Genomic DNA, 144,179 nt, shown 5'->3' with positions numbered 1-144,179 from the left:
GAAGGGAGGGAGGGAGGAAGAGAGAGTAAAGAAGGAAGAAAAGAAGGGAGGAAGGAAGGAGGGAAGGAAGGGAGGAAGGGAGGGAGAGAGGAAAGAAGGAAGGAAGGAAGGAAATAAGGAGGGAGGAAGGAAAGAAGAAAGAAAAAGAAAAAAAAGAAAAAAGAATTTCTATACCTTCCTATAGCTATACTTAGTTTGTCCAAATTTAACACTCTTGAAATAGACTAGAATTTGAGGCCAATGTGCCTCAGGTCTCTCCCTGTATCAGTCCTTCTTTGACTCAGCTGCCAGTGTTCCTCCTAAAGTACAGATCTGATCATATCAACCCCTACTCAATAAAATCCAATGGCTCCCTATTAACTCCCAAATCAATTTCAGAATCCCTTGCTTGGCTTTTAAAGCCCTTCACAATCTGGTCTCATCTTTATCTCTCCAGGCTTCTTTCACTTTATTCTTTTCCATGTATTTTAACATCTAGTGATTCTGGCCTCCTGCTGTTACCCACACATGACTCTCCATCTCTGATGTCTATACTTTTTCCCTGGCAGTCCTCCTCTCTTCGTAATTATACCTCCTGGCTGCCCTGCTTTCCTTCAATCCAACTTAAATCCCACCTTAAGCAACAGGTCTTTCCCGGTATCCCCATCACATCCCACCCCCAATCCTAGTACCTTCCTTCTAAAAAAAATTAGGGAAAGGAAAACAAGGCAATTGAGGTTAAATAACTAGCCCAAGGTCACATAGCTAATAAGTGTTAAGTGTCAGATTTTAATTTAGATCCCCCTGACTCCAGGAGCAGTGCTCCATCCCACTATGCCATCTAGCATCCCCCTTCTTTCTAAAATTATCTGCAATTTGGATATTTCTTGTACATATTCAATTATTTGCATATTGTCTCCCCAGTTAGAATGTGGACCCCTCAAAAGCAGAGACCATGTTTGTTTGTTGATGTTATTATTGTTTTCCTTTCTATGTGTCCCCAGCTCTTAACATAATGACTGGAATTTAATAAATGCTTAACAAATGCTTGTTGACTGATTGAGCCCCATAAAAGAGGCAGTAGAATCAGTGAAGTAACTATGTCCACTAACCCATGGAATAGACACTATCCATGCAGGATAGGTATATTTCATTCTGGAAGGGCTATAGCTTCAGGTCTCAAAGAATTCCTTATCTGATCCTCTGTACACACAGGACAAGAACTGTTCCCCAAAACTGAGAAATATTTGAAGGATGAGCTTATTAGGGACAAGAACACCAAACTGATACATTGCTCTATTTGGGAATATCTCACTGCTATTATAGATGACTGTTTAGAATAGGAATGGTCAGAACTGCAGAGATCTAAGCAGAGGGCTAGGTAAGAGTGAGCCGGTAAGCAAAAAAAAAAAAAAAAAAAAAAAGATTCAGGGTTCCTCACCAGTGGGCACAAGGTGAGTATACATGAAAGGATGGCACAGGTGGGAAGCAAAATGAGCTGACATGGATTATAGGCAAATCAGAAGTGGAGAAGCCAAAAGGACAGTAAAAGGCAAAGATCAGGTCAAGACTGAGAGCAACACCTGTGACTTCTCCCAGGAGGTCAGCTTATGCCAAGGTAGACCATGTGGGAAGGATAGCCTTTTAACAGGTGCTTCCAGGTAAATTCAGCCCGGGAGGAGACAATCTGTTGCCACATAGATGGAACTGCTCAGCTACCAGAAGTAATTTCAATCTAAAAATGTAGGCAGTACTAGATCTTTAAGGACTTGAATGTATCTGACCTCCCCTAAACCTTCAGGACACGATTTTCTTTTTTTTTTTTTTTGAAGATTTTTATTTTCAAAACATATGCAAGGGTAATTTTTTCAACATTGATCCTTGAAAAACCTTGTATTCCAATTTCCCCCCTTCCCCTAGATAGCAGATAATCCAATATATATTAAACATGGTAAAAATATGTGTTGAATCCAATATAGACATAAATATTTATACAATTATCTTGCTGCACAAAAAAAAATCAGATCAAAAAGTTAAAAAAAAATTTTAAATGAGAAATAAAATTCAAGCAAACCACAACAAAAAGAGTGAAAATGCTAAAATGTTGTAATCCACCCTCAATTCCCACAAATCTCTCTCTGGGTGTAGATGGCTCTCATCATCACAAGATCAGGACACTATTTTCTAATACCATGAGAGAATAGCTGTAAGGCTATTCTCAGTGACAGGGTACTGGATTTGACCCTGATAGCAGTGTTTAGCACAAGGCTAGCCCTATAGAGAGCACTCAATAATTAATTGACTGAATATTTGGAATTTTCATCACCTAAAACTAAGTTTTAATATGGATGAGCACTGTGATATTGCAGCATTCAGATTGAGCACTGTCTCTAATTTCAAAGAGGTTAAATTTTTAAAAGTCTATTCATACTAATGTCAAGTTTTCTCACCCCTTCCCCCACCAATTCATTATTAGTAAGATACAACCTTGAACTTCTTTCACCTATGCTAGGAAATACTTAATTAATGTACTACTTAGATTTTTCTTACATGTAGCTACATAGAAATAGTTTAACCAGTCCAGCTGCCCAGTGACAACAGAAAATCCCATTCTTTCTTCTCTTAACAGTTGTCATGGCTTGGAATTCCTTCCCCCTCATCACACTGAAGGTGCACAAAGAATGCCTTAATTTGATGAACACTGATATTTAATATGTTTAAGGCACCATTCTAGGCATTGGGAAACAAATACACAAGGTAAGAGTCCCTTCCCTAAGGAGCTTTCATTCTACTAAAGAATTATGATGCAAAGTAGGGAGTGAAGAAGGATCAGATTAGGAAGACAAATAAAAGACAAAGTCCTTTAGTAATGTTTGAAAAGGATGAGCCCTGATAGCTTAAGAGATTGGGAGAGTGGATCAAGAAAGATTTCTCAAAGAAGGTAACAATTGAAGTAAGTGTTGATTCCATACATCAGGTATAGCTTACACAGAAATTGGTATAATTGGTTGGAAGTGGGATGTCGCAAGTTCAGTTTGGAGAAGAGTTTATGATCCGTTTTTTCCCTGCAGTGGATGTGCCAAAGCATTGTCCTGTACCCTGTGTTTTGTCCCACCAGTGAATAATTTGTCTTGATATAATTGACCTAACTTAGGTCAAAAGGTGTAAGTTCCTTTTCAAAGGCTTACCTCCTTCTAAGATACCTTGCCTTCTCCTTGATTGTCCAGTTAATACCACATTGAAGATGATTTATTGATTCATAGTCAATTCATATACCTGAGTAACACCCTTGGACTTGGCATTTTAAAATGAAGAAAGTGGACATGAGAATAAGAGCTGGAATCAGAGAGAAATAGTTGGACACATATACTTAGTTCCCCAGAAGAAAGCCAGCATAGTCCCATTGATGTGTTTCCAGTGGACAAAGAGAAAAGTCAATATGGAGTTTCTGAGATAATCTAAAAGCTACAGAAATTAAAGTTAACAGCAATTAGCAAAAGAGGGAAAAAGAGAAATTTCTGGGCCAAGAACTCTAGAACTATGCTAAAATTTTGGAGCAAATAGAAGACAAAGCTATGGAGAATTCCAGGATCATTAGGTTTATCTGACTGTTCAATAAAGCTAAGTGGAAACCTTTGGAGAAGGGGTGAGGGGTAGGCGGAAGTGTGTTGATCCAGGGCACTATAAGTCTCAAATTTCTAAAACTCACCAACTAGAAGAAAATTATATAGGGGATGAAAAAGATGGTAACCTTGTAGGGAAGTAATAACTTCATCTTTGAATTTATCACAAAAGAAAAAAGAGATAGCTATAGATTGATATGAACACTATAATTTGAGAAAAAAAAAGATTTGAAATAGTTCAGAGAAAGAAAAAGTAAGATCCCATGGATCAAAATTCTATAGAGAGAATGGATAAGTCCCAAGAATGAAATTCATAAAATACAGAGAGCAATTGTTTCAATACAATAGAAAAGTAAAAGTCCAATTTAATTCAACAAATATTTATTGTCTCCTATTTTCCAGTCACTGTGCTGATGCCTAAACAGTCTAGGTACTGAGTGGCTAGAACAGGCAGAGCAGAGATCCAGGTAAAAGAGCACATAGATGCTAAGTGGACTTCCAGGAGATCTGAGAGCAGCACAATCTCTAACATATGATTGAGGTTTGTCAAGGCTACAGCAAGGGACAGAGTAACCTCTAAGCTGGAGCTGTGAAAGGAAAAGGAGACAGAAAGGTTAAGGCCTGCCCCTATATTAGATTACCAGAAGATAGGAGAGAATTATAGCAGAAGGCAGGGCCTAATCCCAGCTACATGTGTGTATTGTGTGGACAGGAGCACGCACTCTCCCCTTATTATCCAAGAGAAGATCCAGTGGAATACCAGAGAATGAAATCTGACTCTGGCACAGTCTCAGTCCAGGAACTGATTATGAGATTTGATAGCAAAAGAAGAAAAGATGAAAAAAAGGAAGTGGAATTTAAATGGGAAATTGAGGGAAATAATCAAAATAAACTTCAATTTCAGAGAGTGAATTATAAAGGATAAAAAGTAGAGAAAAATTACAAGAAACAAAGGCAAGGTTTTAAATTAGTATTGATTGTATTCTCTTTATCCCCTCCAATTTCTTCTGTTTTGTCAACAAAGCATTAGAGAAAAAATAAAGCCAAAAAAATAATAATAATACAAGAGAATCTGGGGGGTGGAGGGGATTAATAATCATAATGGTGAATGGAAAAGAAATGAACATGCTACACCTGGCAGGTCAGGTTCTACACCTGAGAGCAGCTGGGTCTTACCTTCCCACAGTCCTTAGTGCACATCTGGACATGAACCAGCCGTATTCCCCAAGGAGAGTCATAAGCCAAAAGAGATGAAATCAAGGTGCTCTTTATTGTGGTGCATTTGGTCACAGCTACATCCCTACCTCTCTCCCCTCTTCTCCAGCCCCTCTTTTATCCCCAGCCTCCCACACCAAACATGAGGAAGGATCTTATGCTGAGTCAGGAAAGCCACAGAGCTCACTTTCTGATAACAGAGCCAATTCTCGGACCATGCATATTTTGGGTCACTGTGACCTTCTTGGATCAGCAACCTCAGCATGCTCTGGGTCTCATGTTTATCAGGGGAACTGCAAGGAATACTTTCCTGTTCTTTAATTCAGCACAGACCTCTGACCTCTGGATCCCAGATCTCTGGACCCCAACATCTCCCCTTTCTTGTTTAGCATGCAACACTTACAGGTTTAGGGGAATAGGTGATGGGGAGTAAGGTATAAATCGCATGAAGCTCACTTTTGAGCAGGTATATGAAAGCTTTTGTCAGGGTGGGTGCTAAGTTAGCACCAAAAGCAGTAAGGCATACAATTATATATATATAAGCATATGTTGCACCTGATGATGAAGGAGATTGTCATGCAAATATTCAGAAATGTTCTGGACTGTCTTATTATTGCTCCTGAAATGTGTCCTATTGTCCTGGTGACAATGTTCCATAGGTAGGACAGGTCCCCATAGTAGGTGCGGCATGGGTCACTGAGATTCCTCAGCAAAGTGGATCGGCAGGTGTTCTGGGCATGGCACAGTATTTGGGCTTAATAACTGAACAACTTCCTCAACAGAGGAACATCCCAACTTAAACCAATGTCTGAGGGTGCTCCTAACCAAAGGCACACAGTACCCCAAACCAGGTGATGCTTTAGTAACACAAAAAGGAATCCCAGCAGACAGTCCAGAAAAATGAAAATTCTGTACTGATGCTCTTCCAGTTCGCCCAGGGGGTGTCATAATCAGGCCATTTTTTTAGCCATGCAGAACACATTGCCCTGTGTATATAGGGATGGGAGGGCTTCACCCCAGTCAACAAGCTCGGGCCAGGGAGGGTTATGGGTAATGCCCAGTGCTGGTCACTCCCTGTGGCGGGGAGTAGGGTTAGGCTCATCAGCCGTCTCAGGAGCATTGTCAGGCTTGCTTTCATCTTGGGATTGCCTCCTCCTGCTGATGGCAGCATCGTCTCCTTTTTCCTATCGTTAGCCACTTTCTGGGTGCATTTGGTCAGCACCGACCAGTCTCTGGTTTCTGTAGAGATACAAAGAGAACCTGGACCCCACATTAGTATTCTGTATGGACCTGACCAAACCCCTTCAGGATTCTTTTATACGATCCAGAGTGGTCTTTTAGGGTCACCTATGTTCATGCCTGGTGGCATGCGTAGGGTATATTTAACTGAGACAAAGTGTCTCATGGCAGGGGACGAGTCATCGACAGGTGAGAGCTGAAGAAAATAGCATGTGTACAGGGCTCTGTCCAGGCACCCTTGAGTTAATCTCCCCCTTCCCCGTTTTTGTTTTGCAAGGATCACCTTCAAGGCACGGTTACCCAGTGCCCAGTGGGATTACAGGGATACCAGTAATGTGCACAATCCCAATCTCTTCCCTCAATCCTGTAAAGTATCAGCCGGACCATTATCAGTCTTACTTTCTAAGGGGTCCCAGCTATGGAGAAACAATGATATAAATGATATTTGACATGGCGCACTCGTTCACCTCCTTGTACACTGGCCATTAAGAACTTTGAGTAAGTGGCAATGCATACAGAACACAGCTGCCATTAAGGTGCATAACATCCATTTGCCACATTTCCTTGGTTGAGGATCCTCGGGGATTCACTCCAGAACTGGGGGGAGGTGTAAAAGAAACACAACGCAAGCACTCTTTGACTATTTGTCTAGCTTGTTCATCCGTGATGCCATACAGGAGTGAGCTGACAGATGTAAGAAGGAGTGAGCTGCCTTCGCCTGTTCTTCAGGAGAAGGAAGGGAGCAGGGAGGGCATTAGAAGGGGAGTCAGCAGCATCAGTTAACCTGTTACCATCAGATAGAAAGCCAAGTCCATCTGTGTTGGCATCTTTACAAACTGTTAAGTCATTAGAGTTGATAGAGACAATAATTATCTAATTTAGCATCATTCAGTATCATTGATCTGATCTTACAAGGAGATGTTTTGGGCCAGAACCTGAAACAAGATACTAAGTAGAACTAATTGATACAATGCTTGTGTTCCCACCTTTAGAGAGCTCATATAAGCAAGAAGTATTTAAGTGCTCATTGGAGTTCACAAGTATGGGAGATTCACAAAGTAAACTGTGTAACTTTGTAAATTCACACCTCCCTTGAAGCTCTTAGGGCCAGAGAGCACTCTGGGAGAAAACCCATAATCCCATTCTCTCAGAAGAGTCATATAGAAGCCCAGTTGAGAGAGTTCAGCTGAATTAGATTGAGAGGGGAGTGTCAAGTGAGTTCAGCCAGAAGCCCTCTCTTGGAAGAGAGTTACTTCCCAACATTGACTGGGGTTGGAGAGGAGCACTCTGGGAGGAAGCCCACAAGCCCTCTCTCAGAGGCAAGACAGATTCACCTTTGTGCTGGCTGGAGGCTGAAGGACAAACCTTCGGATTTGGAGACATTCGGAGGGAGCTCTTGGAACCAAGCAGAGAGATAGGCCTCTAAGCTAACCGGGCTATATTGGAGGCAATAAAAGATCTGAAGTTGTATCACCCGGTTGCATTTGGGGTAATTATTGATCTGAACTGATACTAAGAATGCCTCCAGAAAACCTCCCCAAGAAACTTGCTCTCTCCCAGAGAGAACAATTATTATTTTAAAGAAGAAAAACACCACACATCTGTATGAGAGGGGACGTGCAAAAAATAAACTTGGTACTGTGCACGCAGAGAGGGTCTGCTGATCACGCAAGAGTAAGGCGCCTGTAGTGGCTTCTGATCTAGAATGACAGCATTCTCCACTTTGTGCATAGCTTGGATAGCTTGGACACTATCAGAGATAACATTAATAGCCTGGGGATACAATAAGAGAGCATGAACTATAGCACAGAGCTCCTTTTTTTGCATACTGTTCTAGGGGGTGTCTAGGATGGTGACTAAGATGGTGACTTCTTTAGACTCACCGAGGACCACAGCTGCTTTGTATTTCTTAGTTGCATCCATAAATATGTTAGGCCCTCGGATCAGTTGCTGTAATACTATCTTTTGGGGAGTTGCAACCCAATTTTCCCACACAATTTTAGTTAATAACAGGGAGGCATCTTGGGCCACCTGTACTGCCTCAAGGAGTATTCTGCCTGCTTTCTGCAAATTCGGGACAATAATTTGCGATGTTCTGGTCCCATGTACCCATTCAAAGACTCTTAAGTCCTTGATGTATGGCAACAGTGTTTCATTTTTTATCAAGTAAGGACTATGGGAGCATTCTGATCTACCCAGAGTGGGGAATGGCTGATACATAAGGACAATATATCTTGGAACTCCTTTCTAGCCTCAGGTGTCTATATTCAAGGGGAGGTCAGCCCCCTTCAGTAATTCATAGAGAGGTTTCATTAAAGTAGCAGGAAGAAGGGTGTGGGCTCTGATCCATTGGATGGAACCTATTAATTTCTGAAAATCATTTAAGGTGGCTATGTTATCCCATTGAATTGCCAACAGTTGTTGGGTTACTTTTATATCAGTCAGCATAAACCCTAGGTATGACAGAGGAGGATGTGTTTGAACCTTATCAGGTGCAATATGCAAGTTGCTGTTATTCAGTTATAACAACTTTGCTTATTTTTCTCAAAGTGACTTGAGAAGGATGAGCTACTAAGATGTCATCCGTATGATGGCAGATGTAGGCTTCTGGCCAATTACTTCATGGGCCTTGTAATGCCAGTGAGACACACCCTTGACATAATGTGGGACTGTTAGCCATGCCTTGTGGGAGGACTCTCCACTGATAGCTTAACATGGCTGCTTTATTATTGACCTAGGGCACTGAAAAAGCAAATTTCTCCCTACCTTGTTCAAGCAGGGGAATACTAAAGAAACAATTTTGGATATCTACTATCCATATTGCAGATCCTTGAAGAATAGCATTAGGTGATGGGAGGCCAGGTTGTAAGGCGCCCATAGGCTCAAGGACAGCATTTACCCCTCTCAGGTCAGTTAACATCCTCCATTTTCCTGATTTCTTTTTAATAACAAGCACAGGAGAGTTCCACAGGAAAAAGGCTGGTTTAATGTGACCACAGGCTAACTGCTCACAGACTAGATCCTGTAAAGCGAGGAGCTTCTCAGGGGTCAGGGGCCACTGTTCCCTCCAGATAGATGTAGTGGTTTTCCAGGTCAGAGGAGGGTATGTGCTCCCCAACTTTTCATTGACCCCCATTAAAAACACTCATTTGTAAGCTTCAAACTTAAATGTTTCATTCTATCTCTGTCCATAAGTTTACTGTAAGGCCAGGTATCACCAGAGGTTTCAATCAGCCAATTCTATCATCCAACTTCCATTCTACCAGTTTTATTGATTGCGTGACACTTTGTGCGCCTCCTATGCCATATATATGGGTTGAAGCTGGCTCTAGGGGCCAATCAGAGGGCCAATACACAGAGGCAGTGATCACTGTTCGATCAGCCCCAGAGTCTTAAGCTTCAGAAAGGCCGCCCATTCAGTAAGACTGTGGCAAAGGGCTTCCCCAGTTCAATTACTTGACTCAGTGCCACAAGAGGTGGTTCTGGGACCAAGGATAAAAGGACAGCTACCGCAGCAGAGTAGTTATCTATATAAGCAGGCTCATCATGGCGTGGGTCAATATGATGGAGGACAACCCTGTGGGGAGAATGCAAGGGTGGACTATGGCAGGAACAGAATCAGTTTGACACAGAATAAGACAGAGGAAGGAAGAGAGTTAATGGGGACTTCTACTGCAGCATGAGGAGGCACTCAATATTTGCCTGGGCTGGATAGGGATTCTGTGGGGTTTTTTGATCCGTAATTGCTTGTGTTCTCCTTCCAAGGTCTGGGCGGGATAAGCCTAAGGCTTTTGTTCTGTTTTGTGTAGATATGAGCCCACGAGGGACGCCTCACTCCGTTTCCCTGTTTCCTATTGGTTCTGCACTGTTTGGCATAATGTCCATTCTTGCCACATTTGGAACAAATGACCACAGGTTGTGTTTGCTTACAATCCCTTTTATATGCCCTGGCTGGCCACACTCATAGCATCTCTCATCCTCATGTTTATTAACAGGAATTGCTCCGCAAGCAGCCCAGCTTGATAACTATCAGATCCTACCTTTCACATCTGTTTAGCATATCCTCTAGCTCCACCTCTGAAGGAAGGCCAATCATAGCCTTCTTACAGCCATAATTGGCATGTTCCTTCCCCATCATCTTGAGTACTCTTTCTGCGCTTTCTACTGGTCCCACACATTGGGCCACAGCTTCCTGCATGCTGACAACAAAACCTGGGAAAAGCTCTTTTGGATTTTGCTTTACCTGTGCCATGCTTTTCCTATCACCCTGTTCTCCTATTAATTCAGTCCATGCCCTTCTAGCATAACCGGTTACCAGAACATATAACATTAGCAGATTCCACTTTTGCTGGTATGTATGGAGTGCAGAGTGGGCTAGTTCAGACTTTTCTTTCTTTTTTCACATTTGGTAGGGAACTTAGTCCTTCCTCAGGTAAAGAAGCTTCTAATTCTCTCAAGTCTGGGCATAATTGTTTATAAGAGGGTGCCCTGAGCAGCGGTGGGGGAGGGAGGCCAGAGTTCCTCTTTTTCTTCTGAGGCTATTTCAGGCAAGCTCATTTTACTTTCAGTTTGGCTTTCCATGATAAAGCTGCACTGTTGGGTAGCTCACCCCTTCAAATGCAGCTCTTACAAGACTGAATATTATAAAGTTCTTATCCTCCAACAATCCAGGGGTGTCTTTCTCATAACTAGTCATTTGTTCCCCTACAATTTTCCATTTTGCCTTATCCATCCCTGTGTCAGTGAGCCACAGGGAAACAGTCAGAATTTTTAGAATGAAAGCCCATAGATCCCCCAATGGCAATGAACTCCCTGTTTTTTTAATAACCTTATATAATTGCCTAGCTCACATCTCATTTTCCTCTGGCTTGATCACAATATTGAATTTCCCATCTTCACACCTGACAATGTCAGGAAGGAATTCTCCTTGTTTTCCTGCATTCCTTGCAGGTTCCCGGTCCCTTCCTGCACAATACACCTTCAAGCCCCTGTTTGGGCGCCACTTACCAGATGCTACACCTGGCAGCTCAGGTTCTATACCTGAGGGCAGCCAGGTCTTACCTTCCCACAGTCCTTAGTGCACATCTGGATGAATCAGCCATATTCCCCAAGGAGAGTCACAAGCCAAAAGAGATGAAACCAAGGTGCTCTTTATTGTGGTGCATTTGGTCACAGCTACATCCCTACCTCTCTCCCCTCTTCTCCAGCCCCTCTTTTATCCCCAGCCTCCCATGCCAAACATGAGGAAGTATCTTATGCTGACAGGAGTGAGTCAGGAAAGCCACGGAGTTTACTTCCTGATAACAGAGCCAATTTTCGGACCATGCATATTTTGGGTCACTGTGATTTTCTTGACCAAAGCCCAAATCAGCAACCTCAGCATGCTCTGGGTCTCCTGTTTATCAGGGGAACTGCAAGGAATACTTTCCTGTTCTTAATTCAGCACAGACCTCTGACCTCTGGGTCCCAAACCTCTGGGTCCCCAGCACATGCCCATAAAACTAAGGAAGGTAGCAAAATGGATTGGAAAGCAAAATTCAACAATATGTTGTTTACAAGAAATGTATTTAAAACATCAAGATTCACAAAGAGATAAAAGGAAGTATCAATGGAATGTTTGTTATGACTCACATAAATTTTAAAATAAGGGCTGATAATCTCAGACGAGAGAACAATAAAAATAGACACAGCCAAAAGAGATAAACACAGGAAACTACATTATGCTTAAAACTCCATGAAATAATAAGATTTCCTTCTCCTTTCACAACAAATCCTGTCTTCTTATTATGTGGCCGAAGTATTTAAGCTTTAGCTTCAGTATTTGTCCTCTCCATCAATAATCTAAATTGATTTTTTTCTTTGTACTTTTTTATTCTGGCAACAGCCAAAAAATGTCAACTGGAAGAAAAGTCAAATATTATATTAACAAAGAGCATAACCACTAAAAAATGTATTTTCTCAAATTGAATTCTGTCATTATAATAATCAAACACGGCTCCAAAAAGTTGAGAAAATACAGCCACCTACAGAATTGCAAATTGAGTGGATGCCCATCAATTAGGGAATGGCTGAATAAGTTATGGCATATAAATGTAATAGAATTATTGTTCTATAAGAAATTATGAGCAGACTGATTTCAGAAAAGCCTGGAAATATTTACATGAACTGATGCTAAGCAAAATTGAAATGAGCGGAAACAGAAGATCATTATACATAGCAACAGCAAGATTATGGGATGATTAGCTATGACACATTTAGCTCTTCTCAACAATGTAGTGATTCAAAACAATTCCAATAGACAGGGGATAGAAAATATCACCTGTATCCAAAGAGAGAACAACAGGTACTAAATGTGAATCAAAGCTTACTATTTTTTCCCTTTTTGTTTGCTTTTTTTCTTGCAATTTTTCTTCTTTTGTTCTGATTTTTCTTTTCCAGTATGTCAAATATGGAAATATGTTTAAAAGGATTGTACATGTATTACCTATAAGATTACTTGCTGTCTTGGGGACAGAAAGGGAGGGTAGGAGAAAAAATATTGTAAATCGAGACGTACAAAAAATGAATGTTGCAAACTATCTTATAAATGGAAAAATAAAATGCTATAGAAATTGGAAAAAAGAAAAAAGATAATGCAGCCATCTTTTGATGTGATCAAGGAACTGTGATATTTAATAAGTTCTACAGACATAATTTCTGAGTAATTTAATCATTTTGTCTATAATGTCAGTATTTTGATAAAAGGAGTTCTGTGGAATTCTCAAATGCCAAAGACAATCATGGTGGCAGGCTTATGATTTATATGCCCTTGAAAGAGGAGTGTTCCTGAGAGTGTCAATCAACTCTGATTGGTTAACAATTAAAGGAAGAATGCATATTACAATAAGTATATAAGAGTAACATCTATTCCTTTACTCAGATCACCCTAACTTTAGGCAATCTATTCAAATAATCCATATTCCCAAACCAAAGATGAGCAGAAGTGAACTTCACCTTAGATTAGAAGTCTAATACAGTTGGGTGGAGTAGCAATATCCAGAATGAAGAGAATGTTAATCCTATCTTCCATTAGCCCTATTCTTGAGAAATTAGACAAAGAAAGAGGAATATGGATCTCCCCAATTTTAATAATGGGTTATTAATGTGAAAGAGAAATAATCATTTCTCCCAGGATTCCCAAAAGTAGTTTCCAGGACCACAATTTGAATGTGTCAATTTTGTGAGTGTTCAGTATTCCTAACAATCCATCTCTCATAGCAATGCGTTAGATTTTTGTTCATTAGATGATGTCTGGTTTTTTATTATGCTGTCCATATGTACCATACCTTTCCTTTCAAGAATAAAAAATTTTTTTAATTTCATAGCTGCAGTCACAGTCTGCAGTAGTCTTTGAGCCCAAGAATATAAAATATAACTCTGCTTCCATTTCTTCTCCTTCTATTTACTAGGAAGTGATAGAATTTGTTTTCATAATCTTAGCTTTTTAAATGTTAGGCTTCAAGCCATCTTTTACACTCTCCTCTTTCACCTTCATCAAGCAGCTTTTTAATTCTTCTTCACTTTCTGCTATCAAAGTGCCATCATCTGCATATATAAGATGTCACATAATGGATTTTACATTTAAATTAAATAAATAAAGTGAGAATATACAGCCTTGTTTTACTTCTTTCTCAGTCTTAAACCAGTTGTCCCATGTTTGGTTCTAACTGTTGCTGCATTCAAGTTCCTCATAAGACAAATAAGATGAACTGGTATTCCATCTCTTTGAGGACTTGCCACATTTTGCTGTGATCCATGCAGTCAAAGGCTTTAGTCTATGATTGTAGGTGTTTTTCCAGAACTCTCTTGCTTTCTTTATAATTCAATGAATGTTAGCAATTTAATTTCTAATTTCCCTGCTTTAAAAAAAAAAAAAAACACCCTTCTTTTCTGTAATTCTCAGTTCACATATTGCTGAAGCCTAGCTTGTAAAATCTTAAGTGTAACTTTGCTGGCTTTTGACATGAGCACAGTTGCTTGGCAATTTCAACATTCTTTGTCATTGTCGTTCTTTAGAATTGGGACATAAACTGATGTTTTCCAATCCAGTAGCTATTGGTGAGTTTTCCAAATTTCCTGGCATATTGAACACTTTCACAGCATCATCTTTTAGGGTTTTAAATCAACTGAAATTCTGTCACTTCTACTAGCATTATTGTTAGCAATGCTTTCTAAGACCTATTTGACTCCATTGTAAAGGATGTCTGACTTGAGATCAGTAACCACACCATTGTGGTTATCAATGTTATAATCTTTCTTGTATAGTTCTGTGTATTCTTGCCACCATTCTTAATCTCTTCTATTTTTTTAAGGTCCCTATGGTAATCATTTTTGCATGATATATTCCCTTGATATCTCTAATTTTCTTAAAGCAATCTCATCTTTCCCATTCTATCATTCTCTTCTATTTCTTTGCATTGCTCATTTAAGAAAATTTTCCTATTTCTTCTTGATATTTTCTTGAAGTCTACAACCAGTTGGTTATATTTTTCCCTTATTTTCTTTCACTTTTATTTTCTTGTTTCCTCAGCTATTTATAAAAGCTCATCAAAGAACCATTTTGTTTTCTTGCTCTTCTTTTTCTTTGGAATGGTCTTTGCTGCTGCCTCTTGTACGATATTGCAAACCACTGTTCATAATTCTTCAGGCACTCTATCTACCAGATCTAATTCTTTTAATTTATTCATCACTTCCACTTCATATTCATAAGGAGTGTTATTTAGGTCTTACATATATGGTCTGGTGGTTTTTCATGCTTTCTTCACTTTCTAAATTCTGCAATAGGAAACTTATGATCAGAGCCACAGTATGTTCCACATCTTGTTTCAATTCAGTCTATAGAGTGTCTCTAGCTTTGGCTACAAAGTATATACTCAATCTGATTTTGATAGTAACTATATAGTGATTAAGTGTAAGGTTGTCTTTTGGGCTGTTAAAAATAGTACTGCTATGACCAGTGAGTTATCTCAACAAAAATTTATTATTCAACCTACTTTCTTTTGTATTCCAAGACTAAACTTGCTTATTATCTCAATTATCTTTTGACTTTCTACTTTATCATTCTAATTCTCTATGATGAATGTGTCTTTTTTTTGGGGTGGGGAGGAAGGGGAACAATTATTTCTAGAGAATATTGCAGATTTTTATAAAACTGATCAACTTTGGCCACATTAGCATCGTGGTTGGAGCACAGATTTATATTATGTGATGGTGAATGGTTTGCCTTGGATTTCAATGGATATCATACCCCAGGATTATACCTCAGTACTGCTCTTCTCACCCTTTTATTGACTATGAAGGCTATTCCATTTCTTCTCAAGGATTCTTGCCTACTGTAGTATATGTAATAATCACCTGAATTAAATCCAGCCACTTCCATTCATTTAAATTCACTGACATCCAAAATAGCAATGTTTAATCTTTTCATCTCCTATTTGATTGTATCCAGCTTACCTTGGTTCATATTCCTATTCCAGGTTCCAGGTTCCTATTGATCTTTTAGTTGAGCTTCCTTTGAGTTTTGACCTAGTCACTTTATTCTTTCTGAAACTACTTGTAGTTACTCTGCTTTTCTCCAGTAGCACGTTGGATACCTTCTGACCTGAGATATCAGTCTTCCAGTATCTTAGCTTTTATCATTTTAATACTGTCCATGGAGTTTTCTTGGCAAAAACACTGGAGTGGTTTGCATTTCTTTCTCCTGATAGAACTCTCCACTATGACCTGTCCTATATAAGCCCCTCTACCACACCAGTGATGAGCAGTGATCTAGGGAAGAATAAATTGATTAGAATACACTTTTTATTTAATAACATGGCAACAAAACTGATAAACTAAAAGACTTATGTGATTATTTTTTTAAATGTTCAGATTAACAAAAACAGAGTTAATATAACTATAGTCACAATAACAATATTGAACAAACAACAGATAAACTCCTTAAGAGGTAGAGAAAAGCAAACAACCAAGTCCAGATGGATTAATAAATAAATTCTATCAACTATTCCAAAAAACAATTATGTAACATCAGATAAATTATTTGCAAAAATAGAATGCAGGGTGTGGGTTTTCCCCAAGGTTATAAGAAAAAGAAGACATCTTACTGACTAAATTCCTTCCATGAGACAAATATGTTCCTGAACCAAAGAAATACAAAAAAGAGAAACTATGTGTGTTCCAGTATGTGTGTATAATACACACATCTCAACAAAAATTTATTATTCAACCTACTTTCTTTTGTATGTGTATGTACACATACATACATGTAGCTATACATGTATATGTGAATCTCCCAAGAAGATTCTCCCATTGGAGTTAGGAGTTAGGGGAGTTGGAATGATTGTAGGAAGTGGGAAAAGTGTTATGGGAGCAACTGCTGGGGACCTAATTCTGACTAGCAGAATAGATCTCTTCATGTGAGAGGATAATAACGATACGAGGAGACTGAGAGGCAGTTGCATTCTCTGACCTCTCTCCTTTTTCCCTCTTGCATCCAATTTATTCCATTCTCAATTCACAAGCAACATCTGCATCAGTAAAGACAGATTTGCAATTCCTTCAAGTGTGCTAGATTCACAGCTGTAAGGGCTTTCCTAAGAATCTACCTGCCCTTTCACACTTAGGTGTGGTCCTTAAGAGAAAAGGAAAAATGTTATAGACATTTCAAATTGGAATTATGAATTAATTTTTCCATCCATAGAAATATTTCTAATAACAATGAGGTTCTTCAGAATAGTATAGTATAGGATACTTATATATAGTATAAGTATCCGTATAGCATAGTATAAGAATTCATCCTGGACTTGCAATTTCGTTGGTATTCACCAGTTCAATACCTGGTATTGAGATTCACCATTGGCATTCACTGAGGAACTCCCAGGTGAAGGAAGGAGCTCTAAGAAAATTGCTTAAAAGAGCCAATGGTATCAAATTCAAATAAAAACAGATATCTGGTTGGCATTTTCAACTTAGAAAACTACAAATTAACATTATTTCTGTTGTATTGTATTTTTACTCATTTTTTAAAGCTTTTAACCAATTGCATTTTAATCTAGTTTGACACGAGCCTAAGGTATTGAGAGATTAAGAGTTTTATAGAGTCATACAACTTGTATGTGTCTAAGGCAGATCTTGAAACCAGGTTGTCATGGCTTTGAGGCTACCTCTCTATTCGCTACACCTCAGTGTCTCTTCCCTACTTAGGCATGTTATGAGTTAAACAGATTCTTATGGTTTGACCAGAGAGTTATATATAACATTGTTTCTTTAGAAAATAATCATATAAATAAATGAACAAATAAAAAAATATATCCCAAGCTTGCAACACCCAAGCAGCAAAGAAACATTTAGCACATAAAACTCTTGGTAAATTGAAGATGGTTTATGGGACTAGATAAGTGGTTACCAACTGCAGGGCCTTGAAGTTGTTACAAGAAATCAGCAGATTCTTAGGCATGCCAAGCATCATTATTTTTATATATATTTTTAGCTTCAAAGTATGAACAGTATGAATAACCTTTTGTAGACTGATAAGTCTTATATTTAGGGCAAATCACTTTATCTCTGTGAAATGAAGACTAGATAACCTCTAATGACCCTTGTAGTCAAAAAATCTATGCTACTATAATCCACTGTTTCAAACATATGCAGCCACTGCTTTTGTTATTAAAATATAAATTGATTTAAAAGTCTCACTAAATTCATAGTCATTTTTTGACATCCTGTATTTTCTCAGTACATGTGATCTACAGACCTCCATTAAGTCCTACCTTCTTAAACTGTTGGTCACAACCATATGTGGGTTCTCATAACTGAATGTAGGGATTGTGAAATTATGATTTATTGTCAGTAAATGTTTGATTTATATACCTATTTTATATATCTACATATCCAGGGTCACACAAAAAATGTCTAGGAATAGGAATAGCAAATAGAAAAAGTTTAGACATGCTACTGTGCAGGTGCTACAGGGCAGTAGGTGTCCTACTCCATTAAAAACAGATCCAAATGGGCAGCCTATTAAATTAGAAAAGCACAAATAAGCATTATCTATATTGCAATGCATTATTATTTATTTTGTCCAACATTTTTCAGTTACATTTTGATCTGCTTCTGGATATAGTTTTGTCAATTATATGTGACAATTTTGTCATATAGTCAGAGGGTCATGAGTTTTGACACCTGCTCCATGGGACACAGAGGTAAATATAACATGACCCCTGCCTTCAAGGACCTTACAAATGACTACAACATAGATTATAATGTGCTAATTAATTAAAAGAGACTCAGATAAGATACTATGAAGTTTCAGAAGAGGGAGAGATCACTCCCTGCTGGAGACAACAGTGAAAGTTTCATTGAAGACATAATTTTTAAAATGAGGCTTAAAAGAGGGATAAATTTTCCCTCTTTAAAAGAGAGATTAAGGAATTTTATGAAGTTGGGAAGGGCATTTCAAATATAGGGAATGGCAAGAGCAAAAATGGGAATACATCCTATATTATCAAAGAGAAATAATTATTATATTCTAGTTTGAGAGAATAATATGTGAAGAGAAATAACATTAGATAAGATTGGAAAAAATGAGCCATAATCAGTTTGTGGAGGGCCTTTTGGGGGGTGAGTGCAAGACCCCCTTTCCCAAATTAACTAATCAGAGACATCTTCAGGTACAAAGAAAAAACATCATTTAGTCCCTGCAGGGAGAGGTCCAGACAAACACCTGGGAGCCATCCCAGCTCCCACCCTGTGCTTATGGAAACCTGACCAGTTTCCAGCTTGTGAGGATTTAAAAAGCAAGAGACCCAAGCCTTTTCATTGGATAGACTAAAAGGATGTAACCATCCTTGACTAATGGTCACCAATGTTGTCTGTTTCCCATAAGTCATGTCACTTCCTGTCACCTCCTGTAATTTAAGGGCAGATCTTTTAGAGATCATGTGACTTCTCAGAGTCCTACTTGATCTCCTGATTCTGGGAATAGGGATCATGTAACTTAAGCCTAGTCTCATAAACTGAGAAAATTTCATCTAAACAGTCCCATTCAGCCTCAAATGCCATGCTAAATACCTCAGAATTTATTTGGTGGACAAAAGGGAGTCTTTGAAGATTTTTTAGCAAGGCAACATCCAGAAGAGGAAACAGATTAGAGGAAACAGCCCTGGGGCTCTCTCAGATCCCTTCCAGTTTTGTCTGTTCTCTAACCTAGTGGCCTAATCCAACAGTGGCAAATATTACTTTTCCTACTGCTGATACAACTTAACTGACCCCTAGTTCCACTTTTCTTTCTTCCAGTTCCTTTTTCAGCCAGGTACAAGGGATTACAAATACCTCATAGACCCAAGGACAGGAAAGAACTCACTTTGGTCAGATGTTCTTTGTTTATGACTTTCACAAGCATCCGGTGAAGTCCCCAACATCCTACACATAAAGGCTCCAAATTCAAATTAACGTTAGAATCTATTTTCTCTGTCATTTCAAGATTCAGAGACTTCTCTAATAGCTACTCAAAATCCACATTCTGGGGATTGCTATCATACACACCCTTTTCATCAAAGGTAAACAGAATAAGAAAAACAGCTTTCAAAGAGAAAGGACACAGATGGAGAATACTCTTTCTGAATGCCAAGACTTTAATCTCTTGGAGTCAGTAACAACAAAACATCTTTAATCTCCTTTAAAGTCCTCCACTGTATGTCCTTTGATCCAATCCCAGCCTTAGGGCATAATAGGGGACTGTTTATGTCACATGGTTTATGTAGGTTGGTTTTCCATTTTAACATATTTAGAAAGGCCTACTGTGTGCTGTACATAGAGAAAAAATTAAAAGTCTGACCTCAGGATATAGAGCAAGTTAATTAACCTTAAGTTAATTAACCTAAGTTAAATATATATATTTAAATTTAGTCCTCAAAGAATAATAAATACTAACACATATTTGCTGAATTAAAAGGAAAATAATATGGCTCTAGAGCTAAATTTTAGAATCATCTAGTCCCAGTGCCTGTTCTTTTACAGATGAAGAAAATAAGGGCAAGAGAGGTTTAGTTACTTGCCTAAAAATGCCACAGATAGTAAATAACAAAGCTGGCATTCAACCTCAACTCTCTAAGGGTTAAATTCAAAGCTTTTTCAACTATTCCCAGTCCCCTAGGAAAGATGAAAGATAAGGGATTCTTATCCCCAAGTTAGGAAGACCTTATGATGTATCAAACATTGTGCGAAGAACCTGGGGATACAAAACAAGGCAAAAATTTAGACTCTACCCTCAAAAAGCTCATTTTTCTAAAGTGAGAGACAACATGGGGGGCAAATGAGTGTGTGTGTATGTGTGTGTGTGTCCTATGTAGAGGAAGATGAGAAAAATTAGAAGGATCAGATAATGAAGAAGTCAAATAGGATTTTGTAGTCAAATCCTGCCAGACTTAGTGTAGTAAACCTCTCTCTAGCTGCTGATAATTTTATGATCTTTTCGCTATATCCCATTTCTCAAAATTCCATTTTCAAATCCTTCCCTAGACACCCACCTGCCACAGATGTCTGAAATTCCTTTTGCTATCATGGAACACTTCCAGGGGTTCACTCTGCAGGACTATTTTAGAGGGGATTTCTATTCTGAGACTCAATGAGTTATTTCAGAGTAACTAATCTATTATGACCCACTAACAGAAGGCAGAGACCCAGAACCTGAGATGCTAATGTGAGGATCTTAAGGAGAGAGGAATCTTGGAGAAGATGCAGGCTGGAGATACTAGGCAGGCAAAAGGCCACCAGAGGGACCCAGAAAGGAAAGAAGCTCAAAGCCAAAGTTGAGCTACTTCTCAATTTTCTGAGAGCCCGTCCTACCCATAGAAAAAAGAACAAATGTAAAGAAAAAAAAAAAAAAAACCAAACCAGAAATATCTGTGCTAAATAAATGGGGCCCCCGGAAGAAGGCTGAGGGAACTGTTGCCAACATAGGGCGGGGAGACTGGGCAGTGTAACTGTCAGAGGTATCACAGCTCAACTGGGGCCGGTCCAGGAATCAGACCTTGACTTAGGGGCTCTGCTGGGGCTGAGGAGTAGCAGGTGTGGGAAGTTAGCAGATGCAGAGGCACAGCAGGGGGCACCTCCCAGAGGGAGAAGGTGGTTGCAAAAGGCCGGCTGTGTTGGTATCTGCTGAAAGGATGTACTTTGCACTAGGGAGCAGAAGCCCCTGGTGCTGGATTTGCAAGGAGCCCTAACAGAATTGACGGCTAGCTCAACAATGAGGTAAGGGAGACCCTGAGCCAGGAAACAAGGCTGGAAGGGCCTTATAGGAACTATGGAACATCTCTAGGTTTGGAGTAAGGAGCTTCCTTCTTAGGAAACAGGCCTTTGGGCTAGGCTGTTGCCTCTGAAAAATGTGATCTTTTCTTCGGGTTCAATGGCTGGGAGTGTCCTCCCTCTTTCCCAGCCCCCATAAAGAATACATTTTTTTTTTTTGCTAAATTACATGCCAACAAAATTGAGAAACTAAAAGATTTATTTGATTGTTTTTAAAATGTTCAGATTAACAAAAATAAAATCTGCTCTGAGTCCCAGGAAGGCATGGAGAATTATGAGCTCTTGCCCTTTCAGTAATGGAGATAGTAACCATGAATTTGGAAGGGAAACAGTAGGGAATTGGTAAAGTGAAAAGAGAACTTTCAGAAATGAGGCAGGTGGTAAAGATAGCTAAAATTTCAGGAGCGGGAAGTTGTGGAAGAAAAAAAATTTTATTTTAGCAATGCAGGAAAGAAAAAAGAATGAAATATAAGCATGATGGAAGTTATTGTCAGATTGTTTGAGGACAGAGTCAGAACCCTTTCTTCTAGCTCTACAACAGCTCCAGTTAGATCAGAAGAAGCTGGGATATAGCTAAAAGATCATAAAATTATCAGCAGCTAGAGAGAAGTTTACTAACACTAAGTCTGGCAGGATTTGACTACAAAATCCTATTTGACTTCTTCATTATCTGATCCTTCTAATTTTTCTCATCTTCCTCTACATAGGACACACACACACACATACACACACACACTCATTTGCCCCCATGTTGTCTCTCACTTTAGAAAAATGAGCTTTTTGAGGTAGAGTCTAAATTTTTGCCTTGTTTTGTATCCCCAGGTTCTTCGCACAATGTTTGATACATCATAAGGTCTTCCTAACTTGGGGATAAGAATCCCTTATCTTTCATCTTTCCTAGGGGACTGGGAATAGTTGAAAAAGCTTTGAATTTAACCCTTAGAGAGTTGAGGTTGAATGCAAGCTTTGTTATTTACTATCTGTGGCATTTTTAGGCAAGTAACTAAGCCTCTCTTGCCCTTATTTTCTTCATCTGTAAAAGAACAGGCACTGGGACTAGATGATTCTAAAATTTAGCTCTAGAGCCATATTATTTTCCTTTTAATTCAGCAAATATGTGTTAGCATTTATTATTCTTTGAGGACTAAATTTAAATATATATATTTAACTTGGGTTAATTAACTTAAGGTTAATTAATTTGCTCTATATCTACATGTATGCAAAATGCATGTTCTGTATATGTGTGTGTGGCTGAGTGTACACACACACACATATATTAAACAACATGGTATAACAGAGAAGCCCTACAACTCCTACAACACAGCTATCAAATGTCAAAATCAGGATTTGAACTCAGATCTTTTGAACTCTGGAACTCTTTCCACTCAACTATTAGGCCACTTCCTTAAATTTCCTTCTCCACCTCATTTTATAGATGAAGAAACTGAGGCAAATAAGGTTAAATAACTTGCTCAGAGCTAATAAGTGTCTGAGATCAGATCTGAATTCAGGAAGATGATTTTTCCTGACTCTAGGTCCATGACTCTTTGCACTATGGCATCGGGTTGCCCTTATATGAATGTTATAAATATCATAACATTTATATGTTATGTAAACATATACATTTACAACTATTGTTGACATAAGAATTAGCCCTGATTTACCTGCCTGTATTCAGTAAGATCATCAACTTGTGAAGTCTAAGATGAAAATTTATAATAAATAAGAAAGAATAACAACAACAAAAAGATATGTTGGACAATTAAGTACATTTAATTTTAATTTTTAAATAAGTTATTAAAAATCAGAAATGGGAAATGGATTAGGGAAACATCAAAATATATTAAACAATCTGAACTGGTAGTTCCTTAAGCCTTGATCAGTTAATATCTTATAAGGATGAGTTTAATGGATCCTTAAAAGCAAGAATGGAACAAGGTATATAAAGAGAGAGGAATTATGAGTGGGAATATGGAAAGGAGTGCTAAAAAGGGAGGTATAGGAGCAGCTGCAGTGGATAGAGGACCAGTCCTGGAGTCAGGAAGACTTGAGTTCAAATCTGTTTTCAGACACTTAACACTTTCTACTTGTGACCCTAGGCAAGTCATGTAACTCTGATTGCCTTAGGGGGGGGGGAAAAAAAAAAGGAAGTATGGTACAATTTACCTATGACAGTCTCTGAAAGCCACATCCACATATGATATAAAGTGAGTAACCCTGGTTTACTATTAGCCCCTGGCCTGGTCTGTCTCCCTATGTTTACAAGAAATGTAACAAGATAGCATTTCACTTTTCTAAGGAATAGGGATTCCTTTTTTAAAATAGGATTTTATTTTTCCAAATACATGCAAAGATAGTTTTCAACATTCACCTTTACAAAATCTGGTGTTCCAAATCTTTCTCCCTCCCTCCTTTACTTCTCCCCTCCCCAAAACAGCAAGCAATCTTACATAGGTTAATTGCTGAAATTCTTCTAACATATTGCTCTATTCATCATACTGAACAAGAAAAATCAGATCAAAAAGGAAAAAAAGTGAGGAAGAAGGGGAAAAAAAACAAGCAAACAAACAACAGCAAAAGATGAAAATACTATACTTTGATCCACATAAAATAGAGGTTCTTAAAATCTATGGACCTCTTCTCAAAGTAGTTGTGTGTTGTTTCTTTCAATTATAATGGAAAAAAATCTAATAAATTTCAGTTAGATGTACTAAAAATAAAAAAGTTCACAAATCCCAAGTTCACAAACCCCTCTAAAATCTATTTTACAAGTGCCTTAGAATCAGTGAATTGCAGGTGAAGGACTCCAACTCTAGGAGCAGTGAAATCCAATCAATATTTTTTGGGCTCTGTCTAGCCTTCTCTCTTTCCCAGTTTCTGAACCAAGAAGGCAAACTACATAAGGAGATGTAAGGATTCATAAGTATATTGCATGCAAATTACATATAAGTTCATGCTCTCTCCTACTTTCTGTGACTGTCACCAGGATAAAACCTTACATGTTTTATATAGCATTTATATAATATTTTTCTTTCTTATCATGACTTTGATAATCATCCAAAACAAAACATTCCAAAGTACAAAGAACAAGAGGATTGAATAAGAAACTATGAACTTCTGTTATGTATAGTTGTTTATTCTTAACTGTATGTGATGTCGGGGAAGGAAGGGAGATGAAGAGAGAGCAATACAGAGACAGGGGGAGGGAGAAAGAGAGAGAGACAGAGCCAGAGAGGGGGAGGGACAGAGAGAGAAAGACAGAGAAATACAGTGACAGAGGGGGAGGGAGGGAGAGAGAGAGAGAGATACAGAGACAGAGAGGGGGAAGGGAGAGAGATTGAGACAGAGTGGGGAGGGAGGAGAGAGAGAGATAGAGATACAGAGACACCAAAATACAGCGACACAGAGATAGAGGGAGAGGGAGAGGTAAAAAAAAAAAAAAAGGAGAGAGGTGAGTGGGACATATTGGAAGTCTCCCAAAGACAGTTTATTAAAGTAATTGAAGCCTGAGAATCCCAATTTCCATTTCTCAGAAAATTATTAAATCCTTTGCAATAATATGGCAACATTCTTGTCAGACCCCTGCAAAAATACCTTGTAGGAAGTCTATGAGGTTCCTTATTCCCTGCAGGCAAGGGCCCAGCCATTAAAATTAAAAGTCTACGGGAATGGGGTGGGTTAGGGTGGTCTTGTGGTTTTTGTGGGTTTTCATGATAAAAACTTGCTGCAATGCTTGTCAGGCAGCCTCCTACTCTGAGCTCTCCCTTCAGGCTTTGTAGTAAGACTTCCCGCTTCTCGTGAGATTCTAATAAAGAAGCTTTCTGTTTTATACCTCGAGACGCCTCTGAGTAGTCAATTTGGGTGGGGTTGCACTACCCCATAGTTTTGGGGGCTTGTCCGGGATTGGTGGTCTTCAGGAAGATGGTAGTGGTCTCAGATCAAAAGCAGGAGCCCGTGGACCAGTTGTTCCAATGGCTTTTGGCTTTGGAGGGTGCTGCCTCCCTCCTGGGAGACAAATGACCCAAGGCAGAGGAACTCAGTAAAAACAGAATTAGAAAAGCGCCAATTGTTCAAAGCAATCCTAATGGCCGGCCCAGTCTGGAAAACTTACACGTGTAGTTCAAGGTAAGCACTTGGAAGTCTGGGGGTCTATTGGCTGGGTCAAGGGGACCCAAGGGACTAGCCCTCTTGAAATTATTGGGACTGCCCTGACCCCAAGGTAAGGCCTCTCCAGGGATGCTCTTAGGAGACTGCTGGCATGAAGACAATCTCCATTGAGTCTGGGACCCAGATTAAAATATGGGGAGAATGCAGTCCAAAGAACAGGGTCAAGATCTAGGACAGGGGATACAGGTTGATAATCCCTTGGGAAATAGGCTTCAGAACAAGGCCCAAGCCCCGAAGAATAAAGGGAAAAATAGTAAGAAGATTAAATATTGTTGCTTTGTATGGAACAATTAAAATATAGGCAGAGAAGTGATTTAGCCAAAATGTGGCTTCTCTGAGGATTGTATGTGTCAACAGCTAAATCTGTTTGTTAATGGAAAAGATCTCTTTTATCCAGAAGAGTTGGCATATGTCAATCTCTGGCTTAATGGATCCTCTAAAATCTTTTTGAGCAATGTAAGGGGGAATGGAGAAGGGAAAAACCTGAGAAGGGAAAAACTCTTGAGAAGGTTCAAGAATTCAAGAACCAGTGGCTCCCCCTCATTGCTCTTCCCCCTTCTTATGCAGCTCTCCATCTTGGCTCTGGCTCTGTGACAATCGCGGCCAGGCACCGCCACCTGAAGAACCCCCCCCCCACCTTATTGATTTAGGTGGAGAGGTGACAAAACCCCGGAGGTAGGTACGTACATTGCAAAAAGAATTAGAACAGTTGAGGCAAGGTGTCTTTAATCTCCCCTTTAAGAATCAGGGAAGGGATCAAGAAGAGAAGCCACAGAATATATTTCTCCTCGGGGAGGTATCATTAGGAGGGGCACAAGGGGGAATTGGATTTATAAATGCCCCCTTATCTGGGAATGAAATCAGCAACTTCAAGAAAGATTTGGTATCTGTTATGGAAGATTCAGTAGGAACTGCTAAGCAATTAGATCAGTTCTTAGGACCCAGTCTATATACTTGGTCTTAGTTCATGCATATTTTAAATATGTTATTTACCCAGGAAGAAAGAACATCTATTAGGGCTGCTGCTAACAGGGAATGGGAACAGCAGCACCCACCAGCTACTGAGGTGACCCACAGACCAGAAATATCCATTGGCCAATCTGGAATGGGATAATAGTAACGCAGGATATAGACAACATACACAAGATCTAAGGGAATTCAAAATTATGGGAATTAGAGATTTGTTCCCTAAATGACAAAATATAAAGAAGACTCTAGCAATCAGACAAGAGAAAGAGGAATCACCCACATAGTTCCTAGAACATCTCAAAAGAGGGATGCAAAAGTACTCAGGAATGAATCCTGAGGATGCTGAAGCAGAACATGTATTGAGAGCACATTTTGTTTCCAACTCTGGGTAGATATTAATAAGAAGTTACAAAAGATTGATGCGTGGAATCAAAAATCATTAGGAGACTTATTGGAAGAGGCTACTAAGGTATATGTGAGAAGGGATGAGGAAAATGAAAGAGAGACAGACAGACAGACAGACAGACAGACAAATGGGAGCACCAGAGAATCAAGATGATGTTATAAGCAATTCAAAGAGCTTAGAATCACAATGTCCCCAGTAAAGGGTACAAGGAGGCCAGGAGAGATTGGAAACCCAGTCAGACCCAAGAGGGGAAGGGAGCACTAAGAAATCAGGACTCAGGTTGCTGGCCGTATGCAGGAACATTTCTCAAGAGAGTGTTCCCAAAGAAGGAAGGAGAAAAAGGTGGTCTCTTTAGTGGAATTGGAGGATTAGGGAAGTCAGGGGCTCACTGAGAAGTCCCACCCAAAGCCCTTGATAAATCTGAGGGTGGGCACACCAAGGGAAGAATTAATATTTTTAGTCGATTCGGGGGCAGCCAGAACTTTGGTCACACAAGTGCCAAAAGGAACCAAATTATCTGCTAAAACATTAATAGTATCTGGGATAAAAAGAGAAAACTTTCCTGTCCCCATGTCTGAAGTAGTGCCCTTAAAGCATGTTGGGACAGAGGTGTTGGGACAACTCCTGGTGATCAATGAGGCCAGTGTAACTCTGTCAGGGAGGATTCTGATTACAAAATTATCTATCAGCCTGATGCCTAGAGGATCTATTTGATGCCTGTAAGAACTTATATCATGAAGGAAATTTACAAATGCCAAATGGATCCACAGGTGTGGTCCAGCCCTGAGAAGCCAGGGTGGCTTTCAATCATCCCAATAAGGATAATTATAAAAAACCCATTATATATTGTTCGAGTTTAACAGGATCCATTACCCACTGAAGGAAAGAAGGGCCTACAACCAGTTATTAAGAGACTACTAGACACAAAGCTGATTGAACCCTATATCTCACCATATAACACTCCTATTTTATCAGTAAGAAAGAAAGACGGGACCTACAGGATGGTCCAAGACCTGAGGAAATTAACAAAGTGGTCCTCCCCTCACATCCAGTAGTTCCTGACCCATATAGTATCATGGGAAAAATACCTGAAGACAGCTCATGGTTTCAAGTAACAGACTTGAAAGATGCTTTTTGGAGCTGCCCTCTAACAAAGAAAGAGATATTTTGCATTCGAATGGGAGGACCCCGATATAGGTAGAAAACAATGGTACCACTGGTGTGTGCTTCTCCAGAAATATATGGAATCCCCTAATCTATTTGGACAGGTGTTGGAAAGAATATTAGAGGAATTTGACAGTCTGGACAGGAAAGTGCGGATTTTGCAATATGTAGATGATCTACTTCTTATATGTAGAAAAGGGTACCTTGTGCAGACCACTATAAGATTTTTGAACTTCCTGAGAGAGAAAGGGTTAAAGGTTTCTCAAGAAAAGTTGTAGTCCACTGAAAGGAGTGAAATATTTGGGGCACTTGATTAGCAAAGGTCGGAAAAAATTAGTTCCAGTAGGAATTGAGGGGATTCTCCAAATTATCAGACCAAAAACCAAGAAGGAACTCAAGAAATTTTGGGGATTAGTGGGATATTGTTAAAATTGGATTAGTGAATATGCACTGTTAACAAATCCCTTTACACTTACTTGTTAGAAGAAAAACCCAACCATGTCAAGTGGGAACCTGAGGCACAACAAAATTTTGATGAATTGAGGAAAGCTCTAATGTTAGCTTCAGTGCTAATGCTATTGTCCCTGGAAAAGCCATTTCACCTATTTGTAAACACCAAGAAAGGAGTAGCATTGGGGGTGTTGGCACAAATAAGGGGAGGACTAAGGCATCCAGTGGCTTTTCTAAGTTCCTGGACTCTGTGGCAAGGGGATAGTTCTCATGTACACAAACAGTGGCCACAATGGCCATCCTGGTGGAAGGAAGCAGGAAATTGGCTTTTGGAGGGACTCTCGTTGTGAGTGCCCCTCACCAAGTTAGGTCCATCCTGAATCAAAGGGCCGGAAGATAGTTGACAGGATTCTGAAATATGAGGTAATTTTATTAGAAAAAGATAATTTGGGGCTGTTGCAGGATTCAAACCTCAATCCAGCCAGTTTTCTATCCACTTCCCCTGGGGAACATGCATATTAGAGCATGATTGTATAAAGGTAGTAGACTTGCAGACTAAAGTCAGGGGAGACTTAAAAGAAACTCCTCTGTTGACAAGGATCCAATGGTTCATGAGTGGAAAAGGCAGAAGAATGAGTATGCAATCTTGATGGGAATGGGTTGTCAGTTGTTCAATCAGGGTCTTTATCCAACAACTGGTCTGCCCAGACTTGTGAGCTATTCGCCCTTACCAAACATTGAGGAAGCTAGGAGAAAAGAGCAGAACCATTTAAACTGATTCTAAATATGCCTAGGGAGTAGTACACATGTTTGGGAAAATTTGGGAAGAACAAGGCATTGTTAGCAGTAAAGGTAAGGGGTTGGCCCATGAGGCTTTGATAGCTGAGATGTGTGGACTAAGCTTACACTGCCCAAATTTATAGCTGTTGGCCATGTAAAAGGACATCAACTAGGGAATTCCTTTGAGGCCAGAGGAAACCACCTTGCAAATGAGGAAGCAAAGTGAGCAGGAGAGGGAGATACCACTAATCCTGAGGAAAGAATGGTGTCAACACTGGCTCAACCCCAGCATATACATCCGCCATCCTATACCCAGATGAGAAGCAGAAGCTTCAGGCTCTTGGAAATCCATAACTAGAACATGTTTAAGACCTGGACAAAATTTGTTATGGCTTTCGGAGTTTCATGAATTATGTAGAATGCAAGCCAACGCAATAGGCAAACAAGAGCTTTTGACCAACTAGCTGGTGAAAATCAGTATGGAGAGAATTCAGAACAGATTATCCCATAACAGTGTATGAGCAAATTTCTAAGGCTGCAATAAAAACTTGGAGTTCTCTCCCTGGTCAAAAAGATCTAGGGGAAGCCTTCACAAAAATAGAGCAAGGTCCCAATGAACCTTTTGTGGATTTTGTGGGACGTTTGCAAACAGCTGTAATAAGAACCATTAGAGATAATGCAGCTACAGAAATAATGACCACACATCTGGCTAAGGAAAATGCCAATGAGGTTTGCAAAAGAATTATATGGGGACTAGACAAAGATGCTCCTTTAGAGGAGATCATAAGACACTATGCCACAGTGGGCACAAATGCTTATTATGCCCAAACTATGATGAATATGGGAAGACAAGGTCCCTCTTGGCAAGGGACTTCTAGAGAAACTCGTTGATGTTTTCAGTGTGGAAAAGTTGGACATCTTAGAGCTCAGTGTAGGTATAGAGATAGAGTAAGAGGACAGGGTGAGAGAATAAAACCCAAAACCCCATGTCCAAAATGCAACAGAGGTTTTCATTGGGCCTCTGAATGTAGATTTTCACAAGGAAATGAGAGACAATAATTATCTAATTTACCATGGTTCAATATGATTGATCTGATCCTATGAGGAGATATTATAGGCCAGAACTTGAAACAAGGTTCTAAGTGGAATTGAGGAAATAATGTTTAAATCTAGTTTAGCATTGATTTAATCATACAACAGATAATGGTTTCCCAGTGATATAATGATTGGTGTGTACTTAGTGAACAGCATATAAGCAAGAAGCTCTTAGGGCCAAAGAGCACTCTGGGAGATACAGAAGCCCAGAAGCCCAGTCTCGGAGGCGAAGTCAGATTCATTCTATCTTCCACCTTTGTGCTGGCTGGAGGCTGAAGAAAGCAGAGGCAAAGGAGAAGCATCAAGAGCTCGTGGAAGCAAGCAGAGAGATTAGGCCTCTAAGAAAGCTAACCAGGCCCAAGGAAAGAGATAAGAAATAAATGTTTGGATTTTATCAGCTGGCTGTATTTGGAATGATTATTAGTCTGGAAACTAAGGCTGCCCCCAGAAAACCTCCCCAAGAAATCTGCTCCAGGAGAACCATTATATTAAAGAAGAGAACGCCACAACGAATGGTAAAAATGTGGGAATGAGTCAATGTGACTGGACCTATATGATCACTGGAGTCCAATATAATAAAGTAAATTGTACTAGGTATAAAGGTAAATGGACTAGCATGCACCTACAATTACCAGACGGGATGTGGTCACAATGTGCGGATGACCCATCATATGAACAATCAGCTTGAAATTCTGTCAACCATAACAACAGCAACAGGAGTGAGGGAAGCCACCAGGGTGGCAGGGTGCAAGAGAAGAAACAGTATAGGAGACTCCCTCCCAAGGTATATTTGGCAATGGAGGAATTCTTCCTGGAAGGGATACTTGCAAATAGTTTTGGAATAGAGATAACCAAAGTGATGATTATTGCAATACAAGCCAGTTGGAAAAAAGGGAAAGGGGGCATGGAGCTGTCAGTATGGAAAATGCACCCATGTGCCTTTGGGAAATACAGCTGGTTATTACTATCCTATAGTTCCTAATCATACTGCAATCTTCCTTCAGGCACAGCCAGCTCTGAAAGGACATTATTGGGTCTATGGCTCAATAGCCTACCTCATTTACCTCTGGATTGAACTGGGAGCTTTTATGTTGGACTAGTCAGACCTAAATTCTTTTTCCTACTAGGACAGGAAGGAGGACAACTAGGGGTCCCATTGTATGATAATTTAAAAAAGGGAAAAGAGAAATATAGACACCTTTCTTACTTCTGCGGGAGATGCCAGTGGATGGGGGGACACTTGGCCCCTTGAGAGGATAATCCGAGAGCATGGGCCCGCTACCTGGGCTCGGGTTGGGAGTTGGGACTGTAGAACCTCAATATATATTTTGAATAGGTTAATTTGGCTTCAAACTATGGTAGAAATTATAACCAATCAAACTGCCAGGCCCTAGATTTTTCCGCTGATCAGGCCACCCAAACCAGGGAAGTGTTCTACAACACAGATTGGTTTTAGATTGTCTGTTAGCAGAGGAAGAAGGTGTTTGTGGGAAACTTAACCTATCCAATTGTTGTATGAAGATTGATGACAATGTACGAGTAGTGAGAGTGTCAGGAAACTGGCCCACGTTCAGTACAGACTTGGAAGTCCCCATTGCAGACCTGTTGGTAGTCAGTTTGGGGGCAGCTGGTGGAGCAGCTCTTATGGTTCGGACTCATCACCCTTAGCGGGGTGATACTGCTTCCAATTTGTCCACCCTTCATGATAAAGCTAATCATTAATATTGTCCAGAGTTCATTATCTAGCTTAATAAAAGAAAAGGGTGACATTAGGCTGATGTTGCTCTGGAAAGAAAGGTGGTTATCAGTAGGTAAAGAAGACCCAGATGGGAGAGAAGGAGATAGAGAGTGTGAAGAACTGCTAAAGAAACTTGAACAATCTTGGGAGACTTCCATTAACAAATAAAAGAGGAGGGATTGAGTGGGACATTGAGTAGAAGTCTCTCAGAGATAGTTTATTAACGTAATTGAAGCCTGAGGGCCCCGGTTCCCATTTCTCAGGAAATTACTAACCCCTTTGCAATAAGGTGGTAACATTCTTGTCAGACCCTTGCAAAAATACTTTGTAGGAAGTCTACAAGTTTCTTTATTCCCTGCAGGCAAGGGCCCAGCCAATAAAATTAAAGGTCTACAGGAACAGGGTGGGTTAGGGTGGTACTGTGGTTTTTGTGGGTTTTCATGATAAAAGTTTGCTGCAGTGCTTGTCAGGAGGTCTCCTACTCTGAGGTCTCCCTTCAGGTTTGATAATAGGACCACCTAGTTTTCAAAAAAGGGAGGGACAGAGGAAGAGGGAGGAAAAGAGGAAGAGGGAGAGAGAGGAGATACAGAGAGAAAGAAAGAGAGAGAGAAAGAATGTTAAATTTAACAAGGTAGAAACAAAAGAGCTTTGTGTGTCCACTTTTGGAATTGGTTTTTTTCTGTACATTTTCAAATTTTTTTTTTACTGATATTGTATTTGTTTCTTTGTTTATTTGTTTTGGGGGGTGGACATTGTGTAGCAATCACTACCTACTAATTCCTTTCCAAATTTCCAGATAGAAATCTCTCTTATAAATAAATGTACATATAGTTGGACACAACCAATTCTCATTTTGTACTTTTCCAAATCACTTTTGAACTATGTCGTTCAATAGATAAATGACAGTTTCATCTAACTCCTCCACTCCTCCCCCTATGATGGTACTATGATAGTAATAGAGCAGAGAGAGAGAGATTGATTAATGCATTGACAGGGTCCACTGGGGTTGCCTAAAAGAAACAGTGATAAATGGGGAAAGAATGAGGGGGAAGGATGTTTTAAGAATTGCCAAGATAAGGGCAAGTATTTCTACTTAAGAAGGGAATAAATAGGTGTGGACATCTTTCAGGTGCCACTAAACATAAGATTTTGTCTTCTAGAGGAACTGAGGAAAGGTTGGGATAAAGGGTGTGACAGACAGGTAGTTCTGTAGCTGATGCTAAAGACTTGAGACTCAAATACTTAAATCACCTCTTCCTCTCCTTCTGGAGGGAAAGATTGGGACAGCCCCTCCTCCCCAGGAGCACACATTTTTCTGACTCTTTTCTGAGACTTCTTTGTCCTTTTAGCTGGCTATTCATTTTGAATAGAAAGTACAAGCTGTGATTTATCTAGCTCTCCCTTTTTTTGCCCTCCCCCTTTCATGTGAACCTCCTCTGAAACTAACCATTCCCAGTACAGTCTTAGGCATCTGGATAGATAGCTAGGAAAGGAGCAGACCCATTTCTCTTCTAGAAAACTAACTAAGGCTTTGTGGCAAAGAGAAGACCTCCAGTTGTTTTAGGATGGAAGACAAAGCATGGCTAACGGGACCCAGGAAAAGCATTCCTGACAAGGTGTGGTTTGAACACTTAAAGGTAGGAGTTTGATTGTTAACCCTGAACTGATAGATAGCTACACTTTGATTTAAGGTTATACAACTATATCTTGGGGACAAGGAGTTGAAAAGAAGATTGATGAAATGATTAAAAGGAAGACACTATCTCACAGCACTCCCTTTTATTTTTTGTGGTAATTTAAATATTTCCTGGCTATATTTGATGTTTATGTGGCCAGCTGCCCTTGACACATCTGTACAACTGGTGTGAATGTGCTTCTAAGAGTACTCGTTGCTATATAATTATAATTCAATTCAACTTACAAGGTCCTAAGGCAAATGGAGAATAAGCTTGGCAACAGAAAGACTTGGATTCAAGTTGTTACTTCTGATATATATTGGCTCTTTAACGCTAGATAAGTCACCTCACTTCTCAGTGCCTGAGGCAGCTAAAACTGGGTTTTTTTAACTGGGGTCCATTAACTTTCAAGATATATATTTTGATAATTGTATTAAAACATTCTTAGACTTGACTAGACTGCTAGGAGAATCTATGACATAAATGATGTTAAGAATCTTTGGTCTAATTTGATCTTATTATTTTATAGCATTTTATATAGATCTACATTGGTAAAAGGTAATTCCTTTCCATAGAGCTCCTGACATTAAAGAAATCACAGGTAAAGATAAGTATTAAAACAAACAATGATCCATTAAGTATTCACTATTAGCAAGACATTAAGAAAGGCCAGAAGTTCTTACAGAAATAAATGGTTCTTGGATGCAAAGAATTTACATTCTACTGTGGAGATGAACAGTGTAACCAAGTTAGTAAATGCAAGGTAATAGAAGAAGGAAAAAGGCTCTTAATAACTGAAGGGCTTTAGAGGGAGATGGCTTCTGTCCTGAGCCTTGAAGAAAGACAAGGATTGTGGGAGACATCATATATGCACAGCGCTAGCATATGGGAACAGCCAGAGTGCAATTTGGCTAGAACCTAGAGTGTATAAAGGCATGTAATATAAAGTAAGATTTAGGCTGTAAAGTTATATAATCACCAGATGGTAGAAAACCTTCACTCTGATGATCTTTTTCTCCTGTGCTATAAAGTGATATTAGGGTTTCCATTAGCATTCCCTGAAGCCAATTGCACTTTTTCTATTTAGAAAATGATTAAGAGGGTCAAACTTATGTCTGATGCAATTTTTTCACAAAGTTCCCTTTTATATCACATATTAGGATCAATATATACACTGCTCTGGGCTGAAATATAATAGATGGTACTAATGAATATCCTAACAATTTCCCATAGTAACTGCCGTTTTCCTTCTACATCTTGCCACCTTAAAAATTCATTTGAAATTCCTTGAAGGGAGATGCTAGTTGTTTTTACTGAGAAAAATTAATGTATTCCAAGAGCTTTTTTCAGAAGTAATGAGTTCCCTGCTACTTATAAGTGCTCAAGAGGTTAGAATATAGCCACTTGTCAGGAAGGCTTTTTTCTTTTGTATGTGGTTTGAAATAGATGTTTTCTAAGGTCCCTCTCAACTCCAAGAACCTTTAATTCTGCTATTAAAAAGGGCTATTAGTGCAAATAAGGCTATATCCAAATTAGGAGATGAAGGTAGGGTTTTTTAAGAAGCAGAATCTTTAATAAATAATTATAATTATTAATTATTATTTTGGAAACCCCAGCTATAACAATAAGAAAAGAAAAAGAAATAGGAGGAATTGAAATAGGGAATGAGGTAATAAAACTATCTCTTTTTGTAGACAATATAATGGTGCACTCAGAAAATCCTCAACTAAAAAGTTAATTGAAACAATAATTTTAGCAAGGTAGAAGGATATAAAGTAAATCCACATAAATCATCAGCATTGCTATGTGTCACAAACAAAATTCTGCAAGAAGAGATAGAGAAAGGAAGGAAAGAAGGAAGGAAGGAAGGAAGGAAGGAAGGAAGGAAGGAAGGAAGGAAGGAAGGAAGGAAAGAAGGAAGGAAGGAAGGAAACTATTATTTAAGGTTAGACAGAGCCAATATAGTAAAACAACAACAACAATAATTTTACCAAAACTTATTTATATATTCAATGCCACCCCAATTAAATTACCAATTTTTTTTACTGAATTAGAAAACTTTTTAACAAAATTGAATTGGAAAAATAAAAAAATCAAGAATATCAAAGTAAATAATGAAAAATGTAAAAGAAGGAGATTTAATGGTACTAGATCTTAAACTACATTATAAGGTAGTAATCATCAAAATTATTTGATACTAGCTAAGAAATAGAAAGGTAGATCAATGGAATAGAATTAGACATACAATTTACAGCAACAAATACATATAATAACCTTATATTTGACAAATACAAAGATTTAAGAATTTGAAATAAAAATATATTTGGTAAAGATTGTTGGGAAAACTGGAAAGCAGTATGTCAGGAGGAAATAGACTAGTATCTTATACTACTTACCAAAATAAGATCAAAATGGATATGTGACCTAGATGCAAAGAGAGATTTTAGAAGAAGATTAGAAGAATATGAAACATTTTACTTACCATACTTTTGGATAGACAAACAATTTATAAATAAATAAGAGACAGAAAGCAAAGTTAGATGTAAAATTGATCATTTCAATTATGTTAAATTTAAAAGGGTTTGTACAAATAAAACAAATGTAGCCAGGATAAGAAGAAAAGTCAAAAAAAAAAAAGAAAATATTTATGTTTATCAGATAAAAATTTCATGTATAAAATGTATAAAGAACTTTGTCAAATCTATAAGAATATGAGTAATTCCCCAATTGATAAATAGTCCAAGAAAATGAACAGGCAGTTTTCTAATGAAGAAATCAAAACAGCTGCTGGTTATATGAAAAAAAGTTATTTAAATTCGTATTAAAACATTGAGATGTCATTTCATATCTATCTGATTGGCTAAAATGATTGAAAAAGAAAGAAACAAATGTTTACAGGGATGTGGAAAAATTGGGACACTAATTTATTCCTGGTAGAATTATGAACTAATCCAGCCAAATAAGCTATTAAAATATCTATACCCTTGGATCCAGCTATACCAAGACTAGGTCTATTTTCAAAGATGATTAGGGAAAAAGGAAAAGAATCTATATATTTTGAAATGTTTACAGCAGTTCTTTTTGGGGTGATGAACTAGAAACTGCAGAGATGCCCATCTATTTGGGAATTGTTTAACAAGTTTTGGAATATGGTTATGATGGAATACTATTGTGCTATAAGAAATGATGAACTTAGAGCAACTAGATAGAGCTGTGGATAGAATATTAGCCCTGAATTCAGGAGGACCTGAGTCCAAAGCCTACCTCAGACACTTAATATTTTCAAACTGTAACCCTGAGTAAGTCACTTAACCCCAACTGCTTAGAATCAAAAACAAAAAACAAATGATGAGCCCACAATGATCTTAGAAAAACATGAAAAGTCTTTTTTTTAAATTTTATTATTTTTTAAATAACTTTTTATTGATAGAACTCATGCCAGGGTAATTTTTTACAGCATTATCCCTTGCATTCACTTCTGTTCTGATTTTTCCCCTCCCTCCCTCCACTCCCTCCCCCAGATGGCAAGCAGTCCTTTACAAAACATGAAAAATCTTGTATAAAATAATGAAAAGTGAAATGAGCAGAACCAAGAGAACAATTTGTGAGTAGAGCAGAAAACAGTTCTCTGCCTCTACTCGCTCTAGAAAACACTTGACTTTCAAAAGACAATTCATCCCAGCTCAACTTATTTGTGTAACTGCACAAGTCACTTGACCTCTCTCTTTTCCCATCTGTAAAATAAAGGCATTGAGCTTGATGACCAAGTCCTTTTCAGGTCTAAGTCAATCATCAAATCTTCAAAAGATCTGGCAATTTTAATAAGTTGTGTGAATTATATCCATATAGCAGCAAAAAGGCTAATTCAATCTTTATTGTCACTGTTCAGTCATGTCTAATTCTTCATGATCTCATTTAGGATTTTCTTAGCATATACCTGTTTGCCTTTTCCTTCTTCAACTCATTTTACAGATGAGGAAACTGAGCCAAACAGGGTTAAATGCCCTCCCCAAAGTCACAGAGTTATTGTGTGTCTGAGGCCAGATTTTGTACTCAGGAAGTTTTCTTGACTTCAGGTCCAGCATTCTATGCACCACATCACCTAGTTTTTACTAACTGAAGCACCATGTCCAGAGTGAAGGAAATGATAGTCGCATGCTATTCTATTCTGGTCATACCACATCTGGAGTATTGTGTCTAGTTCTGGATACCACAATTTAGAAAAGATATTGGCCAGGGCAATGAAGGCACTGGAAATCATCCCATACAAGGGTTTGTTGAGGGAACTGTAAATGTTTAGCATAGAGGTGAGAAGATATAGAAAGAGTCTTAGGAAAGAATTGGAGAAAAACATGATGGTGACCTTCAAAAATATGAGTGGATCAATGTAAAAAGATGCTCCTCATTCTGCTTAGCCCCAGAGAATAGAGCTAGGACTAAAGACAAGATTACAGAGAGATAGAATACATATGACTAGAAGGGAATATTTCCCAACAATTAGAACTTTCCCAAAATGGAATGGTGTAAAGTAGTGAGTTTCCTTGTCACTAAAAAGCTTCCAAAAAAAAAAAAAAAACAAGCTGACTAAGGGGCAGCCATGGGATACAGTGGAGAGAACACTAGCCATGGAGTCAGGAAAACCTGAGTTCAAATCCAACCTCAAATATTTCCTTTGGGGGTGAGGGGAGTAGGAAAGAGAAGAAAAGGCTGGGTGATCATTTGTCAGGACAGTTAGAGATCGCATAGATAAGCATAGTTGAACTAAAAGATCTCCTTCTAATTTTAATTTTGTGATTAAATCAACCAATATGAATTCTGTATTTACTGTGTGTAATCCTGTGATAATTGGGAACAAGGAAGTCCACGGTACTGTTCTTATGGTACTGTACAAGAAGTTCACAATCTTGATAAATAAAATAACTGGAAAAAAGTTACTTGCTAAATAGGTACAGATTCTAAATACAATAGAAATTCAGAAAAGGTTCAAGTCAATGTTGGCTAAAAAAAATCTGAGAGTGTTTTATTGAGGAATTAGAAATTGAATCAGGTTTTGAACAGGTGAGTAGGGAGGAAAAGAAGTGAGCATAAGCATGGCATGTCTGACAAATCAGTAGTTTAAGCTCCTATTCTGTTCCAAACATTATGCTGAGTGAAGGGAAATGAAAGAAAATAAAATTTAAAAAAAATAGTCTCTGTTTTCAAAGAGCTCATAGTCTAACAATTATATACAAACAAGGTGCATACAGGATAAACTGGAAATAATCCATAGAGAAAGGTCATTAGCATTAAGGGGATTCAGGAAAGACTTTTTATAGAAGGTGGGATTTTTAGAAGGGACTTGACGGAAGCTCAGGAAGCCAGGAGACGGAGGTGAAGAGGGAGAGAATTCCAGATGTGGGGGGACTTGCAGGAAAAAATACTCACAGTCAGGAAATGGAAGAATAGCATCTTTAGCAAAAACAAGGACCTCAGCCTGCCTGGAGCAGAAAACAGAAGTTGGAAGCAGTGGGAGACAAATTTAGAAAACCAGAGTGGGACCAGAAGAGGTAAAAGTCAGTGCTACAAACATGTTAATATTCACTGTGATCGAGGCTATCATATGCAATGCTCATTCCTGGGGACACAATAGTATCTCAGATTCAGAGCTCTCAGAAACCTCAGAGATCATCGTCTCATTTTACAGGTGAGGAAACCCAATCAGGTTAAGTATCTTACCAAAAGTCACACAATTAATAAATAATTATTTATTGGGATCAAACTCGGGCCCAATTCAGTGCTTTCTTCTGAATCACGTAACCTTCTAGTAACATTTAAATATACATGAAGTAATTTTAAGATTGAGAGTGCATGAACAACTGGGGGAGGATCAGGGAAAGCTTCATAAGGGTTGGCAATAGAGAATCAACATAAGTCCTTGAGTAAGAGAGTGATATGATGAAAGTAGCATTTTGAGAATATTGCTGTTGCACTGAGAAAACAGAGAAAGGGAGAACATTGAAAGGCTAATGCAGAAATACCGGCATTTTTTGTCATGGGCCATGGTATTGGGAATTGAAAAGAAAGGGAAAATCTTTGGTACCATCCGACAATGTAGAATAAAGTTGGTTTTCAATCATGTCTGACTCTTTATGACCCCATTTGGGGTTTTCTTGGCAAAGATACTGGGGCGGTTTGCCATTTCCCTCTCCAGCTTACAAATGAGAAAACTGAGGCAAACCGAGTCAAGTGACTTGCTCAAGGTCTCACAACCAGGAAGTGTCTGAGACTAGGTTTCAACTCATGTCTTTCTGACTCCAGCCTTGATGCTCTATGGCACCAAGCCACCTTTGGGTGAATTTGAGGAAATAAAAATTAATCCTATATTTGCCATGATAGATTTGAGACCCATAGAGAACATCTAGATGGAGAGGAAAAGCAGACAGTGAGTGATGTGGGACTAGAGCTCAGGAGAATGAAGATCAGACAAATAGCTCTGAGAGTCATCTGCAGAGAGATGAAATCCCCAGTAGTCAGTGAGGTTGTGCATGATGTTGAAGTTTTGGAAAGAGGAGTTTTTAGGCATTTCGTATCATGCCCTGTATCTCTGTATCAAATCAGAAAAGCTGATAGGTACTTGCTTGCCCTGAATCTACAAGTGAATATTTCAATAAATTCATCTTTAGCTAAAAATACAAATTTTTTTTAAATTCCAACAAAAAGCTCTGAGGCCCTGAAGTATATAAAGTAGAAAGGTTATGGGATTAGAAGCTAATCCTGGCTTCAACATTTATTTACCAGCTGTGTGACCTTAGGCAACTCAATATCTAATTCTCAATTTTCTCCCTTGAAAAACAATGTTAACCATTTAACCTATATCTGATTGCTTGCTGTTTTAGAGAGGAAGGAGAGGAAATAAAGGGAGAAAAATAGGAAACACAAAATTTTGCAAAGTGAGTATTGAAATCTATCTTTGCATGGATTTAGAAAAATAAAATGCTATTAAAAGAAAAGAAAAAATGTTAATAATATGCCTCCATTACAGTGTATTATGGCCCTCCAGTGGGATTATTTTAAAGGGGTAGGAGGTTCTTATTTGAAAGGAACTTGAGTCTTTCTGATTCCAAGCACAGTATTCTGTCCACTAGCCGCACATAATCTTAAATAGATGGTGAAGGCACAGAATCATTAGATGACTTGTCCATGTTTACACAAGTATGTATGAAAGAGGACTGTTACCCAATAGTTCTCTATTTTTTCTGCCTCTGTGTCTGTCTCTCTATCTCTTTCTATCTCTCTCTCTCTCTCTCTCTGTGTCTGTCTCTGTTCTAACTGTCCCTCTGTCTCTGTCTCTCTGATTCTCTCTCTTGTCTCTGTCTCTTTTTTTTTCTATTTCTCTGTCTCTTTCTGTCTCTCTGTCTCTGTCTGATTCTCTGTCTCTGATTGTTTTTCTCAATGACCTCATCAACTGTCTGCTAAGTACTCTCAGATTTATATATCTAGCCCTAGTCACTACTCTTCTTTAAACTTGCATCATCAATTACTTACTCAATATTTCTAATTGATACCCTGGAGACATTTTCATATTAACAAGTCCATAACAAAATTGTTATCTTTCCCAAAAAAAAAAAACTCAACTCTCTTCCAAGCTTCTCAATTTCTGCTGAAGATACCACCATTTCCCCATTCTCCTAGCTTTATAACTTGGATATTATGCTTGACTCCTCACTCTTTGACCTCACATATGACCAATTGTCAAATCTTGCATTTTCTACTTAAACAACATTTCTTACCTCTGTACCCTTCTCTCTATTCACACAGTTAACACTTTAATTTAGTCATTAATTAACCTCTCACGTGGATGATTACAACAACCTTTTCATTGATCTCCATCACAAGTACAGATCTGACCATGACTCTTACTTAATAAACGCTAGTGGCTTCCTATTTCCTTTAAGAAATATTTACTAAATATAAACTATTTATCTTTTCAAGTTTTTCACCCTTTTGCCTCAACTGATCTTTCTAGCCTCATCATACTCCCTTTTTCACAATCTGCAAACTAATCTTCTCTGTGCCCTTTACATATAATGCTCCATCTTCCATCTTCATGCCTTCATGCCCATGAGGTTCTTCCTCATAACTAGAATGTCCTCCTTCCTCACTTCTGTCTCATAGAATCCTTAATCTTCTACTAAGATCTAGCTTATAGATCATATTCTATGATCAACTGCTAGTACCTTTCCCTCTCCAACTATTTGAACTACTTTGTGTTGATTTTCCCTATATTTAAGTATGCTTATGTATATCTGTGCTCCTCCTAACCCCCATTAAAATGTTTTAGGCATTTATTAAATGCCTACTATGCTTACCCTATCCATTCATAGCTTAGTCTATCTTTTTTTTTTCTCCTGGTGTTGTTCTTCCTCCCTCTGGGATCTAGAAGCATTCTGTCTTTCCAGTTTTTGGAAGACTAGATGGTGAAGGAGTGAGGGAGGCTTTGGGCTCAGCTGGGAGCTGCTTACCTCTTTTCATTATTTGTAAAGGGCAGAACTCTGAAGAAGTATACTTGAAACAAGGTGTTAACTCAGTGGAATTAAGATAATGATTCTCTAGTTTACATGTATTTAGTACTTAATATAATTCTACAAGATATCCACCTATAATGATGTACTTAGAGTATATAAGAACCAACAAGAGCTGGAGGAGAGACATTCCATCTCCATAGTGGTGGCTCTCCTGCCTTCCTGCACTTTGGGAGAGACTGTTTCAGACTGAAAGACTGAAGGAGACAAAAACGAATTTGGACTTTATTACTGACTATTCTTGCCGTGATTACTCTGCTAAAACTAAGGCTGGTCCGGAGATCTCCAGAAAGCTAACCAGAACATTACAATTATTCCCATCAACAAAATTATTGTCTTTAAGTATCTTCTCTGTGCCCAACAGCTGGATGCTCTGGAGTTCACAGTGTGGTAAAGGAAATAAGATGTAAACGAAAAGCTTCATAAAATGCAAAGCTAAACTATAGTACAGAATGGAAAAGGAAAATCAGAATAGGAGGTGTCACAAGGCAGCGGGTTAATTATCAGATGAATAGCATAGGCAATGGTAATTAGTGCTATAGGAGTAGGGAGTGATTATCTTGAGGAAAGTGGTCTAGAGATGCTTCATAGAGGTCAAAGGACCAGCTGATCTTAGACATGGATAGGATTTGGAAAGATTGATTTAGGGGAGAAGCTGAAAGAGGGAGGAGGAGAATGAGAAGTAAGAATGGGCAAAGGTATAGCTGAGGAGATAATGAGGAAGGTTTTAGAACCTCAATCCCTACCCAGCCTTAATCACTGAATGCGTGCAGCCTCAGTCAAACTGTAACCCTTTGAAGACCTTAGCTTAAAAAAGATCAAGGTCTCCCACTGCATCCAGGGCCATCTCCACTTCTCCTGATCTCTATCTGGCCACCAGACCCAGAGGGCTCTGGAGGAAAAGGTGAGGCAGGGAACCTTGCCCAGCCCTCCCTCACTTAAATCCGAGTCACTTACGTGTCATAGCATCACCTCTCTGATTTCATGGTTTTCTTTCAGAACAAAGGTAAACAACAATGTATGAGGCAACTAAGTAGCACGGTGGATAGAGTGCCATGTCTGAAGTCAGGAAGACTCATCTTCCTGAATTTAAATTTAGCCTCAGACACTTAGCTGTGTGACTCTGGGCAAGCCTATTTGCCTCAGTTTCCTCATTTGTCAAATGAGCTGGAAAAGGAAATGGCAAACCAGTCTAATATCTTTGCCAAGAAAACCCCAGATGGGTCATGGAGAGTTGAGAAACTGTGCTATCTTCTATATCAAGTTCTCTGAAAGCTTAAAATACTAGCTCTGTGTGTGTGTGTGTGTGTGTGTGTGTGTGTGTGTGAAGAGAGAGAGCATTTTTTAAAACACTCACATTGTACCAGGAACTACATGACCCCACAGGCAAAATCAACATTCAAAAAACATTTATTAACCAGCATTATGTGCCAGGCATTGTGCTGAGGTCTGGTAATATAAATAAGAAAGAAAAAGACAGGAGCTTATAATCTACTTTGTGAAGACAATACACAAAAGAAAGTTGAAAATGTACTGGGACTCAGAGAAGAGAGGACACCTTACATGGGGGCATGATGTTGTGGAAGTCAAAATCAAGCCTTATGGAAAAATGAAGCCTTGGATGGAAAATTCTGAGCCCTCTTTAAAGGAAGGCTGCAAGGAGGCATTTATTGGTTTTCCCTCCAAAAAGAGGAAAGAGGCAACTGAGAGCACTGAGATAAATATTAGGTATCAAAACTGAGTCATCTTTATGAGGATGAAATTTCAGGTGATGAGTTTGTATTGGGGAAGATATGATGTTCAAGGAGTAGAAACCAAGGACCCCTCACCCCCCCCCAAAAAAAAAACCTAATGAAAAATGAGTCAATTGGCAGAATCTCCCACTTTAAAGATGAAAAAATCGAAGCTTATGAAGACCAAGTTGTTTATTTAAGGTTACAATGCTAGAAAGTGGTAGAACTAGAATTCAAAGCCATGTCAGACTCCAGATCCAGAAGACTCCCTTCTTGCACCTTGCTGCTTCTTATCTTTGTGGACTTTGTTCTCAGATCCTCTCTGACCTCTTTTCCTTGCTCGACCTTTCTTCTTCTTCTCTCCCAAGTGATCCTTTTCCATCTTTATTTTTTCTTCTGATTTCATCTTTTCCCACTTTGGTCCCTCACTTAGCTCTACGTCCTCTCCCATCCCCGTACTGAAAGGTGTCTGGTGATGTGGTCACGCAATATAGGTGAGCTGGGGATGGTTGTGGTGTTTGATACTTCTTTTCAACATCACATTTTTTTTTAATGTACTTAGAAGGCACTGTATAAGTTAGTTGTTACTATTGTTACTTCTATTCTCATTATTACTTTTTGAAATTGTCACTAGAGGGAACCAGAGCTTTTTAAAAACTGCCAAGTTCATGTTTACTCTGGTCATTTCTCTTGTCCATTTCATCCTTCTCTCCACTCCAAGACTCCAGAAGCTATTTAACAATGCTATAGAGATAGCAGTTATAAAGAATGAATTACAATTCTCTGACTTATCAAACAGTGATTACAGTAATTCTGCATAAGAGAAATTGCCAGTTTCTTTGTAGCACCAAATCTTCTAACTGCTGAGATAAAAAGGAAGCTGTTGGAATCTCCTTGGCATTCCTGGGAGAATTCTAAATTCCTCTTGTCTCTCAGAGGGAATAGGGCATTTCCCTTCATGCTCTTTCAGTTCCTATTATCAATGGGTACAAAACTTAGTTTGTTTTGGTTTTCTTGCCTTTTTTTTTACAGAAAGGGTTATAGAATTCCAACAATTACGGGGCCACAAAGAAAATATTAAAATTCCCTAGTGGATTTCATTGCTCTACAGCAATGATGCAGACCCTGCAACAAACGTACATTGTAAGCATTTGTGCCCTGAATCATCAACTTGTGCTATTTTGTGCATGTCTTCCCATAAATTCACCACAAAATAGGCAGGCAGGATGGGGAGTACCTAACATGTTAAGAAACATTACTTTTACATTCTTAATATTGGATGGAATACCTAGCAGTACACAATTGGCTCTCAGGCTTGCTACAAGACATACAGACCCATTATTTTTCTCAGATCAGATATTTGTCTAATGACCTCTTTTATTTTATTATTGTTATTATTTTTTTAATTTTATTAAAGCTTTTGATTTACAAAACATATGCATGGGTAATTTTTTAACATTGACCCTTGCAAAACTTTTTGTTCCAAATTTTTCCCTCCTTCCCCCCACCCTCTCCCCTAGATGGCAGGTAGTCCAATACATGTTAAATATGTTCAAATATGTTAAATCCAATATATGTATACATATTTTTACAGTTTTCTTGCTGCACAAGAAAAATCGAATCAAGAAGGGGGAAAAAAAAAAAAAAACCTGAGAAAGAAAACAAAGTTCAAGCAAATATCAGCAGAAAGAGTGAAAATGCTATGTTGTGGTTCACACTCAGTTCCCACAGTTCTCTCTCTGGGTTTAGAGGGCTCTCTTCATCACTGAACAATTGGAACTGATTTGAATCATCTCATTGTTAAAGAGAGCCTCGTCCATCAGAATTGATCCTCATACAGTATTGTTGCCATGTACAATGATCTCCTGGTTCTGCTCATTTCACTTAGCATCAGTTCATGTAAGTCTCTCTAGGCCTCTCTGAAATCCTCCTGCTGGTCATTTCTTACAGAACAATAATATTCATTATATTCATATACCACAATTTACTCAGCCATTCCCCAGTTTATGGGCATCCATCCACTCAATTTCCAGTTTCTAGCCACTACAAAAAGGGCTGCCACAAACATTTTGGCACATACAGGTCCCTTTCCCTCCTTTAATATCTCTTTGGGGTATAAGCCCAGTAGTGACACTGCTGGATCAAAGGGTATGCACAGTTTGATAACTTTTTGGGCATAATTCCAGATTGCTCTCCAGAAGGGTTAGATCCTTTCACAACTCCACCAACAATGCATCAGTGTCCCAGTTTTCCCACATCCCCTCCAACATTCATTACTATCTTTTTCTGTCATCTTAGCCAATCTGAGAGGTGTGTAGTGGTATCTCAGAGTTGTCTTAATTTGCATTTCTCTATCAATAGTGATTTAGAACACCTTTTTAATGACCTCCTTTATAACAAGTCCTTTGTCTAATTCCTTGTTTGGAGTGTGTTATAGCCTACTTGCTTCCACCATGTATATTTTTATTGTCTTTTGGTTAATTTTCAACTTTGTTCTTCGGAAAGTGAAGAATTCCATATCTTGCAGACATACATCATTATGGAGGGATGTATATCTAAAAAAAATAGACGTTGTTTCAGGAAGAAGCTTGTGATAATTAAAAAGATTGTGAATTTTCAATGACATCACAGCACACATTCTCCTCTATTTAATTCTGAAAACTATTCATTATTGATTTTCAGAGTCAATCAAAACATATTTAAGCACTTACTATGTGCCAAGCACTGTGTTAAATACAAATTTTCAAATACAAAGAAAGGCATAAGACTATCCCTGTCTTCCAGGATTTACAATCTAATGGGAAAAGACAACACATTAAGAAAAAAAAAAACTGAAGAGGAGAAGGGAATAGGTTAGGAAAAGTTACCCAGCAAAAGGCATGATAAAGTTCTATAGCCGGAATAGGAAATGACCTGAGGAAGAGAATTTCAGAGTTTTATTGCATCTACAAAATGATGTGTTTCTAAGTCAAGGAAAAGTAGTCATGTGGGAAATTATGAAATTAATTTCCTGGGTGCCCTCCTTAAATGGTAGAAGAATTGGGAGAAACTCTCCAATGTCTGTCCTCTACCCAAGCACAAGGAATGTGGAGGAGTTTCAGAGTTGATTTCATATTATTTTTCAGTTATCTTATATGTATTGACAGGTGAGCTCTATAGCTTATTTATACCACGTAGTATTATCATCTGGACCACATCCATTAATTTTAATGTTCTTTTTTTTTTAAATCTCATAGATGCCTTATTCTTACATCACATTCATTTCCAATTACATCTTTCCTCCTGCTAATGAGTATTCCTTTGTAACAAAAGAAAAAAATTGTTAACCAAAACAAAGAACCTCTTGACTATATCTAAAAGTACCCATAATTGTCCCACTCTGAAGTATGATCTTCATAGAGTGTGATGTTTCATTTTGTTGTTGCATATATCATTTCCTTCATCTTGTTTGTTTCACTCTGCAGTTATATGAATTCTTCATCCACTTGGTTTTTCCTGAGTGGACAAACCAAATTCTTTTGACTGGTTATGATTCTCATCCAAATGGCCCTTTGATATTCCAGGGCTTGATGTAAATAACGCAATGTTATCTGTAAACAGGAGCATCTAGAGGACCTCACTATCTTTAGGAAATGTCTCCTTGGCACAAATGCATTGCTGGATCCATACCTTGACAGTAATTCCCCATTGCCTTTAAGATAAAGAGTAAATTCTTTAACCTGGCAATTTAAAACCCTGTAGGGTCTGGCTCCAATTTATTTTTCTATTTCTTCATGCAGTGTATGTTCCAACTAAGTTGGAATACCATCCAAATTTCTTCTGTATTCTCTTGCTTATGTTCATTTGTGTAGGTCACCATAAAATCCACGCCTGAAACAAATTCCTTCCAGCATCTCTCTTTGACCCAAAAAAAGCCATTTGTCCTTTCTGGGCTCATTTTTACATCTTAAGCAATGATACTTGAACTAGATGCTTTTAGAAGTCTCTTTCAATTTTATGATCATAAATTCATCTAATATCTTTTTCCCCATATCTATCACATAAGTTCTCTCTTAGTATAGAATCATAAGAACAAATATTTGAAATGTACCTTGCAGGTTGTTTTGTCTAACCCTCTATCTGATAAAAGAATCCATCTAGAGCATGCCTACGTGGTCATTTAGCCATTGTTTGAATACTTCTAGTTACATGCTACCTCATGAAGGAACTCATTTTATGATATGAGAGAATTTTTTCCCTGATACTAATATAAACTATTTCTCTCTAACTCATTTTCTCCCCTTGTTTTTTGTTCTGTCCAGAAACAAATGAAACATAGCTAGTCATTCTTCCATATGACATATTTCAACATTTCAATTATTTGTTATTCCCCTATGTTTTCTTTTCTCCATCTACAATTGCTTCAATCTTTCAAACTACAGCACAGTTTTTAATGTCTTAACTTTCCTGGTTATTGTTCTCTGGAAAAATATTGTTGTCCTATTTCAATGATACGGAAAGATAAGTTGAGCAACCTGTTAAGAGACAAGCAACTAATTAACAAAGAACCAGAGTAAAACACAGGTTTTCTTACTCCTATTCTTCTGTTCTTCTTATGCCACATTTATATATAGATATATATGTATATCTTTTCATTGTTAAAACACAAGCATAGTTTTCAACATTTACCCTTGCAAAGCTTGTATTCCAAATGTTTTTCTGCCTTCCTCACACCCCCTCCCTTAGATAGCAAGTCATCTAATGTATGTTAAATATGTACTATTCTTCCATATATATTTCCACAATTATCATTCTGCACAAGAAAAATCAGATCAAAAAGGAAAAAAAATGATAAAGAAAAACAAAAAGCAAGCAAATAACAACAAAAAGGGTGAAAATACTATGTTGTGGTCTACACTCAGTCCCCACAGTCCTCTCTCTGGGTACAGATGGCTCTCTTCATCACAAGACCATTGGAACTGACCTGAATCACTTCATTGTTGAAAAGAACCACATCCATCAGAATTGATCATCATATAATCTTGTTGTTGCTATGGACAATGTTCTTTTGGTTCTGCTCATTTCACTCAGCATCAGTTCCTGTTAGTCTCTGTAGGCCTTTCTGAAATCATCCTACTGGTCATTTCTTATAGAACTATAATATTCCATAACATTCATATACCATAACTTATTCAGCTATTCTCCAATTGATGGGCATCCACTCATTTTCCAGTTTCTTGCCACTACAAAAAGGGCTGCCACAAACATTTTTGCACATGTGGGTCCTTTTCCCTTTTTTATGATCTCTTTGTGATACAAGCCCAGTAGAGACCCTGCTGGATGCACAGGTTGATAACCCTTTGGGCATAATTTCAAATTGTTCTCCAGAATGGTTGGATCAGTTCACAATTCCACCAAAAATGTATTAGTGTCTCAGTTTTTGCACATCCCCTCCAACCTTCATCATTATCTTTTCATGTCATCTTGGCCAATCTGAGAGGCCAATCTTAATTTGCATTTCTCTTATCAACCCCATCACATGTTTTTGTAGGCAAAACTCACAAGTCGATACTATTTTCTTCCTTCCTTCCTTTCTTCCTTCCCTGTTAGATTTGGGTATTACCCTGAGGATTTAATGCAAACTTTCTAAAAGGAAGATCTAGAGATTCCTAAAGGCTTCCAAGATGCTCTTTGCAGATTCCCCAAATAAAAGTAATACTAAGATGCAATAATTTCTAAAATAGTAACTATCAGTAGTTATAACTCATATAAAACAAAACTCTTTGGAGAAATCCTGAGATCAAAATATTTAAGAAATAATAGCATAAAACTACAAGTTCTCACTTTATTTATTATTATTGATAAAATTCTGTAGAGGGATCTCTCCCATTTGTATATCAGAATCACATAAGATACCTCAAAAGATGAAAGTATAGAAAGAGAAGAGAGGAAAGTTCAGAACAGAACCTTGGATCATACCAACACAAGGGGAGCAAGTAACATAAAACAAAAAACAAAAACAAAAAAACCATCATAGAAATGGTATGGACAATATCACATAGTGGGAAATAAAGAGAAGCAAGAGAAATGAGTGAATAAGGACAAATATTTTGTGAGTTTCAGAAGTCTAAAAAGGCTTCATGGAGATGATTGAGCACAATGCAGATTTTGAAGAAAAGATAGAATTTCAGCTGTTAGAAAGGAGAAGGAAAAAACCATTCAAGGACTAGAGAGAATATCATGAATAAAAGCACAGAAGCAAAAATGTTCATATTGTACATAGGAAATCATATATAGACAAGGGTGACCAGAGTAAAGACTTAGCATGTGTAGTAGAACATGAGACCAGAAATTTAGGCCAAAGCAGAATATGCATGAATTTTGTTCATCAGCTGATGGGGAGTTCTAATGGGTTATTATTTTTTCCTTTGGAAATGATGATATGAAAATAGTATTTTAGATGGGAAGCTAGTGATTCTGTGCAGAATGGATTAAAAAAAAAGAAAAACTAACAGCAGGGAAGCTATTTGTAGTAATTCAGGTCTCAGATGATTGTTAGGAGTAGAAATGAAGAGAAAGAAGGGAATGATTAGAAGAGGAATTTGAAGAAAAAATATCAATAGAACATGCAGATTAAATATGGGGAGTAATAGAAGAGATGATTCTAAAATGATTTTGATGTTTTATGTTTGGATGACTAAAACAATGGGTGATCCCACTAATAAAAGGAAGGGAGTTATGAGACTGCTATTTTGGGGGAATAAGTGGTGAGGTAAGTTTTTGACATTTTGAGCATGAGGTGAAGGGAAGCCATTTAAATGAAAATGTCAACATCAAGAAAAGAAAGAACATTGTAATAATGATATAGTAATAGACTAGAATAGAATAATATATGCTGAGGTAAGTTTTAGACATTTCAAGCATGAGATGAAGGGAAGCCATTTAAATGGAAATGTCAATATCAATAGAAGAAAGAGCATTGTAATAATGATATAGTAATAGAATAGAATAGAATGATATAGAATAATAGAAAGAACATTAGATTTGGCATTTAAAAAAAACCTGTTCAAATCTAACTTTACTTGCTCTTTACTTGGATGACTTTGTTGATGACAATCCATCTCCAAAAGCCTCAGTCCCATAAATAATAAAATTAAGAAGTTGAATTCAGATCTGTAAGTAGATCAAGATAGTTAGGACTCTGATTCAGTTCCAATATTTAAAGATGATTACTTTCTCCCCACTGCAGAGTGTAGAAGGAGCAAGTAGCTCATGAAGAAGGTAAGGGAGTAGGTCACTTTTAACAAATGTGGTAAGGAAGAGGAATGGACAGTCTCTTCTCCCTGAGGCTGGCCATCTTGTTGGGCTATCTCACTTAGGGCACACTTGCCATAACTTACCTTTGAATTCTCTTTTCTGCTATCTTTCCCTACATTCTCATCAGTGTCTAGCCCAGATCTGGCTATCCCCTTTGCTTATAATTGGTATCTCCTGTTTATTATTAACAAATTGCCCTTCTTCATAGATCTTCTCTCACTTTCTTTCTATCTTTGGGAGCTCTTTGGAACTGATTTCTCCTAATGATACCACATCTCACATCTCCAAGACAAGATGTTTCTTTCAAACTCCATTCATACACGTATACTTAGACCCAGAATGGAGCGTTGGTATACTCCTTGGCCCTCACTGCTCACTAGAATGAGCTTCCTCAGGGAACTTTAGATCTAAATCCAGGGGTCCTTAAACGTTTTAAATAGGGGCCAGTTCACTGTCCCTCAGACTGTTGGAGGGCCAGACTATAGTAAAAACAAAAACTTTGTTTTGTGGGCCTTTAAATAAAGAAACTTCATAGCTCTGGGTGAGGGGGCTAAATGTCCTCAGCTGCTGCATCTGGCCTGAGGCCGTAGTTTGAGGACCCCTGATTCTAAGCAATCACTTCTCTTGCTTTAAAATTCAATCTTACTGGTTCAGCTCCTCATTGTTGGTATCTATGGACTTCCAATTCAGTTTCTCTTTTCATCAATAAGTCCAATCTATTCATCAATCATCCCATCCCAAAGCTGCCATCTCAAACATTCTGGTCTCTTAGTTCCTCTACCTCACCAACTTCTTTGCCATCTATCTCCATTCTATCTAGACCACAATCCACAGAAATCATTTCTTGGACCCTCCAATATTACTGTGTTTCTTCTTTCAATTGCATTTGTCTCAGGTTTTGTAATTCTAAATGATTACTAACATTTCTTCTACCTTTAAATCCCATGACCCTATGGATAGAGCTTAGAGAAAAGATCAGAATTAGAAATAATTTGGGCATCAGCACTGCAGTTGAAACCTAAACTAGGGAGAGTATAAATTAACATAGAATTTTGGAGGTCAGTATTTTAGAAGTTATCATGAACTTGGAATCCTTTAATTTTAGAAATGAAGGTACTAAGGCTCAAAAGAAATAATGAAGAAGGAAGGAAGGAAGGAAGGAAGGAAGGAAGGAAGGAAGGAAGGAAGGAAGGAAGGAAGGAAGGAAGGAAGGAAGGAAGGAGGAAGGAAGGAAGGAAGGAAGGAAGGAAGGAAGGAAGGAAGAGAGGGAGAGGAGGGAGGGAGGAAGAAAAAAGGGAAGGAAGAAGGAGAAAAGTCAAAGAAGGATGAATGGATGGATTTGTTGAGTGCCTACTATGTCCCAGTTATTGGGCCATGTATTTAACAAATAACTCATTTGATCATCACAATTCTAGGACTACAAAGATGCTATTATTATCCCCATTTTGCAGTTAAGGAAACTGAGGCAAATAGAATTTAAATGATTTGCCAAGGGTTATGCAATAAGTATTTAAGGTTGTATTTGTATTTGGGTCTTCCTGACTTCCAGTTCAGACTTGTGATAGTAGTTATGAAGCATACAGACATTCTTTATTTTTGCCCTTTATTTTAGAAATAAAACCAATTCCCTTGAAGCCTGAATTGGTCATTGCATTGATCAATCTCTCTCTCTCTCCTCTCTCATATTATCATCATAGTAAAACATCCCAACTTCATAATTAACAATTCTTAATGACGTATTTATTACCCTCAGATCTTTTTTATATCCTGGTGAGTCAGTCCTGACGAGTTAGAAAAACAAGAAACAAAATAATTGAGTCCAAATCCTTTATAATGTAAATTTAAGAGGAAACCGGTATAGAAGTAATATGATTTGTGTCTAATTAACACAGTTAATTAGAAGATGAAGAGAGATTCCAGTGCAGCTCTTTTCTTAGCTTGGAATTCTTCCCACTGAAACACGGCTGGATGTAAGGCATTTTATTTCTGTTCAGATGCCAAAATATTATTGATCTGTTTCCACTGTCATTTTGTACCAGCTGGGAGGAGGAAACCAGCTCTACTGTGTTGGAATTGTCAAAAAAGTAAAACATAACAACCTTTTCTATGGCAAAAGGGTTGTCAATATTTTTAAAGGGGAACATCAAGAGAAAGTGAGATACAAGGAATAACCTTGTATAATAACCCATGGAGAGAATTCGTCATGCTTGCCAATCTAAGCTTTGAACACCTCGCTATCTTTTAAATTTTTGTTTCTTATTTCATGTGCCCAGACCTTAGAATAGTAAAAAGTAGTTTCAAACCTATTGTGTCTCAAGATAGGCTGACTGAGGTATCTCATATCTAATCAGATGAATGTTGGTTAAAAGCCTTTACTTCAAAAGAAATCCCTTTAGAATGAGATCTAAGAAACTCCCAAAAAAGAATACCCCTTTAGTGGACAGGACCTGGCCACTCAGGACCAAACAGAGATTTTTGACCACAGACCTTTTATAGATCATTGCAGTAAACTCCCAAGATTAATGCTGTTCTAGAGGACCATAAGGAAGTTTATTCTCAGGGATTTCATTCCTTTCTGATGTAAGGCCAAATAGTCTTAAAGGAAAATGTTCCATATTTTCAGACTACATCTACCAATTAGGTCTTTATTGACCACCCACTATGTTCACTGAAATGTGGTCAATGCTTCAGATATAAAATGGCTTAAGTTTTTCTAATGCTTTAAGACTTGCAATGTTTTCCATAAATGTTATCTAATCTGATCTTCAAAACAACAAGATCTACATTATCCCTAATTTTACAAATATGGCATTTGGGGCTTAAAGAGATTTAGCCAGTCTCTCAGGATCACAGGATTGGTATTCTAAGTGGCCTCTGAGTTAGAATTCCTACTCATGTCTTCCTAATTCTTTCTCAGGACTGAGATACAAAAAGACCTGAAGGCAATAAATATTTCAATAAGGATTGTTGATTAAGAAGTTGGGATGTCATAGAAAGAACTCTGGGAAATGAGTGTGAACTACTATATAGCATTCCTAATCCCTCTATTCTTGTCCTCCTGCATTTTTGATTTCCTTCACAGGTTAAGTGTACATTATTCCAAAGTCCGATTCTTTTTGTGCAGCAAAATAACTGTATGGATATATATACATATACTGTATTTAACATATACTTTAACATATTTTAACATGTATTGGTCTACCTGCAATCTGGGGGAGGGGGTGAAGGGAAGGAGGAGAAAAATTGGAACAAAAGGTTTTGTAATTGTCAATGCTGAAAAATTACCCATTCATATATCTTGTAAATAAAAAGCTATTAAAAAAAAAGTTGGGATGTTTTACTATGATGGTAATAATGTAAGAGTAAAGAGAGAAAGATTGACCAATGCATTGACAGGATCCACTGGGGATAGCCTAAAAGAAATAGTGATAAATGGGGAAGGAATGAGGGGGAAGGATGAACAATCAATCTTTCTTAGTAATCCATTATTTATGTCCATGTCATCAGTACATCATACATTGTGGAATGGGTCTGTTCTCAAAGCAGTTCTAAAGGAAACAGCTTCTCATAGAACAGGAGTGGAGAACCTTTATTCTGCCAAGAGTCATTTGGATAATAATATCATTCAAGGGCCATACAAAATTATTAACTTATAGAAATCAAGCAGTGGGAAGTTAGTGTATCTAGCTTTCAGCTCATCATTATCCAACGTTTATTATGCAAAATATTTTTCAGGCCTTAAACAGGCCAGACTTTCCCCCTCCTAGAAGATCTGGTTCTCTAGTTCAGGTTATTGGTATTACTTTTTTTTTCCCCCTGAGGCAATTGGGATTAAGTGACTTGCCCAAGGTCACACAGCTAAAAAGTGTTAAGTGTCTGAGGCCAGATTTTAACTCCCATCCTCCTGACTTCAGGCCTGGATCTCTACTTACTGCACCATCTAGCTGCCCCAAGTTCAGGTTATTGGGTAGAGATTCTAAAAGGTTTCCACTAAAATCTTTTTTTAATAGTATTTTATTTTTTCCAAATACATGAAAAGATAGTTTTCAGTGAATGTTGAAAAAACCTTGTGTTCCAAATTTTTCTTCCTCTCTCCCTCCCACACCCTCTCTAAGACAGCAAGCAATCTGATAAAGGTTAAACTTCTAAACATATTTCCATGTTCATCAGGCTGCACACAAAAAAAATCAGATCAAAAGGGAAAAAAAGCACAAGAAAGAAAAAAGAAACAAGTAAACAAAACAACAAAAAAAGTGAAAATACTATACTTTTATCCATATTCAGTCTCCATAATTCTCTCTCTGGATTCTGCTAAAAAAAAAAAAAAAAAAAAAAAAAAAAAAAAAAAAACTATTGCAAAACAGATCTCAAAACAATTTAGCATAACTTCTTAAATTTTATTTTTCAAAGAACTAGTTCATTTGGTGAAAACCTGTTCAAACCTTATGTATATAATCCAAATAACAATAGAGCTATATGAAGACCATACAATTAGGAAACCATTAGACGTCCATAGTTCATTTGAACCTTCAGAGAATTTAAGTTTTCATATATCCCTTGCTGTTTCTATCTTTATCTAAACCTTTTAGTTGATATAATCACTGCCAACAACAGGTTGCAGGAAGAAGTTGATTATAATAAAATATGTTCAGCTGTTTACCATGTTCAAATGTAATAAAAAATTATACACAGAGACCTCTGCACTTAAATACATTTTAAACAATGTGGACATATTTAAAGTAAATTGTGGATTATGTTTGCATTTCAGAATATGCTCTATGTAAAGATTTGTTTCAAGGACCTAATCTTATACATAAATATATAATTGCCATCAGGCAGATGACAAGCCCAAGTACTCATCTACTTTGCTGTTTAAAACATGAAAATGACTGTAATTTCATATTGAAAACAAGATTTAACATACTTAACCTTATTATAGTAACTTGGATATGTTATAGTATTAAATAATAGAATAAGTACTGTGTTCATATTTTCTGCTGACCAACTTTCATGATTATAGAAATTTGCTATAAAAAGGAAAAAGAGGAAGATGATTATAGTGAGGGGAATTTGCTCCCTTAGCTCTGTGTTAATTCCAGGCAAAAGTTATATAGACCTCCAATTATATGACAGGAAGTCATAGCCAAGCTCAGAAAAAACCAGGTAAGAAAACTTTTTGTATGGAAAACTGAGTCAAGAAGGTCCTACCTTAGTCTTCCAAGGTCCCCCGCCAACAACAATTCCCTAGAGACAAATAACTATCATCAGTAGTAGTTCACAGATATCAATCCAATGCTGCTGCTGACAATTTTCTGTGAAGGGTGAAATACTGACTTAATGAGATAAACATAGATAAAAATAAATCTCTAAAAGAAAATTCACGTCCCAAAATGTTTAAGCTTAAAGACAAAGTTTCATTCATCATAGTTTGGGGCTAGATATAATTATTATTTTTCTCATTTTGTTGCAATAGGTTTGTTGTTGTTCAGACCTTTCCGTCATATCATAGTCCCTGTGATCCCATTTAGGGTTTTCTTAGCACATGTACCAGGAGTAGTTTGCCATCTCCTTCTCCAGTTCATTTTACAGATGAGGAAACTGGGATTAATAGGATTAAATAACTTATCCAAGATCAAAAAGTCAGTATCTGAGGCTGAATTTAAATCTAGGTCTTTCTGATTCCAGGCCTGGTAATCTATCCCGTGTTCCACCTAATTACCTTGATAAGACCCCATACTTTGACAAAATAGCAAATTTCAGAAAACATATCAGATCAAAAAACCACTTGAGAAATCTTGAAATTATTATTAAAAACCTAATAAAACAACATACATTTAATGAAATATTTAACAGCTTTTAAAATAATTCTTTAATAGTTGAATTTATGACTTAATAGTATCTGAATTTTAAGAGAAGTCATTTTTCTAACAGTGTTTGTGTTAGCAAGTTTCACAATATAAGGATGCAATTTGAAACATGAAACAATTGTATTACCAGTCAGGTGATATCAATTTAGTCAAATGCATTTCCAAATTATCTTACAAAGAAAATCATTCATTGTATCACAAATGACTTTTAAAATTTGCACTCTTTATAGTTTGGAAAGTGCAAAATGTATTTTAATAAAAATACAACTACCTTGCTGTCTTGTGGAGGGGGAAAGTAAAGGAGGAAGAAAGAAAAAAAATTGGAACTCATAATCTTACAAAAATGAATGCTGAAAATCATCTTTACATGTAATTGGAAAAATAATATGCTATTAAAATAAATCTTTTTTAAAAGACAACTAGCAAAAAAGTAATATATATTGGTTGTGTTGAGGGATGAAAGATACCCTAACAGCGATGGGGTCCCCAGGACAGTGTGGCAGATTTTTGCAAAAGAATTCTCAGTCTCAATCTCCAAGCTAGGCTTTTTGGCAAAAAAAAAAAAAAAAATTAAAAATGGGTTGTTTACACTGAGAAGCCACTCAGTTCCTGATAGGAATTAGCAAAGATTTGGGTACAGAATCTTGTCTTTATTTAATCTTCTATGGTTTGGGACTAGGGAGAGATTAAGGGCTAATTTTCAGATGAAAACGGGTGATGACAAGTAATTCTCAGATCAATTGGAAAGTGGGAGATTCCCGTGGGAACCAGGTAGGAGGGTGGGGATCATTTTTTTAGGAATTTCCCCAGGCAAGGTGGCCCACCCTCCACAAAGATCTGGGAGACACAGAGTCCTTATTGCATCAGTTGGATATTTTTACTTATCTGTTTAGGGTGAGAAGCAGAAATGACAAAAAAAAAAAAAATGGTAATAACTTATAACCAATTATCCTGATAGGAAGATACAAATCTCTGTAAATGAAATCATATAAGACAAATGAATCTCACGTTACTATTATTAGAAAATATATATAAGGTTCTACTAGTTTAATTCATGACTATTATTGTTAGTTTTGCTCAAAGTATTCTGGACTTTATTATAAGGGGTTTTTTGTTTTTTAAAAAAAAAAGTGTTCTTATTTTACTGTCTTAGGTGGAAGGCTAGTAGGATATTAGGGCTTTTGCTGCAGGCAAAAGACACTTAGGAGTCTGATCTCACTCTGACACGTGTGACCTCACTTTTTCAAACCAAAGTTCTTGAGAATTTTATCATGGGCTATGGCCATTTTAAAGGATAGAGCAAAAGAAATGTTAAGGGAGCTAATATCCAATTTGCATAACATAGGGTATTCTATAGTAGTCCCATTTAAACCCTAGTATTTAAATCTAGAACAGAGCACTGAGAATGAAGTAATCACATTAATTACAGATTGTATAGTACTCGATATATGACATGGACAAAGCATTGTGCTAAATACTTTACAATTTTCCACAAACGATTCCATTGGATGGATGAACTTGAATGAAAGATGCTTTTCTAAAATCATGCTTAACAGACAACAAAAGACTAAAAGATGTTCAGTTTCTTTTTTCTAAGACAACAAATTTCACTGAAATTCTTTTATTTAAAACAAAATAGATGTTTCTGATTTTAACCTTATTAATTGATTTATATTTTTGTCCCACAAACTTCTTCATTTTTGTCTAATTATTTCCTTATCATTCTAAGATATTTCAAGAATATCTATTAGCAAGAGAATGGCAGGGTTAGGAATCTGTATCTCATTATCTTAATGCAGTGAAAACAGTTTCCCCTTCTCACAAATTAGCAAGATTTACACTATAGTTTTTAATCTTAGAACAGTTACCTTATATAGTAAGAAATGAAGCTTTGTAGCTCTTAGGTATAATGGGCAGAAATATGAATTGAATCTCTCCTTTTTTGTGATTTCTATATAGATCTATGATTTTATGGGTGTGGGGGAACCTTAAAATATTATTATTGACAATTAAGCTTAAATTGCCACCCACTAGTCTTGTTGTGAGACTAGATTTTGACAAACTAAAGTATTGACATTTTGCCCAGTTGCCAGTGAGCTGCAAGACTTCAGCATTGTTTTTCAAACTTAATCCATTTACACTGTTAGCAGAATTGATAAGATTTTGAGACTTTGGATTTCATAGATGAGGACATCTTAAGAAAATTTTGCTAGGACAGATTTACAGAAAATTATTACCATTATCTATTATATTTCTAAAATAGTTTTCAAACCTATTTATTATTCCCCTGTAGAAACCAGGAAGCTTATTTCAAACTTATAGATCAATTAATAATTGATCTATAACCCAAGAGAATCCAGTTTAAAAGGGAATTTATTTTTCTAACAATATTTCTAATAGAATGGTTAAATTCATGTTAGTCACTATGTTTATCCAATTTATAGTTAGTTGCATAACCTTTGCTTCATTCTAGTTTACTAATAAATATCTTGATGCCAAATCATATTTACAATTTTTTTTTACAAAGTTCTAATCTCCTATAATTACCTTAATAGGGAAGCACACTTAGATAACAATATGATTTCATTTCAGGGTAGATTTCAACCAAATCTAATCTGGATACTGTAACCTCTGATGGTAACATTTAAAATCCAAACATTTTTCACAGCACTTAGAAACTCAGTTAACTAAGTTAGTTATCAATTAGCTCATTTTCTAAGACATTCTGTGGCACTCCCAGGTCAATATAGCCTTTTTCTTATTTCTATTCAAAATCACAGAGAGTAATTCTTAATCCCCACCCTCTCATTTGTCCCTGAGGGGAAGAGACAGGGAGTGGTAGCTTTGCATTCCCATCTCCCTACTTTGGAGCATGGGAACTTCAGGCTACAATTTTGTTACTATAATTTCCATAACATAAAAAAAAAAAAAAAAAACATGTTTTGTCACATCTTATTTCAACAAGACTAAAAATCTTCCTCAAACCTTTTTTTCCGACACGCATAAGATTCTTCCTTCTTTCTTTTCTTTATATGCCTCTTCAGTGGTCTTCAAAACCACACCTTTCTTATTACCTTCATATTCTTTATTATTATTATTAGTTTTTTATTTTCAAAACATAGGCATGGAAAATTTTTCAACATTGATCCTTTGCAAAATCTTGTGTTCCAAAATTTGTCCCCTACTCCCTCCCCTAGATAGCAATTAATTCAATTCACATGAAACATGTTAAATATATGTTAAATCCAATTATACATATAATACAATTATCATGCTGCACAAGAAAAATCAGATCAAAAAGAAAAAAAAAAGAGAGAAATAAAAACAAAATGCAAGCAAACAACATAAAGGGTGAAAATGCTATGTTGTGATCCACACTCAGTTCCCACAGTCCTGTCTCTGGGTGTAGATGGCTCTCTTCATGACAAGATCTTTGGAACTTGCTTTCATATTCTTCTAAACTTCTGTTTACTTGCTCAATTCCTTAAGTTTCTATATTTCAATGATTCCCAGACTGCCTATAGAACAAACCTTCACTGCATTGAATTTCTCCTTTAACACAAAATGTTCTTTAATGAAACTAATGGATTCCAAGGGTTGTATTTCCTAAATTGCATAGTTTATTTCAACCCACAACTAAACTTCGTTGAATCATTGCTAAGTGATTGCAACTCTGCCTTGAAGGCAGATGAAAGCTTTCCAAAGCACCCCATATCTCTCCCACTCTCCCAGAGAGAAGTCTATGCTACACAATCTCTATCCCAATTTGTGAAGAAGTTTGGGGGACAAAGAACCTCCAAAAATCCATTAAGACTCTTAACCCTTATAAAACTGTTGAGGTTATGGGGCAAAGTCAGACTCTTCCCAAACCAGATTACCAGAATTATGGGGTTTGCTGTGAAAATGATGGGGGGGATGAGACCCCAAAGTATATTGGGGTTCCAAGTCAGTGTCCTGAGTCATCCCAAAAGATTTTTTACTGGTAAGAGTGGGCTAAATCCAAGAGTTTTTATAGGTCAAATATAACCTGGGGGATGGAGGGGGGTTGGGGAAGGAGCGGGAAGGAGGACTGACCTCATAATTTGGCTTTCTGATTGTATAAATAAAGGTAGGATTTCTGGAGACCCAGACCTGGAGTGGGACTATAATACTTAAAAACAAAAGGCCCATTTAAGGCTTGGATTATTCAATCAATGTTCCTCCCACTTTGTCTCTGGGAATAGCTGGGCTTGGAGATTGTATACAGTGATTTAGACTTTCTCTGTTTATGCCCACCTAGCTATTCAAGACCTCATCAAAATCATAACATAAAATTTATAGGGTTTTTTCATAGTAAATTTATTTATTTTTAATATACATTGCTTTATGAATCATGTCGGGAGACAAAAATCAGAGCAAAAGGGAAAAACTATGGGGAGAAAGGGAAAAAAAATAACAGAAAAAAGAAGAGAACATAGCATGTGTTCTCCCTAATCCTTTTTCTGGATGCAGATGGCATTTTTTGTTCAAAGTCTAATTGGGATTGCTTTGATTACTGAACCACTGAGAAGAACCAAGTCTTTCATAGTTGATCATCGTACATTCTTGCTGTTATTTTGTACAATGCATTCTGGGTTCTGCTTGTTTTGCCCAGCATCAATACATGAAATTTATAGTAAAAAAAAAAAATTCAAGGCAGGAAGCTTACAGTAGTTTATGTTCCCATCTGGGGCACAGCAAAGGAGCTCTGAGTTTTCTCAGTATGTTTATTGTGGTTCATCCTTTGTTCTAGAAAAGGACTTTTCATGAGGGTAAGGACTTAGGAGTAAAGTCAGTTTAAAGGACTTTGCTGCACAAAGTCATTAGTCTCACTGTCTCCTCCAGTCATCAGAGTCCAGGGCAAGACAAGAGTCAAGATCCCTAGAGATGGCCCAAGATATAATGGGTGTTAATAGCTTACAAACACCAGGACTATTCAAATAACATTTGGTTACATCATTCACAGAAATAACCCAAAGCATTTTTCCAATTTAAATTTTACTTATTCCCCCCTTTTTTTCCTCTTATTCTTCACTTTGGAATTTCATTGATAGTACTTTTCACTTTTCAGAATCTAAATAGAGTTTTCTCTTCCTGATAATATTCCTTAATTTCCAAAGCAAGAGAGTTTCATTTTTCATTTCTTAATGAAAAAATATCAGGTTGTGGGAGAGCAGTTTGAAATGTGAAAAATTCACAACAGGTGTTTATCATAGTCAAAAGGCCTTTATTGATGCAAAAAAGCTCACTGGCAAAATCAAAAATGATTTTAGCAATGGGCTATGAGTAAAGAGGCTTTTTAAGCTTCAGAGGGAAGGGAGGAAGTAAGGGCAGGGTATACAGAATTAGGGAGGAGTTAGGGTGGGTCCTAATCAAGAACAAACTGGCATACTTTATGTCTCTGTGAGCAACTACAGGATGAGGCAGGAAGAATTGAGTATGACAATTAGATATGCTACTCAGACAGTCCCTGGAGTTCATGGCTTATCCTATGGGAACAGGATGGACTCTATTAAAACTTTGCTCATTCCTGATAATGAAGATAGAATGAGCTAGTTAAAAGTTCTGCTTCACATTATTAACATTTCTTATGCTATGGTTTTACCATAATAGCAAACTTTTTTTTTTTTTTGGGGGGGGGAACAATGGGGTTAAATGACTTGCCCAGAATCACACAGCTAATGTTAGTAGAATTTTTTTTTATTTTAATGTTTGCTCAATCAACATTTACTTTTTTTTTATTATTATTATATCTTTTTATTTACAAAATATATCCATGGGTAATTTTTCAGTATTGACTCTTGCAAAACTTTCTGTTCCAAATTTTCCCCTCCTTCCCCCTATCCCTTCCTCTAGAAGGCAGGTAGTTTAATACATATTAAATATGTTAAAGTATATGTTAAATACAATATATGTATACATATTTATACAGTTATGTTGCTGCATAAGAAAAATCAGATCTAGAAAAACAAAAAACCCTGAGAAGGAAAACAAAAATGCAAATAAACAATAACAGAAAGAGTGCTATATTGTGGCCCACACTCAGTTCCCATGGTCCTTTCTCTGGGTGTAGATGGCTCTCTTCATTACTGGACAATTGGAACTAGTTTGAATCAACTCATTATTGAAAAGAGCCATGTCCATCATAATTGATCTTCATTGTTGTGGCCGTGAATAATGATCTCCTGGTTCTGCTCATTTCACTTAGTGTCAGTCCATGTAAGTCTCTCCAGGCTCTCTGAAATCATTCTGTTCATCATTTCTTATAGAACAATAATATTCTACAACATTCATATAGCAGAACTTATTCAGCCATTCTCTAACTGATGGGCATCCACTCAGTTTCCAGCTTGTTGCCACTTGCACATGTAGGTCCCTTTCCCTCCTTTAAGATCTCTTTGGGATATATACCCAGTAGAAACACTGCTGGATCAAAAGGTATGCACAGTTTGATAATTTTTTGAGCATGGTTCCAAATCGCTCTTCAGAGTGGTTGGATCCATTCACAATTCCACCAACAATGTATCAGTGTCCCAGTTTTCCCATATCCCCTTCAATACTCGTCATTATCTTTTCCTATCATCTTAGCCAATTTGAGAGCTGTATAGTGATATCTCAGAGTTGTCTTAATTTGCATTTCTCTGATCAATAGTGATTTGGAGCACCTTTTCATATGACTAGAAATAGTTTCAATTTCTTCATCTGAAAATTAACTGTTCATATCCTTTGACCATTTATCATTTAGAGAATTGTTTTATTTCTAATAAATTTGAGTCAATTCCCTATATATTTTGGAAAACATTTACTTATTTATGGTTTTCTTTTATTATACATGTATAGTAACTTTTTAAATGTACATTTCATTTTTTATTAAAGCTTTTTATTTTCAAAACATATGCATGGATAATTTTTCAACACTGATCCTTAATGCACATTTCTTTATGAATCATTTTGGGAGAGAAAAATCAGAACAAAAGGGAAAAACCACAGAAGGGAAAAATAAAACAGAAAAAAGAAGTGAATATAGCATGTATTGATTTACATTCAACCTCCACAGTTCTTTTTCTGGATGCAGATAGCATTTTCTATTCAAAGTTTATTGGGATTTCCTTGGATCTCAATAGAATACATTTTAAAATATTAATTGATGACTTTTTAAATTGATTTCATTCAAGGCCAATATAGAGAAATCTTGATCAAAGTGATTATGTTCTGAATGGTGAGTGTGATTGACAGAGAGAAACTAAAGCATCTCATCCTCTGAAAGTAATCCATTAAGACATCCAAATTAAGTCAAGTCCCTGAGGCTAAATTCCCTATAAAATAGCTTATGTCTCATAGACACTTACTCTCCCTGGATCAGTCCAACAGGACACTGTCTTATGGTGTGTTTTCTTTTACCTCTTACTCATGCAAGTGATGTTTCTCCTAACCCCATGCTTTATGGTGTTACCCTCTCCTGGGTCCACTTCTCCCTTTAGCTAACTAATTCTTTTAGAGTGCTAAGTCCTTTTTAGGATTTATCCTGTCAGCTCAGGGCATGCTCAAATCTCATAGGGTGTTTTCTTTCTCCTGGTAAATGGGAACTTACCCTTTCCATAAAACCCCTTTCTATGCTCTTCTTATCTATTTCATCATTGCCACTCCTGGTGTCTATTGTACCTCTTCATTTTGTCTGTTACCTCTTCTAAATAAGCTTACCATTTACCAAAGAGAATGGCCATTGTGAATTCATCACATGACTGAACCCCTACATTTGGTGCTTCTTGTAAAGCACATCACCTCATGCTACATCATCTGCCATAACAGCCATATAAAAATTGTGCTTTTTAGGACAAAAACTAATTTTTGAAGTTGTTAAACATATTGTCCTGAAGCCATGTATTGGATGACATCATGAAAATCAAACTCAACAGCAATAATTTAGATCTAACTCTCCTCAGAGCTAATAGACTTTATATTTTAAATTTGTCAGTTCCTTTCTCATATACCCTGGATCATTCTTGGAGGAAAAAACCCAACTAAATGTGGATTTACAATTTCTACTATTTAAAATAAATTCTACTCCAACTATTTAAAAATAAGGACTGGGACAGCTAAATGGTACACAATGGATAGAGCACCTTTGTCAAGACCACTTGAGTTCAAATTCAGTCTCAGACAGTTCCTACCTGTGTGGGACTGGACAATTCACTTAACTCCAACTTATTCTCAAAAACAAAATAAATAAATAAAATTGATCAAGTGTCAATCCCCCTCAAGTTGCTCCTTCGTTCAAATGAATCTCTCTTTTGGGAGTCAGGAAGAAAAGCAATTCTCAAAATTCAAACTGTAAACTTTATTTTTTCCTTTCTTTGTTCCAACCTTTATACATAGGGGTCACAGTCTCAAATTCCTCAAAGTCAACAGAAGCATAAAACGTACAAGTACCATTTGATATCTGACAGGATTTGATTAACAAAAAGCAAAGCAGCAAATGGTTAAGTTGGATATCTAGTCTTGCTTACTGCCTAATTTTTCTGTACTTAATTAGGATTTGGTAAGAACTTTATCAACAAAAGAAGAGTTATTCAAAATCTCAATTTTCTTTTGTCTTCTCTTAAATTAAGAGAAGGAAAACAGAGAAACACAAACATAGATATGGCACTCCTAAGCGGAGGAAAACTTATTCTATATTTTGGATGTCCCTTTTTTGCACAACTGGAAATATAAGCTTTTCTATCTTTTAGTGGGAAGTACCCTTCCTTTGGGGCAGCTAGGTGGTGAAGTGGATAAAGTACTAGGACTGGGGTTAGGAAGACTTATTTCCTTATTTAAAACTGGCTTCAGACACTTCCTAGATTTGGGACAAGTCTCTTAATTCTGTTTGCCTCAGTTTCTTCATCTGTAAATGAGCCGGAGAAGGCACTGGCAAACCACTACAGTAACTGCCAAGACAACCTGCAATGGGGCCATCAAGAGTTGGACAGGCCTAAAATGACTGAACTTCTTCAGGGTTTAAGCACTCTCTTAGTCTAATGTCAAGAGTCTCCTTCAGGAGAAATAACTCCTCTAACATTTAAGAATCCCTCTCTTTGTATAAAGAAAAACAGGAACCCCTTTTAAAAAGTAAATTTTCTAAGCTTTAAGATTTCCCCAAAAAGGATATTAATCCCTCTTGGGGTAACCTAAGGGTTCCTTTGAAGGAAGAAAGATTACTCCAAGGGTTTTAAGTCCTCTCTTATAGTCAAGAGCTTACTTTGGGAAAAAAGGAATTGTTCAAGGTTTTAAGTTCCCTCCCATCTCTCTAGCTTATATATTACCACGTGGTTATAATAATAATAATATTAGCTTTGCAAATCCCAAGGCCCTATATAAATGTCAGCCAATATAATTACTATTATAACTAGTTGGAGATTTAGATAGATACATGTCTGTATGTGTATGTATGTGTATCTTTATTTGATCCTCACCACAACCAAATGAAATAGAGTATATCATTACTCCTATTTTACAATTAAAGAAACTGAGACTCAGAGGTTAAGAGATATACCTGGGGTCACATAGCTAAAAATGACTCAAACAGGACTTGAACCCACCTTTTTCTGTCTCTACCAAGTGCTCTATCCACACTACCTTTCATCCTATCAGGGTAATTGAAGCTTTGTGAAAAGATTTTCTTTTTTTTTTTTTTTTAACATTTTTTTTCTCTAACAATTATAGAGCCCTAGATATTTCTGTCAACTGGAAAAGGCTTCTCCCCTTCCCTGGTATTTTCCACTAATTTTGCCACTGCTAACTTTTTTTACTAAGTTCCAGCGGAAAAAACTACTGACTCTCCTATTGACAAATCTTCCAGGCTCTTAAAATGATATAATTGTTTGGAATTGGATATTGCCTCTCTAGGGTTTCTGATCTTCCTATCATTTGTTTGCCTTGGTAACTTGACCTTCTGACCCACAATGAATATAGGAAAAGCACTAGATCAGCCACTGATGCAAGGAGTTTGAGAAATTTCTAGATTGTTATTTTGTGTAGATATTTGGTTAGATTTCCCCTTTCTATCTTATGGCCACCCTAAAAGAGAACTTTGTCTCCTAAAGCATCTTAAGTTGGAATACAGATCACTGAACAAACTGAAAAGTGAATTGGAAATTTGAGTTTTATCCTAACTAAATTTAACAAAGATAAACTGAGGTACATGCTCTGAGCAACATCAGTATGTTGACAATGATGTATATAATTGTTAACAAAGTAGGTCAGATTGAATACATCAGTCAGGTCAGTGACTCCACTGAGAAGCAGATAGAAGAACCGCTTTGTTGACCCGCAAGAAAGAAGGAGGTCTTGGTGGTCATGAAACAGTATAATTAGCTATATTAAGAAAAGTGGGTTGGCATTCAGCTCAAACTAATCATGCCCCTCTCTGACAATTAAGCAATGCTAATTGTTTCATGGGATACCTCTGCCTCTTACAATCTTTTCTAGGGTTCAGTACCACCAGGCTTGCTGACCTCTTGGAGGAGATCAAATTCCCCTAATTACACAAGGAGGGGCAAGGACAGATAAAGGGATGGTACCAGGTTAAGCTGGTTGGAGCTTCCAGACAAGAGATTGCCCGCAGGGACTAACAGCATTCTCCTCACTTTCTCATGTTTTCCATTATTGTTCCTCCTTCACCCCAATTCAGTGATGAAATAAATGACTCTCTTCCTTACCACAGTCAATCCTTCTAGTTATTCAAGTGATTCCATTTCATTTTCTGTCATCTCCAATCTTTCACTTATTTTCACTCTTTCCCTGTCTATTGCCAACATCTTCCTCATGCTGAAAAAAAAAAAGTGACTTGATTCTTCCATCCCCACTATCATCCTATATCTCTCCTATCTTTGTAGCTAAACTCTGTGGAATGGCCTCTGCTTTACATTTACCTTGATGAAACATTTTATTGGCTTTACATTGCACAACAAATATAACCTGCTAAAGCGTTTTGGAGCCCACTTCCAGTGGACAGGTCTTTTCCTGTAATAATAGACTCCTGGCTTATGGTTCTGGTTAGTGAAATGAACCATACTTTCTCTTTCAGAGGACAGACGGGACACAGGGAGAGATGAGTTGCTGCAAATTGCAGGGGAGTTAGAAGATGTGTGTTATAGAATTCCTTTTTTGGCATCTTTAAGTTCTCTCTTATTGATTTTTAACTCCTCCACCAGAGTGGCAACTAGTTGTGCTGCAGACTTGAGGAGAAACCTGCTGTCAGAATGTTGCGTGTCAGGAATAATCAGCCTAATTTGTTTAGAGAGGGGTGGGAAGAGATTGTTAACAAAGTAGGACAGAAATTTGACCTATGACATCATTGTGCTTGAAACTAGTTTACATCTGAAGGTTGGGTAAAATCCATCATGTAACTAATGGACAGATTCCCCAATATTCTTCTTAGTATGTTGGGTTTTTATTAAATCAATGAGCCAAAGGAGCTCAAGGGATAGAGCTTTAAAGTGTTTGTCACCCATAATCCAGGTGAGTTGGTAATGCTCCTGATGCTCAGCATCCCAATCTATCATAAAATCTGCATCTGTCCTTTCAGCCAGCTTTTTGGCACCTGTTTTTAATTTCCCCTTTCCCAATGAGGGCAACCATGAGTTGATACATGTCTGGCTACCCTAATCTGTATGAATGAAGGGTGAGTCAGATCCTAGTAGGAAAACCTATAAGATCTTTCTTGGAGTTGAGGTACTCCTTGGAAATAACTTGGACTTCCTCCAACTACCAGAGTTGAAACCAATGATTGTGAGTATCTTCAGGGGAAACTTTGGCCACCTTGAAGGAGAACTTAGAAACTGGGAAATGAGCAAGGTCTTTTGGATAAGGATCAATATATTTTTGGCAGTTGGTCAAGTTGTGGACTTCCAGGGACAAATTTTCAACCATTCTAATCTGTTCCTATAGTGACTCAAATTCTGATTTACAATCTTTTCTTTTCTTGTTCTTTTTTTGCTCCCTAGTATTATTTGTTGAAACAATCCCACTCAAGAGACTGAGTTTTTTTATTCATCAATTTTTATCTCCATCTGATTTGGTTTTATTAAAACTACCCCAACAAAACCCAGGGAAATTCTGGACCATTCTTAATCAAATCCATCCAGCCTGGATAATCAATATGAAGGATAGTTGGGGCTGTATTTCTTATACATGTCATGATCAGGAGATGAGCTAACAGAAATTCCTGTCTCAATCTTATTCTTAGAATATACTGTTCCAGATTTGTAATTTCACAATAACAGAGACAAATACAGACATAGACAAAATCAGTTACAGTTTTAACAGTCCTAACAGAGTATGTGTTTACCAGTTAAATGGAGGCACATAGTTACAGAGGCACGCAGTTTAGAAACAACACAAGCATGTAGTTATGATTTTGACAGAGATGTGTAATTTAGGAAAGGTTATTCTTGCCTGAGAGAATAGGGATGAATTGGTTCACCAGAAGGCCATGGAGTTTTTCTCATAAAGAATGGAGACCTCAATCAAGGCAGGAGCTCAGGGATTGAAGCAGAGAGAAAGATGGGGGACTCATCAGATAAGGGGGACAGACTCCAAAGAACTCTCTCTAGTGGTGTCTAATCCAACCCTTCTTGCATAGATAAGACTGCTGTCCCGGTTCCATCTGTGCCCAATTCCACTCAGACACTACTTAACCAGACTGAATGGGTTTCTAACCTGTAGATGATCAGAACTGAACAGAGCAGGCAAGAGATAGGAGAATTAGGACTCAAATCGAAGTTTAATGCATACAATGAGGGAAAATAGCTTGCAAGAGACTCTCCCTTTTTAAGAAGGAGGTCTCACCTGCTCACATCAGGGGTAGGATATTTAAGCATGAAAACACAAATACAGGTGTTCTTGTTCTCTCAGTCACTGAGCCATGTGGTTTTTTAGTGAAGCACAACCAGAGTTAGCATGTCTGGGACTTGAGACTCTACAACAGCAGAGCACCTGATTTGTATCACTTGGGATTATGTGTGCCGGAGATTGTTAGCATGTTAAATGGGTGAAGAGGATTGATTACTTTACCTTCAACCCTCACTTTCAAAGTCAAGGTTCTTTGGGAAATAGGGAAGCTCTAACAAATCTAAATGATTAGTATAATCATACCGATTCACGTAGATTGTGTAGATATCACCTTTAAATTCATACTAGAAACACAAGTGCCTGGTACATAGTAAATGTTTAATAAAAACTTACTGATTAGTTGATTAATTGATTGATGTTCCTATGGCTGCTAATAATGTTCCACCTCAATTTCTTTTTATTATTATTAAAGCCTTTTATTTTCAAAACATATACATAGATAATTTTTCAACATTGACCCTTGCATAGCTTTGTGTTCCAAATTTTCCCCTCCTTTCTCCCACCCCCTCCCTTAGATGGCAAACAATCCAATATGTTATACATGTTAAAATATATGTTAAATCCAAAACATATAAACATATTTATACAATTCTCTTGCTGCACAAGAAAGATCAGATCAAAAAGGAAAGAAAATGAGTAAGAAAATAAAATGCAAGCAAACAACAACAAAAGGAGTGAGAATGTTATGTTGTGATCATATTGAGTTCCTGCAGTCCTCTCTCTGGGTGTAGATGGCTCTCTTCATCACAAGATCATTGAGACTGGCCTCAATCATCTCATTGTTGGAAAGAGTTACTTCCATCAGAATTGATCATCGTATAATATTGTTATGGCTGTGTATAATGATCTCCTGGTTCTGCTCATTTCACTTAGAATCCACCTTAATTTCAAAAGAATTGCAATCACAATGAATGATCCCGAGGGCATACTTTTGGTCTAAGTAGATTTCATCATGTTATCATTGATGACTAGCATATAAAAAATGGCATGTCAAATTCCATCTTGAAGATGTCTTTGGATCCTCTGGCTAATCTTTGATCCTTTGAAGGGACCACCATGGGTCAAAAACTAGTATTATATGAGTAGGGCAGCAACTGACAAAGTGACTATGGTTTTGTCCCAGGGCACCAATAACTTCCTCAGGGCTAACTGCTGTACCTCAATTTAAGTTCTTTTGGCCACTAGTGTACCCCAGCACACATCTTGTCTCCAGGGCCATGGACAGAATTGCACACGTGATTAAGCTGTTTTCTATGCCACAAATCTCCCTGTTCTCAGCTGAATTTGTCCCAAACATAGTTAGTTGCTCATGACTCTGCATATGAGTCTTATAAATTCACAGGTAATAGGCAGATAAGTTGGTCCTGCAGTTTGCTGAAATTATGGTGTCTTTGGAAGTAAGATTATTTTATTTGGGTTTTGTAATTCCAAGTGCCTAGTTTAGTGACTTAAACATAGTAGGTGTTTAATAAGTCCTTTTTAATTGATGCATTATTAGATCCAAACTCCATAGAGTCCTTAGAACATTCTGCCCTAGGATTTTCTTCAGCACAATAAGGGAAGTAGGGAAAACAAGTGTTAGAGAAGTGAATTTTCCAAGGCCACATGGGTAGGAACAGAGCTGAGATTTTAACCCTTGACTATAAATGACTTCTTGCCATTACAACCTATGCCTGACCTTTTACAATCTGTTGTTCAATGCGCTGTGGAGTTTTGGTGATGTTCGTGTCTCCGGTAGTAGTAGAGTTCCAGGCATAAGAAGGCTACACTACCAATTAGCCTAGAAATGGAGGGTGGAAAATTTGAAGTAGTCAGGATTATAAAAGAACTCATGGTATCCTGGGGCTTTTTACCAGGGTGCTGTGAACTTTGGGCAAAAAACCAATTGCCAACAACACCAGCTTTGGAGGAACAGGGTGTTATGAGATGGAGAGGGCTGTGGCTAGAATTTTTGCCACTGCCTGTTGCCAAAGGAATGATTTAACTTCTTATGCCTCTAGTTCTCATCTCTTACCAACAGTAATTTCCTAGGATTACTGCTGGGAAGGAGCAGCCAAGATAATTATGAAGCACTTAGCACAAGGCAAAGCCCATAAATTATATGGAACCCCGAGATTTGTCCTTGCTCAGTATGACACAGCATAGAACAACTACCCTGCCAGGGAGTAAGTAATAGATGATGATTCACTTAGGGCTTCTGAAGCATTAGCATGCCTAATAGTATTAAATATGTATCATCCACTGCCACTCTAGGGCCTCTAACAATAACTGATTTATGTCATCTCAAGCAAGTCGCTTGATTTTTGTGAACATACATCCCCTCATCTGTAAAGGAGAGAGTTAGACTAAATAATTTCTGTAGCCAAAAGAGCTGTAATAATCTGTGAAATAATGCTACTGTCCCACCCCCAAAAGTTGAGTCTATATGCCTTTATTAAGTACCTACTATGTGCCAGCACTATAAGTTCTGGGGTTATAAAGAAAGGCAAAAGACAGTGTCTGCTCTTAAGGAGCTCACATCAGTATAATGCAGAAGATTAAATTATAAACAACTATATAAAACAAGATATATATATATATATAATGCAGAAGATTAAATTATAAACAACTATATAAAACAAGATATATATATATAATGCAGAAGATTAAATAATAAACAACTATATAAAACAAGATATATATATCATTCAATATTATAAATATTGAATGAAAACTTTTTGTAGAAAGTGTAATTTTAACTAGGACTTGAAGGAAGCCAAGAGACAGAAATGAGAAGGGAAAGGACTTCAGAAATAGGGAATAGACAATGAAAACCACCAAGTTGGGAGATGAAGTTTTGTGTGAGGAACAGTGAGAAAGCCAGTGATGCTGGATCACAGGAGTATATAAGGGAAGGAAGAGGAGGAGATAAAGTGTAAGAAGCTTGGGAAGGTAAGATGGGGCCAGATTCTAGAGGGTTTGAGTGCCAGAGATTTTTACATTTGATCCTCGATGTAAGAGGAAGCCCCTGGAAATTATTGAATAGAAGCTGACATGGTCAGACCTTTGTTTTAGGAAGATCCATTTGACAGCTTGAATGGAAGAACTTTGAGTGGTTTTTCCCATAATTGGGGTGGATATGTTCTAACCCACCCAGAGTCTCTTATCTGGTTGGTCCTGCTTATGACCAAAGATTTTGTGTTTTTAATATAGCTACTCCCTCTCTTTCAACACCTACCAATGCCCCTAGAAGAATTCTTTAGATTTGAGGCAATTTGTCAATCAGCATAGACTCAATTATATAGCTCATGAATCCCCACTAGTATATATTTACCAGCCAGTTAGAACAATATGTGACTCAGTAGTGACTCGACAATAGTTTATGAACCCCCGCCAATATAATTATTTTTACCAACCTGTCAGAACATTATTAAGAACATTTGTTCATATACCCAAAAGGCTATCAAACTGTGCACATCCTTTGCTCCAGCGGTATCACTACTGGGTCTGTATCTCAAAGAGGGGAAAGAAACCATATGTGCAAAAATATTTGCAAGCAGCTCTTTCTGTGGTGGCAAGGAATTGGAAATTGAATGATATCCATCAGTTGGGGAATTGCTGAATAAGTCATTGTATATGAATGTAATGGAATATTATTATTCTATAAGAAATGATGAAAAGATGATTTCAGAAAAGTCTGGAAAGATTTACATGAGCAGATGCTGAGTGAAGTGAGCAGAACCAGGAGAACATTATACACAGTAACAGCAAGATTATGTGAGGATCAACTATGGTAGTCTTGGCTTTTTTCAGCAATATATTAATCCAAGACAATTCCAATATTCTTGGGATGGAAAATGCCATCTGTGTCCAAAGAGAGAATTTCGGAGATTGATACTGATCAAAACATACTAATTTCACCTTTTTTTGTTTGCCTTTGCTTTGTTATGATTTTCCCTTTTGTTCTATTTTTTTTCCCACAATATGACTAATATGGAAATAGGTTTTAAATGCTTGTACATGTATAACCTATAATAGATTGCTTCCTGTCTTGGAAGGGAGGGACAAAGGGAAGGAGGGAGAAAAAAATTTGGAACTCAAAATCTTACAAAAATGAATATTGAAAATTATTTTTACATGTAATTTGAAAAACACAATACTACTGAGGGGGGAAAGGACATTTGTTGAAAATAGGCATAGAGATTTATAGATGCTAGGGACAGGGAATAAATCTTTCATATCTCTGAAATAGTGAAATGACATTTCAATTAAGAACCTTTCTCTATCAATCAAGTTGACAGCTTCTCTGTACCTTTTAGTCTTAGAGCAGAAGTTCTTAATAAGGGAAGTTAATTCTCATGTTTAGGGATCTGTGAACTAAGATAGGAAAAAATAAATATTTTCACTAATTTCTCACTGAAATTTAGCATTTCCTTCAATTATTTTAAAAATATCATTCTGAAAAAATTATTTATAGGCTTAGCCAACTGTCAAAAGACATTGTACATATAAAACTGTTCAAAATCCCTGTTTTAGAGTTATTTTCTCACCTGAGAAATTTTAACACAATCCCAAGAATATAGGTAGATAATAAAAGGTATACAAATTAAACATTTACTAGTAATAAATCATAATTTCATGACCCTCAATTCAGTTATGCATCCCCATATGGGGTCTCAACCCACAGTTTAAGAAGCCTTGATCTAGAGTATTTAGGATTAAATTACTTTCCATGAATTATATAGCCATATATCAAAGTTGGGGCTTGAATCCAGGTCTTCCTGGTTCCAACACTGGTTCTCTATCCACTTATGCTATGCTACTTCTAGTTCAAAAAAAGAAGAAGAAGAAGAAGAAGAAGAAGATATTTATTCAAATAGTATAACTAACTAACTAACTAAATAAATAAATAAATAAGAAGAAAGAAAAGATTTTCATATGCATAAATGGAATACATTTTCCCCAAAATTACCATATAACTACTGGGGAAAGACATAAAACATACATGAACAAGGAAGAAATATGGAGGATACACAGATAGTTGAATGCAAAATAAAGAAACATGTGTAAGGGAAGATATATCAAGAACCATTCTTGTACATTTGAAGGTTGTGTATATGTGTGTGTACATATATGCATATTTTTATATACAAAACACTAGATGTGTATATATTAACATTTGTGTACATGTCAGAAACCACATTGTGAAGAATATATTCCTGGAAAGCACAAATATAAGAATAAATGTGGCCAGGTTATATACCCAACTTGGCCAACTCATACCTCATAGCTATATAGCTACTGATACCCTTTGTTTTCATTATGCTCCTCTCTGCTGGAAGTCACCCCTCTTCTTTGCAGGGCATTTTATCACTTCCGGTCATTGCTGGGATATACTGATTATTATCTTCTGGACTTTAATTTTGGAGGGTTACCTGTTGCTCTCTGCCCCCATCTCCTGAGATATAGGAACTAGACATTCCCTTAGTGTATAATTCTGACTCTCAACTGTCCTACCTAGACCCTATCAAAAGTCATCAGAATAAATTATTATCCTTCATTCTTGGAGAAGATCAAAATGATATCACTGTGTTAGAGTCAAATTACAGAAAGCCCAACTGATGCTGATCAGACCAATACAAACTCAGAAAGTTCTGCCATGGTCAGACACAAATAGTCCCTATGAACATTTGTGGTGGACTTTGTGCTTTTCATGTTTCTTCTGAGCTTATTCGATTCTGCTTTGCTCCCAAACAAAAGTCAGCAGAATACAAGTGAAGAAAGAATTTATTCATCTGAAAATTGTTCATATCTTTTGACCATTTATCAATTGGGGAATGATTTATAATTTTATAAATTTGAGTCAGTTCTCTATATATTTTAGAAATAAGATCTTTATCAGAAATACTAGTTATTAAAATTATTTCTATTTCCCTTCTAATCTTGGCTGCATTGTTGTTGTTTGTGCAAAACTTTTTAATTTATTGTAATCAAAATGATCCATTTTTGTATTTCATAATATTTTCTAGTTTTTCTTGGCCATAAATTCCTCCCTTCTCCAAAAATCTGACAGGTAGACTATCCCTTGCTCTCTTAATTTGCCTATAGATCACCTTTTATGTCTAAATCATGAACTCATTTCAATCATATTGTGTTATAGAATGGATGTTAGATGTTGGTCACTGCCTAGTTTCTGTGATACTTTTTCCAATTTTCCCAGCAATTTTTGTCAAATAGTGAGTTCTTATCCCAGAAATCTTTGAGTTTATCAGATGCTAGATAGTCATTGACCACGGAATCTTGTGTATCTAAGCTCTGCTCTATTTCTTAATTAATACCAAATGGTTTTGATATCCACCACTTTATAATATAGTTTTGGGTCTGATATAAATAGATCATCTTCTTTTACACTTTTTTTTCATTAATTCCTTAGATATTCTTGGTCTTTTGTTCTTCCAGATGAATTTTTGTTTTTATTTTTTCTAGCTCTATAAAGTAATTTTTTGACAATTTGATTGTATGTCACTCTTTTTACACAGCATAGTGCTTTCCACAGCCACATTCTAGTCACAGGTGCCATCCTACCAATTCTCACTTATATCTGTAAACTGACCTTTATGTCTTTAAATTATTATGTTTTCTTTTCAATAGTTACCTATACTTGGTTCGTATGTATTTTTGTGTGCATGCAGACATGTGTATATGAGTGTGTGAATGGGTTCGGAGGAGTGAGGGAGGAAAGAAAAGAAGATGAGGAGGAGAGAGAGAAAAGGAAAGAGAGATGGGGGAAGGGGAAAGTGAGTGCAAGCAATCATGCCACATGGGTGTTTTCTTACTGAAGCCTTTCTAGGATTTTGACTCCTATGAATTTCCGGGAGCCTCCATTTCTATTTTTCTTCCTTTGTTAGAACTATTGTTTATCATACTTAACTTGTTAGATATACAAAGGCATTCTCTCCCTTTCCCTTTTCAATTTAAAACCATTTATTTAGATTTGAAAAACTATAATCAGCTCTATTTTTGCTACTTCCAATTAGGTGCATTCCATCATTAAAGATGAGCCTCTAACTTCTATAGTTTAAGCTGAGGTCCAGAAATTTAAATGCTATTTTCAGACTCTTCTTAATTAGCTGTCAGTTCCCCAAATATGCCTCTCTCTCTCTCCTCCCAGGAAATCTGGCAGGAATGATGAAAACACAACCTTCTTAAAACAAGAAATTTGAGCAAGTAATCAGTAAAGTTCTTTTCAGATCTAAAATCTGTTTGATTATTCAATATCACAATTTTGCACAATCCTGCATACTTTTCAAGTCTTTCCCATACTCACTCTTTTCATCCTGATATTGTATTGCTTTTCTATTTGTATTTTCAATTTTCCCCAAGATTACCATATAACTACTGGGGAAAGACATAAAACACACATGAACAAGGAAGAAATATAGAGGATACACAGATAGTTGAATGCAAAATAAAGAAACATGTGTAAGGGAAGATATATCAAGAACCAATCTTGATATATAAGTAAAGGCTTAATTTTTTTCCCTAATATTCATTTGTTGTTGTTTTTAAGAAAATTTATTCATTTGTCCGTTTTACTGGGCAATTGGAGTTAAATGACTTGCCCAGGGTCAGACAGTTATGAAGAAGTGTCTGAGGCTGACTCAGGTCCTCCTGACTTCAGAGCTGGTGCTCTATTCACTGCACCATCTAGCTACCCTTCATTTGGCGTTAATATTAATATGACAGATAAATAATAACTATTAAGTTAAGTTTAAATGACTTGCCTAAGGTTACAGAATAAATAACAAACTAAATTAAAACCCAAATTATTTTTTCTTGAAAGATGTCATCATTTGGAGTTCCCAATTGTTCTAGCTTTATGACAGAGCCTATAATTTATATAAGCCTACAAATGACTTAGTTTGGGTATAGAATAGTCCTTGGGGACTCCCACCAGAAAATATGAAAAATGGAGTACCTCTGGAACCAATCTACATTCTCATGGTCTTATTTCTAGGAGTCATTCTGGAGGCAAGAGTCAGATTTTATTGCTGTCATTGATCTGTTCCAGTCCCACTTCCTTTATTCTGCCATTTGTGTGACTCCATTTTTTAAAAGGTTTTTTCCTTTAATTTAATGCATAATCAGAGGAAAAGAGAAATTAAAAAGATTTCAAAGTCCTCAAATCTCATTTACAATGGAAATAGAAAATAAGAGCTGAAAGCTGCTCCTATGTCTATAGCACAAATGTCATATTAACAAAAAAGAGCTGGTTCAAGATATAGTTAAAAAAAAAAAAAAAAAAGAAAAGAATGGAAGAAAACAGCAGACCAGTTGAGAAACAAGGTGAATTATAACCAAATGAGTAAGTGGAGCCAGTTATGTGATTTTGCAGATACACTGCCTTTACCTGGAATTGGACTAGAATGTGAAGTTAATTAGAAAATTACCAAAAAACCAAAAATGGGAGTAAGCATTGACAAAATTAGATAAAAGGGGGAAAAAACTTATAGAAAGGATCATGCCAAATCCTAGAGAAATATAAAACCAAGGAGATCAAACCAGGCTGGCATAAGGTGCTGATGTATCATGAGTCTAGGGATAGCTCTATGGAGATCCTCCAAATACTGACTAAACAAAAGCATATCACATTAGAGAAATGTAAGCCATAGTATAGGATCATAGCTATAATGATTGGGAAGGGACCTATAAGTCATCTAGTCCAAGCTGTACTTGAAGAATTGTGTCACTCCATTTACTTGAAAGTTATGTTAAATTTCTGTATGTCCTGCTCATCCCTTTTCCCAACCCCACCTCAATCAACAAGAACTCATTTGCCTCCTACTATGTTAGACTCTATGGCAAAAACAAGTAGTTAGGGAAATAAAGTGTATCCATGAAACAGAGAATGAACAAGCATTTAAATAAATGCTAGAAAGTGTTGTAGAGATTATAAGTAATCCTTACTGATCAGGGGCAAGAGTTCTGCTCCTCAAATAATTGCCTGGTTTTCAAGGATCTGAGCTTTGGGGCACTGACCCAGGAAGGTATCTGTAGGTCACCAGTGGGGCTTGTTACAGTCAACTTAAAAACCACTTTTTTTTCTTAGATTTTTCCAATAGGACTACCTATTCTAACTCATTATTTATTCTTACCCTTCCACACCTCCCTCTGGCATCCTGTGTGTCACTATTCTGTTCTCTTTCTTCTTCTTTTTTTTTAATAGCACTTTATTGACAAAACATATCCTGGGTAATTTTTCAATATTGACCCTTGCAAAAACTTCTGTTCCAATTTTTCCCCTCCTTCCCCTCACCCCCTCCCCTAGATGGCAGGTAGACCAATATATGTTAAATATGTTAAGTATATGTTAAATACAATGTATGCATACATATTTAGAGTTGTCTTGCTACACAGGAAAAATCAGATTTAGAAAGAAAGTAAAAATAACCTGGGAAGAAAAATAAAAATGCAAGCAAACAATAACAGAAAGAGTGTCATTGCTATGTTGTGGTCCACACTCATTTCCCAGTGTCCTTTCGCTGGGTGTAGTTGGTTCTGTTCATTACTGATCAATTGGAACTAATTTGGATCCTCTCATTGTTGAAGATGTTCTCTTTCTTGTTAAGATTATTCCCGATATTCATTTGAGGTGAGAGATACTATTTAACTTCTCTAGGCTACAGTTATTATTTATGTCATATGGTAAGATTTTTCTCAAAGTCCATTTTTCTCTTCTTACCAGTCTGACTACTGCTTCGCAGTTTCCTTTGTGGGATCTTCATCCAACTCATGAGCTATGGGGATCTCCCAAAACTCTGTACTATAGTTCCTGTTCTTCTCCTTCTATACTATTTTACTTGGTAATCTTGTCAGATCCCATGGATTTAACCTTCTTTATGGTAATAACCTCCAGATTTATTTATCCAGCCCTAACCTCCAGTTTTCAACTGCTTATTGAATATCTCAAATTAGTTGTTTCATAGGCATCTCCAAAACTAAATTAATACCTTACTGTCAGGGTTATCACCATCCTCCCAGTCACCTAGACCTGAAACCTCATTTTCATCCTCAACTCCTCACTCACCTCCCATATCTAATCAGTTGCAATGTCCTTTCTATTTTACCTTTGTAACATCTCTCTAATATTCCCCTTCTCTCTTCATAGTGCTATGGCTCAGGTTCAAGCCCTTGTCATCTCAGAACTACTACAGTAGTCTGCAGGTTGGTCTTCCTACTTTGCCTTTCCTCAGGGTCAGACAGACTTTTTTTACATTAAAAACAATCATTTGTAATCATAAGAATAAGTATCATACTATATCTCAGATTTAGAATTGGAAGGAACATTTGACATCAGGGGCAGACAGACTTTTTTTACATTAAAAACAATCATCTATAATCATAAGAATAAGTATCATACTATATCTCAGATTTAGAATTGGAAAGAACATTTGACTTCAGGGGCAGGCAGACTTTTTTACATTAAAAACAATCATCTGTAATCATAAATATCATACTATATCTCAGATTTAGAATTGGAAGGAACATTTGACATCATACCCCCTTATTTTACACAGGAGAAAATTAAGATTCAGAGAGGTTACATGATTTGTGCATGGTCACACATATATTTATTAATAGAGGCTCAGTTTTAACTCTGGATTTCAGACTCCAAATTCATAGCTTTGTGTTTCCATAAAATTTTATGGTCTTCTAGTTCTAATTCTATAAAACAGATACCAGAAGATATTAATGAAAATGTGATTTCCTTAAACTTAATAGCATGTCTATTATGCCTAATATAAAATTGGTTCATGTCAATTTTTGCCCTGAGGATGGCTGTTTAATGTTGAGATAAACCAGAACATCATTTTCTCTCCTAAGATAGTCCTGATTTAATTTCCAAGACCAGTCATTACAAAGAAAATTATGAAATCAGAGATATAGTCACACTGTAAGTGATTGGATTTTGGTATTTGGGTTTATAATAGACTATGCTAGCCTGAGGCTATTTGACCAGCAACTGCAATGTATCTGAAAAATGACAAATACATCTTGGAAAAAAAAAAACAGTAAGACCAATTAATTAAGAGGAAATAATAGAACATTAAGAAATCTGATTTCTAATCAGACAAAAGATTAGGGATTTTCCAAGTAGGAAGGGGTACAATGAGCAAGAAAATTAGGGGAAAAAAGTGTCCCATTTCTCCCAAGTGTCTCTATACAATCAAAGGAAGATGAAAACAGTAACTAACTGATCAGTAGAGTCAGTTTTCAGATAAGACATAGGTTATTTGAGATATGTAATTGTGAGAAAATCCCTTGCATCAATTTTAAAGTTTGACTGAGTTTCTGATCAGCATAACACAAGTTCTTGATTAAGGGTCTTTAGATAGCAAAATTTCCATCCATGCAGGGCTAGATTCAAACAATGCACTGTGAAAAAAAACGATACCTATAATATCTCTATTAATCCGAATGATATTTGTAATGATTATACTAATCACCCATATTTTTTGGAGTTTCCCAATAACATGGGCATGCAGTTGGCATACTAGCACAAAATCATGGTGAAAATTTTGACCCTGTGGGATACTATAATAAAATTATGGACAGTGGAGCCCAGAGTCTCCAGGCTATTTTTCTGCCACAACTGGACTCATTTTTGCTCTGAAAACATTTGCCTTGACTATCTCCTGACAGTATATGTTCCCCATGCCATTGAAATACTTCTTAATTCACATCATAAGCAGTATTTGTCCTCTGGCAGGCTGGTCAACCTTGAAGTGACTTTGTTATCCAAATCCAACTTAAATATCAAATGTGTAAGCACACGCAACCCTGCCACCTATATACCAATAAAGAATTGCTACGGTCCAGGAAGGGATTTTGAACATGTGTGTGCGTTTGTGATGACTCTTTGATAAAGCCTAAAGAACATTCTCAGAATAATGTTTGTGGTCTGCATTCATAATGAAAGGAAACGCTGAAGTTCAATCAGAAATTGGTGAAAAGAACGATATCCATTTTTTCCCATCCATGTTCACGGACCCTTTAGGTCCAGGTTAAGAATCTCTGCTTTGGCCAAAGCCATGAATCTACCTTCAGTGACGAACCTCTCTGAGCCTCTCTCCAATCACTATATTGATCCCTCTGCCCTTTCTGGTTTGGCAAGATCTCCCTTTGCTTGTTAAATGCTTGCATGGTCTTTCTAAAGTCTAGGGTAACCTCCTGCCAACAGTGAAGTATCAGGAGGACTGCAGCAGAGTCTGATTTTGTGGAAACATCTCCAGTTCAGGAGATCATAGGCTCATATATCTAGAGCTGAAAGGGATCTCAAAGGCCAGTGAGCAGAAGCCCCTCCCATTATAGATGAGGACCTGAAGCTCAGAAATTTGATGTGATTTACTTCGAAGTCACTCAAGTATTATCAGAGGTGGGATCTGAAGGCAGACCTTTGGCTCCAGAGTCATTACTCTTTCTACTGTATTTCTTGTTGTTCAGTTGTTTCAGTCATATATGACTCCTCATGACACCATTTGGGGTTTTTGGACCAAGATACTAGAGGGGTTTGCCATTTCCTACTCTGGCTCATTTTACAGATGGGGAAACTGAGGCAATCAGGGTTAAGTGATTTGTTTAGGATCATAACTAGGATCATATCTAAGGCCATATTTATACTCCCAAAGTTGTGTCTTCCCTATTTCAGGCCCAGTGTGCTCCCTATTTGCCTCTTCCACTGTACTATGTATCTTCTGAAATGACAATCATTTTGGATGACTATCTGATGTAAGAACAGGAAAATGGAAGTCAGGCATCAGGTTCAAATTTTACCTCAGCTACAAACTAGCTGTGTTCCAAATACTTCATCCTTCTGTGCCAGTCTCTTCATTTCTAAAGTGAAAGAATTGGACCAGACAACCTCACAGGGCCTCCAGGAATATTGACTAGTTAGTTTGGGGCCTAGTCCCTATTTTAGCAGATGTTAGATCTTTCCTACTCTTGTTATTGTTGACAAAATGCTGGTTTGGTCTTTCTAGAATGTAGGGTCACCTTCATGTGAAGGTGAAGTGTCAGGAGGAATGCTTTGGAGTCTGATTATGCTTTTTGGGATCATAGGCTCACAGATCTAGAGCTAAAAGGGAACCCTATATCTAGTTATTTTAAAAAATGAGACAGAGACATTCAATATGAATTGTAGTAATCATAAGGAAAGTATACAAATTTTTTTATCAAAGTTGTGAGCCTCACTGGTCACAACTCAGCAGCTCAGTTCCCTGGAGTAAAAAGTCTTTCCAAACACTTCTTGGGGCTTAAAAAACATATGCCCCAAGACTAGAGATAGAAATAGTTGATAGAATAATGTCTAGAGGGGACAAGGTGGGATAAAGCTCTCCCTTCTAATCCTTGAGTAAGAGAAACATATTTGCTTTCCAGGTCAAGGTTGCACTCTGGGATGTACAGCTGCCACACTGTCCTAGCTCTGTTCTGGGTCAGTGTGAACCCTCACCCTTCTTTGCATGCCTCTGGTTTTGTTTGACTGATCTCTCAAAGGTTTCTCATAAATAGCCAACATGGACAGGCCAGAACAAACCACAAAGGAACATTCTGTTTTCTTCAGATTTCTTTTCTTTTGAGGGGTAGGGGTGAAGGCCAAAATGTTTCCTAGCAGGCTCTTTTTTCTTCAGGAAAACCTTCATCAAAATTCCTAACGATGCCTCTGCCATTCCACTCTGCAGACACTAACAAGGGGGTACAAAAATAGAACAGACACTTTTCAAGGAGCAAATTGCTTTTACACATCAATCAAAACTACAGTATCAGGAAAATTTCTGAAAAGTGTGTAACCAATAATAAAATACTTGATCTATTTTTTAAAATGAAAATGCACATTATTTATCCAGCATCTATTTCTGTAAATCACTAAGTGTAGTGGGAAGTATTATGGGGGGATTCAGAAATTGTAATCATTAGAAGATTGTTTTTGACGACTCCAAGAGAGGTATGAGAGATCAATTTGTCTAGCTCCCTCATTCTAAGACAATTCTCTTCTGAGAAGTGAGCGCTGTTAAAAACTACTTCCTTTCTGAGACTCTTCAAGCTAATAGCACTTTAATTTATATTGCACTTAAGGTTTGCAAAGCTCTTAAGAGTTCACAACCTTCTGTGGTTGTTGCAGAGGGTGTGGTCAGGAGTAAACCTAGGTGATCTAACTAGGTGAAAAGATCAGGCTTCTGTTTGGGATTTTCATTACCACTAGTTAAGTTGATGGAAGATATTTCTGGAATGTAAATTCCTTGGGGCAAGCACAGCTTTTTTATCTTGATCCCTAGTATTCAACACAACAAAAAATGTGGGAGGATGAGAGATGAGAAGGGATTAATCTAAATTTTTACTTCTTATTGGTATTAACACCTCACTTCTCAAATAATAATAACTAGACATAGATATCTATTTATATAGAGATCTAGATATAGAATAGATATAGATATATTAACATATAATCCTAGTATGTGCCAGGAATTGTGCTAAGCACTTTAAGAATTTTATCTCATTTAAGCTTAGTAACAACCTTGAGCAGTAGAAGCTACTATTATTCCCATTTTACAGTTAAGATAATCTCTGCAGATAGAGGTTCCATGTGATTTGTGACAAGGGCACATAACTATTTGAAGCTGAATTTGAACTCATATTTTCCTGACTCCAGACCCCGTGGTTTTATCTTACTGCACTGTCTAGATATAATGCAGCTTTCTCCTGCTCTCCCTAAGGAGACACTAATTTTTTTTTTATAAGACACTATAAAAATAAAATGAGGGGAGAAGAGTTTATCAAATAAAGACGTCAATTGAGTCAGTATAGATAATATTGGGGAGCACTGCCAGTGATCTTGATCTATATCTTGTCACCGGGTTTAGATGACCAGAAGGGACAATGAGACTGATGATTTTGCACAGCCCTGCCTCACTTAAATCCAATTCACTTGCAAGTCAAGATGTCACCTTGATGTCATTGGTCCTTTTCCAGAAGGAAGGACAAATAACAACAATATATAATATTACATACTCATAATCTCCCTTTTCTGCAAATAAAGTGGTATATTTCCTTATCAAATGTACCAGCTAGGTGGTACATTGGATAGAGTATTGTGGCTGGAGTCAGAAAGACGAGTTCAATGTATGACCCTGTATAATAAGTTATTTAACTCTGTTGGCTTCAGTTTTTTCATCTGTAAAAATGACCTGAAGAAGGAAATGGCAAATCATCCAGTATCCTTGCTAAGAAAACCCTAATGAGGCCATAAAGAGTTCAGAGCGATTAGAACCAGTGAATAAAAAATTTTTTCTTCATATTATATATAACTTTTTATTGATAGAACCCATGCCAGGGTAATTTTTTACAATATTATCCCTTGCACTCGCTTCTGTTCCGATTTTTCCCCTCCCTCCCTCCACCCCCTCCCCTAGATGGCAAGCAGTCCTATATATGTTAGATATGTTGCAGTATATCCTAAATACAATATATGTTTGCAGAACTGAACAGTTCTCTTGATAACAATTTTTTCAATCTTTTTCAAAGAAAAGTTTGGCCACTATAATTTTATGCTATTTAGTTTTCTCTGTCCATTCCACTTACATTGATGTAGTAATTGAATATTTTGTTTTCCTGATTCTACTTCTTTCATTTTGAATCTGTTCATATAAGTCTCTCCCTGCTTCTTTCAATCCTTCATACCCATCATTTCTTTCAGTGTAAAAATATTTTATTAAATTCGATTAATGAGTCTATACTTTGTTTCTAACACTTTGTTGCCACAAAAAGTGTTGCTATTAGTATTTTGCTGTCTATGGAACCTTTGCCTCTTTGAATGTGCTTTACAATGAAATACATATAGTGGATTAATTAATTGGTAGATCAGTTTATCCAAATGGCTATCAATTACCTTCAAGTGATTTGACCTGGGGATTTGTTGACCCATTAAATTTCACTGAAGAGAAGTGTTTGTTTTCTTAATGGGGCTCTGCAATTGTTTATTGTTGGAACCATAACTAAAGGCAGCTGCCAGTGGCAAGTAAAGGAAAGCTTGTTTAGTTTAGGGGACAATCCTTGAAACCAGTTAGGTTGCTCTTTTCCTAAGGAGTCCAAAATCTAGGGATAGAAGCAGGTGAAGTAGTTCAATAAGTCATTCAATAAGGTATGTGCCAGGCACTGTGCCAAGCTCTGGATTGGGCCAATAAAGGAACACTTTGAGCTGAGATTTAGGCAACATAGCCCATCTTTTTAAAAGAAAAAATAGCATCTTCCCCAACTAATCTTCAGTCACAACTTTGGTGTCTAGCTAATGATTCATTATGAATCATTATGAATGTGTGTACTATCCTTCATACTTACCAATAAATGGGATTAAAGGAGACAGAAGATGAACTGCAAGAGAAAGACTCAAGTAAAACAAGAATGGTGAGTGAACCTTAGGTGGAAAGAAGTGGAGCCTCTCTTTGTGTGAAGAAGTAGTACTCTAGCTGGTTGTGGTTTTTTTGTTTGTTTGTTTGTTTGTTTTTTGTTTTTATGAAGTTAGAATGCTAAATTACAGAAAAGATGTAGGTAAAAAATGGAGGCAGAGGCACATAATGGACACAAAGGAGTGGCTGGAGAATTGTAATGCCAGCAAATTTTTAGATCCCTGAAAAGAGAACTGGCAATAAACTGGACTTTTAAAAGATGTAGCTAAGCAAGAAGAATAAGGAAGAGTCCATGGAACTACTCATTTGGTAAGATGGAAAAATATCAGTTTGGAAAAATAATATAATTAGTAACTAGTTAGATAACAGTCTAATTTAATGGATCTGTCTGAGTCAGAAAGGAAAGTGGACATTAGTGGTATATAGCCCAGGATTTTGTGCTTGACCCTGGTGTGTTCAGTATTTTATCAACTTTTACATTTTAAGTTTGATTTTATTTATTTATTTAACTCTTTTATTATTATTATAGCTTTTTTATTTACAAGATATATGCATGGGTAATTTTTCAGCATTATCATTTGCAAATCCTTTTGCTCCAACTTTTTCCCTCCTTCCCCCAGATGGCAGATTGACCAATACATGTTAAATATGTTAAAGTATAAGTTAAATACAATATATGCATACATGTCCAAACAGTTATTTTGCTGTATAAAAAGAGTTGGATTTTGAAATCGTGTACAATTAGCCTGTGAAGGAAATCAAAAATACAGGTGAACATAAATAGAGGGATTGGGAATTCTATGTAGTGATTCATAATCATCTCTCAGAGTTCTTTCCCTGGGTGTAGCTGGTTCAGTTCATTACTGCTTCATTGGAACTGATTTGGTTCATTTCATTGTTGAAGTGGGTCACATCTATCAGAATTGATCATCATATAGTATTGTTGTTGAAGTATACAATGATCTCCTGGTCCTGCTCATTTCACTCAGTATCAGTTCATGTAAGTCTTTCCAGGCCTTTCTGAAATCATCCTGCTGGTCATTTCTTACAGAACAATAATATTCCATAACATTCATATACCACAGTTTACCTAACCATTCTCCAATTGATGGACATCTACTCAGTTTCTAGTTTCTGGTCACTACAAAGAAGGCTGCCACAAACATTCTTGCACATACAGGTCCCTTTCCCTCCTTTAAGATCTCTTTGGGGTATAAGCCCAGTAATAACACTGCTGGGTCAAAGGGTATGAACAGTTTCATAGCTTTTTGAGCATAGTTCCAAATTGCTCTCCAGAATGGCTGGATGTGTTCACAATTCCACCAAGAATGTATCAGTGTCCCTGTTTTCCCACATTCCCTCCAACATTCCGTATTATCTTTCCTTGTCATCCTAGCCAATCTGACAGGTGTGTAGTGGTATCTCAAAGTTGTCTTAGTGTGCATTTCTCTGATTAATAATGACTTGGAGCATCTTTTCATATGGCTAGAAATAGTTTCAGTTTCTTCGTCTGAGAATTGTCTGTTCGTATCCTTTGACCATTAATCAATTGGAGAATGGCTTGATTTCTTATAAATTAGAATCAATTCTCTATATATTTTGGAAATGAGGCCTTTATCAGAACCTTTGACTGTAAAAATGTTTTCCCAGTTTATTGTTTCCCTTCTAATCTTGTCTGCATTAGTTTTGTTTGTACAAAAACTTTTCAATTTGATATAATCAAATTTTTCTATTTTGTGATCAATAATGATCTCTAGTTCTTCTTTGGTCATAAATTCCTTCCTCCTCCACAGAGGAGGTGTGAAGAGACCCTCCACAGGTCTGAGAGATAAACTATCCTATGCTCTTCCAATTTATTTATAATTTCATTCTTTATGCCTAGGTCATGAACCCATTTTGATCTTATTTTGGTGTACGGTGTTAAGTGTGGGTCAATGCCTAGTTTCTGTCATACTAATTTCCAATTTTCCCAGCAAGTTTTGTCAAATGGTGGGTTCTTATCTCAAAAGCTGGGGCCTTTGGGCTTGTCAAACACTAGATTATTAAAGTTATTGGCTGTTTTGTCCTTTGAACCTAACCTGTTCCACTGATCAACTAATCTATTTCTTAGCCAATACCAAATGGTTTTGATAATCGTTGCTTTATAATATAATTTTAGCCACCTTCATTTGATTTTTTTTTCATTAATTCCCTTGAGGTTCTTGATCTTTTGTTTTTCCATATGAACTTTGTTGTTATTTTTTCTAGGTCATTAATAAGTTTGATTTTAATTAAAGTTCATTAAAATTAATTAATTAAAATTCAGTTTAATTTAATTTTAAAATTTAAATTCAAATTTGCAAAAATAATAAAAGATGGAAATAGTCCCTGTTGGAAAGGTTGTGGAAAGATAGGCACACACAAATGAATTATTGGTAGAGCTGTGAAATGAGTACCCTCAGGAGAGGACAGGAGAATAGTTAAACAAATGGTGGTACATGAATGCAATGGAATACCATTGTGCAGAAAGAAACAAGGAGCATGATGAATACAGAAAAGCATGAAAGATTTATATGAAGTGATGCAGAATGAAGTGAACAGAGCCAAGAAACAATATACACAATGATTACAGCAATTTAAAGGGAAATAAAAACTGCATGTTATGAAATACTGAAGAACAAGGTTGGCCCCCAAAAAGAGCTATAAAAGACACCTCCACTGGATACTTAGCAAACATGGAAGGCACAAATGTAAAATATTGCATATACAATTGAATTTTTCCCCAGTAGTGTATAGTTTTTCATAATTATTTCTTTTTCTTTTTCCCCTTTAAAAAACTGTCTAAAAGAAAGAAAAATTACAGGGGAAATCTTTACTGACACTTTAAAATGTCATGAAGCTGAGAAGTATAGCAAATATTTTGAATTACAACATGAGAATTCAAAAAAGATCTCAATAAGCTAGAATGTGGGCAAAGTGTATTTAAGATGAAATTGAATAGAGAGAAATGTGAAGTCTTGTGCTCAAATTGAAAAAATCAATTGTATAAATATTAAGATCAAAGTGAAATGATTAGACTAGTACATTCAAAAAAAAAGCGAAGGTCTTAGGTTGCATCAATAAAAGTATAATATCTAAAATGAGGGAGGTGATAGTCCTGTGACACTTAGTCCTGGTCTGAGCACATCAAAGATATTGTGCTTATTTCTAGGTTCCAATTAGTAAGAGCGACAAGAACAAAGGGGCAGAGGCCACACAGGAAGGTGAGACCCAAAACCATGCCATATGAGAAAACTGTTGAGGAAACTGAGTAGAGTAGATCTGAAGAGAAGGAAGAACATGATAGTGAGGTATGCCATCCAGAAAGCAATTAGATTTATGAATTACTCGAGAGAGCAATACAAGAACCAGTATCTATAAGTTTCAGGGGGAAAGCCCAATTAAGTGCTTCCTAACAATTGAAGCTGTTTGAAAATGGAATGAGTTCAACATATCCTGAGTTCTCTACCTAATGGGAAATTTTCAAAGAGACATGGAATGTCCATGTGTCCAGAATGTGGTGGAGGGAGTTTCCAAGAGGTCCCTTTCAGCTTTATGATTCTATGTATCTGGTCCAGGTATGACATAATAAGTGTATGTACTAGGATGATTGTATTGAGAATAGACAAGAAGGAATAGATTTAAGAGAAATAGTATTGAGAAGGAAGAATTTTCAGGACTTGGCAGCCAATAGGATATGAGTAGCTAGAAAGAAGGAAGGAATTCAAGATGATTCTGACATTTTTAGCCTAACTGGTGAGAATGATGGCACTACTGACATAAATTAGAGAAAGAAGAAAAGGAAGCTGGTTTGTAGAAGAATAATCATTCATTTAATTCAAACATGTTGAGTCTGAAGTCAGTAGTATGACATCTAAAAAAAATATTCAATAAGCATTTGTAGATAAGGAGATGGAAAATGGGAACTCATTTAAGAGTGATAGAAAAAAAAAAGATTTGGAAATCATCTGTTTTGAGGAATTCACTAAAGTCAATAGAGGGCACAATGCCTTGGATGAAGAAAATATATGAAGAGAATAGCTCAAAGACAGAACGTTAAGAAAGAGTCTATACTTATGGGGCAAAAAGAAGAACTCATGAAAGAGATACAAGGGATGAAAGGAGGTAGCAAGAGGATTAGAATTGCAGGGGGCTCCAAAAGCCAAATGAGTGGGATAGAGGACCAAACCCGGGATCAGAAAGATATGAGTTAAAATCCAGCTTCTGATACTTCCTAGCTGTATGGCCCTAGGCAAGTTACTTCACTCCATTGGCCTCAGTTTCCTCATCTGTAAAATGAGTGGAAAGGGACATGGTGAACAACTCCAAAAGGCACTTATATGGAGAATCTTTGCCAAGAAAACCTCAACTGGGATCACAAAAAGTCAGTGACCAAACAACATAAAAGCCAAAGAAGAAGAGACTTTCAAGAAGAAAGAAATAATTAGTTATCAATGGTAAATGATACTTAGTGTTTGAGGAGAATGAGACATAAAGTAAAGGTCTATGGATTTACAATTAGAGGATCGCTTAAAATTACTTAATGATCTGCAGGGATCCTCAAACTTTTTAAATAGGGGGCCAGTTCACTGTCCCTCAGACTGTTGGAGGGCCGGACTATAGTAAAAACAAAAACTTTGTTTTGTGGGCCTTTAAATTAAGAAACTTCATAGCCCTGGGTGAGGGGGATAAACTTTCTCAACTGCTGCATCTGGCCCGCGGGCGTAGTTTGAGGACCCCTGAAATAATCTCTCCCAGGTCACAGCAAGTGGAAAGTGGAAAATTCTATCATGAGTTGACTGGCCAACCTTGCTCATTCTCAAACCTAGAATATTCTTAAACATTTAGAAGCATAGATTCTTTGAGTTGTAAAAGCATTCAGAGGTCATCTCTCTAATCCATCTAGAGATAGATGGCTTAGAGTTCTCCAAAGTAAAGAGTATGTTAACTTCTGTGTCACACTCCAAGAAGTTGGATCTACTCCCTCAGATAAACTATCCAGAAATATAATGTCCTAAAGGCAAAGCCAGACTTTGGCTGATACAGGTAATAATAATAATAATAATAACAATGAAAAAAGAAGCAACTGAGGAAAAGAAGCAGGGAACTCTTTTTACAATAGAGTTTCCTAATAGTAGAGTAGAAGGTGGAAAAGAATATATAAATATTATTTCTATTGACCTTCACAACAATCCAATAAGAAAGATGCTGTTATTAACCCATTTTATTGTGGCAAACAGATTAGATAATTTACCTAGGGTCACACAGTCAATAAGTATCTGTAGGTTTTCTTGACTGCAGGTCTAGTGCTCTGTCCACCTCCACCTTTACCTGTCTCTCCAAAGAGTGGAAGGGATTAGTGGAGCCCCAAATTGTGTCTGGAGATGTATATGAATGGAATGGGGATGAAAGTGTTAGAAGAGGTAGGACAGAAAAGGGCTATTCATGTAGGGGGATATTCTAGGACAACAAGGAATATATGTTTGCTTTGATAGTGTGACCTCCCCAGGATGAAAGCCTGCGGATGGGCTTCTAGCTGAAGGAGCAGGAGAGCCAGGTGGGATAGTGGCTCCTCCAGGAGGTACAGATTCCTCTCCCCTCGGCTGGCCAGATTGAATCAGAGTCCCCAGACTAACATTCTCCTGTTCAGGCAGTGAGGAAATTACCCTTGTCTTCCAAGTCTTTGTTCTAAAGCTTTCCAATAGCAAACCAGGACTGAAAGATTAAATTTGGCCATCTGAGCCCTGCTTGACTACAGGAACATGAACGCTAAAACCTGCTAGACTTTGTGGATTCCTCTGGCAATGAAATCCAAGGATACACCTGCAGTGCCTCAGGCAGTTACATCTAAGAATCAGGATAGAGACTCGGCTTAGAACTAAGGGTGGAATTCCTTGGCCCAGAATGAAGCCCAGGGGGCTAATGGCCTGAAATGGAGGAAAAATGTGAATTGAGATAGCTGGGCAACCAGGGCAATTGGGAGGCATTCCCAAAATGAATAGATACCTTGACCAGCAGGCTTCTGTCTTTAAAGCCTCTGTGACAGTTGTAGGTAAAGGGTAGAAGGATTCAGGAACTGGGGCAGGAAGAGAAGAAAGCGTTTGTCAAGAATACAGACCACCAGCCTGAGCTGTCTGCCAAATGTTGTGAGTAAGGATCCCATTCTGTTTTAAGAGTGGGTGAGTGCACTTCAGGGACTCAGGTTCTGATAGGTGAATCTGCCTCTTACCTTAATAGAACCAGGCTTCCATGCCAGTTCTTCGTGCCATGTCCCATCCCCTACTTTCAAGCTTCCATTTATATTTGTTCTCCGTTTAGACTATTCCAGCTCGCCTTTATATTTCTTCTTCATTAGAATATAATCTCCTTAAAGACAAGAACTTTCTTGGTTTTGTGTATTTCTATCCCTGACTTGGCACAATACCCGGCACACAGTAGATACTTTTTAAATATTTTACTAATATCTATCTGAAGTCCAAAACAACTAAGCAAATTAAAGGGGGACAGAAATTATCTTATTAGCCCTTGGATGTTTGTGAGCAAGGTCACACATGTATGCATGTATATATTTTGGATCAGGACCTGTGATTTTACTGATATAAAGGTCCGGAGGCTCCTATCTATGCAGATCAGCTTGTGCTCAATAACTTACACTTAATGCTGAATTGCCCAGGTTTAGTGACTTGCCCCAAATCTCACGTCAATATGTCTCTGAGGAGTTACTTGCTTTTAGGTTTTCCTGACTCCTAACTCCTCCCTCTTCAGCTCTCTCCACTATCCTTCACTATTTCTTTATATACTATGACAATCATCCCTCTATGCTTATCGAGAGCATTGGATGGTTTTCCAGGACCCCAGGTTCTGGAATTAAATGCTATTATCACCAACCAGGTTTCTTATGTTATGACCAGTGAGAAAGCTGGAGGAAGACAAGAATGTAACTCTACTAAGTGGGTTTCACATACATCCAGTAGTCCCTGTCAAGGTTCCTTCTCCTCTCATATTTTAGGAATGCTTCCCATTTTCAGTCTTGGATTTTCTTTTGAATCTTTTACTTGGATCAAAATGTTGGAAGCGAAGGGCTTGGTGCACAGTGTGACTGCTGTTCCCTGTCGCCCAGCTGCCTAGTCTCTCAGTGATGTTCCTGACCTTCTCCTTGTCCACTACCCCAGCTGCTTCGGGAATGCACAGTATTAAGGCTCCAAGATAGAGTAGAAAGCTTATTACACTTAAAAACAGAGAGCTGAGATTCAGATTCTCCTGTTGCTACCTGTGCGACCTTCGGCATCACATCTCTCTACCTCAGTCTCCTCAAATGTAAAATGAAAAGGTTGAATCAAATCCAGTTCTTTTTTTAATGGGAAATTTTTTTTATTATAGCTTTTTATTTACAAGATATATGCATGGGTGATTTTTCAGCATTGACAATTGCAAATCCTTTTGTCCCAAATTTTTCCCTCTTTCCCCCAGATGGGCAGGTGGACCAATACATGTTAACTATGTTAAACATAAGTTAAATACAATATATGTATACATGTCCATACAGTTATACTGTTCTTAATCCATGATCTCTAACCCACCTGAGAGGATGCCGTCTGGACAGGGATTATTGTCATTTCAGGACGTTTCAAACCAAGTCTGGCCATTGTCCAGTGGGTGGTGCAAGAGAGTTTACTCTGTACAGATGCGATACCGGTGCTGGAGGCTGACAAGGGTTATCACAGTCCCGGCTCTGGTGAGGTAGCAGGGGCCAAAGGAGCTGGCAGCCGCCTGTGCTACAGGCACCTTTTTCATGTTTGTTTTAATTTTGTCCCCATCATGATCCACAGCTGGAGTAAAGACCAGGTGACTGAGGAGGTCAAGAGGTCTGTGTTATGAAGAAGAATGCCACACTCTTGAAGCTGGAGAAGGAAAAAAAAGGGGGGAGGGGGAGGAAAAGAGAGAGCTTCAACTTTGCTTTCAATTTTACCTGGTTAAGAAATGTTTGTCTCCAACCTTTGCAAACATACCAGTTTATCCTGAGACAGGACTGTGCTGCTGGAAGACTATAGGGTTGTGCTTTTCCAGCAGAAAGGTTGTTTTAATCCAAAATTCTGGATTTTCATGAATGGATTGGTCCAGAAGTGTGTCATAGAGAAAATGACACACAGAAAAATTGCCTTGTCTGTCCAGGATCCATCTGGAGAGCAGACTGATCCAAGTAGCAATTTCTGGTTAAAACGGCATCGTATTGGCCTTTTCCCAGCTGGAGTCCAGTGAGAGGGAAACAAATCAAGAGTCTGGAACTCTTTGGGGTGGGAGGGGAAAAGAAAGGGGAAAAGATGGCATGGGACGGGGGAAGGCTGTTTCTAAGACAACAGTCTGGAGAAAGAAAAGATGAAACTTGGAAAGAAAGAAAGCCAACAGAACAAACACCCTAGAAACCCGTAGAAAAGATGGTCCAGTGTCTGGCATGGAGTCAAAGACAAGGCTTAAGGTGGAAAAGTCAAATGACTAGTTCTTCAGCATTTCTTGACCTCTTGTGCCAGGAGTGGGAGGAGACACCGGCCACTATTTATATGCAGAGTTGGGTATGGGATATATAAAAACTGTTAGATGACTCCCTCTTCAACCATATCTGCGGCTACTTAGCACTCTTCCTTTTCAAAGATCCTGCTCAAGTTTTTTATCAGTCACTGCCTTCTGTCCACAAGAAGCCAGAGAATTTGTAAGTATCCTCTTAATGTCTATTATTTTGAGTTTTCCTCATTACTAGGTAATTTCTATTATTATTTATCTGAATGTATTTATTTCCTCCTCCTCTTTTTGAAAAACTGCAGTTTCTCCGTAAGCCCAAATGAAATAGACTAGTTCTAAAGGCAAAGTTCAAGGGACGTAGTAAGTTTCTGGGGATTTTTGTTTTCTTTTAACCCTAACCACCAACTTTTTTAATACAGTTTGAATGTTCTGTTGTTGTTCATTGAGGCATTTTACTTCCTCTCTGGTGTTAAGACAGAGTAGAAGAATAATTTTGCACAAAAGTGACAGAGGATATGTGACAAGGGAATCCCTTTGACTGCTAAATTGTCCTTCCGTGGAATACTGAATTTGGAATCAAAGAGGTGAGTTTGGACCCAGCTCTGCCATTAACTATGTCATTTTGGACAAATCCCTTATTGTCTAAATTTCAGTTTTCTCAACTAGCTGATACAGCTTCAGAATTAGAGTTCAAATGTTGGCTCTGTCACCAGGGGTAAATCACCCTCTCTCAGCCTAAGTTTTCTCATCATAAAATGGGAATAATACAGAATATTCCCAAAAATTTAATGTAGTTTTAACTATTGAGCTAAAAATGAATAAGATTAAATTATCAAAGCTTAAAACTGCATTTTAAAGACACCCTTTGTTAATCACCTACTTCCCAACTTTACTGTGAGGATCAAATGAGATAACATGTATAAAGAATTTTTTGGACTTTCCAGTGCTATTACAAATACTAGATATTATTATTATAGAAAATAAAGAGAGTGAACTAAGTGGACTCCCAAGATCTTTCCAAGTATAAACCTACATATGATCTTACGATGTTCGATGACTTCTGAAATTCCCTCCCTCCCTCTCCAAACCTAAAACAGTGATTCCAGGTTCCTCTGGATTTCATAACATTATCCAGGCTAAAGAAGCTTATGTTCTTGAAATAGTTAAATAGCATAGAAAACTTTACATTTTTATGACTCAATGGGAATAAGTGAGGCACAGGGTATTAGCCTTCCTAATTATGGATTTATGTCTTTTTCTACATGTCCTGTCATGCTGAGAGAGTTTGTTTCACAAAAGCCTATGGAATGGAAAGAATTGTTCTATTACATTTGAAGTCACTTGCTAGGGCAAATCTGATGGTACTTCCACATATATGCAAACTTCCAGATTTTGATTCATAGATCATTGAAAGAAAAGGACTTACTAGGGAAAGGAATACAGGACAATTTCTTTTTTCTTATTCCAGCCTTTGGCTTTAAAGGGAATTGGGCTCCATCTGCTACATCAGAACTGAGAATACCCAAATTAAAGACTATTTGTAAGTACCAAATGGATATCTTAATGATAGAAATTCTGTTCATACTAGAACATGAATATTTGAATATCCCTCATTTAGAAAAAACCCAACTATATGTTAATTATGCAACTGGAGATTTTATTTTAAACTCATCAATTGACTTTGTAACTTATATGTGACACTTGCCTCAAGAGTTGAGAAATGCCAGTCTTCAGCTTTATGGATTTCAAATATACAGTACTATGGAATTGTGAAAAAGATTTGATTGGGGGAAAGCTAGTCTTAATCGCTATTTTGAAGCTTTTCAGTTTCGTACCAACCCAGCAGATGAATTTAAAGAGCTTACTCTGGAACTTCTTAAGGAAGGATGGTATTCTTAGACATAAAGATAAAAAGTCTTCTCCAAAGATAAAAAAGGATTTTAGGCATTTTACTCATTGCTTTTCCCAGTTAACAGACTTTGTCCTATAAGCTAAGTTTTCATTGTTTTCTAATATAATTTAAAATTGTTACTTTTGAGGAAGGAACAGTATCTTGTGGAAGTGTCTAAAAATTATCTGTTATTTGTTGAATGGTTTAAAGCATGTTATCAACAGATTTCATTTAAGCCTTTTACTAGTTTGAAAATGAAAGAATTCCTTAACCTGAGCAACAGGGTGAGAAGCTTGGCAGTGAATAAAAGTTTTCTGAGTATTGTCTTAAAAAAAATTAAAAACAATTGTCTCTCACTTCCAAAAAACCTTTTTTTTTTTTTTTCACTTTTTTTGGTAGACCAAAAAAATCACCATAATTTTGCCTGCTTTTCATATATCTGCATTTGACCACAAGATGGAGACATGACAATTTAGCTTTATTTCTTTCAAGACATAAAATCTAATCTTCAGTGCTAGAATGAAAAAAGTTCCTGAATTCACTGACAATTCATCAAAAAGAACTATGAAATAATATTGGAATCAGAATCTGTTCTTTTGTCATTGCACATTTGATGTGCTATATTAGAATGAAGGGTAGGATCTCAGAGTCAAACAACTCTTGTCATGACCAGCATTTTGTTGGTAAAAAATGTAAGGACATATTATCTTTTGGTCTTGTAGATGACTTGATCAGGAGGTTCTTAGACCCCGTAATGTAAGATTATAATATTTCTACTTCATTCCTGGCATTCTGGCCTCCATCTATATTTTAGCAGAAAGCATGTTTCCTGATTTACATATTTTTTACCCCTTGTCATATGGAGGAAAGGAAGGATGAATGGACATACTTTGAATGGCATTGGTGACACCCCACATAATTCTCTTTGGACAAATAATTTTGGAAACAAAACTTTTGAGGCAGAAGCCCAAGGCACACATCTAAGTTTACTTCTTGTGGATGGGCTGGAGGAACAGGTATGCCTATTTCAAAATAATCCCTTTCTATGGATGATCTTTGGGATCTGGCTTATGGCAGTGTTTATGGGGGAATTCCTGGGAGTTCTTGGCTGATATCTGAAAAATGCTCAAACTGACCCATATCAGTGCAGTCTTTGAATACCTAACACACCCTCTAAAACCAGTGGAAACGAGGTGGGCAGGCTGGGAAATGCGTGCCAGGAAATTTGGGACTCATAAATCACTTTGAGCGAGTTAAGGAAATTCATCTGGGGACAAAATGATTGACTTAATAATGTCTGTAAGTCATTGGCCACCAAGAAGGAAAATCAGACTACAAATGAAAATCATAGAATCATAACTGGTACATAGTATCTTATACACAGTGAGTGTACAGTAAATATCAGGATGGCTCAGTGGATGAATTTTCATGTATTGTCCTTTCCCCTTACTTTCCACCTTCCTAATGCAGTCAAATCTTCTGTAATATTGATTTTTTTTTGCCTTTGGCAATTTAGCTAAGATTATAGTGTCTATAATTGCAATCTAGAATATTGGTCAAATGGTACTGGGTATTACTCAGGTAATGTTTTCCAATTGCCCAGTTAGTATCTAGATTAAAGGGGGAAATAAAGGAACTAACAGAGCCACAAAACAAGTATTCTGATATTACAAAGTTTCTTGGGTCACAAGAAATTGTATATTTTTATTTAAATTGCTGAAATCTATCTTAGCTACAGCCAAAACATTTAAAAGGCTGAGCAATATATACCTGCTCTGTGATATTCCAGTCATCTAGAAGAAATATCTGTAAGACTCTGGAGCAGCAGCAGTTATCTTTAAGAAAGAAAAAAGCTTCCTTCCCAGAGGCAAACTTTAGCAAAAAAATAATAATAATAATAATAAATCTAATATATATCAAGCTGTCAAGCTGAAGAAAAGATAACATGATTTGACTTTTATTTTTACTTCTGTACTTGGACAATTTTTCTTGGCTAGGTTTTTCTTGCCTGCTTTCATTTATACTTCAATTTCCAAAGTTCCAAAATAGCAGAGGTTTGGGGGGCTTTTTCTTTAAGTCCCCAAGTTTGAGAGAATGAATATATTTACTCTGTAATATGCCATATATTTAGATGGCCTTTTAATCAGGGGACAAATTATACTGACTTTTGTCTTTTACCTGTCCTTCCCTTTTAAAATTCTGAATACACAGAAAGCCAGGTTACCAGATTGATCCCCTTTGTCTTGACCAGAGTACTGTGACTTTTGTAAAATTTTCCAGTTCTGTAAAGGACATACTCTATGAGGAGAGGATTACTAAAGAGGAATTTTAACATGTCTCTTCTCTTTTTTTTCCCTGTGACTTGTAAAAACAAGCATTTGAACTCATTTGATGCTAACAAGAAGTAGCTTAATCCTTCAAGCATTATCAAAAGGCACTTTCAAAGTGCCTGTGCCTGGAGAACAACTAATGTCAGTTGTTCTGAAACAAACAAAACAAACAAAATTTTTAAAATGCATATCTTGTCTTCTGGAAATTTGAGTCTAAGACCACCTTCCTTTAAAAATCAATTCAGTTGAATAACCATTTATTAAATGCTTACTATGTCTTCATAGCATTGTACTAAAAACAGACTTTTAAAAAATGATTTCTGCCCTCAAGCAGCTTTCATTCTACTTAAATCAGCTTTATGAAAGAAGCTCAGATTCTAGTGGCTAATACAGTTTCATTCTTTTATCAAAGCAAAATGTGCCTGATCTGTAACTCATCAAGTAATTATCTGTAGTCAATGTGTAAATGTTTAACCCTCCACTGGAAATAAAAGAAAATTCAAAGCCAAAAGATCAATACCGAAAAAATAATAGTGATCAATCCCAAGCATTAATTTCCCCTTAGTAATCCTCTTGTTAGTAAATGCTTTTGTAAATGGAATGATAGGCATCTAAAAGTAACTCTCACAGATTGGCATTGATTAATAGCACCTGTTCCCAGCCTGACCCATGAAAAAAGGTGTCTATCTCTGGGCACTCATCCTGCTCTTGCCCTCAGTTTTCTGCTATCAAATTGTCATCACTGTAACACCCTGATGTTATCTACTGGTCTAATTGTGGTTTTGTACTTTGGGCATTTTCCTATAGTTCTTTTACCATGTCTATGTCATTTCAAAGTATTTTGCTCTTGTCCATGTTTCTTTGCATGCATACCCAAAGTTATGTTATTGATTTTTCCTTAACATGAGAGGTAGTATGGCAGAAGATTGAGCCTGAGCATTGGAGACAGGAAAATCTGACTTCTAAATTTGCCATGGTACAAGTTGTGTGACCCTGGAAAAGATATTTAGTGTCTCATTCCCTAAGTAACTGCCTAGGCTGAAAATTGAATTATAGAAGAGTTGCTTATTCATAGGGAAGTTACCTAGAGTTCTGTATCCCATCTGCCTTTCCTCAACTGCACATTAAAAAAAAATACTATTATCCAACACTTGGTTCATATTATATATATTACCTTTTTGTGTCATAATACTTCATCTCGTCTATATTTATTGTGGCTATGGCCTTGGTCTGCTCTTCTTACACACTAGGATTGGGTATGGTGCTGGCATTCTCATTTTGCCTAGTTCTCCTGGTTATGTGATTGGCGATCTTTTTGGACATTGATCAAGATGATGATATATGATTCTCTTCTTGCATGCTGATTTTGGTTAGGTCATTGGCATTTTTGTACCTTTGTGGTTCGCTTGTTGGCATTTAAAAATATTATTGTTGGTTATATTATCAGTATTCTCTTTTGCTTAATATCCTACTTCTGTGATTAGCATTCACCTTTGCATTTAGTGGGATCATATTTAAGGCATTCTCTTTTGCACATTTAGCCATTTTTCATTATGTTATTACCGTTCCCTTCCTCACACTTATCCTGATTACACAGTATATGCACGTTTATTTTGGTTGGCACTCTCATTCTTTTTTGCATAATTTTCCTAGTTATGATTTTGCTCTTGTTCTTTGCATACTTCTCCTGGGTAAGATGTTGAAGTTTTCCTTCTGTGTGATTATCTGGGTTATATTATAGGCATTATCCTTTGCACATTTGTTTTCTTTATGTCATTGGGTTTTCATTTGAATACTTATCTTAGATGTATTTGGCATTCTTCTTTTGTGCGGTTCCATGGATTTGTTATTAATATTTTCCTATGTCATATTTATCGCAATTATGCTCTTGGTATCGGCTTCTTGCATTCTTGTCATGGTTATTCCATTTGTATTCCTGTTTTATTCTCACCTATGTTATCCACTTTCTTTCCTTCTGTCTACAAAACTCTTTGGATGTAAGATGTTATTGGGTTATTTCATGGACTCAAATAGTCAACAAAAACAGCACCAACATAACAACAGCAACAACATAACAACAGCAACAACATAAGTCAAATACAAGTTCAAATAATCACTTGTCCTTTTGACTTTCAGGGAAGGGAATCTTCTTTAGAATACTAAAAGTGTATCCTACTTAACATATTGGAAAATATGCCTGAAAATTTGTGCCTAAATAAAATTTCAATTTATATCATTTTTGAGCTGTTTTAAGGGAGATCAGGATCTCTGGTTCCCTCAGTCAATACTTTTGCAGAATAATCAATCCAAATGCAATACTGATGAACACATGCAAATTAATCTGAGTTTTATACATTGGGATATTTAAAAATCTTTTTCATTTAAAACTTTTCATTTAAAAAAGACCTTTCTGGAAAAAAAGAAACTTAAACTAAGAAAGTTTCCTTTCTTAGTTGAGGTAAAATTTAATTATTTTCTGCATTTTTACCCATCTCTAAATTGCATTAATGTTATGGCAACTCATCCCTGTCCTTGAAAGCACATTCCTTATTGTACAAGCAAAATCATTCCTGGCAGGTATCCTGCACATGAGAAATAACACAATTAAAGAAGGCCTGCTCTTCTCCATGTATCAATGGGATTTTGGTGACAGGGTAAATTTAAGGGACCCTCTTCAGCTTTATTCTCTTTCAAAAGGAAAATAGTGGTGCTTTCCTTCCTGAACATCATCTCATTTTTCAAGCCCTAAACAAGCTGATCTTCCAAAGACACATTTACAAATGGAAATAATAATAAGCTCTCCTCTTTCTTTAAGGAGCCAGGGCAAGTAATAACCATGGAGGATAACCCCACTGTCATTAAGCTAGACACTTCAGAAGGAACTGATTCATCATGGCGAAGGAGAAAGTTCATTCCCAGAGCCATTCGCTATGTGACCGGAGATATGAGAGAATATGCAGACTGGCTCAAAGGTATCTACCTATATCTGCTGTGGGACATAGTTCTCTGTTTTTTTTCAGCCTGCTTCTCCATTTTATCTGAGAAAGAAACATTCAATGATTCTCCTAACCCCTTTTCATCTCTCACTTTCTTCCCCTATCATTATTTCTCTCTTTTTCCCCATCAACCTTCACTTCCTCTTTCCTGTATGCACCCCTTTCTCTCCCTTTTCCTTCCCATCTAAATCCTTCACATACACAAATAATCTCAGTGGAAGGTCCAATGACACCAAATAAATGATTTTATCTTAAAGTCTCAATTTTCTTACCTATAAGGGCATGATGTTTATAAGGATCCATCTACGAAATGATAATGTTTCCTCTACTTACCTCCCAGAAGTCTTGAAAAGTATTATATGAATGTAAATTATTATTTAAGAATATCTTCTCCCTCTTCCCCTCTTCATTCCTATCACAGACTTCCCCAAACTCTACTACCTCAACTTTCACTGCTGAGTCTATAAGTTATTGTTCATTCATTTTCAGTCATGTTCAGTTCTTCATGATCTCATTTGGGGTTTTCTTGGCAAAGATACTGGAGTTCCATTTCCTTCTCTATCTTGTTTTACAGATGATGAAACTAAGGCAGATAGGGTTAAGTGACTTGCCCGGGGTTTCAGAGCTAGTAAGTATTTGAGGCCAGATTTGAACTCAGCTTTTCCTGGCTCCAGGTCAAGTACTCTATCCACTGCATTATCTACTTGTCCTTACTAGGAGCCTACTATGTGCCAGGAAAAAACGCTAAGCACTGTGGCTACAAAGAAAAGTAAAAAATAGTTCCTGCACTACAGGAACTCAAAATCTGATGAGGAAGCAACAGAGGGAAGGAAGGCACTAGCATGAAGGGAAATCAGGAAAGGCTTCTTGTAGCAGACAAGATTTTAGTTGTGATTTGAAGGAGGCAGGGGAAACAAGGAGACAAGATGGGTTATGAGGGACAGCCAGTGAAAATGCTTAGGGTCTAAAAACTGAATATATCATGAAAAGAATCCCTTGTAGTCCAATGTCACCCAGTCACAGAATTTGTGGATGGGATTATAGGATAGAAGACTGGGAACATAGGAAGCAGACAGGTAATGAAAAACTTGAAATGACAGGGGATTTTATATTTGATCCTGGAGGTGATGGGGAGCCACTGATTTATCGACCAGAAAACTGGTATAGTCACACCTAAAATCACTTTGATAACCGAGTGGAAAATGTGGTTCCAGGGCAAGAGGAGGCTGAGTGACTGACCACTTATTACAGATATCACAGGAGGAATTCCCATTTAAGTACAAGCTGGACTAGATGATCAGAGTTCATTGTCCCACCGAGATTACATGAATATAGGTCTTTGCTTTCCATACTTAGCAATGACTAATCTTCCATTTTCTGGTTTCTTTCAGACAAACCTATCATACTTCAGTTCCTTGACTGGATTCTTCGAGGCATATCCCAAGTGGCACTTATTAATAACCCCATCAGTGGGATCATAATCCTAATTGGGCTGCTGGTCCAGAGTCCCTGGTTTACTCTCACAGGGTGCCTGGGAAATATAGTGTCTACACTTACAGCCCTCCTGCTCAAGCAAGACAGGTAGGGATCGTCCACCTGGGTCTGTCCATCTTAACCTTGGTGCGGGTGAGGAAAGAAGAATGGCAAATGAATTCTCAAATGAAGTGATTTTTTACTTTCAAAAGCCCATTGTCTTTCTTAATCGGGATCCAAAATACTATTTCCCCCCTCTTGTCAGAGATATTGGATGTTGTAGCCAAATTATAGGAACTTTTCACATTTCTGAGGCTTTTAAAATTTTAATCTTTTCAAATCAGGAGACCCAGGTTCTACTGCTATTTGTTGTTGTTCCGTTGTTTCCAGTCTTCTTGATCCCATTTGGAGTTTTCTTGGCAGAGATACTGCAGTAGTTTGCCATTTCCTTTTCCAGCTCATCTTACCTTTGAGAAAATGGAGGCAAATAGGATTCAGTGACTTGCCCAGAGTCACACAGCTAGAAGTGAAGCATTTGAACTCAGAAAGTTGAGGATTCCTACACTCCAGACCCAGGACTCTATGCACTATGGTGCCACCTAGCTGCCAAATGTACTGATCGTGCAGACATGAGCATCTCCAGATCTCACTTTGCTGGTCTGTACCATGAGAGGCTGAGAATTACCTCTGAACGTTGCATGTTTAAATCAGACAAGTCTTTTAGACAGCATCTGATCCAGCTCTTTTATTCTAAAGTGAAGAAGCTGAGGGAGATAAATGACTAGTCCACAATCACACAAATAAAGGAGGCTCAATTTAAAACCAGATTTTGACTTTGATTTCAGAGCCATTACTTTTTCTACTATGCCCCCTAACTACCTAGCCTTTAAAGGGTGAATTATCTGGGGTATATTATTAGAATACAAGGTTTATAAGGCATGCTTTTATGTATATAAAAAGCATATACACACTTTATATATATATATATGTAAAAAGCATAGATCTAGACAAGGGATTTCAAAGATCACCTCGTTCATCCCCTTCCATTTTTTCAGTGATATTACTGAAGCCCAGGAAGTTGTGTCTTGTCCTGGCCCCAGTAAATAAAATAATGTAATAAATAATAAATATATAATAAATAAATAAAATAATAAAACATCAAAAACAGGATTGGTACCTAGGTCTCCCTGATGTTAAGGTCAACTCTATATCTGCTATACTACTCTGCTTACATTTACATGTAGATGTATAGACATATGTATTCTCTAAAATGAATGGGCAGGATTAATGAGCTCTAAGGGTCGCTTCCTAGGAAGGTAATAAACAATGATTCTGTGACCCCCATATGTAGATATCACTGGATCAGATGTTGGATCTGCTGGATCAAGTTGAAGGGGGTCTCCAAGGTCATTTAGTCTATCCTTTCATTTTATAAATAAGAAATCTGAGGTCATGAGAAATCCTCAAGATTACACAAGGAATAAAAAATCAGAAGGGAGATTTGATTTTCTTTTTTTTAATTAATTTTTTTAGCTTTTTATTTTCAAAATATATGCATAGATTTCAACATTCATCCTTGCAAAAATCTTATGTTCCAAATTTTTTCTCCCTACCTTACCCCTACCCCCTCCCTTAGATAGCAAGTAATCCATATTTCCACAATTATCATACTGCGCAAGAAAAATATGATCAAAAAGAAAAAATAAGAAAGAAAACAAAAAGCAAGCAATGACAAAAAAGGTGAAAATACTATGGACCCCTTCTCTAAATAATGCTTTTTAATGCATAAAATGTCCTACATTGGATTATAAAGAAAAATCATATTGGTTTTCAAAATATTTTTTTAAAACCATTTCATGAATATCCAGGATAAGAACATTGCTCGATATTTACAACTATAGAATGACATTTCTTTTATTCATATGCTGTTGATCTCTTTCATGTTATTCAAAAAGACTATCCAAATTTTTCTCTTCTTCAAACACCGATCTATTTCTTCTTCATTTACTCATAGCAAACAATCTTTCTGCCTACCTGAGTGAGAAGATTGAGAACCATAAGATTGAGGGAATGCCCTTAGCCTCTCATGTGCTCTCAGTCTTTGAATACTTCATAAGCATCAGTTCTGGGCCTGTCCAATCTGTTATTCTTCTCCCACTTTCCTTTCACAAGCAGCCTACCATTTCCCATCTCTTTGTCCTAGTCATTGATAGCAATACAGGGTTTGGAGCTAGGCTCCTGAGGGTCCTCAATAATAGACACAAATATATAATTAGTACATCAATTGCTTTTGTAGGCTTTTGTGTCCTGTAAATGTTTATGTACCTGATCAGTTCAATTCAGCAAGTATTTATTAAATTTATTTTGTTTTGTTTTGAGCTGGTACCCAGCTTGCTAGTAAGTCCAAGGATACCTCAATAAAAACAAAAACAGCCTCTGTCCTCCAGAACTTGTTTTGCTAAACTGATAATGAAATACAAATAATTTGAGGATGATGCCCGAGGACTCACATAACTGGATATTTGCTCAATTCTAATTTTAAGGAATTATTTTTCTCATCCAGTTTTGCTTTTTTGTCTGTTCTGATGCTCTAAAATTAGTTTAGAATCATTATTTAAAGGAATTTGGAGCAGTTCAGGTGAGAAGTTGGGCAAGTTCTTGCCTTTACTCTGCTATCTTGTCCTGGGCAAATCACTTAATCCTATTTGCCTCAGTTCGTTAATCTGTAAAATGAGCTAGAAAAGGAAATGGCAAATCACTTTCTTTGCCAAGAAAACTTCAAATGAGATATGAAAAGTGACACAACTGTAATGATTGAAAAACAAGAATGTTAACCCAAGATCTCTGTCTCCCAAAGCAGGGTTCTCTCTGTACTACTGAGCTTCTCCCAAAAGGAAAGTTATATTTGGTAGAATGCTGTCCTTGCATCAAACTAGATCATTAGCTTTTGTCCACCACTCTGGGCAATTCTGATCTCTGGGGTCTAACCTCTGTTCCTCCATGTTACAGCCCATCACATACAGTGCCTTTTTCCTGCAGGTCAGCAATAGCAGCTGGACTTCATGGTTATAATGCCACATTGGTGGGAATACTCATGGCTCTTTTCTGCTACAAAGGAGACTATTATTGGTGGCTCTTATTTCCTGTGATTGTCATGTCCATGACATGGTGAGTACAAACTGATTTTAGAAACGCATGTTTCTAGGTAGTGCAGTGGATATAACACCAGCCCTAAAGTCAGGAGGACCTGATTTCAAAGCTGGTCTCAGACACTTAACACTTCCTGGATGTGTGATCCTGGGCAAATCATTTAACTCCAATTGCCTCAGCAAAAGAAAGAGAGAGTGAGAGAAAGAGAAAAGAAATGCATGTTTGGTTTTTTTATTTGCATTGCAAGAACATGTATGCAACTGAAAAAAATTAACATTTAATACTACTGGCTATTTGAGATCATATGCTAAACATTTAGTTAATTTAACTGCTATTTATGCTAAAATAAGTCACCCAATTTTAAGCTCCAAACACACACAAATTCCTATGCGATAGCATCCTACATTATTATATGTATTCTGAATATATATCAAATAGTGCTGAATATATTACATTCCCTTTTGAAGTATTTTAATAACAAGAAAATGGCAAAATACTCATCTTCCTGCATTCAAATTGCCTCAGACATTTCCTAGCTATGTGACCCTGGGCAAGTCACCTAACCCCGATTGCCTCAGTTTTCTCATCTGTAAAATGGGCTGGAGGAGGAAATGGCAAACCACTCCAGTATCTTTACCAAGAAAACCTCAAATGGGATCAAAAAGAGTCAAACACAATTGTAATGGTTGAAAAACAAGAATGTCAATTCAAGTCCTCTGTCTCTCAAACTCATTTGCATATCCAATGTCAAAATTAGACAAGGTTGTCTTGCTTTATCCTGACATGAAAAACTGTGATTTTGCTTGTGGTGAGAACCTCAAGTCAGTAGGACTATATCCAAATAAGGGCCAGGGAACTGCCTAAGACTCAGAGAATTTAAAGGATCGGCATAGTTAGTTAGTGTCAGAAGAAGGATGGAACCCAGGTCATCTTGATTCCAATTCTAGCCTTCTGCCTGCTACCCCTTTGCTGCCTCTCTCCTTCATGCTTATGATTTTAAAATAGAGGTTTTCAGTATTGGAAAATTCCACATGTTGGCAAAGGTCTTAAAACATATGTTTCCATATTGTTTAAGATTTTCAAGGCTTTTTTCAGTAATTCAATGCATTTTTATGAGATAATTTTTCAAGAAAATTGCTTGATTCAGTTTCTTTTCTTCTATGTTGTATGCATGCGAAGGTATTTCCTCTTGATTTTTTATTATGCTATGGAGAGTGTAGAAACCTGTGTCACTCAAAAGTACATGTACTACATCTTTAACCAATCCAAAAAAGAGGGTAAAAATAACTAAAAGAAAAATTTAGCAGGGAGAGGATGTGGGGAGAATATCAGCTAGGAAGTGTTAAGTGTCTGAGACCAGATTTGAACTAAAGTCCTCCTGACTTCGGGGCTGATGCTCTATCCTCTGCACCACCTCGCTGCCCCAGGATTATTTTTTCAATGTAGCTCTCCTAATGCATTTATATCCTCTGTCTAACTAACTCTGTCATTACATACAACTTTGCAGGAATATGTTTGCCAAATAAAGTCAAATCTGACTATATAGTAACTCTCAAGTTGGTCTTTCTGGTTCATTATTTTTGTTTTGTTTTTCAGTCCAATTTTTTCTAGTGCATTGGGCTCAGTGCTCTGTAAGTGGGATCTCCCTGTCCTCACCCTGCCTTTCAACATGGCATTATCAATGTACTTGGCAGCCACTGGACACTACAACCCTTTCTTTCCTACCAAGTTACCTGCAACATCGGTTCCCAATGTTACCTGGTCTCATATCAATGTCCCTGAGGTAAGAGTCACATTCTCTTTTCATATTTCTTCCTTATACAAAATATAGTGAGAGGTCTGTTGCTTTCTTGTGCATGACTATAGGAGATCCTGTATGTTCAAGGTGCCTTATTATCACTTTAAAGTCATCATAATTGCCATTGTTAAGAAATGTTGAAAATCAGGTTCAAAACAAAGTTCTCTTGTAAAGCCCTTTGAGCTAGAGCTCAATATGATGTGAGCCTATTGGCTCAAGGCTAACACCTAACTATGTTATGGAACTCTATCTGAACAACAACAAAAAGAGGGATAATATTCAGAGTACTTGCTTGGAAAGGCAAATATTTTGCAGATTGCTTAAACATTGAGTTGAAGAATGTCATTAAAATTGATCCTTGACAAAAATGAATTTTAGAGCTGAAAGGAATCTTAGTAACTATTATTCCTTCATTCCCTATATCACAGGCATAGTAGATCCACCATCCACCTTTTTTCTTCTATTTCCCTTTTCTCTTTCTTCCAGCCCCCAACAAATATATCTGGAAACAGGTGAACAGCAGAGGGAATTGAGTATTGACCCTGGACACAGGAAGATCTGAATCATACTTCAGAGACTTCCTAGTTGTGTGATCCTTGGTGATTCATTTAATCTCTGTCTCAGTTTCTTCTAATTCCATTTGAATGGAATAACTACTTTGCAGAGCTATTATGAGGACCAAATGAGATAATATTGATAGTGCTTGTCATAATGCTTAGGGCATAAGTAGGGACTTTATAAAAAGTTTATTATATATATATATTATAAAAAGTTTATTATATCATCTGATCCTTACAATAATCCTGGGAGGACAAAGTCCCATTATTATCCCCATTTTGTAGATATGGAAACTGAGGCAAACAATTTAAATGATTTGATTGAGGTCATATAGCTAGTAAATGTCTGAGTCCAGATTTGAACTTAGATTCTCCTGACTCTAATGTCACAGATCTATCTACTGCGCCATTTAGCTGCCTCTAGTATGCTGAGTTTTGAAAACAGGGAAAAGAGAAATAGAAGAGAAAATTGCTGTAAGTAGAACCAAAGGTTGTCAATTCTGGTTCTTCTTAGTATTTATTTGGCAAATGTGATTAAGATCATTGTGATAATTGCAAAGGAAAGACAATTTGATATAAGAAGAAATCAGAGAAAACTTGACTTTTTAACTCACAAGTGTTTGTTTTTAAAAAATTATGAAAAATGTTTTGATAAATTTCCAGCTAAAGATCCCAAGTAGCTATTACCCACACTGACTGTTATGAGTGATTACTTGTCCCCTTTATTAGTGACCTAGAAGGAAATTAAAGAAGAGGATTTCATAAGTATGGGGAAATTAAAAGAAGGAAAAAGAAAAATTCCATGGGTACAATCAGGTTTATAAAACAATCCCAATCTGGGAACCTTCAAAGCTTTGCACCAGTGATTCAGAGGAAACCAGAACTGTCTAAAAGCTTCCCTGGGTGATCAGGTTATTTTCAGAGTAATCCAAGCCCTTAGCTAGAACTGATCAGATATTGGCACTATCCTAAGTTGGAAACAAACTCCCTTTTATATATATATATCTCCCAATCTCCAGTCAAAGCTATTGCTAATAACAGCTCTTGGGCAAAGAATCCAAGGCCAAACTTGATAATACATGCATAAGTTGGTATTTATAAAAAATAACCTTAAGAAAAACAACCACTTAAACAAGCACTCTCTGAACCCAGAAATAACACTTCCTGGTCTGATGTGATAGTTGCCCATTTTTCCCTCTTCTCAACTGAATTTCTCACTCTTAAAGTCATTGTTTCTAGAAGGTCTCTTTTAAAACACATACATGTTTGTTAGAAGGGAAATAAAGGGAAAATCATGGGGAGAAAGAGAAGACTTCTTCTAAGCCTCTCCTATGAGCACATTCATATTAATGAGTATATCACTTTGACAAATTGTTGCCCCTAAAGGAGCCAAGACCTTGATCCTGAGAGGGAAAGGTGCATTAGGAAGGAAAGGAAAAGACAGTGTGGAGATAGGGTGTTGGACCATGGAGGGCAGGCCAAAAGAGAAATGAAGTGCCTGAAGGTACTTAGTAGGAGCAAATGTAGGAAAAATAGAGATTATTTATATTTTATTAATATGGAAACTGAGACCTAGAAAATTTTCCCTGTCCTTTCTAAATTCACTCAGATGGGAGGAATATCCTCCTTAATCCAGGTCTCCTAACCTTCAACCCAGTTATGTCATACTATATTGTTATGTATTTCCCAGAGAGAGCTATTTGCAAGATTCAAATGAGATGATGGACTTTAAGTATCTGGATGATGGACTTTAAGCACTCTGTAAACATAAATGTTTTTATCTAAAGCACTAAATGTAAGCAATCATTAATATGATTATGACTTTATCAAGTATGATTATCAATTTTTTGCCAGTACCAGCACTGAACCAATCCTACTCAATAATGGGTCAGTTTAGGCAAATTCTACCCAAAGACAAACAATTTTGTCAAACCAATTTTTTGGCAATAAATGAATCTGTTTTCTAGCCGTGGGGCTGAATTTTTCATTTTCCCACTAGTCACTTTGCAATAAACATAAAAATGAATCTGTAGGCACAAAATGTCCTTATCAGATTAAGTACTACTGAGGGATAAAAGGAAAATAAAAAGTCAGTTAAACTGCTGTCCAATTGAAGGTGATTTTAAACGATGCTACAATTAGATAAAAAGTTAATTACCATAATTTTTGAAGCTGATTTTTTGCAATATTTAATAATCCCCAATATGCATTCAGTGGTAAATGGGATGAGGTAAGTCAGCCTTGTAAATAGTTTCATACAGCTTTTATGTATTTCTCAGAAACCCATGAGATTCTTCACGTTCCTCCCATCCCCTTCACCCACTGACTTATCAATCTCTGCTAATATTTTAGTAATGCAAAGAATAAGACCATGAAAGCCAGAAAGACCTTTAGAGATCATCTAAGCCAATAGTGGCTCAGCAGATAGAGTGCCAGCCCTAGAATTAAGAGGACTTGAGTTCAAATTCAGCCTCAAACATTTACTGTGGCCTTGTTTGCCTGTTTTCTCATCTGTAAAATGAGCTGGAGAAGAAAATGACAAATCACTCCAGTATCTTTGCCAAAAAATTCCAAATGGGATCAAGAAGTATTACACATGAGTAAAAAATGAGTACAACAATAGACCAGTAGTTCTTAACTTTTTTTCTTTATTTCATGTACGCTTTTGGCAATCTGGTGAAGATTATGATGCTTTTCTCAGAGTACTTAAGTGACTCAAACAATTAAAAACAAAACCACAGGATTATAAAAGAAACCAATTATATTGAAATATAATTATCAGATTTTTTTCTAAGACTTGGAATAAGAGCCCCTGGACTGCTCTTTCACTTTTTACAGATTTACAGTTTTATATTTTATATGTTTATAACTCATATATAAGTCAATAAAAGGTAATGTTGATAAAACATAAGTAAACTTCTTATGCTACTTAATTTTTTTACTTTTAAAGTTCCTTAAAATGCTCTCCATTCCTTTATAGCATGGAAAAAAATCTTGAGCAATTGAAAGCCATAACAGCAGAAGCAGGAGCTCTCGAAGGTCCTTCCAACCTGTAAGGGCTGAGATTGTGAGCCTAGTGACATATCAGTCACCGAGGGGCCAATATAATACAACCAATTGATCAGTCAATAAGCACTCATTAGTTGCCTATTATGTGCCAAACACTGGGGATTTAAGTAGAAAGAATAAAATAATCTCTGCCCACAATAAGTTTGCAATCAAATGAATGAAAAAGATAGCAAATACTTACAAATACATACATAGATAGATATATAGATTATATGAAGTTAATATATATAGCATATATGTGTATATAAGTGTATTTATTACACATATGCATATATATGTATTATAATTATGATAATCAGTTCAATACAAAGTGGTTTGAGAGGGAAGGCACTGGCAGTTGCAGAGATTGGACAGATTTTTAGGCAGAAGATGGTGCCTGAGCCATATCTTAAAGGAAAGGAGACATTCTGCCAGAAATAAGTATGAAATGCATTTTAGAGATAGGAGACAGCCCGTGAAAAGACAATGAGACTGGGCAAGTTGATGTCGTGAGGGTTTTACTGAATTGACAAGTGTAAAAAAGGGAATAATATCCAATAAGGCTATAAAGATAAATTAGGTTCAAGTTGTCTCAATCTTAAAAAGCTAATTAGATACATTTTTATTTTAATTTAGTGGCAATGTGAAGCAGATGGAATTGATTGATGTAGGGGAGTCATATGGTCAGATCTGGAAAAGTACACTGGGTTTAGTCAGGTGGGCTGGATTCAAATTCTACCTCTGACTTTTAATACCTATGTGGACTTTGGCCAAGTCACTTAGGTCAAGTCTTGGTTAAAGCTTCTCAGGGACTCAGTTTTCTCATTTGTAATATGAAGGAGTTGAGCTAAATCATTTCTAAGGCCCCTTCCAATTCTAAATCACAGATCCTATGATTAGACTAATTGAGTTCAAAGATGCTCAATATCACATCTGCCTCACAGTGATAAATTTTTCATCCATAAGATCTCTCAAAGAGTGTTAATCAGTGTTGATGGAAAGACCACCTACATGGATAAAATCATAATTCCCTGAAATAATGAAATAAATAGCTTGGATTTTAGTTAAAGAACCATAGGATGTTTAGACCAATAAACATTCAGTGCTTCCTGTGTGTACAGCTCTATGCTTAGATACTCGGGATACCAAAGGAAAAAACAATAACAATCTGATATCATTGTCTTGGGATTTTAATAGTTAATTCAAGTCAACAGATATTCATAAAGCACTTACTATCAACTAGGTACAGTGTTAGGTACTAGATATACAAAGACAAAATGAAATCATTTCAAGTAGCCTAGCCAATGTGTTCACAGATAAATCAATAAAAGGCAATTTGGTAAGGGCATGAGTACTACTCTTGAGGTTGGGAGTGATCAAGAAAGGGTTCATGTAAACCTTAACACACATAAAAATGCTAACTATTAATATTGCCAGAAAAGTACAGTAACAGAGTTAACTTTCTAAGGATCAGTATATAAAGACTCTTCACCAGTAAGCTGGCCATGCAATAATGAATTCTCTGATGCTGGCAGCCTTGGAAAGAAGAGTACCAAAGGGCCCTCAGGCCTGGAAACCCCCTTTTGCTTCTGTGTTTAGAGAGGCAGAATGACAGTAAAGGGACAAAGGATGCTTAGAAGCACATATCTTTTAAACCATCTGTACAATTTAATTTGGCTTTTGTACTCTGATTGTGAGCTCATTCTCCAATGACCAACAACTGAATCCTATCAGCCTTTGTATCCTCACTTAAAGGAGGAAAAGGAAGGAAGAAAAATGTTGAATTTGGAGTCAAAGTACCTGGGCTGGAAGCCAAGTTCTACCTTAACCTCTTCTTGACCTTGGTTGGGCAAGTCACAATCTCCCTAGGCTTCTGTTTTCTTATCTCTAAAATGAAAGAGATGCACTAGTTGGCCTCTAACAGTAGGATTTTAAGATATCATTAAGTAGGAAAATGTCCTGAAGAATAAAGGAATTAGAAAAATCAGTTTTATTGTATGCTAAAAAGACAACAAGAAACACAATTTAATGGTTCATTTGGTTATCTCATAGTTCAGTGATCATTAAAGTAAATTTGTAAAACATTGAGACTAATTTTAGCTTATGAAACAAGTTGCCAAGGATTTAATTTTATTTTAATTTTTACAATATATTTTTTTCCAATTACATGTAAGGACAATTTTTTAAAATTTGAGTTCCAATTTTTCCCTCTTCATCTCTTCCTTCTCACCTCTCTAAAACAAAAAAAATTTGATATAGATTTTAGATAAATATATAAATAGATGCAATCACGCAAACCATTTTTCATATTACTCATTTTGTCAAAGTAATATTTTATGAAGAATTTGAACTGCCAAATTAAATTAACATATACTTTGATACTTGGTGATTTTACTGCAAAAGTAGGTAAAATTAAGATGGTAATATATGTCTCTATATCATAAATATTTTCTTTGACGAGAGAACTGTGGGACCCCGGAAGGGGTCACTGAAAAAAAAAGTCACAAAAAATTGTATTGTTGGTATTTTAAGTAACAGGAAATGAGTCTTTAATAATATTAGAGTTATTCCTGAATCATCTATTTGTGTATAATCTATCTTATTAGAGCTTCTACTAGGATGTATGTGGTATTCAAGTGTGATGACTTGTTGAGCCCTTATCAGGGCAGCTCATCCACCTCTGGTGTCCACCTGTCATCCAACTCTCACCTATGACTCCAAAAAGCTATAGTATATGCAATTAACCCAGCCCAGGAAACCTCTTTTAGCAGATGGTCTAAACTAGATTAAGGCCTCAAATCCATTAGAGAGTTAGGGGATGTCTGCCCCCAAGTATGGGAAGACATCCCCTGGGCAGAATGGATGGATGAAAATAATTTGTTCCAACAGCCATGGAGGCAACTGAAGCAGGTGCTGTGGAGCATTAGAGTCTGATCAGATATCAAAGATGCCAAAGTTATTTACTGCATCCTGGGCCATTAGCAGGTGTCCTGATTTATCTTGCCACTGCATTTGGATGACTCAAAGAGTGAAGCTGACAACTTTATGCAACCCTGCCTCATTTAAATCCAATTCATGTGCAAGTCAAGATATCATCTGTGATATCATTGGTCTGCTTTGAAAATGAAAGACAAACAGTAAGATTTCCTAGCTAGATCAAAAGTCAAAATTAATATGAAATTTTAAAAAAAAGAAGAAAACTGTTTTAAAAGATAATGTGTGTCACTGGAATAAATCAATCCTGACCTATTCAAGTAAGTTAAGCTACTAAAACTTAAAACTGCATTAAGATTTTTACAATATCCTGAATAGTCCTGGTAAATAGATTGGTAAAGAACTTTATAAAACACTGTGAGAAAGGTTCTAAAAGTATTCTTATCATTCCTATTTTTTCAAATGAGAACACAGAGGCTGAGACATGTTTAGTAACTTACTCAGCATCATATAATTAATAAGTGTTTTATTTGAGATTCAAACCCAATTAACTCAGAATTCTATGCTCTATCCACGATAGCATACTACTTCTCAGTCAGTCATATTTCTTTCTCACAACTGGATTTAGGCTGGTTTTCCAAAACACAACTAGTTCACCTTCCTTTTGACTGTAACCATTTTCTCCCTGTTATGGAATCTGAAATATGACTTTGTTGTGTATAGTTGTGTAATGAGATTGCTTCCAACTAATATAAATTTACTTTTAAATGTCAAGAATTTGTTTCAGTCATAGCTATAGACTTAACTTATTACAGTTTAAAAGTACACAAAGATTTAGTGAAGTTCATATACATGTCATCTTGAAATAATTTAACGTGTGTTTATATATCACTTAACTACCAAGACAAACAGGAAAATAGTCACAAGAAAATTAATCATTTGGTCCCCATCAATAATAGTTCTATTGTGAAGGATAAACTTTTATTATATTAAATCAGACCCTATGCCTTCCTAAGAATCCTGTTCTGTGAAAAAAAAAAATTGGCGCTTAGATCCACGTAGGAAATGTAATCAGGAAATACATATATAGCTGAGTGTTTAAGGATATTATGTGCTGATTGCCAGTGATGACTGACATGAAGAAAGGCTTATTGAGACATATTTAACTCTCCATGACCCTATTGGGGGTTTTCTTGGCAAGGATATAGGAGTGGTTTGCCATTTCTTTCTCCAACTCATTTTACAGATGAGGAAACTGAGGCACACAGAGTTAAATGTACTACTCAAGATAACACAGCTAGGAAGTATTTGAGACCACATTTGAACTCAAATCTTCCCAACTTCAGGCCTGGTTCTCTATCCATTACATCACCTAGCTGCCCCAAAACATTAGACAAATATTTATAGTCAAAAAGAGAATTGTAAGCATAGTCCTACTGAATCAGTTTAACTATTAATTGCTTCCAATTTTATAGAGATTTTAGATTAAGTTCAAGTCTTTAGCAATATTTATTATTCCCTTCTTTTTGTCAGGATTTAAACAGAAGTAGTCTTGGGACAAGAATCTATGCCATTATTATTTCTTTATAGTCAATGTAATTAAATATTGAAAATACCAATTAAAGCATAGGATTTTTTCTTAAGTTAAATAAAAATAGTAGATTTGGAAGTTTATTCTTGGTAGGTTTACCATTGATAAGTATACAGGATTTCAGAGAAGAGATGCACCTCCTCCTCTTCCAACATGATTATTGTCTCTATTATTTGAAAACTTTTTATTCTATGGACCTTGGAGAATTTAATCATGTGGGTTCCCAATATCTATTAAAATATTGTTTTTGAGATTTTGTGATATTTGGGCAATTGTGGGTAATAGTTTGTAATAATAAAAATTATTATTAATATTAGCAAAAGTCATATTTTCTCAGTCTTAACAATTCATGAAATTATCTTGGCGGGTGGCTGAGTCATTGGAAAGAGTGCCCACATTGATTAAATTACACAACTTCCAAACTGTCAAACTAAAATTCTGTCTTAGATGGTTCCTTCTGTCTCGTCTGTCCTGTGGGACTTGGTTCAATAGCCATAGCTAATAGCAATATTCACTTGAGGCTATTTATAGTAACCTTGTGTTTTTTTTTTTTGTGTGTGTGTGTGTGTGTGTGTGTGTGTTGGGGGGGTGTTGATTTTACAGTTACTCAAAGCCATTCCAGTGGGAATTGGTCAGATCTACGGCTGTGATAATCCTTGGACTGGTGGCCTTTTCCTGTTTGCCATTCTCATCTCCTCCCCACTCATGGGCTTGCATGCAGCGATTGGATCAATACTGGGGATCATAGCAGGTACTCCCACTGTCTCTAGTAGGGATGGGTCTCTTGAGTGAAGTGGATGGTACATGGGACTCTCATTAATGTCCTGCTATTCCAGCTCCTTTCAGGATATCAGGTTCCTTATTGAAACAGACAGTAACATCATCTCTCTTATGTAATAGGACTGACTCTTTCAGCTCCATTTGAAAATATCTACCTTGGATTATGGGGCTTCAACAGCTCTCTGGCCTGCATTGCAATAGGAGGAATGTTCATGGCTCTTACTTGGCAAAGTCATCTCCTATCACTTGCCTGTGGTATGTATTTAAAGAAGTTGGGTTAAAGGGTTGGGTTTAATTATGGGTTGGAGAAGACCAAATAACTATATGACACTGATCTAGAAACATCAGATTTAGGACAAATGTTCTTAACGTTTTTAATGTCACAGACTCCTTTGGCAATCTGATGAAGTCTATAGACACTTCGGGGATAATGGTTTTTGAAGTGCATAAAATAAAATATGCCTGACTACAAAGGAAACCAGTTATGCTGAAAAAATTATCCAAAAAAGAATGTTTTTTAAGAAGCAACTTTATGGGCCCAGGTTTAAAATTTCTGTCTTAGGGTGATAGATTTAGACCTAAAAGGGGTTTTTAGAGATTATCTAGCCTAATTTGGTCATTCTGGAAATAAGGAAATTAAAGACTAAAGCTGGAAAGAATTTCAGGTCATAATGGGTCATCCCTCACTTTGGAGATGAGGAAAATGATTTGTCCAGAGTCACAAACATCTAAGAGCAGCTGAGCAACTTGATCACAGGGTAATAAATTCAGGGTTCCTGATACCATACTAAGTGTCAGGATAGTTGGGTTCCTGTACTATTTCATCCACTAACTTGAGTCAATAGTCACAGGCAGAAAGGATCCTGCCACTCAAACCTATATTCTATATAGTATACTATATTTAGATATGCTGTTTAAGGCAGAGTGGTCATGCTTAATGAATAGAGAAGGACTTGAGAAGGTTATCTCTTTGGAATAAAAAACTGGAAGATGGATGAAAGGTTCACAAGGAGATAGACAGAGAGACAGACACATATGTATATGTGTGTATCCATATATGTGTATATGTAAAATAGCATTCCCTTTAATTATCATGATAGCTGGCCATGTAACAGGACAAGACCCAGATATTATTGGAATAAAAATGGAGCTACTTAACTCAGGAAGCATCATTGGCCAATTAAGGCTAGGATTCTACCATACTCTGTGACTCAACAATTTTATATCCTATAAATTCATTTACTCTACTAACTTTATCTTGGCAACTCACAAAATCCTTTTGAAAAATTCAACTTCCATTTTAGTTGCCCTACAGGAAATGACTGTTGTGGTTCAGCTATTTCAGTTGTGTCCAATTCCGGGTAATCCTATATGGGATTTTCTTGGCAAAGATACTGGAGTGGTTTGCTATTTCCTTCTCAGCTTATTTTATAGATGAGGAAACTGAGGCAAACAGCTATAAGTGATTTGCCCAGAGTCACACAGCTAGTATGTGTCTGAAGCCAGATTTGAACTCAAGAATATGAGTCTTCCTGGCTCCACGCAGTACTACATCTGGTATTCTATGCATTATGGCACCACCTCGTTGCCCCAACTGCCTTGTTAAGATCATCCAAATTAAATCAACATATTCTTTCTATTTGGTGACTTCCATACTTGACAGGAAGTGGGAAATGTTTTGGAGAATATGTCATAGGATAAGTAGAGAAAAGAATCCAGACTCCAAAAGCTAGCTAGACCACAGGGAAAACATACCTATATGTCATGAATAAATACTTTCTTCAAGAAGGAAGTCAGGAAGCATAAAAGCAACAAACATCATCTTACAAAAAGGAAACCAACTTATTTTAACATAGAAGTAATTTTCAAAACACCAAAAGAATCTAGAAACCACTCTTACCAGGAAACATTTGATCTTGCCAACCAAAATAACAAATAAATAAATTAGAAAGATGGTATCATTGGTCAACTCTTATTTCAAATTTAGCTTCAGGTGCAAAATTGCATGCAAGAAAATGGTGGAAGATCATGAATGGTATCAAAATTGAAAGAAGCAATAGAGAATCACAGAGTAAAGATGGAAGGGACCTCAGAAATCACCTAGTCCAACTCCTCTCATTTTACAGATAAGGAAACTGAGGCCTACAGTACTTGTGACTTGTGATCACATGGATAGTAAATATAAGGTGGGAGTTGAACTCAGGTCCTTTGATTCCAGAGTCAGTGCCTTTTTCATCATACCACATTTGGAATGAGACAATTAAGCCAGATTTCCCTGATTGCTCTACAGGATTTCATTAGGAGAAATAACCAACAACTTGCATAATAGATAAGATCAGTTAAGACTTTAATAACAATATATATTCTTCAATGACAGTGGAGTTGGGATCTAACATCAAAACTCCAATGTATATAGAAATGAAATTAAAGAAAACAAAGATGGTAAAAGCAGGTAAATAGACACAGGCAAGATCTGAGCTGTTCACAAATGTGAAGACACTGAGACATTGATTCTCAAGATTCTTGAAAGAAGGGAATATATCAAATCCTTGGGAAAATCTCAGATGTTATTAGATCCCCAAAAAAAAGTCATCAAGAAAAAAATCAGTAACTACTGATCCATATGCCAATTTTTACATCTCTATAAAATCTTTATAAGAATAATATACATTTATATTATATACCTATATCTCAAATATATCATTAAGTTTTGCAAAGAAAACAGTCATGCAACTCACAAATCATATTCTAAAGCAAGTCACATTTTTATAGTTGCACAATCAATAAAAATCAGATACTGTTCCTTCCATTATTCTTGAGTTTGTGAGCAGATCCTCTTTGCTCCTGGATTCAAGAGCTAAAACAAGGCTATATTCTTGGCAGCAATTTCTAGATTTGGGCTCAGTCTCAATTTTGATCCCCATTCATTCTCTGGCCTCTTTCTTTGCCTGGTTCTGAACTTAGGAGTTACCTCACCTCCCATTCTTTGCAATAACTCTAAAAAAGCTTCAACAGATGTTGTCTTTTCCACTGGTAACAAGTCTTCTATAAGACTTCAAGTCTGGCTCTTTGTCCTGCTGTGCCCTCCACCTACTAAGTCAGAGTCTCTAGTGATTTCTTGAAATCTTGTAAAATTCTGGTCTAGATGAAGGCATTTGTAACCATTTCTCTTTGGTCCCTTTACCATTATTATATTTCTGGTACTTTTATAAAAATTTGGAGGAATTGGGGATATTCTGACTCCTCTTAATCCTGTCTACTACAGTCTTAGCTAGAAATCACAAGTCCTGTATTCTCAAAATCTATGCCAGAGGACAATGAGTTCTTGAAGATCCTACCCTACTCAATACTACCTGAGATTGGATTGAGTGCTATATTCCAAGGGCCAAGATAAGTTCTGAGAGTTCCATCACAAAAAGGGTGGCTACCAGGTGACAAATATCTTTACTAGTAACTAATGAAATATTATCTTAAGGTGTACATCAATGGAAGTATAAGCTATATGTCATTTAAGCTCTGAGAGACTAATTTTCCCATCAGTAAAATAGGATTAATATTCACACACACAACATTAGTACAAGATTGTTGTAAGGATCAGATGAGACAACAAAGTCTTTTATTCAAACTTTAAAGTATAATATAAATGCTAGCTAATGCTATGAGCCTCATTATTAGGTAATATACATACCTATCACCTCACAAATTCTCGAAATAGTGCTAAAGTGTATATGGATGCCTAATGTCATGAAAAAGCATGGAGTAACCAGAACATTTGAGATTAGAAAGGAAGGTTGTAATTCAACATCAAATGGGGAAGAGTTCTGGGAGGAGGTGGTTATATCTAAATCCTAAGGAGAAGAGGGGCACTTTTTGGAGTGGAGAGAGTATAAAGATCAAGAAGAGAGAGAGCTCTAAATTGGAGAGATAATTTTAAGGTGTCATAGGTAGGAAATACAACAAAGGTTGTTTACATAAGCTTTAAGGTAAAACACATTCTTGGCAAGTAAAATTTTGCATCCAGTTTCATGGTGCCCATTTCACAGTGATAAAATGATTTGCCATTTCAAGTTGAGCAACTAAATAAATAACCAAAAAACCAAGATAGAATTTTTCCTTGCTTTGGGAAGGTCACTTCAGATAACTTAAGTAAAATCCCTTAAATGCTATCTGCTCCATGTCTATTTTTACATACAAACTGGCACAATTAAGTTATTAATTTTTATTTATCAGTGCAAAATGTGAAAATGCTGCCTTGGCAGCTTTTATTAATCTAGGTTATCACAGTTGTGATTTTCATCTGTTTGTATTAGAGAGATCCTTGCTCATTAGCCTGTTGGAAGGGACAATGTCCATCAACAGCAGAAATCCTAGATGGCTCTAAATGGTCCCTGGCTTAGAACTGTAGCTCCAACCATTTGGAGGCTTGGATTGTTGTTCAGTTGTTTTTAGTCCAGTCTGACTCTTCATTACGCCATTTGAGGTTTTCTTGGCAAAGACACTGGAGTAGTTTCCTATTTCCTTCTCCAGCTCATTTTGCAGAAGAGGAAATTGAGGCAAACGGGATGAAATGATTGCCCAGAGGTTAGATTGAATTCAGGAATTACTGACTCTAGACTCTAGCTGTCCTAAACTAGGAAAAATATCTGGCTTTTGGCTGTATCTAGTTTGGCTACAGATTACAGGATTCCTGTTTGCCTTTAGGGTCATTCTTAACTAAGCAAACAAATATATTGAAACTCATAAACTACTTTGTATTCATTCCTGACCTCAGGAAACTTGCAGTCTTGCTAGAGAGAAAAACAAATGTCCCTAAAAAATAATCATTTTGTTTCCTCATTACCTCGTAATTCCTTCAATTACTTTTTCTTTTCTTATTGCTAAAGCTAGCATTTCTAATACAATATTGAATAGTAATAGTGATAGTGGATAACTTTATTTCACCCTTGATCTATTGGGAATACTTCTAGTTTATCCTAAAAAATAATCAAAGAATAGCATCTAATTAGGATCAATTGCTATCATGACAGACACGGGGTATAAAAAGAGTATATCCCAGATTGGTCCTGAAAAACATTGTTGAGTAAACTGATTTTCAGTAAGAATTTTCTAAGTTAGTTATATTTTTTACTTTAAAATAACAACTAGGAAATTGTGTCTATATTTAAAAATATCTATTGTGTGGCAATCTTTTAAAAAAGGATCTAGTTGTTCTGTTTTGCTCAAAAATAACAGAATAAATTTCTAGGATTCCCTTATACTGGGGATAAATCACGTCCTCCTATTCTATCCCCATCTTTTCCACCACCCAGTAGTAAGATTCATATCAGATGTATGCTGGTGTATGTACTAGCTTGAGGTAGTCAAATTGTTAAATGTTCATAGTAAGCATTTATACTTTGGAAATCAGCAGATGCTACAAAATCAGGGCATGATTTATCACTTGATAAACCATTGATTGTAATCATAGATCATATGATTTGATTATCTAGCATTAAGAAAGTTATGAGGAAAATGTTAATAATGCCAACAAAATTTCAAATGTGTCCATTACACCACTGAAAAAGCAAAGAATCCTGGATTTGGAAATACTAACTGAAGTGGGTTTAGATCCTGCTTCTGACAAAGTTACTAACTAGATGACTATAGGTAAGCCACTTAATGTCTTAAGGTCTCAGTTTCCTTATTTGTAAAATTAGGAAGTTGAATTCAATCTCTGCAGTCCCTTCTATCTCCAAATAAAGATTGCTATGGTCCTGCAATCTGACTTCACTTACTATATTATCATGTGCAAGTCATTTCGATTCTTTGGCTGTGATTCCTTATCTATGAAATAGATAGCCTGATCTATCTCCTAGAATTAGTTGATTTTCAAGAAAATGCTAAGTGTATTATAATCTATTCTAGTTTGGAAAACACTGTTAAAGGAGCCTCATAAAAGGAAGGACCAATGTGAGATGAAATATTAGGACAGCTTCATGTATTAGGGAAAAACACTGGAATCAAAAGACTAGAATCCACATTGCTACTCTGCTATATACTAGCTGTGTGGATTCAAATAAGGCACCTAATCTCAACTTCCTTATCTGCAAAAGGTGGATAATGATGTTTATACTATCTTAAATGGATGAATGAAATAAAAAATGAATAATACATTTATTATGGGGCAGCTGGGTAATTCAGTGAATAGACTACTGGATCTGAAGTCAGAAAGACCTGAGTTCAAATACTTCCTCAGATACTTAGTAGTTGTGTGACTCTGTTTCTTCATCCATAGAGCTGAAAAAGAAAGTGACAAACAACTCCAGAATATTTGCTAAGAAAACTCCAAATAGGGTCACTAAGAGTCATATATGACTGAAAACTAGTGAAAAATACATTTATTAAGGTTTTACTTTGTGCTAAGCACTAGAGATACAGATAGAAAAGACAGATGGGGAGACAATGCATATGGAAGATTTTAGCTGTAAGACAGATGGAAAAGTTTTATTGTTCTTAAAGTGCAACAGCCAAGCAAAAATTAATGCTTTTCTTGAAAATATCATTATTTATTGTCCCTATAACAAGGGTTCTTGGCTTGTAAGTCCTTAGATTTGCCTATTTGGATCTGAGGGGATATAGTGGTCAAAATGGTGTTAATTGACTTATTTCTCATCCTGCCTCCTGAATTGCCCTCAGGATGTCTTACTGCTCTAGTTAGGCTGGCTTAAAAGCCCTGTGAGTGGCATTTGGTGGGTAGTGGGTGGGGATAGCTGGCCCTTTTCCCATAGGAGTTGCTTTCTTGGATGTTGGCTATCAGGGCTGAACTGAAACTTGAAATATCAATCTAAGCACTACTACTACTACTACTCTCAGGGCTTCTGTGCCTCTCTATATCTTAGTGGCAGTTGGTCAATAATTGTTGGTAATGATGAAGAAGGTGGGCCTCATCTTCACAAAGATTTTTCCCCTCTATGATGGCTGGAAGCAGATCTGTTGAGTTTGGGGGCATTGCTGTTCTGAAGGCTAAGATCTAAGGAAAATACAAGTACAAGAGAAAAGTTGTAACATGGTTTTATAAATGCAAACTATTTGAGAATATATTTCTCATGCAATTCCAATAGACTTGGGAATGAAAATGTCATTCACTTTTTGTTTATTTTCTTTCTTGTGGTAATTTTTTTTCTTTTGGTCTGATTTTTCTCATACAATATGACATTGTTGTGGAAATATGTTTAAAAGGATTACACATATTTAATCTATATCAGATTACTTACTATCTTGAGGAGGAGGAAGGTAAAGGAGGGATGCAGAAAAATTTAGAATATAAAGTTTTGCAGAAATGTATGGTGAAAACTATCATTATTTTATTTGGAAAAATAAGATATTAGAGAGAGAGAGAGAGAGAGAGAGAGAGAGAGAGAGAGAGAGAGAGAAAGAGAGAGAGAGAGAAGAGGGAGAGAGAAGAAAGGGAAGTAGAAAATAGTCCTCATGAACCAGGACTATAATCCTAACTTTTTTATGCAGATCCATAAATATGAGAACACAAACCCAACATCTAAAAGATTCAGAACAATGGAATGAGGGGAGGGGAAATGGACTATGCAGAGCTCTAAATTCTGGCATCCTTCCAAATTATGAGACATCAATTATGAGCAAAAAGACTCATTTCTACAACAAGATTAATAGTAGGGACTCAGGGATCCAGAGACCCTTGCCCTAATTTCTTGACAAAGACAGCTAAAATCATTTCCCAAATGGTTTTAAAAAGGTAGAATTGTTGGTGAGTACATTCAGAATAAAAGTAGGAGCAGGTGCAGCCTGATAGCTAGGGGCTTCAGTTACAAGAACCTACATGGTATGCTCATTCACCATCCTCTCTGCTTCACCTGACACTGTAACTGTTTCTACTTTAGTAAAAATGGGCTGCTGTAATCAGTGGAGTGAATCTTTAAGTATAGTTTCTCATTGCTCTTCTAATGATAATAGTTCTTTAGAGTTAGAAGATATTCAGAGACCATTGGTCTCATCTAACTCCATAATTTTTGTGATTTTTGTTGTTGTTTAGTCATTTCAGTTGTGTCCAGCTCTTTATCATTTCATTTGGGTTTTCTTGACAAGGATAGTGGAACCCATTTTACAGATGAGGAAACTGAGGCAAACAGGTTAAGTGATTTTCTCAGGTCATATAGCTAGTATGTATCTGGATAGGTCATATCTGAACTCAGGAAGATGAGTCTTCTTGACTCCAAATCTGGCACTCTATCCACTACTCTTGCCTAAATACCAACCCCCTAATTTTACAGATAAGAAAATTAAGAATTAGAACAATTATAATAATCTGATTGTTGAGAAATAGTATCTTTTTTTATGGTTGTCTAGTAACAAACTTTGGGATTTAAATCCAGTGTTACTTTGATCCTCACAACAGCTCTATGATATAAATTAGCATTATTCCTATTTTATAGATCAATATCCCAGAAGGTCAACCTAACAATGGATCTCAGAGGCCATTGAGTCCAATCTGTGCCTAAGCAGGAACCCCTTCTAGAGCATCCCTGACAAGCATTATCCATATTTCTCTTGAAAACTTTCCCATTATCTCCTTAGGCAGCCTATTTCTCACTTTTGGTGAGAGGTTTTTCTGTAAACCAACCAAAATCCATCTCTGTTACCAATTGTTCCCCATTCTGCTTTATGAATCCAAGTCAAACAAGTCTAATCCTTCCACATAATAGTTTTAACAATTTGGTAAACAGGAGATCTTGTTTTCAACTCCCAACATTTCTTTGTAGTTTGATTTTTTTTGAGGGGGGGTGGGGAGGGTATATGGATTATGTGGTCACAGTGAAGATTTAAAGGCACAAGAACTGGAATTAAAATCCCAAATCTGTTACTTCTTACTAATCAAGTCAAATCAAATCAATCAAATTATTAAATCTCTCTGAGTCTCAGTTTTCTTACCTATATTATTAGAGTTATAACATTAGATTAGATTAGTAGTCTTCCAAATTTTCTTCATCATTTATTCCAATGAGTAGCATTTTTGAGCATATACCTTTAAATACGTATATTTGTTGTTCATGACTGACTCTTCATGATCCCATTTGGGATTTTCCTGGCAAAGATACTTGAATGGTTTGGCATTTCCTTTTCCAGTTACAGATGAGGAAATTGAGGCAAACAGGGTTAAGCGAGTTACCCAGGGTCACAGGTAGTAAGTGCCAGAAGCTAGATTTGAACTCCTGTTACTGATTATAGGCCCCATATTCAGTCCATTGCACCACCTACCTAACTATATGTATATTTACTCTTTCATAAATTACATGTGTTGTGGTCATTGTTTGGTTCATTTTGAATATAAATAATAGTCATTTTTGCTTTGACCAGAAAACCCTGAGGGTCTTACCCTCTCAAATTTATTTATTTGGATTTAGGTCCATTCTTTGACTTAATCCCTGCCATTAATCACTGATTGGGCATTGCTTCACTCAGTCTGAGACCTGTTGAACATCTTAGTTTAAAAAGTCCAAGGTCTCCCATTGCATCCAGAGCCATTCCCAATTGTCCTGATCTATATTTGGCCACTGGACCCACATGACTCTGGAAGGGAAAGTGAGGCAGGTGATCTTGCACAACCCTTCCTCACTTAAATCCAGTTCATTTGCATATCATGGCATCACGTCCCTGATGTCATGGTCTTCTTTGAGAATGAAAGACAAACAAAAACATTGTGGTGTACATTGTACTGTGTTATTAATAATTAAAAACTATAAAATTAGGTAAAATAGAAATGAAAAAGGAGATAAAGATGAGATAATATCTGATCCCATATGCCTAAAATATACCTCCTCCTCATCTCTGAGCATTGAAATATTTCTCTTTCTTTAAGGCTTAGCTCAGCTTTTCCTTGAAGCCTTAGCTAATACCTTTAGCTAAAGTGATTTCTCTTTCCTTAAACATTGAAGCAAGAAATAATGCAAATAGATTTCTGTGCAAGAAAATTTGTCTGGAGGTGGCATAAAAGATGGATTGTTAGGAAGAAAAAAGGAAATGAGAAGGTCTGTGGGAGGTTATTATTATAATCTAGATAAATAATAATGAGGGCTGATAGTAGGGCTTTCTGGGGCAACTAAGCGGCAAAATAGATAGGAAAAAACTCAGCTTCCTGAATTGAAATTTGGTGTCAGACACTACCTAGCTGTGTGACTCTGAGCAAGTCACTTAACCCTATTTGCCTCAGTTTCCTCATCTGTAAAATGAGCTAGAAAAGGAAATGGCAAACCACTCCAGTATCTTTGCCAAGAAAATCCCAAATAGGAGTCACAAAGAGTCAGATATGACTGAAAAGGATTGAACAACAACAACCTTATGAGGCTTTGCAGTGGGAACAGGGAAGGAGTGGGAATAAAAGATATTGATAAAACACTTCATTTCTTTAAGCCTAAATTTCATTATCTGTAAAATTTCATTATCTGAGAAGTAGAATAGATTATTCCTGCTTTCCTTTCAGGTTGTAAAATTCTATCAAAAACCAAAACCAAAAAAAGGCATATATGTAATGAGAAGGGAATCCAAAGAAGAAAGAATTCTGATTGAAGGTTGGGTTTTCAGAAAGCAGCCACACTTTCTTTGAACAATAACTGTTTACCAAGACTTGTTTTTTATTTCTTTTGTAGCTCTGTTTACGGCTTACCTGGCCATAGCGTTAACACACATGATGGCTGTGGTAAGTATGCCTTCATTTGAATTTTGCTATTGTGTTAGAATTAAGTACTGTAAGCTCTTTCAAACTTCTCTACATCTGTTTATATCAAATCCAAGGATGTAAATTTTAATCTACAATGTCATCAAGACTGTCAAAAATACAAGTTGTGGTATAAACCTAGTGATGTATGCTGTTTTTCAGGTTGTCTATGAAATGCCACAAATCCATCTCCTAGTTAGATAGGCAAAATTTGAGCTCTCAGTAGCCACCCTCCATATATTCCACTTTGGTCACACTAAATGGTAGTCTTTGGTACTCGGGACACAAGGACAGAATGAACAAAATAAACAGTCATTCAAATCCTCCAAAATAGTGCTTCCCTTTAAAAAAAAAAATTTCCCTTTTCTCCAGACTTTTGTTTATATCAGTCAATTGATCAATAAACATTTATTAAGTACAGGTCTGGCTTAATCATTAAATAAGCAGTATGCTTTCAGCAAAAGCAATTCTACATCTGAACAAATGATTGCCTTGTGTCTGAAATGTCTTCCCTGTCCTTCCTTCTTCAGCTGTATTCCCTCCCCTTCCTTTCCTTATCCTACTACTTTCAGAACAAACTTCCTCCCTAGACTTCACTTTGATCATTCTACTTTGTGGCTCCTTGAGATACATTTTGTGCTATAATTTTTTAAAGTATCTATTGTGTGCTAGCAATTATATTATGTACCCACAAAGGGGAAAAAAAGACCTCAAGGACTTCTTACATTCTACTGGGCAGGAAAAATATGTCAAGTTAATCAACAAATTAAGAGTCTGCTATGTGCTGAGCACTGTGCACTGGAAATGCTAAGGCAAAGTCTGCTTTCAAGGAGTTTATGGTCTAATGGGAAAGAAACAACATACAAACCACTATATACAAATTTTGTGTGTGTGTTTATGCATTTATATGTGTGTATATATGCATCTATGTGTGTGTGCGCATACATATATGTATTGTGCATGTATACTCTCAATTTATCTTGCGTGCATATATATGTATTAATCTTTCAATTTAGCCTATGTTTATATAAATATGTGGTTAAACACAAATATACATACATATAAAGATATATATATGCCTTCCCTCTTAGTTACTCTCAATTTATCCTGTGTATATGTAAATGTATGGATGTACACACATACACACACATATGTCTTATCTCTTGATTTACTCTCAATTTATCCTATAAATGTATAAATGGATGGGTATATACACATACATACAAACATACACACAGGATAAATTGAGATTATGTTGACACATAAACAAATAAACATACACAGGGTAAATTAAGAGTACACACATATTATCCATGCATATGTCTTATAAATAAAAAACTATAATAAAATAATCTTTTTTAAAAAATATTTCACACATATACATACACATATACACATACAAGATAAATTGAGAGTAAACCAGGAGGGAAGTTGCTAAGATTAAGAAGGAACAGGACAGGTTGGACTTTAGCTAAGACTTAGAGGAAACCAGGGAATCCAGGAGACAGAGCTGAGAAGAGAAAATAAGTTCCAGGTACAGAAGACAGCTAATGACAGTACACAGAACCAGGATATAGAGTGCCTTGTTTGAGAAATATCATCAAGGCCAGGATCAAGGATATCGAATTTGTAGAGGGGATGAAGGCATAAGAAAACTGGAACAATAAGAAAATGGTCTGGTTATGAAAAATATGAGTTTTTTAAGAAGATATTTAAGAATGTAGCTTGCCATTCACTCTGCAAAGTAGAGTCTTGGAGAGCTGGCAGAGGCATGGGAAAGTTAAATGATTTGTACATGGTCACACATACAATTTAGATGGGAAGTAGAATTTGAACCCATGGTCTTTCTGACTCCAAGAGCAGCTCTCTCTATATTAGGCTAAGTTGCTTCTCAAATATAAAACAGATATAAAATTACTGCAAACTAATATCTGCTGAAGAAATTAGGAGGAAAAGAGTATTAACAAATAGGGAAGACCTCCTAAAATGAGTAGATGCCCATCAATTGGGGAATGACTGAATAAGTTGTGGTGAATTACCTTCAGGTAATGGAATATTATTGTCCTATAAAAAATGATGAATAAACTGATTATAAAAAGGCCTGGAAAGATTTACATGAATTAATGCTGAGCAAAACAAATAGAAACAAGAATACATTGTACGTAGTAAAGACAAGATTGTGCGATGATCAACTATGAAAGACTTGGTTCTTCTCAGCAGTTCAGTAATCTAAGGAAATTCCAATAAACTTTATGATAGCAAACATTATCTGCATCCAGAGAGAGAACAATGAAGAATGAATGTAAATCAACATATGATATGTTCATTTCTCTTTTTCTGTTTTTTCCTCTCGTGATTTTTTCCTTTGTTCTGATTTTTCCCTCCCAACATAATTCATAAAGCATTGTGTATTTTTAAAAAGTTAATATACATGAATAACTAGAAAAAAAATTAAAAAAAAAAAGAAAGGCCTCCTATAGGTGTTTAGGGGTTGCTAGGTATGCCATGGATTGAATGTTGGTTCTAGAATGAGGAAGACTCACCTTCCTGAATTCAAATTTAGCCTCAGACACTAGCTATGTGACAATGAGCAAGCCATTTAACCCTGTTAGCCTCAGTTTCCTTATCTATAAAATGAGAAGGAAACATGAAACAACTCTAGGATTTTTGCCAAGAAACCCATAACTGGGGAAAGAAAGATTCAGAGATGGTTAATCAATTAAATAACAATAACAAAACTAATAGGAATTAGTGTTTGAGTTTAGTTTTGAAGAAAGCTCAGGATTCTAAAGGAGGAGATAGTGGTAAAGAGAGAATGAGTTCCAAGTATGTGTGCCATTCTATGCCAAGATCTCCTACTAACCCAGGAGAAGCAAAGGAGACAATATTATGTATGGAGTTTGCAAGAAGGACAGAATGGCTAGAAAATACAATTCTTGAAAGTATCAATGAACATTGAATCTAGAAAACTAGGTTAGAACCAAATTGTGAGAAACAAATTTTAAATGATAAACAGATGAATTTATACTTTATCTTAGAGGTCATAGGGAATAGAGGCAATCACTGGAGCTTCCTGAATATGGTGGGAAAGAGAACAAGGTCAGGGAAAGGAATGAACCAAGTAAATATATGCGGAAGTTCTAAAGCTGGAGTTCAAGGACCTGGGTTCAAATTTGATCACTGATGCTTACTATCCATGTGATCTTAGGCAAGTCCTTTGACCTTCCTGAGGTTATTTTAACCTCAATTTATTAACTACTCATGTGAGGGAGTTAGATGGGATGGTCCTTGAAGGATAACATCTCAGCAATCCAGAAGGACTCAAGCTACCTGTTTCCTTTCTCCTCTTTTCCAGTTGGGGTTGCCATCATGCACCTGGCCCTTCTGCTTAGCCACACTCCTGTTCCTCTTGGTAACAACAAAGAATCATTCAATCTACAAACTGCCACTGAACAAGGTGACTTACTGTGAAGAAAACCGCACCTTCTACCTGACAGCAAAGAAAAAGTTAGCAGAAAGTCCTTTGTGATAGAAGGACCAAATCAAAGCCAATCTGTCTGATTTTAAACCAGACAACACCATCAACTTGCAGTATCTGTAAATTAATATCTTCTACTGTCGTAGAATCTTTTAAACTAACCATACAGCAATTTGCTACTATTTGCTCTTGATAAAAAAAAAATCCATCCTTTTCTCTTCCATGTAGCTTTCTGTTAAAGGTCAATAAGAAGTCTTTGATTTAGGCTTATATAAGCCTAGACCAGCAAAACTACGTCTCTCTGGGTCTCAATTTTCTCAGCTGTAAAATGAGAAAGTTGCAATATATGACCTCTAGGTTCCCTTTCAGCTCAAAATCCAATAGACCTGTTCCTGTGACCGGGAGCAAGGGGCTGTGGTTTTATAAATACTTGATTTGGAGAAGAGTTGGAGAATAAAAGGATGTATTGGTCATAGGCTTTAACAGCCTCCCACTTACTCAAAGATAAGAGGAAGTGAGTACAAAATGTGTTATTGCACCTCTGTGTAATAGGATGGTTGTAATTAACAGATACATAAAAAATATTAACAGTATTAATAATATTAAGTCCTATATTAAGTCCTATATCTAACTAGCCTTTAGTTAATAAAACTCAAAGCAGCAGAAGGCCCAAAGGTCATCTCAAATAGAAAGGAATGTACTTAAAAAATCCAATGCTGGCTACACAATGAAGTCTAATATTGTGGACATGGCCTAGTGAATAGTCACTACACCTAAAAGAGTCTCTATGTAATTGTAAAAAGTGAGATCAAGTTTTTGTCCATTGTTACTTTATATTCTCCCGATTTCAGGGCTCCTTAGCTTTGAGTTGTTTTCCCTCTCAGGACAGAAGCAGAGTAGGAGGGAGATGGGATTGGATTAATATCTCTCCTATATTATCACTCTTGTTGGAATCTAAAAATGACTTCAAAAACTCCATCTCCTGAGAATAAAATTATTTTGAAGAGAATAAAATGAATGAATTTCTCTTCCCAACTTCAATATCTCATTAAATTCATAGAAAAGTTATACATTGATTGAATTTGCCTTTGAAATGCTTGACAGTCAATTTATTTTAAATTGATAAAAATCATTTTGAATACACCATGAATAAGAGTAAAAGGAAGTTGGTAATTCTTTGCAATTTACAGTCACATTTTTCAGATTCAACATTTTAAAAAATATTTTCAAAGACAGGCTTTTTCCATGGGGTATGATTACTTATTGATGTTACTTATTGAATTAATAGTCTATTAAGTTAATAACTTTTATACTAAAAGCATTTTCTCATTAATTTATGTAGAATGATACTATTATGCTTTCAGAAACCAAAGGAATTTAAACTTCCAAAAGAATGTAGATGATAGTATCTATGACATTTGGATCTATATGCTAGAATATGCATCAAGAATTCCTGAAATAGTTATAGAGCATGAGCCCATCACTGTGATGGTTGATTGAGCTGTCTGCCGGCATCAAGCCGTCCAGTGACCATTTAAATTGGTTAATTATATTTTTGCTTTGACATCTCAGCTAGCTTGTGGCCGGGAATGCAGGAACAATGAAAGCAGTGGATGTATCCTCTTTGGGACACATCCTCCTTTTCAACATAAGAAGGTCTCAAGTAGCAACTAGAAGACACAAAATATATTGCTTTTCCAAAAAAAAAGAAAAGAAAAAGAAAGAAGAGGAAGAGAAGAGGAGGGAAGGGGAAGGAAGGAAGGAAGGAAGGAAGGAAGGAAGGAAGGAAGGAAGGAAGGAAGGAAGGAAGGAAGGAAGGAAGGAAGGAAGGAAGGAAGAAGGAAGGAAGGAAGAGAAGGAGGGAGGGAAGGAGGGAGGGAGGGAAAAAAAAAACCACTAGAACAACTAGTAGAACAACTACTGCATTGTCTAGTTCTCATCACTTCAGAAAGAATTTCAAAAAGGAAAGGTTATAGTGATCCAGCTAAAGACAGAGCATCTGCACTTGGCTCAGTGATTCCATTTGGTTACAGTTTGGAAGGTTCTGCAAGGAAATGTGGTGGTGTTTTTACCCCTTATTGGTCATTATAAGACAGTTTGTACATGCCATCAAAATGCATACTCAAAATGGAATGACATTTTTGCTAAACTATTAATCTTGTCAGTGGGGAAATTTTGGAAAATAATGTTTTTTTACTTACAGTTTCTAATGGAAAATTATATTTAAACATGTTGAAGTGATGGACTGGTAGCAGAAAGGTAATCAGTTAATTAAGAAGCATTATTAAGCATATGTGCCAAGCAATATGCTAAGAGATGGAGATGCTAAGACAGCCTCTGCTCTCAAGAAATTTACCTTCTATTCAATGGCTCAAGGAGATCATAGATCATAACTATTTTTCCTTTTAGGAAAATACACCAATTTTTCTGATATAGAGGTTCTTCTGATCAAAGTTTTTGACTTCTTTCATTTGCAAGTGCAATTCAGTTCAACCAGCATTTATTATGTGCCTATTATATTCTAGGTGGAAAGCATACAAAGAAAGAATAAAATATAGACCCTACCTCTAGTAAGTCATTCTAAGTGTATACATTCCTATGGAAAAAAAGATTTTCAATGTTTGAATTTACATTTATTTTGTCAGAAAATTTGTGAAATAAGAGCCTTAGAAATCAGGAAGAACAACACAATAGCAACAAACAATAAAGAAAAAAAATGTTGTACAGGTTCTGAAATCTGTGCTCTGATATGTGAATAAGCAACAATGGAGATAATCCATGCATGACTCATGCTCAGAACAGATCTGTGGTGTTTCTATTCTGAATAGAGCAACTTCTCATGAAGTGATTTCACACAATTGTAAATATAATCATTTGAAAGCACTGTAAATAAAATAAGCTAAAGTGGTGTTAATTTTCTTGTTTCTTGTTACATAATGAGTATTATTCTAACAACATGTATGTATTTTTATCTTTGTTCCACTAAAGAGCACGTGTGTGTATTTTTTCTATCATATATGTATTATGTGAGCTCATACCAATAAAAATATAGTCATACATGTATATTTATTTTGTATTTAATTTATACTTTAACATATTTAACATGTATTGGTCAACCTCCCATCTGGGGGAGGGGATGGAGAGAAGGAGGGGAAAAATTGGAACAAAAGTTTTGGCAATTGTCAGTGCTGTAAAATTACCCATGCATATATCTTCTAAATAAAAAGATATAATAAAAAAAGATTATATATATATATGTAATATATATAGATACACACACACATATATATAGTCACAATTCAGTCAGATGATGGATAGATAGATAGGATATAATATAACATTCATTTATCCAATCATAAATATTTATTAAGTACTTTCTATGGCAAGGGAGATAAGACACAAAAACTTAATAAGTATAACATAAGATTACATGATAAATGCATCAGAGACACAAAACCAAAAACTTACTTTGTGAGAGAAGGAATTGGGGAAGGAAAAAGAGCAAGATAGGATAGTATAATGGCTAGAGAACAAGATCTGAAGTCATCAGTTCAAATTCTATTTCTAATGCTAATCTTGTGACCAGGAGCAAATAATTTATCTTCTAACACCCTCAGGTAACTCTCCAAGACTCTATATAGTGCTCTTCTCCTTTTTGCACACGATCCCTACCTTTACTTTTAATCCATTTTTTGATTAAAATTCAACCTGAGAACATAATAGTTCAAATCAAACAGTATAGCAAGATAATTGACAAAATTGACAATTGACTAATTATGATATCATTAAAGTATAAAGAACACACATGGAGTCCTTGTGATCAAGGCAACATACACGGCCGGATATGCCTGTGGCCAAGACATATGCTCAGAGGCGAACCCATATCTCTAGCATTAGGGAGCTTCCAAGGATTCTCTGGTGATGTCTCTGAACAAGCCAGAGTACTTGTATGCCCTGTTTTCTCTGTTGCCCAGGGTAGGTGGGTGGCACAGTAAGTAAAATGCTGGGTTTGAAATCTTGGAGCTGAATCTTCCTAAGTTCAAATCTGGCCTCAGACCCTTTAGTAGTTCTGTGACTCTGGGCAAGTCACTTAAATCTTTTTGCCCCAGTTTTTTCATCTGTAAAACTAGCTGGGGAAAGAAATGCAAAGCACTACAGTACCTCTGCCAAGAAAACGTCAAATGGGGTCATGAAGTGTAGGCCCAAGTGCAAAATGACCAAACAACAACTTTCTGCACTACATGCTAGTTGTTAGATGGCTTCATTGTTCTCTGCTACCACCACTGGTGGTCTCTACTGAAACAATGTTGGCTATAGGGTCTCAGTTCTGGAAAACCCTTAGTCCTAGGCTGTTGTTGGTTGTTTTTTTTTTTTCCAGATGCACACAGTAATCTAGCTAGCTAAGGAAAGTCCTCTGTATCATGGTTATGTGATTGCACAATTCTTCTGGAAAGCATCTGCAGCAACAACTAAAAAGTATTTTTAATTTGGGCTGCTACAAAGACAAGGATCTCCCCAGTCTTTTTCTGCTAATTCTCAATGTAGTTGGATACTTCACACTGGAGTTCCCAGTGGCAGGGTTCTCACAATACTTCTTTATCTCTTCTTGCTATTCATCTGTATCATGTTGTAATTCAAATTTATAGGGAAAAGCCCAAGCACCCCCAGGCCCGAGTCAATCTTCACTATTCAGTGGAACCATTTCCTAGCCTTGGGGCCTTCCCTTCACTCCAGAACAGTTTAGTCATAGCTAACAGGACATGGGCACATGTTTGCACTTCCTCAGGGCATCTATGCTCTCTTGGTCTTCCTCTAGAATCTTGCCTCAATGAAAATTGTTTCTGACCAGAGAATGCTCGATTTGGGATATTCCTGCAGTTCTTTATACTTTGCCATGAGGGTATTTGGCATATTCTTCAGTCTAGTTTGGCATTCTAACTTCATAGATTAGAATGCCAAAAATTTGAGTTCTTTGAATTCTTCAAATGAGATTTCTCCAAAACGACTCTTGTTCTGGTTAGTTTTCCGACCTTCTATAATCTTTAAAGTAAAAGTAAAAGTAAAGTAAAAGAGGGCATGTGGGAAAATGGACGCTGATAGATTGTTGGTGGAATTGTGAACACATCCAACCATTCTGGAGAGCAATTTGGAACTATGCTCAAAAAGTTATCAAACTGTGCCTACCCTTTGATCCAGCAGTGTTTCTACTGGGCTTATACCCCAAAGAGATACTAAAGAAGGGAAAGGGACCTGTATGTGTCAAAATGTTTGTGGCAGCCCTGTTTGTAGTGGCCAGAAACTGGAAAATGAATGGATGCCCATCAATTGAAGAATGGCTGGGTAAGTTGTGGTATATGAATGTTATGGAATATTATTGTTCTGTAAGGAACGACCAGCAGGATGAATACAGAGAGGACTGGCGAGACTAACATGAACTGATGCTGAGTGAAATGAACAGAACCAGAACATTGTACACAGGAACAACGAGATTATAAGATGATCGATTTTGATGAACGTGGCTCTCTTCAACAATGAGATGATTCAAACTAGTTCCAATTGTTTATTAATAAAGAGAGCCATCTACACCCAGAGAGAGAACTGTGGGAACTGAGTGTGGTTCATAACATAGCATTTCCACTCTTTTTGTTGTTTGCTTGCATTTTATTTTGCTTCACTTTTTCTCTTGTGTGGCACAATAATTGTATAAATATATATGTATATATTGGATTTAACATATATTTCTACCATGTTCAATATATCTTGGATAATTTGCCATCTAGGGGAGGGCATGGGGGAAGGGAGGGAAATTGGAACACAGGGTTTTGCAAGGGCTAATGTTGAAGAATTGTCCACATATATGTTTTGAAAAATAAAAAGTTTTAATTTAAAAAAAAAAAGTAAAAGCTATTAGTAGGTAGTGGAGGGCACTTCTTCAGACCCCAGTGATGGGCTTTCTGAATATTTTCAGTCAGTTCTCACTGCTCCACACTCTGTCCTTTCATCATCCAATTTGGTGAAATCTTCATGGTGCTTCAAGACTTCTTTCCAGAGATTCTAAGTAGTGGCAATGTTTCCTAGCACCCATTCAAATTTCACAGATTTCACAAACAATTTTGTAATGAGACCCTCTCATATTTATTATCCCCGATTCAGGTTTCACAACACCAACCAGATCCCCTTACTGCTGAGGTTGTCCTAGAAATCCAAGGTCTCCTCGAGGTAGGTGCATCTCCCATCAACCACTTGGACTTGGTACCCATGAGGCAGAGTATCTCAGCCTCGGACTAATGGGCAACTGCTCTCTGTAGGAGTCTTTTGAAGGAATGTCTGGTGTTATGGGCCAGAACTCTTGTACTTGAAACAAGGATTCTTACAAAGTGTTAAGTCAGTGGAACTGATGAGACAATGGTTATCTAGTTTAGCATTCGATGAATAGTTCTCTAGTTCAGTACGTGAACTTAGTACTTCATATAGTTCTACAAGATTCACACCTATGATAATGTAATTATAATAGAGCATATAAGCTGGGACACACTCAGAGACAGATTCCCTCCATCTCACAGCACTGTGGTGGCTAGCCTCCTGCACTTGCCTCACTGAGACCAAGGCCAGTCTGAAAGGGTCTCCAGAAAGTTGCCCAGCCCAGGCAAAGAGACAATAAAGAATTTGGACTTTATCCCTGGCTATTCTCGTGGTGATACTGAACGGAAACAAAGGCTGGTCCAGAGACCTGCAGAAAACCCACCAAGAGCATTACAGTCTGGTCCCATGGTTCTCAAAGTCACCCACTCTTTTTACTAGGGAAAACTCCCAGGGGAAGAAAAATAACTTGGGCACCAGTGCATTGTGGGCAACACAACTATCTGCATCCTCTCTGCAGGTAAGTGTTCTACTTTCTTCCTCAATCACAATTCCATGCATAACTGCATGCATTACAAGCTGGCAGGTGGCCACCCTCCCAGCTTTATTACACACCTCAGCATCCTGCATCCACTTCTCTCTGCTGATTTCTATACCATTTGCTCTAAGTGATAGGATGGCTCTGTTAATGACTTTCATCACCACCGAGTATTTCTATTGGCTTCCTCTTGTTTCACTGTCATAATCCAGATGTGCTAATCTCTGGGAATGTTCTCACATGCTGTGTTTAAGACCTCACTGGCTTTCTCATAGGTCTCCATCTTCCCCAAAGCCAGCCAACGCGCCACAGTAGCGGGGCAGTATGCACAAGTTGGCTTAGCATTATTCTACCATCTTCTGGCTCTTCCAATTCCACAGCTGCCTTCCACAAGAGAAGGGAGTTTGGTACATATTCCAGAGTTTTCCTGAGTATGTGCTTCTTTGCTCAGATGTCTGTTTCTAACCCTGTTGCTCTGATATAAATCTTGGACAGACTGCAGGAGGTGACAGGAGGTTTGTGCTATCCCAGTCTTGACTGTATCAGCAGGCTGTAGATGGGCTGCTTCTAGACATACATCTTCAATCTTGGGTCACATTTCTGTTTCTTTTATAATGAGGTTTTGAGTTATTTGTGGTTTTCCAATGACCTCTTCCAGGTGAGCTGAAGCAATCCATGCTGGAGGAAAATGGGGGTTTGTCTCTTTCATATACTTTAGAAATAGATTTTTAAAATATATCCCTGATATCTACTCCATGAGTGGGAATCATGGAATTCAAATAGGTGACATTACTGCTGGGATCCACCACAGTCTATTTACTCTCCAAATCAGATACCTGGCTCAATCACATATCCATCAAGGTGTTCCTGTTGTGGCCAATCTCCCTCATGTCCCATTCACCTCTCCAGGTATCATTAGCCCAGGTATCAGTCCACGTGGGTGAGGTGTATTAAGATCTCCAAATTTTGCTTGTCAGAGATCAAATGAAGTGTGGTTTCCTCAGTTTGTAAAAGTTTAAACAAAGACACTGTCAAGGGAACAAGAGTAAGTTTTTCCTATCATGCATTCTGCTGGCATTTGTTTCTAGCATCACCAACTTCAGGAATACTTGGCCACTCTTCTTCTGTTAACTTCTGCCAATTTTCTTTTCAGATCTGAGAACATATGGACATTCCATATGTTATTTTTCAATTTCTTCTTTCTTCCTCTGTTCCCTCCTTTCTTTTCTTCTTTTATCTATCTTTTCATCCACTGATGCATAAATAGCACCTGCTTTCTCATCATCTTTTTCATAAGGACCATATGAGAGAAGACTTCCAGCATAACCATTAAATTTATCATAGTTATAGTCATTCAAATCTTCATCATAATCTGGGCCTTTACAGTCTTCTTGCCTGGTGGAGAGTGCTAATCATCCAGTGGATATTAGTCTCCCAATCAGATCCAGTGTCTGACAGGGTAGTAAAACCAGTGGCCCAAAGGCCCATCTCTGATATATAGTCAAAGGGCCTGGGTATTCCCAAGACTGTCTTCGGCTAGGGTGCCCGCGGGCCAGATGCGGCAGCTGAAGATGTTTATCCCCCTCACCCAGGGCTATGAAGTTTCTTTATTTAAAGGCCCACAAAACAAAGGTTTTGTTTTTACTATAATCCGGCCCTCCACCAGTCAGAAGGACAGTGAACTGGCCCCCTATTTTGAGGACCCCTGGCCGCTAGGGGGTATCAGGGAAGCAGAGGGGACTCATGTTATTCCTCTAAGACTGTGTTGCAGAACCACTTGCTTATACTCTTAGTTACCTGAAATATTGAAAGGTGGTTCAGTGATGGACTGTCTTTATAGGGAACCTTCTCCAAAGACCAACCTACTAAAGTCCATAAAAACTTAACATCAGGCTGGCTGCAAGAGCTAAAATTTTTAGCCCAACAACCTTTGAAGAACATCCACTAAATTAGAGAGATTTAGATCTTTGTCAGACAAGAAAGGAAGAATTTGTTAAGCACTTACTCTGTGCTACACATCCATGATATATGCTAGGAATACAAATACAAACAAGAAATTTAATCACTGCCCTCAAAAACTTTACATTCTAATATGGGAAGACAATATAAGAAAAATAAATGAAAAACAGGCTGGGGGGAAGAATACAATTATAGAATCATAAAATCTCAAAGGTCAGAAGCAGAGCCAGGAGAAAGGAATGAAAGTTGGCCAGCCAGGATCCCTTTCCAAAATGAAGATTCTGGAAGGAATTGACCAATGGGATAAGGCGGCTGGGCAGGGCCGATGTCACAAAATGAGAAGGCTACAGGGAATAATGGATATTCCAGGGTGAGGAGATCCCACACACTGAGAGAAGCTCCAAGGTGACAAATATACCTCAGTAGAGAGAGTAGCAACACTGACAAAATTATAGATCCCTGTAGTCATACATTATCTACAGTGTGTTATGGTAAAAAGGTAGGAGTCAGTAGGTCTGAGTTCTCAGACTACCAAGAATCTGTGTGAGCTACGTGCAAGTCACTTAACCATGATCCACAGTTAAAAATGTATTTATCTATAAAATAGGGAAAATACCTACTATGCCTATCAGTCAGTAAACATGCATTTAATGCTTACTACATGCCGGGGATACAATGACAAAAGGCAGACAGTCTCTGCCTTCCTGGACCTTCCCTTCTACTGGAGGAAATACAATATAATCAATATTGTATGATTGAAATGCAAATTATTGAAATAAAGAATAAGACATATGCATTATACACACACACACACACACACACACACACACACACACACAGACTTTCTATGCTGTCAAAAGTTAAAAAGCTGAAAAGTAATGGTGTAAAGGCAGAAATTTGCCCAATCTTTTCCCCAAACCACTCCAAATTTTTAAAAATACTGATTGTAAACAAATTTTAGAGTATCGGAACACCCAAAAAAGACAGAATAAAACATTTTCCAGTCTAAGACAACTTAGAAGTTCAACAGAGAAATAAATGAAAAGTGACTTCAAAGGATTTAACCTGAAGGAAGTTAGGATTGCAAGAGGCAGTTGTGCATTCACTCAACACACTAACGTATTAAGGAGCCCAAAGATAAAACTGAAAATCATCTTCTGTCCTCAAGGATACCAGCAATATATCCTAGAGGCAACAGGAGGCTTCATGTAGGTCAAATCTCCACCACCTCCACTATTACCCTCTGGACCCTGATGAAGAGAGTCCAAGGTTCTGAACCAAAGAGACACTGGAAGTGCAGTACTTAGAGACCGTTGTCTGCAGCTATCATCCTGTGTAACAGTTCTGATGGAGATGAAGCCTGGCCAGTGCTTTATAGATGCTATAGATAAAGTTACACAAAAATAGAAGTTCTTGATGGAAATTTTTTACATAACTTGCACACATAAAAACTATGTTCATTTGTTTACTATATCAGGAAGGGAGGAGGTGAAGGTGGAAGGAAGGAGGAACAGAATATGGAACTCGAAACTTTAAATAAAAAACATAGAAACAAACAGAAGACCATGAGATTTTTCCATCTAATTTGCAGCTGAAAACTTCCGTATGTGTTACCTTCCCATTAGAATACCCGTTCTTGAAACAGGAACTGTCTTACTTTTCAGTTTGTGTATTGAGGACTTAGCACAGAGCTTTGCACACATTAAGTGCTTAATAAATGGTTTCCCCCCATATATTCATTCATTCATGCAAGGAGCTTACATTCTAATGGTATATTCTAGTTATTACAAAGTATTTTACATATTTATTTCATGTCATCCTCCCAGCAACCAGGTGAAGCAAATCATGTAAATATTGTTAGCTCTTTTCTCCATTTTCGTGAATATTTGTGTGAAAGTTACAAAGAACTATACAAATATAAGACATTATTTATATATCTAGGTTAACACAAATCAGTATATATTTGTTCATTAGGCAATAGCAACAGATATGTATATTTTCCATTCTTGATTTGTGCACCAGTCATCAAAGGCTATTAAATTACCTCATGGGTAATATACACATAATGAGCTTTTAAGAGAAGCTATTAGTGTTTGTGAAATCTTCCTCATTTTTTAAGGCTATTGTGTACAGACTCTACCTTATGCTCAAATCATTCCTTAAAAGTGCCAAGCTGAGTACACACCCTGCAGCAGACCCAAGAGTCAGTTCTAATGCATGAGAAGAGCAGAAGTTTGGAAAATAGAGTCTTCTTTGACAGAGAATCCCAACTATGACAGTTAGTAGTTATATAACCATGGGCACACCACTTAATTCTGAGCCACAGCTCACAACCACAAAAAAAAAAAAAAAAACTGAATGTGACAGACTGTACCAAGTGGCATTATAAAAACTACAAAGAATTACAGAGAATGAAGCACATCTGTACTCTGCTCTGGGTAGTCCACATCTGGAGCATTAGGTTTAGTTCTAGGCATTATAATTTAGGAAGACTATTTATAAGCAATTGTGATATGTGAAATGTTCAAAAAATATAATTTCTGGGTATTCAGTTTATTAATTATAGCTAATGAATAACTAAAGGATGATCAGTGGAGATCATGGAGATTTCTCTATACTTATATACCTGTGGAAGAGTGGATGTCCTCAACAGGGTGGCAATAAGCTCTGATTGGTTAACAATTAATGAGAGACAAAAAATTGTCAAACTGTGCATACCCTTTCATCCAGCAGTGCTACTACTGGGCTTATACCCCAAAGAGATACTAAAGAAGGGAAAGGGACCTGTATGTGCCAAAATGTTTGTGGCAGCCCTGTTTGTAGTGGCCAGAAACTGGAAAATGAATGAATGTCCATCAATTGGAGAATACCACAATTTATGGTATATGAATGTTATGGAATATTATTGTTCTGTAAGAAATGACCAGCAGGATGAATACAGAGAGGCTTGGAGAGACTTACATGAACTGAAGCTGAATGAAATGAGCAGAACCAGGAGATCATTATATACTTCAACAATGATACTGTATGAGGATGTATTCTGATGGATGTGGATTTCTTCAACAAAGAGAAGATCTAACTCAGTTCCAATTGATCAGTGATGGACAGAAGCAGCTACACCCAAAGAAGGAACACTGGGAAATGAATGTGGATTACTTGCATTTTTGTTTTTCTTCCAGGGTTATTTTTACCTTCTGAATCAGGTTTTTCTTGTGCAACAAGAGAACTGTACGGATCTGTACATATATATTGCATTTAAGATATACTTTAACATGTTTAACATATATGAGACTGCCTGTGATCTAGGGGAGGAGGTGGAGGGAAGGAAGGGAAAAGTTGGAACAGAAGTGAGTGCAAGAGAAAATGTTATGAAAATTATACATGCATGTG

General features: G+C 36.9%; 1 protein-coding gene, 1 long non-coding RNA gene and 1 pseudogene across 4 annotated transcripts in view; 1 reads left to right on the top strand and 2 right to left on the bottom strand.

The window, feature by feature from the left end:
* LOC127543544 (uncharacterized) overlaps window positions 1-6,460 on the bottom strand; it is a 173,656-nt gene extending 167,196 nt beyond the window's left edge. Inside the window, exon 1 of the long non-coding RNA XR_007949252.1 lies at window positions 4,779-6,460. This is a non-coding gene — a long non-coding RNA (uncharacterized LOC127543544). The remainder of the gene's footprint in view (window positions 1-4,778) is intronic.
* Window positions 6,461-33,648: 27,188 nt separating this feature from the next.
* SLC14A1 (solute carrier family 14 member 1 (Kidd blood group)) lies at window positions 33,649-133,680 on the top strand. 3 transcript variants are annotated; one of them, XM_051969683.1, is made up of 10 exons: window positions 95,260-95,373; window positions 96,652-96,723; window positions 102,220-102,376; window positions 103,792-103,981; window positions 106,913-107,041; window positions 108,620-108,806; window positions 117,555-117,702; window positions 117,852-117,986; window positions 128,387-128,436; window positions 131,810-133,680. In XM_051969683.1, the coding sequence occupies exons 3-10, from the start codon at window positions 102,241-102,243 to the stop codon at window positions 131,981-131,983; spliced, it is 1,149 nt and encodes a 382-aa protein (XP_051825643.1). In that variant the 5' UTR covers window positions 95,260-95,373; window positions 96,652-96,723; window positions 102,220-102,240; the 3' UTR covers window positions 131,984-133,680. The 3 variants fall into 3 exon arrangements, with proteins under 3 accessions (XP_051825641.1, XP_051825643.1, XP_051825642.1); XM_051969681.1 differs by lacking the exons at window positions 95,260-95,373; window positions 96,652-96,723 and adding an exon at window positions 33,649-33,804; XM_051969682.1 differs by lacking the exon at window positions 96,652-96,723 and having other exon boundaries at window positions 95,262-95,373.
* Window positions 133,681-138,685: 5,005 nt separating this feature from the next.
* LOC127545834 (pre-mRNA-processing factor 6-like) lies at window positions 138,686-140,485 on the bottom strand (annotated as a pseudogene).
* Window positions 140,486-144,179: the final 3,694 nt, after the last annotated feature.

Source organism: Antechinus flavipes, chromosome 1 (genome assembly GCF_016432865.1).
Source record: "Antechinus flavipes isolate AdamAnt ecotype Samford, QLD, Australia chromosome 1, AdamAnt_v2, whole genome shotgun sequence".
NCBI lineage: Eukaryota > Metazoa > Chordata > Mammalia > Dasyuromorphia > Dasyuridae > Antechinus > Antechinus flavipes.
This window is presented reverse-complemented; position numbering and strand designations above follow the sequence as displayed.

Excerpts from the sequence above, each read along its gene's own strand:
- SLC14A1 (XM_051969681.1), top strand. The coding sequence starts at position 33,733 with ATGGAAGACAAAGCATGGCTAACGGGACCCAGGAAAAGCATTCCTGAC. Across the intron at positions 103,982-106,912 it reads CTCCTGCTCAAGCAAGACAG|GTCAGCAATAGCAGCTGGAC; the intron begins GTAGGGATCGTC and ends TTTTTCCTGCAG. Across the intron at positions 128,437-131,809 it reads TAACACACATGATGGCTGTG|TTGGGGTTGCCATCATGCAC; the intron begins GTAAGTATGCCT and ends CCTCTTTTCCAG.